The sequence below is a fragment of the Oryctolagus cuniculus genome, chromosome 2 (genome assembly GCF_051225735.1).
Source record: "Oryctolagus cuniculus isolate XC-2025 breed Fujian yellow rabbit chromosome 2, ASM5122573v1, whole genome shotgun sequence".
NCBI lineage: Eukaryota > Metazoa > Chordata > Mammalia > Lagomorpha > Leporidae > Oryctolagus > Oryctolagus cuniculus.
The window spans coordinates 137,255,758-137,398,732 of record NC_142868.1 but is presented as its reverse complement, the minus strand read 5'-3'; the positions used below and the strand labels follow the sequence as shown (position 1 = coordinate 137,398,732).

General features: G+C 50.2%; 1 protein-coding gene across 11 annotated transcripts; it reads right to left on the bottom strand.

The window, feature by feature from the left end:
- Window positions 1–23,189: 23,189 nt before the first annotated feature.
- TGFA (transforming growth factor alpha) lies at window positions 23,190–127,599 on the bottom strand. 11 transcript variants are annotated; one of them, XM_008254281.5, is made up of 6 exons: window positions 126,872–127,382; window positions 88,531–88,584; window positions 40,745–40,865; window positions 30,632–30,781; window positions 27,867–27,976; window positions 23,190–26,757 (listed from the first exon to the last, which is right to left on the bottom strand). In XM_008254281.5, exons 1-6 carry the CDS (start codon window positions 126,909–126,911, stop codon window positions 26,750–26,752), a joined length of 483 nt encoding a protein of 160 aa, XP_008252503.1. In that variant the 5' UTR covers window positions 126,912–127,382; the 3' UTR covers window positions 23,190–26,749. The 11 variants fall into 11 exon arrangements, with proteins under 11 accessions (XP_008252503.1, XP_008252499.1, XP_089183718.1 ...); XM_008254277.5 differs by having other exon boundaries at window positions 40,745–40,862; window positions 126,872–127,329; XM_089327592.1 differs by lacking the exon at window positions 126,872–127,382 and adding an exon at window positions 126,369–126,758.
- Window positions 127,600–142,975: the final 15,376 nt, after the last annotated feature.

Sequence of the window (142,975 nt, the reverse complement as noted above, 5' to 3'; positions counted from 1 at the left end):
ACCACACACATGATCTGGACAGTTCTCACTGTGAGCACAATTCCTGCTGCAATGTCCTGCTCTGGGCAACCAAGGAGCTCAGAGCATGTGGAGCCACACCCAGTGATTGTCCAGAGACCCAGCTACGCCCTGCATCTCTCATGTAACCACCGAGTCCCCACAGTCTCCGCACACTAGGCTCCCACAGTCACTGGGTGCAGAGGTTTCTGTCTGCCCTGCCAGCTTGTCCAGTCAACAGAGAGACAGATGTTGCCCCAGGCAACTCCACCTAGGTGTCTTGATCCTGGGAGACTGTGGGCACCTCACCAACTTATGTGGTTGTCCAGCCATCTCCTAGCCAGGCTCAAAGTCAGTAGTAGGGACTTCGGATTGTTCCCTCCACTAGAATCTCTGGATCACATGTGTACATGAGAGCCACTGGACGAATGTTGCTCTCTGCCACCGCCGTCAGAACTGCCGAGGAGATGATGTCCTTTCTCAGCCGGTTGCTGCATGCATGCACAGAGTCTTCCACGGCTCCTGCCCAAATTAAAAATGGCCCCGCCCTTTCTCAGCTAGCAACTGCTAGCCCCCAGGGCTCCCGTGCAGACTCAAGCCACGCTCCTCCTCTGGCTCTACAGCCAGGGGTTGCTGCAGTCTGGTTTTGCTTCCGTCTCCATGCCGCCGCCCACTCCGGCTCTTGGCTGCCGCAGCTGTGCTTGTGTTTGTGTTCATGCTGCACGTTCACCCCCGCCACGTAGGTCCACAGCATTCCTCTCCCTCTTGTAGGGTTTCCAGTGTGGTTTTCTCTCCAGTTCTACCTGGAGAGTGCATTTCCTATACTTTTTTTTTATGTTCACCCATAGTCTAGCACAGTATGTTCCCTAATCTGCCATATTGGAGTCTCCTATTTTTTTTTTTTTTAATATTTATTTGAAAGGCAGAGTTACAGAGAGGGAGAGACAGAGAGATCTTCCATTCACTGGTCCACTCTCCAAATGGCAGCAACAGTTTAGTTGGGCCAGGCTGAAGCCAGGAGCTTCAACTGGGTCTCCCATGTGGGTGCAGGGGCTCAAGGACTTGTGCCATCTTCTGCTTTCTCAGGTGCATTAAAAGGGAGCTGGATTGGAAGTGGGGCAACTGGAACTTGAATGGGTGCTCATATGGGATGCTGCCATAGCAGGTGGCCGCAACACTGGCCCCAGATGTGGGATTTGAACCCCAGATAATGAAGATTTTCTTAGATGTGCACCCAGATAGGCAAACAGTTATGACAAGTGCAATCTGGCCATACGGTGTCCAGTGACTGGAACAATCATACTTCAAAGAGCCAGTGATTGTGTATGTTGGAAACTTGGTCCTAGTTTCTATAAGTACAGGAAAGCAAAATATAATCATCACCACTGAAGAAGAGAAACAAATACATATACAAAAATTGTTAGAAAATGTGTCACCTGTAGCTCTCGCCATATACAAAATCAACTCCACATGGATTAAGGACCTAAATTTAAGACCTGAATACTATAAAGTTATTAGAAGAAAATATAAGGGAAGCACTCTAAGACATTGGTGTAGGGGTTGACTTCTTGGATAAGACCCCAAGGTACAGGCAACACAAGCAAAACTAAACAAAAGAGACTATGTCAAACTCAGAAGCTTTTGCACAGCAAAGGAAATGATCAACAGAATGGGAAAAAATGGCAGCAAAATGGGAAAAAAATATTTGCAAACCACCTGACAAAGGATTAATGTCATGTATCAGCAGCTCAAAAAAACTCAAAACCAAAAACCACCAGTCCAGTTGAGAAGTGGGCAAAAGACTTCAACATGCAGTTCTCAAAAGAAATACAGATGGCCGACATGAAAAAATGCTCAACATCACTAGCCATCAGGGAAATGCAAATCAAAACCACGATGAGATATCACCTCGTGCTTGTCAGAACAGCTAAGATCCAAAACACAGAGAGTAACAGATGCTGGTGAGGATGTGGACAAAGGGGACGCTTATTCACTGTTGGTGGGAATGTGAATGATTTCAGTCATGGTGGAAAACAGTGTGGAGATTTCTTTAAGAAATGGAAATAGACTTGCTGTGTGATCCAGCAATCCCACTCCTGGGTGGATACACAAAAGACATGAACGCATGGTATTAAAGAGATATTTGCATCACCATGTCTATAGCAGCACCGTTGACAATAGTCAAAATTTGGAACCAACCGAGGCATCCATCATCAGATGAGTGGATAAAGAAAATATGGTGTATATACACAATGGAATGTTATTCATCTATACAGAAGAATGAAATTCTACCATTTTAGTGAAATGAATGGAACTGGAGGACATCATGTTGAGTGAAATAAGCCAGACCCAGAAAGACAAATACTGCATGTTCTCTCTTATATGTAAGAGCTAAAATTAAAAAAAAAAAAAAAAAAGAAAAAAAGAAATGTCTATATATCAAAGTTGCTGCAAATATAGGTTGGTAAAACTTTGTTTTATACCTTTGTGGAACTAATGGTTAAGAATGCTATACTACTATAATTTTTAATGACCTGTGATTACTTTAAAATTTCCCATTTATTGGTGAAGTCATTTTTCTATTCAATTACTCATAGCTGTTGTCTATATTTCCACTAAACTAGGGTCTTTTTACTTTTTACTTGTTAAGCTTCTTATTTGAAGTATTAAGCCTTTTTACTGCAATGTAAATTTAAAATATGCCGTCTTAAACTAAAAAAGAGAAGGAAGGAGGGTGGGAGGGAGGACTATCATTATATTCTTAGAACTGTCTTCTACAAAGCACAACACATCGATTAAAAGCTAATTAAGAGTTAAAAGGAGAAATACTTGTCAACCAGAGGTGCAGTGATGTTTTCCGTCAGTAGGAGAGCTGTGGCTGATCGTTTGTCAAGTGCCCTCGCCCTCCAACTCGTGGCAGCAGAATCTCTGCGTGGCCTCGGAGAACAAAGTGATCCGGGGAGAGCGCTGAAGAACTTGACAATGGGTGAAGTGAGAATATTGATTGCTGCTGATTTAGCATCACATGGACTGGATGTCATGGGTAGCACATGTCCATGGTTATGATCTTCCACAGAGCACTGAAGAATATGTGCACAGTAGGATGCACAGGACGAGCAGGGAGAACTGGGCTGTCGGTTACCCTCTAGCTGGAGATGACTGGAGGAGTACTGCTGAACCGACTAATATTCTGGAAAGGGCAAACTGGAGTATCTCAGAGGAGCTTGTAGCAGTGGCTGAGAGATACAAGGCAAGCAAACTGGAAAGAGAAGTGGGGAAAAAATGGGAAGACCTCAAGGAAAGCCCAAAAAGTTTTATTAATGATGTCTTACTGAAAGCTGGCATTAGTGCAACGGAGGTAAAAACCTACCTACAAGGCTTGGTTAGTGTTCATCACAATCAGTATTATCTAAGTACTTAATAATCAAGTGTTAACTCTGACCAATTGCCCAAAGCCTAATGAATGTCTAGAATTGGAAGTATTAATTCAGAGCTGAGAAAATATTAAAAATACCAAGTTGTACAGGAAGGTCATTATAGCACAAAAGTTGGTAGAGGTAAAAATTGGTAAAATGCTTCTGAGAAGCTGGGTAATGTGTCAGTGGTGAATAAATACACCTGACAGAGCAGTTCTTCTAGAAATGTGTGTTATTAATAGGCCTGCTTGTGGGAGATTTAAAGCAATGTTTACACTAGCAGAGGAATGGAAGAAGTGTCTGGCAGGGTGCCAGGTAAATACAGGTATACTGGGTGTGTCGTGCATCTGTTGGCCACCATGTGGACTGTCCTTGAAGAGATCTGCTAAAAGCGGAAAAGTGAACTGCATTAGGATGCAGTTAACATAAGCTAACATAAGCTAACATAAGAAACCCTTCCACTTCAAACTCATTCTAGAAATGCTAGATGTAATATTTTTTAACATATTCCCAAAGCTGCATGATGAGTTTGTGATTCTATGTTATGAAACATATTCATAATAAAACTAAATTGGCTAACTAAGGAACATAATTCACCAGTCTCTATCTTTCGAATAAGTAGTTTAGTCTGTTTACATTCAAGATTTTTTAAAAAAAATTTATTTGAGAGGCAGAGTTACAGACAGAAGGAGATACAAAGAGATCTTCCATCTGCTGGGTCACTCCCCAGAGGCTGCAACTGCTGGAGCTGCACCAGGCCAAAGTCAGGAGCTTCTTCCAGGTCTCCTACGTGGATGCAAGCACTTGGACCATCTTCCGCCAGCTTTCCCAGGCCATCGGCAGGGTGCTGGATTGGAAGTAGAGCATCCAGGACTTGAACCGGCACCCATGTGGGATGCAAGCGCCACAGGCAGAGGCTTAATCTATACCAGAGCACCAGCCCCTCAAGATTATTATTGATAGGTAAAAGTTTACTTTTGTCATTTTGTGGATTTGCTTCTTTTTGTGTTGAGAATCTTTTGTTCTGTTCTTCCTCTGTAGCTGTTCAACTTTGTGGCTGTTGTTTTGCCATACTGATAAGTTACTCTTCCTGCTTTTCTGTCTCTTGTTCTAGTGGGTTTATCCTTGGCATCTTTTCACGATGGCAGTTACCTCTTTCACTCCTGGATAAAGGACTCCCTTGAGCCTCTGTGTGAGGCCAGTCTGGTGGGGGCGAATTCCCTCAGTTTTTGCTTGTCTTGGAAAATATTTTTTCTCTTTCATGCATGAAGGATAGATTTGCTGAGTATGGTGTTCTTGTTGACAGCATTTTAATTTCAGAATGTCAGATTTGTTTCTTTACCTATTGGCCTGTAAGAAGAGATGTTAGTCAAATGGGGGTTCTCTTAAGTGTGACAGTACTTCTCTCTTGAAATTTTTAGAATTCCATCTCTTTCTTATGATTTTGACAGTTTCAAATCAATATGCCATCGGGGAGGTTCTCTTCTGGTTGTTTTTATTTGGAATCTTTTGGGCCTGTACCTGGATGTTCATATAATTCTCAATATTGGGGAAGTTTTCAGCTATTGTTTAATTGGGTTCTCTTCACCTTTTGGGATTTCCAAAATTTGAATATTTTTTCACTTAGTGATGTTCCAAAGGTCTTGAAGGCTAACTTCATTCTCTAACTTTTTTCTTTTTGGTTTGTCTGACTGGATTATTTCATAAGTCCTGTCTTCAGGTTCATATATTCTTTCTTCTGCTTGATGTCATCTGCTGAGACTTTCAGTGCTTGTTACAATTTGATTTGTGGAGTTTCTCATTGCCAGCGTTTCTAGTTGATTCCTTTTCTTCATCTCTCTTTGCTCAATTTCCCGTTCATGTCCTGAGTCATTTCCTAATTTAGTTGTCTTTCTGCATTCTCCTGAATTTCATTGTTTCCTTATAATCATTCTTTTGAATTCTTTCAGCAGTTTTGTCAGTATATATTTTTGGAGCCTTTGGCTGGAGAATTACGGGGTCCCTTTGGAACCATGGCATTACCTTGCTTTTTCATACTTACTGTGTCCCCACACTGAGACTTGTGAATCTGGTGGACCACTTGCCTCTACTACTCTATATGGTGGCTTTCTTAGGAGATGGCTTTATCTTGAAGCTGTGTCTTTTTAAAATTTTATTTATTTATTTGAAAGGCAGAGAGAAAGAGAAGTCTTCCATCTGCTGGCTCATTCCCCAAATGGCTGCAATGGCTGGAGCTGGGCCGATCTGGAGCCAGGAACTTCTTCTGGGTCTCCCACATGGGTGCAGGGGCCCAAGGACTGGGCCTTCTGCTTTCCCAGGCCACAGCAGAGAGCTGGATTGGAAGTGGTGCGTCTGGGACTCGAACCGGTGACCATATGGGATACCAGCACTGCAGGCAGTGGCTTTACCTGCTACACTACAGCACCAGTGCTGAAGATGGGTCTTAAGGTGTCAGTTTGGTAGTCTAGACAGGCTTTGGTTCTAGTTTGACACTGTAATATACTCTTATAGCTTCTTTAATCTGTGACTTTGAGTATGGTGTATAGAGCACCAGGGTCAGAAAGCCTGTCTCCACTGGCCATCTGAGGCTGGAGCAGTCTGATGGCCCAGGTGGGTGTGGTTTACACGGTAGTAGGCATGGGATGCTCATTGTGTGGCCAGTTCAGTGGCCTTGGGCCGGTGTGGTGTGGTGTGCATATATGGCAACAGGAAGGTGCCTGTGGGGCTGCATGGGCCAGGCAGGGGTGGGGTCACCCTAATGTCTCTGGCTAGGTGTGCTGCAGTGCCCAGATCAGCAGTAGTACAGTGCTAGTAACTGCCGGTGGGTTGTGCAAGGGCTGGGCTACTCCAGTCAGCCCCACTCCCACTGCAGGGGAGGCGAAGTGTGCCAGTGTGGAGCAGACCTCTCGGCTCTGCTGATTTCCGAGGGGTGCGATCTCTCTAACATGCTCAGAAGTGTCAAGCACAGCTCCTGTGGAACGGACCTGTCAGTCTCTGGGGACCGGATGGGGCTAGGGTCCTTCCACCGTTGTCAGGCAGGTAAGTTGCAGCTCATGTAGCATATATGAGTCAGACTGCTGGGGCCACATGAGGCTTGGGTCACCCCTGCTCGCTGGGGTGTATGAGGTACAGCTTGTGTGGTGCGCGCCTGTCAGTCCCTGTGGACTGTGTGCAAGCAGGGTCACTCTGGCTTGTCCCCGTGGTGCAGCCCAGCTAGTGCAATGGAGGCCTGTTATTCTGGTGGGCTGGAGCTACTCCACAAGCCTGGGGGGGAAGGGCATGAGTCAAACCTGTCAGCAGGTCTGGCTGGGCATGCTTGGATTTGGTTTCAAAATGGCAGCAGGTTGGTTTGGGGAGGGCATGACTGAGTTAGGTTCCCCCTCTGGAGCAGGGTAATGGTGTGTACTCACTGACAGCTCTGCACGGGGGCTCAGGGCTCCTGAGGGTTGCAAGATCCTTCAGCAGTGAAAACTTAAGGTGTCCTTGGTGCCATGTGTTTGTGGTTGTTGCACATCACCTGTTCACCTTTTCCCCATGGTGGGAGGGTTTGCCCAGTTTCAAGCTGTTCCAAACTGTGGCAATAGGACAGTTCCACAAGTTCCCTGTTTTACCCATACTGTATTCTAGCACGCTCCACCAGATATTCTAGCTAGAGAGTAGCTGTTTGTTTCCGATCCTTCTTTGTGGGAAGAGAGCATGTCTAGTGCCTCTAGTCGGCCATCTTGCTGGAACCAATCAGAAAACTGAAAAATTTCCTTTTTAATGTCTTAAGTGACCCAGTGTTCCCTTGGGAGCATGTCATTTGACTTCCAGGCATTTGTACAAATTGGGCAGTTCTCCTTGTTGATTGCTACTTTAATTCTATTGTGATCAGAAAAGATACATGTTATGATTTCAATTTTTAAACTTTGTTGCAACTTAATGAAAGATTTGTCCTGGAGAATGTTCCATGTGTTACTGAGAAGAATGTGTACTCTGAAGCTGTTGGATGAAATAGTCTATCCATGTCTGCGAGGTCCATTTGGTCTGTGTGCAGTTTAACTGCATTGTTTCTTTGTTGATCTTGGGTGATACGTGTATTGATTTAAGTACTCAACCGCTACTATAATGGAGTCTGTCTCTCCATTTAGTTCTAATAGTATTGCTTTACATATCTCTGTGGCTCAGTGTTGGGTGCATATGTGTTTGTGATTATTACATCTTTATATAATAACCTTCTTTGTCTCTTTTTATTGTTTTTGACATAAAGTCTCTTTTATCTGATGTGAGCAAAGCTACTCCTGATTGCTTTTGGTTTCCATGTGTGTGGAATTCAAGTCAAGTACTTGGGCTATCATCTGTCGCCTCCCATGTAGATTGACAGGGAGTTAAATTGGAGGAGCCAATTCAAACTAGCACTCCAATATGGGATAAGAGCACCCTAAATGGTGGCTTAACTCACTGCACCACATTGCCTACTCCAAGTCTGTCTTTTAATTGAGGAATTTAATTGATTCACAATCAAGGGTATTAATGATAGGCAATAACCCACTCCTGTAATTTTGTTAATTTTCCATATCCTTTGTTCTTCTCTTCCTCTCGTTGTGGTTTGTTAGGTTTCTGTAGTTCTAAGGTTTGATTCTTTTATCTTTTCATTTGTATATGCCAGTGAATTTTATACATTGTGCTTTTATGTTTCTTGGCCCTTTCACGTCTATGAGGCTTCCTTAAGCAGTTCCTTTATTAAAGATTTACTTGAAAGGGTGACAGAAAGAAGGAGAGATAGAGATTTTCCATTAACTAGTTCACTCCACCAATGCCTGAAATAGCCAGGCTGAAGCCAGGAGCCTGGAGCCTGAATTCTAACCAGGTCTCTCCTGTGGGTGGCAGGGTCTCAAGTACTTGGGCCATCATCCACTACTTTCCTAGGTGTAGTAGCAGGAAGCTGGATTGGAAGTGAAGTATCCAGGACTCAAACTGGCACTCTGATACAGGATACCAGCATCACCAACAGTGGCTTAACATGCTGTGTCACCGTGCTGGCCCTTGTAAGGCTAGTTTGGTGGTGATGAATTTCTGGTTTTCGCTTCTTAAAAAGGCTTTATTTCACCTTCATTTCAGAAGGAAATCTTTGCTAGATATAGTATTCTTGATTGGCAGATCTTTTTTTTTTTCACTTAGCATTCTGAATATATCACTCCATTCCAAAATAACATGAACAATTTCTGCTGTGAAATCTGCTTAGAATAATAGAGATTTCCTTATGTGTAAGTTGACGTTTTCTCCATATTTCTCTTTGAAATCTTCTTTTGTTTTTGACTTTTGACAGCTTGATCATAATGTATCTTGGAGAATACTTCTTTGGGTTGAATCTAATTGAGATCAGATCTGGGTGTTTCTCTCTCCCAAGACTAAGTTTCCAGCACTTGTTTTGTTAAATATGCTTTCTGTGACTTTCTCCACTGAGAATCCCCACAGTGTATTTATCCACTTTATGGTATCCCATGGGTCTTATATGCTTTCTCTACTCTTTTTCATTGTTTGCTTTTTTTTTTTCTTTGTGACTGGGTTAATTCAATAGACTTGTCTTCAAGTTTAGAAATTCTTCTATTTGACTAGCCTGTTGTGGCTCTCAATTGTATTTAAAAATTTTGTTCATTGAATTCTTCAGCTTCAAGACTTCTGCTAGGTTCCTTTTTTATGTTCTCTATTTCTTTGTTGAATTTCTCATTCAGTCATGAATTGTTTTCCTTATGTCATGGAGTTTCAATGTATCTTTTGTATCTTGCTGAGCTTCCTTAAGATGATTGTTTCATAAATTCCCTTTTCTCTGGGGTCTGTTGGTGGAGAATTACTCCATGCATTTGGAGGTCTCATGTTTCTTTGTCTTTTGTTTGCTGTGTCCCCACATTTATATCTGCACATCCAGTTGCCCTCTCTAATTTTATGGAGTTTTTTCCATAGAGAGGAGCATTTTCCTGTGGGTGGGTGCTAGATTGTCAGTTGCTTTGATTCTGGATGGACTCATTAGTTTGGCCCTGCAAAACTTCTTCAGCTGTAATCTTCATCAGAGATGTCTGTGGGTGCATAGTGTCCGAGGCTGTGGGTTTCTGTGACTGTTGTGGCATGGTTTTTCTGGGGATGGGACTGCTGCCTGGTTGGCTGCTGGACTGAGTGCAGGCACCTGCAGGCATTGTGGTTTGGCCGGCTGCAGGCTGTCTGGTGGGTGGGGCTGCTGCTTGGCTGGCTGTTGGGCTATACTAGGGTGCATGTGGGAGTTGCAGGCTGGCTGGCTGGCTGGCTGTGTAGGGGGCTCACTGCCATCTGGATGTCTACAAGGGCCAAACTTTGGTGTGTGCAGGTGCCATGGGCTTACTGGCTGTGTAGCATGCTCTCTGGGATGGGGGCAGGACTGATACCTGCTGGTTGTGGGCTCAGGTGTAGGAACCCACAGGTGTTTCAGGCTGGCTGACACGCAATTCTACATGTTCGGGATGTTGGGGTGCCACAAGGATATAGAAACTGGTGGCCGGCGCCACGGCTCAATAGGCTAATCCTCCACCTGGCGGCGCCGGCACACCGGGTTCTAGTCCCGGTAAAGGGGGCCGGATTCTGTCCCGGTTGCCCCTCTTCCAGGCCAGCTCTCTGCTATGGCCAGGGAGTGCAGTGGAGGATGGCCCAAGTGCTTGGGCCCTGCACCCCATGGGAGACCAGGAGAAGCACCTGGCTCCTGCCTTCGGATCAGCGCGGTGCACCGGCCGCGGCGGCCATTGGAGGGTGAACCAACAGCAAAGGAAGACCTTTCTCTCGTCTCTCTCTCTCATTGTCCACTCTGCCTGTAAAAAAAAAAAGTGGTGTCTCAGCTGTTCTGGGCCCAGCTGGGGTCCTGGCGTTATAGTCACCTGTATGAGCATGGTGGAATAATGGTGGCACCTCAGGAATGAGGATACAATGGGACTGCTAGTTCCCAGGGTGGACACACACTATCATTGGGTCTGGTTTCATTATGGTGCCAAGTCATGGCAGCTTAGGTCATAGTAAGTGGGGTATGTGCAACATGGGCTCCTACCCTGGGGTAATACAGGGTAATACAGAACTCTGGCAACTTTTCAAGCTATGGGAGGGATATGGGAGTCCTCTGTAAGATTCTGCAACTGCAATGGGGACTTTTGGGTATTTCCAACTTAGCTTTTCTCCATCAGGAGACATCTGTCTTGTCTCTAAGTAGATCCAGGTAGGGGACCGAGTGGAGGTGGCTTGCTCTGCTCTCTCTGGTGCTATCCTGGATCTCAGTGCCATAGTGGAATCTCACTGTGTCCCTACTACTCTTTGGTGTGCTGTGTGTGTCACACCAATTATAATATAGCTGTTTACCCCCCAAAAAAAACCTTTATGAGATGTATGAGGTTTGTATTCCTTAAATAACTACAACTTTAGGAACATGGTGATTCTTCCTACCATACCCGCTGTCCCACCTACTCTTCAACCCCTCTTCCTCCTCCCTCTCCTAGTGCCATTCTTACTTTTTACTAAGATCTATTTTCAGTTAATGTTGTATATTCTTTGCCGTGGAAACTTTTTGTGAGGGGTTTGAGTGAAGGCCACTCTACTTGGCCATCTTGCTCTGGAAACACTCTTACATGGTCATGACTTTTTAAATAAGTGAGTTGGGGAAGGAGAAGAGGAAAGGAAAGAAAAATAAGCAGGGAGCTCATTTGGGCTTGAAGTCTTCCAAGCAAGGCACTGGGGCTACTTTAAATATTACTTTAAAAAATTATTTATTTACTTGAAAGGCAGAATTACAGAAAGGCAGAGTCAGAGAAAGACTTCCATCAGCTGGTTCACTCCACCAGATGACTGCAATGGCCAGAGCTGCACCGATCCAAAGCCAGGCGCTTCTTCTGAGTCTCCCATAAGGGTGCAGGGGCCCAAGGACTTCGGCCATCTTCCACTGCTTTCCCAGGCCATAGCAGAGAACTGGATCAGAAGTGGAGCAGACAGGACTTGAACTAGCACCCACATGGGATGCCGACACTGCGGGCGGTGGCTTTATCTGCTAGGCCACAGTACCGGCCCCTAAATGTATTTTTTAAACTTTTTCCTAGATACAGTGGCTCCCTACTTACCTGAATTTCCTACTTGTTACTGGGTTACTTTGGGTAATTCATTTTTTTTAAGCAATAAATCAGTCATTTCATTGAGATTGAAAAGCTATTAACATAATTGATAAACTAAATGTATGCTTCATAATTTTTAATCTTGATTTTTTGATTCTGCACCTCTTTTTTTGTTTGGATTTGCCTGAAGATTTTTAAATAAAGTATTGTTGAATTTGCTTATTGATCTCAGTGTTCTTCCATTTTTGATTTATTCCTTCTTTAATCTTTATTCTCTACTTTCATTAGACATTTTGTTGATTTGTTTCGTAAATTATTGAATTGATCATTTAATTTTGTTTTCTTTCAGGTTAGTTTTTTTTTTAAATTACTCTTTTTTTAAAAAATTTATTTGACAGGCAGAGTTACAGACAGTGAGAGAGAGAGAGACAGAGAGAAAGGTCTTCCTTCCATTGGTTCACTCCCCAAATGGCCACTACAGCCAGCACTGTGCCCATCCGAAGCCAGGAGCCAGGTGCTTCCTCCTGGTCTCCCATATGGGTGCAGGGCCCAAGCACTTGGGCCATCCTCCACTGCCTTCCTGGGCCACAGCAGAGAGCTGGCCTGGAAGAGGAGCAACCGGGACTAGAACCTGGCACCCATATGGAATGCTGGCGCCACAGGCGGAGGATTAACCAAGTGAGCCACGGTGCTGACCCTCTGTCAGGTTAATTTAATTAATAAATTATTTTACTTTTGAGCATCAAATTGGCTAGGGTGTAAATTTTCATATACAGTTTTTTATTTTGTAAATCATTTATATTTATATTTCTTCTTCTTTCTTTTGACCGGGCTGCACGGGCTAGAACCTCTAGTACAATATTGAATAGAACTGGTGAGGGTGGGCTTTCACTGTTTACCTCTTCTGGTCAAAATTATTCATTTCTTAATAAAAACATTAAGTTGTAGCTGATTTAAATTCATATGATTAACTTCTAGTTTTAGAATGCTGTATTTAGAGTATGTGAATTATACATTTTTCAGGGGCCAACTTTCAAGTTTTCTCTGCTTCAGGATGTGGTTTTGTGGGAAAAACAGATTGCATCCAAAATTTGAGATATGCCCTTGATCCTATGTCAATATTTTAAATTGTCATTCAGGGAACTATCTCAGTTACAGATTAAATGCTTTTGAGGTTGTTTATGACTTCTCAAAGCTCAATTCAAAAACCATAGCATTGCAATTGGGTATTAAAATGCTTTCACCAGAGTTACATCAATTACACTTTCTTTCCTAGAATGGAGTAACCTGGTGTACACCTGAACGTACAAAATTGCGGGAGTAAGGCTCATTTGTGGCCATAATTAAGCCCTGAATAGAGCAGCCAGTCATATTCAAGTGAGATTTTTAAGTCCTCAGATCCGTAAGTAGGTAGACACATAAGTAAAGTCACAGAAGGTTTGTATCTTTCTGTTTGGCTGAAGATCACAGTACATCAACGTGTAGAGGATGACGATGAACATAACAGCCTATATTGTGTGCCAGACTGTTTAACCTTACAGAATTTGCAGCTTTAATATCTATAACCACGCATTAATGGCCACACCATTTTACAGTGAAGACTCACCAAAGGTCTCAGAGTTAATAAGTTATAGAGCTGGCATTTGAACCTAGGTAGACTTATGTCTGAGTTGTGTTCTCACCGTGAAACCATCCTGCCACTAAATCCGTGGCAGAAGCATGGTGCTGCAGGTGCAGGTTTACCCAGTATGCCACAGTGCTGGCCCCAAGTGTTTTTCTGCTTTCTAAACAGTACCTTATGTGTTGGGAAGGCTTCATACTCTTGTGTGCATTCTTTATCTTTTCGAAAATGGACTATTAGCTACACACAAATGTTTATGTTTACATCTTTATGGTAAATTATTTTTCAATATGAAGTGACTTGAAGTCTATGAGTATAGCTACATGAGCTTTCTTTTGACATTCTTACAGACTTTTTTTTTTTTAAACAACTGTACTTGTTTACTTGAAGGCAGTTAGAGAAAGAAGGGAGGAAGGGGCATCCTTGCATCTGCTGGTTCACTCCCCAATGGCTGTGATGGCTGGGGCTGGGCTATGCCAAGGCCAGGAGCCAGGAGCTTCACTGTGGTCTTCCACGTGGGTGTACTTGGGCTGTCTTCTGCTGCTTTTCCAGGTACCTCCCACCAGAGAGGTAGATTGGAAGTGCAGCAGCTGGGACTTGAATAGGCATCCATATGGGATGTCGGCATCATAGGCAGTGACTTTACCCACTGTGCCACAATACTGAGCCCTAGTCTATTTTTTTCTATTAAAGAAAAAATAGGGATGGAGGAAGGGGGAGAAGAGAGAGGAGGAGGAAGAGGGAGGGAGAAGGAGGGAGGGGGGAGGGGGAGGAGCAGAGAGAAGAGAGGGAGGAGAGAGAGAGAAACTGCCCCCCCCCCCATGTCTGGGAGCCCAAAACACAATCCAGATTTCTCACATTGGTGTCAGAAACCTGATTATTTGAGCCAGCACCACTGCCTCCCAGAGTCTGCAGTAGCAGGAAGCTGGAGTCAGGAGCTGGAGCAGGGCATTGAACCCAGGCACTCTGATGTGGGATGCAGGTTAAGCACCTGGCCCTATTTTTTCTTTTTACTTTCAGTTTTCTGTATCCTTACTCTAGGGTGCATTTCTTACAAGCAATACATAGTTACAGGTTCTAAAAAATCCGGTATTTTAATCTTAAGAATTTTTAGTTTATTTACATTTAATTCAGTTACCAGTTGGGGTTTAAATCATCTGCTCCAGTTTTTAGTGTCTTCTCTCTCCTATATTGTTTTATTTTTGGATCAATTATTTTTTAAATTCCCAGCTTATTCACTCTGTTAGCTTATTAGTTACACATTGTTTTACTTTAACAGTTGTCCTAATGATTACCGAATGCATACTTGAGCATGAGCTGTTGAGGTCTAATGTAAATTAATAGTCTGACCACTTTCTGTGTAGTGCAAGAGGACTTTGAACAGCTCACCCCTCCCTTCCCTAGCGCATGTGTTAGTGCTGTTGGATCTTTGAGCTCTTCAGACGTCTTATACCCCTGACTTTGTTTCTGTTGCTTTGTGTAATCGTATGGATGTATCATTTTTCTTTCTGGCACTTCCATTCCTTTCTGCATCTCGCGTGATGTCATGCTCCTGCCAGAAGAGTGCCCTTTAATGTATTCACTGTGTGAAACTGCTGGCGAATTATCTCACCTTTGCTTCCGCAGCAAAATGTCTTTATTTTCTTTTATGGTAGCATATCTTCAGTGGATTTAGAATTTGGATGCAAAAGTTCTTAAACTACCGGTGAACACGATCCCATAATACTTCAATGTTTCCAACTAACAATTCATGATTTAGTGGCTTTATCCAAGTGCAGGAGTTTTTCCATCCATCAGCCCACCCAACACATTTGGATACCTCCTACTTACCAGGTAGTGGGTTTGATGCTAAATGTTTAGGGCTGAGAAAAACATATAATGTATGCCTTTGGGGAGCTTATCTAGTGGGGGAGACAAGATATTAACCTAGTAAGCTAATGTGTATACTTACAAATTGTGTTGTTCAGTGTAGAAAGTGTGTGAAGAGTACTTGGACTGTGGCAGGTAGTCGGGAGAGAGTGGATTGTTAAGGGTCTCTTTGTTGAGGGGCCATTTAACTGAGTCCTGAAGGATAAAAAGGAACTAGTCTGGATTAGGAGCAGTAAGAAGTTTCCAAGAAAGCAAGGAGAGTTGCATGTGAAGAGCTACTAATATGATTTGTTGTCTTATAAATAAAATGGAAAAGCCCATGTAGTAGCCCTCGGAGATGCTGGAGAGGCTGGTGTGGGGTTTTTTGGTTTACAGAAATAAAAATGCACTCAAGATGGCTCAAGTGGAAAGAGGATTATTGTCAAAGGTCAGGGGCTCAAGAGGGCAGAAACTGTTGCACAACCGGCTATTGTGGGAGCCAGCACTGGACAGAGCTTGGGAAGGTGGGGGCCTTTCTCTCTTCTGCTAGGCAGGACATGTTCTTTCCTCCAGGAACCTACTCCACGGTTGCTCTTTTTGCAAAAGTGGTTTTCTCTGTTGAATCATCTGTCCAGAATCTATTACAGCTGGTCTCATTCCTCCGTCCCATTTTTTAATTTTATTTTTTTATTTTTGACAGGCAGAATGGACAGTGAGAGAGACAGACAGAGAGAAAGGTCTTCCTTTGCCATTGGTTCACCCTCCAATGGCCGCCGTGGCCGGCGCACCGCGCTGATCCAAAGGCAGGAGCCAGGTGCTTCTCCTGGTCTCCCATGGGGTGCAGGGCCCAAGTACTTGGGCCATCCTCCACTGCACTTCCTGGCCACAGCAGAGAGCTGGCCTGGAAGAGGGGCAACCGGGACAGAATGGTGCTCCGACCAGGACTAGAACCTGGTATGCTGGCACCGCAAGGTGGAGGGTTAGCCTATTGAGCTGCGGCGCTGGCCCTCCATCCCATATTTTAAAAAAGATTTATTTATTTATTTATTTGCAAGTCAGAATTACAGAGAGAGAGGAAAGGCAGAGAGAGAGAGAGAGAGAGAGAGAGAGGTCTTCTATCCACTGGTTCATTCCCCGATTGGCCCCAATGGCAGGAGCTGGGCTGATCTGAAGCCAGGAACCAGGAGCTTCTTCCATGTGGGTTCAGGGGTCAAAGGACTTGGGCCATCTTCCACTGCTTTCCCAGGCCACAGCACAGAGCTGGGTTGGAAGTGGAGCAGCCGGGACATGAACCGGTGCCCATGTGGGATGTTGGCACTGCAGGTGGCGGCTTTAACTGCTGGCCCCTCCAGTCCCATTTTTTTTCACTCTGACATTGATTTTCTCCTTTAAGAAAAATCTTTGGAGGAATCAGAAAGCTGTGACTTCTGTGACCAGCAAATTGATTCCCAAGGCTCCTATGGGTCCATCACGGTCCATTCACCAAGACAGGCTCTCCTGTAGGAAGGGCAGCTCTTCAGCCAGGCAAAGGGAATGCATTAGAGGGATCTAGGAGCCTCATGGGCAGAATGCTGAGTGGCCATTGCTTGGGTCAGTACTCCAGGGCACCAGAATATCTCCATGTGGAAAAGAATTTCTGCTTTCAAGGGAAACGATATGAATATTATAAAAAAGCTGATTATCACAATTTTACTGAATTATAATCTCATAGTTGGATGCTTTTCTCTTGCAGTATCATCTGTCCTCGGACATCCAATTTCAGTCGTAGCTTTGGAGAACCTTTCTGTGCTATTGCTGTCACCCATGAGGCCTCTTTTTCCTTTTCAAAGACATTTTAAGTTTATTTGAAAGGAAAAGAGACCCAGAGAGCGCTTCCATCCTCTGGTTCACTCATGGGACAGCCAGAACTATTCCAGGTCAAAGCCAGGAGCCTGGGATTCAATCTGGTTTTCCCTGCGGGTGGCAGGGACCCACCTCCTTGAGCTGTCACCTGCTGCCCAGGGTGTGCATTAGCAGGAAGCTGGAATCAGAAGCAGAATAGCTGGGACTCAAACCAGGCACTCTGATACGGGATGTGGGTGTAGCAAGCAGCAGATTAACCACTGTGCTAAACGGCTACCCCATCAGGCCTCGTAAATCAGTATGTGTATGCTGGTGGGGAGTTTATGATTCTGTTGCGACTCCCAGCCACTGAGTGATGGCAGACAGTGGCTAACCCCCAGCCTTCTGATCTTCAGAGGCTCAGTTTGAAGTTGGCATTCTGCACATTTCTTCCGCAGGGAACCAGTAGGCTTGAGCCCCTATTTTGCACAGTGAGGCTCTGTAAGACACCCGTCTTTGGCTTTTCCTCGTTCTCTAATTCTTCTAGACCCCTCATTCCAGCTTCCTATGACCTCTGAAATAAATCATCCAAGTTCTGATCTCAGACCTTACCTTTGGGGGAACCCACATTTTAAAGTAGAAAAATTTCAAAGGCTGGCTTTACGGAGAAGGGACCCGATTTTGTAGCAAAGTCAGCAGCTGGATTGCTCCAACACACATGCACTGTGTATTTCTGACTAATGTTGTGTTTCAATTGATACAGGGTTGTAATTCGCATCAATGACTTTTGTGATCTGAGTGCTTCCGAAAAACAGACGGGAATCTGTAGGAAGCAACCCCAAGAAAGAAATCATGCTAATGGCTCAGGAGAAAACCCCTCCTGTCTCCGTGTACAGTCTTCTCATCTTCAGCCATGAGCAACTCGCGGGGCTCAGAGCCTGGCGCTCTCCTGAAGGAAGGCTGCTGGGTGGGGACCATTAGTCAGCAGATAAACAGAGCCAGGAAAACAATGAACGAAACTCTTGTACTGGACTAACAGAGTCGAATGGTGAAGGGGTTGAAGATGCCCATCAAAGCACCTGTGGCGGAATTCCTGCTAAGCTACTGGCCGGAACATACGGTGTATTATACCCAGAAGCAAAGCTATTCCTGGCAGACAGGGAACTGGGGAGGGTGGAAAAGATCTATTGGACCTCCAAGGTGTCTGACTAGAGTGACCCCCACCAAGTCCCAGTAATGTGGCCCTACAAACCCAGGGGCTCTGTATGACGTTGCTCCTCTGCCTCCAGACACACGTTGGTCCAAACAAAACTCAATATATCTGATGACTTTTTCAATAAATTGTTACTGCATTACCCATCATGCCCCAGGTATTAGGGTAAATGCTCGGGCTGGACTACAAAGGTGCACAGCACAGAGGTTCTTGACCTTGAAGAGCTACCACTTGGGGAATGGGATGGCTTAGGGCACAGACAGCTCCTGGAGGAACAAATGGTTCAGCAGAATGAGTTGGATTCCATCGGAAGTGTGCATACAGTGCTTTGGGTTCCTTGGGGAGTGTAGTAGTTTTGTGCTCTTAAAATATCTGATAGGTGACTATTTTTTTTAAAGACTTATTTTATTTGAAAGGCAGAGTTACACAGAGAGAAGGACACACACACACACACACACAGAGAGAGAGAGAGAGAGAGAGAGAGAGAGAGAGACCTTCTCTGATTCATTCCCCAAATGGCTGCAATAACCAAGGCTGGGCCAGGCCAAAGCCTGGAGTTTCTTCCTGGTCTCCCACGTGGGTGCAGGGGCCGAGCACTTGGGCCATCCTTCACTGCTTTCCCAGGCATGTTAGCAGGGAGCTGGGGCAGAAGTGGAGCAGCTGAGACTTAAACTAGTGCCCACGTGGGGTGTCAACATTGCAGGTGGTGCCTTGACCTGATGCACCACAGCGCCAGCCCCAGGTATGGGTAATTTTATGAAGAAGAGATTTATTGGGGCTCCCAGTTCTGGGGGTCCAAGGTCAAGGGGCTGCAAAAGATGATGGCCTTCTTGCTGGCAGAGTCCTGAGGCAGGGCAGGGCAACACAGGGTGAGAGATGGGGAGTCTACGTATCTCCTTGTCTTTCTCTTCTTCTTCTTTTTTTTTTTTGACAGGCAGAGTGGACAGTGAGAGAGACAGACAGAAAGGTCTTCCTTTTTCCATTGGTTCACCCCCTAAATGGCTGCTACGGCTGGTGCGCTGAGCCGATCTGAAGCCAGGAGCCAGGTGCTTATCCTGGTCTTCCATGCTGGTGCAGGGCCCAGGGACCTGGGCCATCCTCCACTGCACTCCCTGGCCACAGCAGAGAGCTGGACTGGAAGAGGAGTAACCGGGACAGAATCTGGCGCCCCGACTGGGACTAGAACCCGGTGTGCCGGTGCTGCAGGCAGAGGATTAGCCTGGTGATTGTCTTTCTCTTCTTAGAGCTACTAGGATCTCATCACAGCAGCCCTCCCCGATGACCTTAGGTAACCCTAACCCCTCCCAAAGGCCCCATCTCTGAATCCCACAGTTGGATTAAGCCTCTACCCTTTTAATGCCTCAGGATGGAGCTGAAATGGCAACACATGAGTCCCTTGGGGACAACCAACTGATAGCACACCAGCACACAGAGGGAGGGGCTGTCTTCTCATGGAGGCTCTGGAGGGCTTCAGGGAGGAAGCAAGGGGTGAACCCATTGTCAGCCTTTGGTTAAGCATCATTGGAAGATAAAGGGTGAGGAATGGAAGGTTGACAGCCAAGCTGGCAACTGTGGGAAGCCATCGGCACTCCTGAGACTGAGGGGGGCATGTGGTAGGGGCTGGTGCCCTGTGGGCTGATGCCCTGGGAGCTGGTCTCTGGGGTTTTGTGGGGCCACATCACTGGGACTTGGTGTGGTCACTCTAATCTCTGGGGCCTAATTATTGCCAGGGATGCATCTTTGGAGTAGGGAGCTGGCATGACACCTTCCCAGGAACACTAGTAGGAAGCTGGATCAAGAGCAGAGCAGGGGCCAGCGCTGTGGCGCAGTAGGTTAATCTTCTGTCTGTGGCCCTGGCATCCCATATGGGCGCTGGTTCTGGTCCTGGCTGCTCCACTTCTGATCCAGCTCTCTGCTGTGGCCTGGGAAAGCAGTGGAAGATGGCCCAAGTGCTTCGGACCCTGCACCCACATGGAAGACCCGGAGGAAGCTCCTGGCTCCTGGCTTCGGATCAGCTCAGCTTTGGCTGTTGCGCCCATTTGGGGAGTGAACCAGCAGATGGAGGACATTTCTTTTCTCTCTTCCTCTCACTGTCTGTAACTCTACCTCTCAAATAAATGAAATCTTTAAAAAAAGGAGGATGGGGGAACAGAACAGCCAGGACTCCCAACCAGCAGTCCAATGTGGGATGCAGGCTCCCTCAGTGGTGGCTTAGCCCACTGCACCACCGAGTCTGCTCTCCTCGCTTGCCAGGGACTTTGTGGAAGTATTTCTCATGACTCTTTCCCTCCCATGCCTGCCTTGACCTGGACCGGAAGGTCACTGGAGGATATGGGGGGGGGGGGGCTCCTGGAGTTAGACAGCAGTTGAATGGCACTTAGGATCATGCCAGCCCTGTTTATTCCAAGAATCTGGCCACATTTGGCTCCTGAAAAGCCTTGTCCACTTGTGTGTGACCTCAAGCACTAGTCACGTGGCGCTCTGCTGCCCACAGCTCTTCTGCTTCTCTGCCTTACATGATTCCACTTGAGAGGAGGCCCAAGCCTCTGAGTTGCCCCAAGCGCTACCACGGACTGATGGACTGGGTGTGGAGGAACATACTCGAGGCTGAGCCAGGGTGTGATGCCCTGGGGATGTAGCAGGTGCTCAGAGTTCCGGGCATCACGCCTCTCCCATGCTCCCTGCCCCCTGGGACTTGGTATATTCCGGAGGGCAGAAGGGATTGGATTAGAGGCACTAGGAGAGGTTTCAAAAGATGCGCAGAGTCCACCTGCATGCATTTGAATCCCTCACTGATCTGGGGTGAGACAGACATCACTAGTCCTCGCTGCTGTGCCCTTGGGCGAGTTGCTCCCTGTGTTGGAGGTGAAAAGCTGTGGCAGAACCTTGGGGCCTGCTGTGTGGAGCAAGTCCTGCAGACAGCAAACCTCACGAAGAGGGTTCAGGAGCCAAGTGCTGGGGCAGGAACTCCAGGCAGCTCCAGGACCAGGAGCTCCGAGCTTGCGTGCGTGGAGGCAAGGCTCAGGTTAGACTCAGACACCCCAGCGCTGGGCCAGGCAGGGATTGGGGCACACAGAAACCAGGAATAATAGGGGTACTAGGTGTGAGGAGAATGACTGCACCCAAATGACCTGGAACGTGAACTTTTTTTTTTTTTTTTGGATAGGCAGAGTGGACAGTGAGAGACAGAGAGAGAGGTCTTCCTTTTGCTGTTGGTTCACCCTCCAATGGCCGCTGCGGCCAGTGCATCGCGCTGATCTGAAGCCAGGAGCCAGGTGCTTCTCCTGGTCTCCCATGCGGGCGCAGGGCTCAAGGACTTGGGCCATTCTCCACTGCACTCCCAGGCCATAGCAGAGAGCTGGCGGAAGAGGGGCAACCGGGACAGAATCCGGCGCCCCGACCGGGACTAGAACCCGGTGTGCCAGCGCTGCAAGGTGGAGGCTTAGCCTATTGAGCCGCGGCGCCAGCCTATGGAACACGCCGTGAGGAGGAAAGGCCTGACGCAGTCCAAAGCTTGTAGGTGTTTTTCTCTGGGCTGGGTTGTCCCTGCACCAGAGCAGTGCGCCTGGTCAGTACACCTGATCTCATGGGCCCCGGGGTTCTTGTGGGCAGGCAGTGTCAGCAGCAGGAGGAGGAGAAAACGGGGGAGCCGTGGAAAATTCCCAAGGTTAGGAATCAGACCTTCGGATGTCCCTGCAGATGGACTGGGGTCACGAGCAGGAAGACCAGGATGCATGGCAGGGCTTGTGCTCTATGGAGAGGTGGGTGAAAGCTCTCTCTGGGCGCAGGGGACAGGCCAGGGGACTCGGGAAGACGAGCTGCCTGGGCTCCCAGCTTTCTGCAGGTTAAGCTGATCCTGTGCCCTCTGGAGGTTGGATCACAGGCTCCACTTGCTCGTCCCTTGCTACAAAGAGCTGAACCTTTTCTGGGATCGAGATGTCGGGCCATTCTGCAGCTGGCTCACCCTTAGCTGCTTTGCCATGAGGCATTCATGTGTGGCACAGGTGAGGCCCACGCATAGGCGGGAAGTACAGAGGCTGTACCATGGGCTTACGGAAGGGGGTTGACAGTTTCAGAACATCTCCCTATGGTTAGAGACCAGGCAGTGGGAAGGGGGTAGGCAAGTTGACTGGGGATGGTGGGAAATGGACAGACTGAACTGAGATCTCGATAGATGCAGGCCACAATTCAAGGCCATACTTTGATTAATTAAATGCCAACTCTAGCTGGTAAAATATTGACTTCCTCTGCCAGGTCTCCACAAAGCTTTTCCTAAAAGCTGTTGCCCCATACTGATTGGTTCCTCTGCCAAGTCCTGAAGCACCATGGTGCACAGATTTGAGGGTGCACGACATCCCTAGGTTTAGTGGATCTGGGCCGAGCCTGGGGATTTGCATTCATACAAGCTCCCATATGATACTGCTGCTGCCAACTGGGGCCCACGCTTTGAGAAGCACAGCTCTGGACACATCCTGTCCCCCTTATTGTTTCCCGGTGCCCTTGTGTTTTGTCCACAAATAGTCCTGGATGGCTTCTGTGTGTCCGTCTGCCCTCCAGCCAGACGTCCGTTGATTTGGGGCAAGGACTGTGTGCTGTTTTCTCCTCCACATCAGCCAGCACTGTCGGACACACAGATGAAACACTTGGCCGTGGGAAGAATTTCAGAGGACCTGATTTTGTCAGGCACCACAGGCATCAGCCATGATTAATTTTTTTTTTTTTGGACAGGCAGAGTGGACAGTGAGAGAGAGAGACAGAGAGAAAGGTCTTCCTTTGCCATTGGTTCACCCTCCAATGGCCGCTGCGGCTGGCGTGCTGCGGCCGGCGCACCACGCTGATCTTAAGGCAGGAGCCAGGTGGTTCTCCTGGTCTCCCATGCTGGTGCAGGGCCCAAGTACTTAGACCATCCTCCACTGCACTCCCGGGCCACAGCAGAGAGCTGGCCTGGAAGAGGAGCAACCGGGACAGAATCCGGTGCCCTGACCGAGACTAGAACCTGGTGTGCCGGTGCCGCAAGGCGGAGGATTAGCCTAGTGAGCCGCGGCGCCGGCCCCATGGTTAATTTTATGATTCCCACGCTTGGCAAACCTCTTTTCTCCTCATCTGCATTTGCAGGGAGAAATCATCATTTACTTTGGCAATACCTCCATCTCACTAAAGAAAAACTCCACTCTTGATTTAGGAAAAAAGTTCATTCCTTCATCCTTCCAAATAAAGTACAGTACAACTGGACAACAACGCACAACACTGACGGACACAACTGCATCTTATACTGCTCGCTACTCTTTAAGTATAATTCAGATATTAAGGAAAAGAACTGCTAATCACATTAACACATTACAGAAGTCAAAATTAACTTACCACACAATAAATTAAAACATTAAATATTAACCTCTTCAGTGCAACATATACAGAAGTCAGAGTAATGAGTTCTAAAAAAAAGCATCATGTTATAACAAAGGTAACGAAAAGTTGAACATTTCAGTAAGATTTCTCTAGCAGGGCTGGCTTGCTGTTTAGTGTCCTCTGTGTGTGCATCACTAGATCTTTCTGGAAGGCTGGTAAAATCCAGGCCTAAAGAGAATAGGTTGTACTTGAGAACACTACAGACAAACACACGTGTTGGGCTTGTTTCTAGGACATCCCGTGGTTCTGGGCTTCTGGATCCTTCTTTGGCTGGGACTGTTTACGTTTGGCTGGGCAGGGGTCTCCCGTGCAGAGCGAGAGGCTTGTTGGTGCGTCCCTGCTGAAGTGTGGAAAAGCAACTTGGTGGGGGAGGGGGCCCATGCCCTGGAAAACCTGACTGGAGAATCCTGGACGGCTTTCTAGAGCCGCACAGAACATCCTCAAGAAGTTCCGGAACCACACGTCCTCCTCCCTCACCAGGGCGGGTGGGAGAGTGTCAACCTCCCCCTTCTCCTTCCTCGGGAGGAAGCCCGATCAGGCGCGGGGACCCGACAGGGAGCTCATCCCTTGCTGGTTCCACTTGTGCTCAGTGGCGGCCCTGCCTGCCGGATTAGGCTTGGCTGTTGTAGAAGAAAACATTTTAGCCCAGAGAGCAGCGAGGAGACCCAGGCTCTAGAAAAGATTTGGAGCCCTACTGTAAAAAGGTTCTTAACGGGGCTTTTCAGGGTCTCCCGAGCCTCTCGAAGCAGCTGTGCTCCCCCTGCCAGGTGTGTGGCTGTGCGCCAGCTCGGGCCCCTGGAAGGCTTGCCTCATCTCCAGCACTGGCTTTCTGAAGGGCAAAGAAACACAGGGAACGTGCAGAGATGGATTAGTGGCGCTATCTTACAACCTGCAAAGAGAACACGTATACGGCTCGCCAGAGAACCACCACTGCTGCCTAGTGACAGGCGGCTGATGCTCAGTGGTGACTTGATTTCTGAAGGACAAAGCACCCAGGGAGCAAGTGCGCCCTCTCACAGTCCACACAGGCCTGCCTTGACCCAGCAGCTGGTTCCAACCCGTCTTATTCGCTGGCTGACCAAGGACCGGTCTGGGAGGAGTGTTTATGCCTGTCCACTGCCTAGTGGTACAGGTGCCAGGAAGGGGGTGCCAGCAGCTGCCCCCTGCTGGACCCCAAAACCACAGCATCTGAGAGATGCCCCATCTAAAGCCCCTGCAGGGAACCTGAGCTTACACTGCCCACCCGTGCTCAGCTTCTCAGCCTCTGCTGAGTCTCTTGGGTGCCAGCTGTTGACGCTGTCTTTAGGCGGGCACTGATGCTTCCAACGGTTGGGTGAAGAAAGTCCTGCAGAACATGTCCACACAAGCTCACCCTCTTCCCAAGCAATCGGATCGTCATGGGTCTCCAGCAGACTGAGAAAAGAATTCTTAAAGTAACCCCAAGGGATACTACTCCACTTTCATCAGTCTCTGAGCCGCAATTTCAGACTTCCGGGAAGTTCCGATGAGAAAGCTGGGTGTAAACTGGTGCCTAAAAACCAGTGTCAGCAGCTGCTCTCTGAGCAGGCTGCTACCGTCATGCTGTGGCCCACACATCTGCTGCTATAGGACCAGCCCAAGCAATGCAAACTTGAATCTAAGTTTAAAAAAAAAAAAAAAAACACTAAAACCAAGAACCTGGAGCTTGGTCATGACACGGTTAGGGGCTAGCTCTGGTTTTTCTGCAGTTAGCACATCAGATGTGGCATCATGACACAAGAATGCCAAAGCGAAGATCCAGCTCCCGTGTTTGTCTCAGTTACAAAGCAGCAATGAGGACACTCAGGGAAGCAGGCTAGGGAAGAAGAACCAGGGAAGGATAAAATTTTCTAATGGAAAGTGTAAGCCAACTTGACACATCCCTCTCGTGGTGGGATGAGTTAGATGCACTGAAGGCTTGACTTGTGGAAATCTTGTACTTTTCCAGTACTGGTACGAAAGTTTCCCCACACAAGGAGTTTCTATATTATTCTGGTTCTAAATTTTCACAAATTCTTAGGCATGAGCTCCCTGCTGTTCACTGGGAGGGGTTCTCTGCTCCCCACGGCGGGCCCAGGGGTCAGAGCATCTCCCCATATTCAGGACAGCCCAGCCCTTCCTCTTCTTGAGGGCAAACTGAGACCCACATGGTGGAGATGGCTCATCCAGCCTTTTTGTTAATAAAACCGGCATCCTGAACGGAAAAGCAAAAGCCACTGGAATATTTCTCCTAATGCTTGAAAATAAATAGGAAAGTTAACGTTTCTCCTTTAAAAATAAAGTAACCAACCAAGCAAGCAACCAAATGGAACATGGATTTGGCCTGTAACGGCTGGGCGGGGCACACAAGGAAGTCCATCTGTGCAGTCACTGCATGGTGGCGTATACGTTGTTTGTCCTGTGCAGAGGCACACAGGCTGGCTCTCGCAGACGGGGCGGGCTCTGCTAACTTTCCTACCTGGGTGCATCTGGAGCGTTTTCCTGCTTTGTGTCCTAAATGGTGGCAGGGCCTCTGAACCCCAGTCCTTGCTTCTGTCAGGAACCCAGCTTCCAGATCCATCTCTACTCCCCCCGCCAACCGGGGGCTTCTCCCCAAACCCTATATGTCCCAGAGAGGCCGGTGTTTCTGATCAGTATAACAATACATACATCATGAATGTAGAAGTCGGGAAGGGTGTATGCTTTTTACGTTGACTTAAGAGATTAAAAACAGAACCATTATCCATCTAATAAATAACAGATGAGCTCTGAGGGCGGTGTCCATGGAGCCCATCAGAATGGTTGAGGGCCTCGGGGTTAGAGGACGTGGCTCTTCTTAAGCTCATGTCTCCTGTAACGACAGGCAGCTTTCCGTTTGCTGCTTCATTCCCCAGTAAGCAGATGGGAGGAAACTGTAGTGACTGTAGGAGCCCCCGGTGCTGGACAGCGTTCTGTGCTGGGGAGCAGGCGCATCGCAAAGAAATCCAGCCTGGATGCCGTGCCTGGCAGCAGGTAACCGCGCACACCTGGACTCAGACGCTGATGACACACCTGTCATCGGTAAACAGGAAGTCCACCCTTTGCAGTTCTCGTTGGACCAGTCTCTCCATCCTGGTCCGCTGATTTCTTGGTCACAAAGAACAACCCGAGCAGACAGAGTTCTTGGCAGAGTTTTGAAGGCCCAAACAGGGCAAAAAGGCCGTGCAGGTGACGGCAGGCAAAGTCGGAGAGGTGTGCCGGCACGCCCCAGCATGCCTTGCAGCGCCGTCCCGAGGAAGGCCTTTCTTCTGCAAGCTGCCACAGTCCACCTGGCCAGACTCCGCCCCTGGGCTCTTCAGACCACTAGGAGGGAGGAGACACAGGCTAGGTCACGCGGCCCTGGCACTCAGAGACGGCATCAGCCGCTTCTCTGGTCTTCTCAGGAAGTCAGGCCTGAGTTCAGAGTCTGCTGGTTCAACCTCAAGAAATTGTGCTTTCAGTGCCTAACTAAATGGGTTGCAGCAGAAGAGGAAGGGGGAGGGTGTGGGTGCACCCTATTCTGAGGACCTCCAGCGGTCTCTGGCCAGCTCCCTGGCAGCGGGTGGCTGGGTGGTAGAATGGGCCCCAGGTATTCTCTGTGGCTGTCAAGGTGCAGCCGCATGGACACTGCCCTCAGCTCTTCAGTCTAGCTCAGCCTCTTCCTCCCCTGGGCCTTCCCATGGTTCCCCTGGCCCAGGAGTGGTCCCTGAGGTGGTACAGGTGAGCATCCCCCCAGGGAGAGGGGTTTCGGCCTCAGGCCATCTCCAAAAGGCCAGACCCATGCTCAGATTCAAAGCTAACTTATTAAATGCAGCCCAGGAAGAAGTGACGAGAAACCTGCTCTACTGTCACACAGCTCTGCTGAGGTCCAGACAAAAGCTATAAAAAGAGTCAAGTATTTTTCTATTGGTGCTACAAGGAAAAATAAAATTTGCCTTTAGCTCAAGGGATGGTCCCCTCCCCAGGCCGTGGAGGAACGTGTGAGGGGAGCCTCTGCCGCCCCAGATTCTTCCCCGGGTTCCCGCACTGACTCGTGGGAGGACTCACGCGGGCCTTTAAAGGGCTCTGTTCACCACATCTCCGAAGGCCATCACCAGGATGAATGTGTGTGATCCTCAAGAGCTGTGGGCCTCGAAGCCCAAGGTCGTGCTCTTGCCCGGTTACCGTGGTTACTGAGGGAGGGATGCTCTTGGGCTTCCAGCTGCCTCCAGGCCAGAGCCTTGTGAGGCTTCACATACTCTCTACTAGAGCCGGGCACCAGGGGAAGTCACTTGTCACAGGCCACACAGTCACCGGCAAGGATAAGCTGAGCACACCTTAGAAGAAACTAAGCTTGACCTGCTGAACCTAAGAGCCCCTTCCTGCTTCCAAGAACTTCCCGCCCGGCTTGGAGGTGGTCCCCGAGGCCGGCCCGCCCTGGCACGGCTCCTTACCTGTCTCCGAGTGGCAGCAGGCGCTCCTTCCCTTCAGGAGGGCACTGGGCTTCTCATGCCGGCACACGAGGGCCCGGCACCACTCACAGTGTTTCCGGACCTGGCAGCAGCTGCAGACAGAGAAGGACAGCCTGGGCGGGGGGCCTGGGCGGGGGCCTGGGCGGGGGCCTGGGCGGGGGGCCTGGCGGAGGGCTCTCGAGCAGCCCCCTCCTGGGGGCTGTGGCGCTTGCAGGGCAGCGGTTCTTTGGGGCGGACGCTGGCCAGCACCAAACCACCCATTGGCTGCCCCAGAGGCCGAACTGACTCCAGCTTCCCTGGACGTCGGGGGTACTGGCCGCTCGCCCGGCTGCTTTCTCCATAAAGAACACGTTGAGTAACTACAAAAATGTACCGAAGGCCTAGAAACAGACATCGGGTCTGGGACAGCACAGCTGCCCCGGCTGGCAGGGCTGCGCGGGCTTAGGAGGTCTCATGAGCTATTGCCAGCGGCAAAGCGGGGAACTTGAATGGGCTGAATTGACCCAGGGAAGAGAGGCGAGAATGAGTCATGGAACTCGATGGTTTTCAATCTTCTGAGGACTAACATTCTAGTTTTGGAAAATCCAATTTCTCTGTAAACCTGTGTGACCAGGAGTCCCGAAGCATAAGGGTTTCAAAGACGCCTGCCTCTGCCTGTGGGCAGGAGCGAGCGTGTTCCAGACCTGGTGTGAAAAAAGAACCAGGGAACTCGGAAGAAGCAGCACAGAAGGAAACTTTGGGTGAGACGTTAGCTACCCATGGGATATCGGGGGGCTTTGTACACACACGAAGGTTAGAGTGACTGCAAGCTATCCAGGGGTAGGGCGGGGCGGGGCTGGGCAGAGCCTCCCAGCTGACCTGTGTCCACAGGGAGACAGACAACAAGCCTGTCCTGTGCTTCTCTCTCGGTGCCAGGTGGCATCTCACAGTCCCCACCCTGGCCTCTCAAGCTGGGAAGGTTACCAGGCTCTGAATCTTTAGACGACAGAGCTGAGCAGGGGGCCCTGGGACCACCGTTTTCTGTCCTGGGTAGAAAAGGGGAGGCCAGGACAGTCTGCCTCGCATGACTTACAGAGTTGGGGCTGGGACCAGGTCATTCCATGCCACACAAATCTAAGGGCCTTGATTCCAGGTGCATCGGTGACTTTCTGGCAGCCAGCTGGCCAGGCAAGCTTGTCTTGGTCCCTTTCCAGGCAAGAGTCCCAGGGCAGTGGGATCAGAGCCTATATATCCCTCTAGCATGAAATACAGCGATCTCAGCCTGGCCCCATGCCCAGGTGGCCAGCAACCTGGAAGGCACGAGGGCTGAGTCTCTGGGAAGGGACAGGAGAGGTGGGAGTGGGTACTTCTCTGGGAATGAGATGGCCAGGCTTCTGGAGTGTCCAGGAACATTCACTTCAGTTTCTCTGATTATAACCTCCTCCTAGGCCAGCAGGGCTGTGCAGGCTTGAGCCTAGACTTCATGTCTGTTTCAGGGCCTTCAGTTATACAATGTTGTTCTTTAGGGAGAAAGCAGCTGGGCGAGTGGCCAGTCTCCTCCAGCATCCGGGAAGCTGGAGTCAGATTGGCCTGTGGACACAGAGCTGGCACTCTGGGGGCAGCTAATGGGTGTTTTGGTGCTGGCCCCAGTTTTGTTAAGGTTCTGGGCCCCTCCTGGCCACAACACCAGGACTGTGGAAGTGATGGGGGGTGAGCCCAACAGCCCAACAGGCCGCTCTTGCCGCATGGAGAGTGTTCATGAGTGTCAGAGCCCAGGCGATGCCCAAGTCTGAATCGGGGCTGCCTGGCCCCTCCCAGCAAACCTGCTTCCCCAGGACACCTGGCACCGACATGGACACTGCCTGGGGAGGAAGGGAAGGTGAGCCCGGTTCACACCGCATCCCTCACCACCTAATTCTGGCTTGGTCCAGAAGCAGGATGTGTGCAGGCTGTGGCTACTGCCAGAAAGCTGGGGCTCTAAGAGGCATCTTGTTTGTTGCCAGAACGAGGGGGCCTGTGCTTCTGATGCTACAGTAGCAACAAACCAACAGGACCGAGTCTCTGCCTCTCTGTCCCAAACCTAGGCATCCTCGGAGGGCTGACCTCTGGCTTCCTGCATTAACATGTAGATGCTTATTCCGGCCCTTGCCCACAGTGGCCTGTCCACTTACTGCCTTTGCCGTGAGTTATCTGTGCTGAATGGGCCCATAGCCTTTAAACGGTCTGTGAATTCCTTGTCATACCCAATTGTATAACTTAGGCTGCAGCTATTTCCAGGGAATAAATCTAGCACGGTACCAGATTCTGGGAAGAATCTCTGACTTGGCAGGGCAGTACAGGTGGTGCATGGAGCAAGCAAAAGGGGTTAGGACACTCCCACCGAGGGGTAGGGCTCAGGATGGCTTTCTGCAAGATGCCACAGGGAGCCTGAATTTGGGAGGAGGAGGCGGCGGGGTGGGAGGTACTGTGCAGGGTGGTGGGCACCAGCTTTAATAACAGCAACCCAGGATGAGCAAAGTGCCTTCTGCAGCGAGGAAGCGCTTCTGCTACTGCGCAGCAGGGGCTGGGAGCTGTTTCCCATTCTTCCTGGAGCACTTTTCTGTATAGTGCACAGGGAGGCACCTTCAGTCCTCCAACTGGCCTCCCAAGTGCACAGACCCACCCACCCAGGATCGCAGCTCGGCCACTGTAGCACACCAAGAGTCACTAACGTTCCTCTCCTCTCCACTGACAACACCCTGGCTGGCCGGCAGACAGCAGATACTCACTGTATCAGCACACACGTGATGATGAGGACAGCCAGGGCCACAATGGAGACCACCACCAAGGCGGTGATGGCCTGCTTCTTCTGGCTGGCGGCCACCACGGCCAGGAGGTCCGCGTGCTCACAGCGGGCCCCGACGTAGCCAGAGTGGCAGCTGGGGAAGAGAGAGATGTCAGCATGTCCTCCCTGTGGGGAGTCTTGTTTCCCCAGCTCCCCAGGGCTGGGCTGGGCTGGAGGCACCCTGAGCCTTTAGGAAGAACCCAAAGGGGCCCCTCTCGCCTTTGCTATGGGAGGTGAAGGTGTCAGCAAACGAACTGCTTCCTGGTCATAGGCACCGCCTGTAGGGAGCAGAGGCTGGGATTAATCACCTTCACCCCAACGTGCTGCTGGAGTGCCTCGGGGTCATTGCCGCTGAGCCAGATCTTGGCGGAGTAAAGGCAGCCAATGTGTCCGCAACACGAACTTCATTTTGACAGTTCGTAAAAACCCAGGTGACTTGTAAACCGAATGTGCGTATTCAGGACTTTTCATGATGGACGAAAGAAAATATGCTAAGTCCGTTGGAGACACGGGCTGTGCTTGGCTTTTTAATCTATGTCAGCACGTTTAATTAATCCTACAAAGATTTACGTGGTGGCCCAGGACACAGGGGGACATCGGGAGGTAGACAAGGGCCTTGGGTGCACTACCCAGTCATGGTGGGGCTGGGGAAGGCACCAGTCTCCTGGGAACCCTGGTGGCCTCACACCCAGTGATGCCTGGCCTGCCTCCACTGCAGGATTAGCAAGGGCACCGCAAGGTCATGTGTGAACACGCGTGTCAAGTCCACAGCGCCCCTGGCCATGTTATTCCTGGCGTTGCTACAGTTCACAGCGGCTTTGGCATTCACCGCATGGCCAGCAGCCTCCTGCTGGGTGCAGATGGGTCTCACTCCCTTGGTGCTCCAGGACATGCCCCAGCTACATTTTCTTTGTCAGGCCTGTCGTTCTAAGCACATGATTGGAAGACTCAGCTTCCACAATGGTCCTTTGTGCAGGGTGGGATTCTTGGTGTCAGAGAGAACGTTTGATCACCACTTCCTTTCCCCAGGGGACTTCCGGGAGGGGCAGCCCCACATCACAGGCAGGATTTAAAGTCTGGTTTTGTTTTATCCTCTCCCCCGAAGCCTGCCGCCACCCCAAAGCTGTGGTAGCTAAGCTTTTCTTTTTAGGAGTCTATCTTTGGTGCAACTAGCCTGCCGGTAAGCTTTGCTTGTAGACTGAAGTGCCTGTGAGTTGAACTGAACAGAGACTTGATCCTGGCCTGTCACTGTGCCAGGCTGGTCCTGGGGCACTGCCCTTGGGATTGCTCTATGTGCGTGCTCCTGAATCACTGAGTCCCGGATGTCAGAGGGATGCGAGGAGCCACCAGGTAGACCCGATAGTTCCCTGGAGCAGCCACTTTGTCCAAAATCAGCAAAAGTGTAAGCATTTTAGTGCTAAAGGACTAGGTATTGTATGGATTTGAGATGAACAGAAAAATAGGAAATGCTGGAAAAAACTGTCCCAGAACCACTGCATGTGAGACTCTTGTCTTTAATGCTGCCTCATGAAGAGTTGTTCACGGACTCTATTGCAAAGCCCTTTGTAAATGCACCTTATTTAATCCAGAGGCTACTTCAAAATCTTTGTAGAAAAACAATTAAAATGTGAGTTTATTTTGGTGCAAAAATTCTGAAATCCTTGTACATCAAGGGGTCTTCCAAAAGTTCATGGAAAATATTATGAAAAAACTGCATTGATTTAAAAATGTTTTTGCACCAGAATAAGCTTATCTTTTAATTCCATTGCCTACCAACTTTTGGAGGTACCTTTGTGGGTTTTTTGATTTTAGTTTGAATTCAGGCACTTGTTCTACTGTTAAGGGTTATTATACATTTAACATACAATTTTTCACTTAATCCTTGTGTGGAAAAGTCAAGACAGTTGTCCTCCTTGTGTTCACCCTGCTAGGGATGAATTTGTCCCCAGGTCTGCTGACCCTGGGGTCTGGGCTCCCCTCATTCTCCCAGATGCTTCTCCTGCATGCTAACTAGGCCCTGGGGTGGGAAGGCCACAGTGAAGCTCTTCAGGAAATCTGGCTTCTGGTTTCACCTCTAATCTCGAAAGGGTGAAAGGGATTTGTGAACAGATTCAGCGAGGTGCAAAGCGTTTGTAGTCTTTGCTAAGGAAGGAAACTGAGGAGGCCAGTATGTTGGGACACGCCATCCAGGGTTCCGTGTAGACCCAGGGCAGAGAGAGCAGGTCCTAAATGGGGGAGGCACAATATGGAAACTGGGGGCATCTCCAGCAGGAAGCTGCCTTTTGAAAAAATGATCCAGTCAGAGGTCTGAGTAAGAGCACTGTCAGGGCTGAGGGGCTAGTGGGCCCTGGCAGGCTTTGCCTTTTGTTTGGTTCGCATTTAATGACAAAATTATGCAAAGACAGAAGTCCAGAAACCGCTTATGCTGGAGGCTCACCCTGCAGGGCGCTGGCCCTTGCCCAGTGGCGGGAAGCTGGCCAAGGCCTAGACCCCAGGCAGCGGGGTGCTCAGCACCAGGCTCAGGCAGTGCGTATGTCCACACTGCCAGCACCTACAGGGTCCTCAGCGGGCCCATCCTGAAGGTTTTGCATCCAAATGGCTCCCTGCCTTCCAGGGGGCCACCTGAGATGTTGGCTTCCTCTCGGCAGGACCCTGATCCACCCTTCTACCTGACCTCCCACCACCTTAGATTCTAGCCAACCGGAAGCTGTCACCTCTCCTCCAGCCCCTTTGCACAGCATCCACCACACGGGCACTCGGGGCATGCTGCACAGTCGATGAAGGACCACCCTCATTTGTTCATTTCTACTCCTGCCGTCGTCTCTACCGAGACAGTTATCCCCCACTCTTCCCAGACTCCCCCTCCACGATCACATTCTCCCAAAACATGTGCCTCACCCCCGCCCCATGCACTGGTCTGCCCACCCATCCATTGTCCCTCAGCTCTGCCAGGGGCTCTCCCTAGACTCCTGCTTGGAGCATCCCCGCAACTATGCCTGTCCTGATCACTTTTCTCTCCCCAGCCACTGTGAACCACCACCAGAACGGGGCTGCAGAGCCGGGACTTTGGAGTGGGTCACTGTATTTCTAACCTTGAGCGGCAGCCAAGGCAATAGGACCTCTTGTAGAAGGGTGCCAGTGCTGACGAGGACTTGGGTGGAGGGCTTGGGTGTGAGAAGGTGGCACTCACAACCCTGTCACACGCTGAAATATTCCCACAGGCCCTGGGAGAGAAGGATCCTTACCCCTCCCCCGTCGCTGGGCTCTGAAAACCCTATGAATGAACTCAGGGTTGAGACTCCCAAAAAAAAAAAAAAAACCACACACACAACACCCCATTTAAATAAAACAGTGCCAGCAACACATATCGTATCGTTTATCGCAGGCATTATGCTAATCCCAACAATCCCAGCTGCATTTGAAGGTGTGCCCATTTCCTCTCAAAGGTGAGGAAACGTTAACCTCAGCTGTGACGGCCATCACGCTGTGTCCACGCAAATTCCTTTGGGAGCTGTGCCAGGCTAGGGATTCAGCGACAGACCCCACCGTGGTCAGGGGAACCACAGACAGGCTGCTGGCAGTCCCCTAGGAGTGCTCCCTGCTGCCACTGTGGCAGTGTGCCACCAAGATGTCCCCAGTGCTGCTGTCCTGAGTCATGGAGGGAGATAACCCCCAGGGCAGGGTCACAGGGGGCTGACCTCCCGTGGTTTTCCCACCAGAGGAACATCTGCCACTTGTGTGTGTGCTGGTGCTGGCCCAACCAGCCCTGCCTCCATGCTGGCCCTAGGCGAGGTTCTTAGGAAGGTCGTCAGGGCGACAAGAATACCTTTCTGTCACCCTGCCACTGTTGCAGACACTCAGAGCCCAACAGGCCTGGGGTAGGGGAGGCATTTGGGCCAGTGCCTAAGGACTGGGAGGCGCGTCAGGGAGCAGGTGAGTGCCACACAGGTCTCCACTGCAGCCCGGGAGCTCCAGGGGCCTGAGCCAGCCCAGCCTCCCTGATCCTCCCTGATCAAAATCCCCCAAGGAGAGGGGCCTGCACATATTAAAGAAAGGGTCAATGGTCTGAGCATACTTCAAGAAACTCACAGAAAGCTGGAATGAAAATGTTTGTTTTGGTGCAACAATTTTGAAATCCATATATCTTTTTTTTTTCACAATATATATTTTCATGAACTTTTTGAAGACCCCTTATGATTCTGATGAAGGCAGAGCTGAGAGCCACCATGAAGCTTTTTAAAAATTTGAAAGACAGAAGGGCAGCTTCTATCCACTGGTTCACTCCCCAGTGCCCACAATAGCCGGAGCTGGGCCAGGCTGAAGATTGGAGCCAGGGACTCCCTCCAGGTCGCCCGTGGGGCTGGCAGGAACTGCTTCCTAGGCACGTTAAGAGGAAGCTGCATGGGAAGGGGAGGCAGGACTTGTGGCAGACGCTGATATGGGGTGTGGGCATCTCTAGTAGTGGCTTAACCTGCTGTGCCACAGCCCCTGCCCCTACCAGGAAGCTTTACAAAGTAAAAGCAATGGTTCTTAACCTTGGGCACACATTTCAATGGCTTAGGAAGCTTTCAAAAATCCTGATGTCTAGGTTACCTCCTAGTCCAACTCAATTAGGATCGCTGGGGTAAGTCTTGGGCATGAGTATTTTTAAAGCTGATGATTTCCTTGGCAGTCAGAGCTGACAGCCACAATGCAGCCTTTCTAACCTTGGGGTGGGGCGGGGTCCTTCCTCTTCCCAGTCATTTATAATAATGGGGATGCTTCTCAGTTGCCCTTTCTGAGGGAAGGAAAAAAGATGGTGTTATCTTTTTTTGAAAAATTTCTCAAGCTTCTACTAATATTAGATCTAATTCGATTATTTTAGGCACAAGTCACAGCAGGAGGGAGAGGAGCCGCAGTCACCTCACTCGGCCTCTGTGAGTCACGCTTTGCCTCAGGTAGGCACTGGTTTCCGCCCGGCTGCACAGCAGTCACCTGGGCAGCTCTGGGAAACACCAGGGCCAAGGGCACAGCCCTGGAGACGCTCGTCCAGCTCGGCTTGGGCACCCAGTGGGTTTCTACCGTGCAGCCAGGTCCGAGAACCTCTGAAACTGATCTAGCGTGTGCGTAAGGGAAGGAACCAAGAAGCCACGAGGTCACAGTCTGCTGGCTCTGCTTCCCCGTCCGTCCCTTCCTCCCTCCCTCCCTCCCTCCGGGCTGGGACTGTAGAGTGGCCCCTTCTACCAGCTGCTGGAGAAGCTGGGGAGGTGGTGCCTCCGTGTAAGAAAAAAGCAGCGAGAACACAATAGGAGCAAGAACTGTGCAAGACCCCATCTTTCCAGAGTGGATGTGGTGGCTTGGTGAGCACCATTCGTTCTCTGAGGGAGAGGGAGAAGGGAGAGAGAGAGGAGCCCAGGAGGCTGCAGCCGGGCTGGGAAGGAAGGCGAGTGAGTGCCCTGCCTGGTCGGTCCCCCAAGGCCTTTCCATGGCTGTTGCTGCCGAGGCGTGGAGGCTGCTCCGTGCTTTCCTTGCACCGCGGCCTCTCCCCCTCCCAAGGACAAGTGCACTGTCTGTGGACTGTCCTTCCCTTCTGCAGGGCGTCAGTCTTCCGCAGGCCCCGTGGCACCTGACTCCCGGTGTCTTCTCACACCTTTAAGAAAACCAAGGGTGCGTGTACAGCTGTGCTCCTCAAGCTTGTTTGTTTTTGGTATGAAAATTTTTCTCCCACTAGAAAGTGAATGTTTCTAAGTAAATTGGCAAAAGCAGGAGGCCCATCTTGTTTCACACTCCCACACCTGCAGTCTGAGCGGCATGTTTCCTTCCAGACTATTTCTGTGCCGTTTTTAACAGTTAAGCTTTTTGTAAAAACTGATCAGTTTCTCATTTGAACATGGCTTCATTTCACTGCATCATTAGAAAGCTGTGGAAGTCGTTATAAATGGCTGCACAGTGATGTATGTGCCACTGTTGGCCTCACCAAACCCTCATCACTTACGCTGTGCCCAACCCTGCTATCGGTAGTGCCAGGTGACTGTCCTGGTGCACTCATCTCTGTTTGCATTTGGGCTTATTTCCTCAGGACAAGCTTCCAAAAATAGGCGCAGCATGGCGCAGACCCTGTGGCCCAATTGGCATGAGTTCCAATGCCACTGCCACTTCCTGCCTGTGTCACCTTGAGCAGGTTATTTAACCTGTCTGAACCACGGATTCTGCTTCTTTAAAATGAAATAATAAGCCCTCGGTTGAAGAGTTATGGGCATCAGATGAGTTAATATCTCATCAAGTCAATCAGCCAGCCCTGACAAAGGCAAGTCTATGTAAGTGCTAGAGACGTACAGAACAGGAGGGGCACATTCTTAGGGCTCTTGAGATGTGTTAGGGTAGTCCCTGATTTTTAGCCAAGGCTTCTGGCACGGTCTTGACATAAAGTCTTCACCGTGATGTTCAAGGACCGAGTTGAAATAGTTTAGAAACACGTTTTATGCCAACTTGCCTTTAACCTGCAGGGATTCCCCAGGGTTGGGAAGTGCAAACACCAAGTTCAAGGGTATGTATAACTGGGCTTGCCCATTCTGGACCTCTCAAGAACTGGATTCTCTCAGTCCTAGAACCTCTGCACTGCAGGGGCAGGGAAAGGGTGGGCTGGAGTCCAGGCTACCTTTGCAGCTCTGCTCCAAGGGATCAGAGGGGATGCCTGAGTTCTGTGGTCGACTCTCCTGCACTCCCATCAGCAGGGCCTCTGAGCGAGCGGCCCTAAGCTGTGCTGATGGTTACCGTGGTGTTGACAGAATGGTGAGGGTGCCGACAGCAGCTGCAATAGCGAACACTTGAACTCTTGTGTTGTGCTGGGAACCGGGCTTGAATGTTCTCCAGTGCTGTCCAGTGGGGCTCTCTGGGATGGCAGGAGTGGTCTATTACCTGGGCAGTCCAGTATGATAGCTGCCAGCCACCTCAGGGTACTGAGTGTTTCTTAGTTGCGCTGGGCATTTTCAAACTAAACTAATCAACCAGTTAGCTGGCTGGGTGTCTAGCAGCTCTTGTCCTGGGCAGGAACTGCTCCATGTGCGTCACTGGGTTCTCAATACAATGCCATGAACCGTTCATGTTCCCATTTTGTACACAGAGAAATTGAGGCTGCATGGCACCCAGTCACTTGAATGAGAGACACAACTGGATTTTAATTCAGCTCGGATCTCAAGTTCCTGTCTTGACTGCTGTGTGACCCCTACCACCTGCCTGCGGTACGGGGAGGGTATGCTCTCTCCAGACACATGGACAGGCATCATGCCAAGACCCCAGGTCCACAGAAAGTGGCTCAGGTGCCACGGAGAAAAATCACTCTCCTGCTGTGATCTCTGCAGAGCCACGGCCTTGTCCGTCCCACCGGCGGCAGCAGTCATGTCTCTCTGGGTGCCTGACTCTGCTCAGGTTCCCCTGGAATGTTCTGTGGCCAGGCCCTCCTGGATTGTTTTCCTTGGCTGGCTGCAGACTGTTTTCACGCTTGGCTACGGGCGAACTGTCAGGGAGGGCAGTGGTGGAGGAGCGTCGAGGGCAGTGGTGGAGGAGCGTCGAGGACAGGTGAGACACTTCCACCTGGCTGCCACTGGGGCTCTTGGAACGTGCCACCTGGGCGCTTCCTCCGGCCACAGACTGCCAGTCTGAGGACTGTGCCTCTGGGGAAAAGGGGGCTGTCCGAACTTCCCGTTTCTGCAGCCTTACTGTCTTGGGAAATTCTCTTCCCGTTTGATTTCTGAGGTAGCTGGGTATTAGCGCAGGGATTTACTAGTGGGAATCAAAGCCAAGCATGGTGCACAAGCATTCAACTCTTCGCTCCCTTTGCTCGTCTGAGTGGTTATTTAACATTGTCTGTCTTGCCCTCGTTTTACAGTGTGCGGTGTCAGCTTGGCTTCTGTGGAAACTAGAGACTGTTGTTCTGCACACGATGAGGGAGAGCTCCTGCTTCCAGGCTATAACGTTGGCTCCCCGGGAGTTCTTTACGAGCCCACAGCGGACAGGGCCTTTCCTCAAGGTACGTCCGATTTATTGGCCAGAATGTGCTGGGGCAGGTCTTAAGAGCAGGGACAGAACATTCTAGTTCTTCCTGCCTGGACTCGGAGTTTCTGCTCTAGTGGGAATTCATTAATTAGCACATTCCTCTAGGATAGGTATAAGGCATGGTCTTGTCTTCTTGGAGCTGGCAGGGAGGCCTTAGAAATCTGTGCCCTGTGCAATGCTGCCCAGCAGAGCGGGAGGGGCCTGCGAGGGACACTGTCCAGGGGCTGGACGCTCAAAGCCCTCTGGGGCTACATGGGTGGGTGAAGCAAGCCATGGGGTGCGTGCTAGTAGGTGACTGGGGACCGACCTGCCGCTTCTGTGCTGGGGTCTGGGTGGGGACTGGAGCATGGGTGAGGGCAAGCCCTGTCTGTGGTGTGGCCAGCACCACCGGGTCCCAGCCGAGTGGCCTGCTGCTGCCATTTTTCTGTATGGACGCGGAAGCCTGGCTTGCAGATGCTGACCGAGGGTCCAAGCTGTGTAAGGCGAGGCAGGGCCTCACTAGTTCCTTTGCAGAAGTTGAGGTCACAAAGGAGCGATTACTTGCAGGGCGGGGCCTCCCTGCAGAGGAGGGAGCATCTGTTTCCAAATTGTGAGGGTATCTTGGCTGTCTCTGTGGGCCCCATGCTGAGTCCAGAGTCTGTGGTTGGGGGCCACCACTGTGCATTTCCACCACATTGATAATCATGAGAAACGCCAGTTATGCCGCAGCATCAGCATCCTCAGGGGGCTCTGTACTGGGAGGGTGGGCAGCGCTTGGCTCTGCAGACATTCCCGGGGGAAGTGCTCCATTATCTCCTTCCTCTGCAGGAGGACTCATAGCTGCCCTGCAGGGAGAGGCAGGGAGAGGAAGGCCCTTCCCCCCTCACTCACTGCAGCCGGCTGGCCGATCTCCAGTCTCTCCTGGGTGAGTACACCTGCTACCCTTCAACACCACGGTTAAGTGCTCAGCAGCCCAAGAGCCAGGGTTTGAACCTGACCTCCGCTGTGTGACCTGGGCACCACCTCTCTGTGCCTACCCATGGAAATGAATTCACACATGGGTTGTGCTTGAAACAGTGCCTGGCATGAAGCAAAGGCTCAATCAATGACCATCTTAATTAACAGTTAGTATTTATGATGTGAGTAGGTTGCATCACATGCAGTTTCTGACTCGCATTTTTATAGGTCAGAAATGGTCGACAATTTCATATAGACCAGTGACTCTTAACTGGGCGGGGGTGATGGTGCTACTGGCACCATCAGGGCTGCTGCTCATCCTCCTACATCGCACAGATGGCCCCACAGCAAGAAGTTACTGGATTCTGAATCTCAGAGTATAGGCCCACCTGGTATAGTGTGCTAGTATGGACAGGTTGTCTTAACATAGTTCTTCCCAGAACTTACACTGCTCCTCTCATCTAGGGGAGAAAGGCTGTCCTCCAGCAGGCTCTGGTCTCCTCTCTGTCTCGGAGTTGTAGCCTTGCAAAGTCTCCCAGGTGCTCCAGGCCTGGAACCCTTCCCAACCTGGCTAACTGTGGCAATCCCTGGTGGCCCTTAACTAATACAGTCCTCAGGTTCCACTCTTGGAGGTTGAAATTCAGTGGTCAGCAATACTAAAGGAGCGATGAGGCGGTGGATGCTCAGAAGCCACATGCTCTGGCCTCGTCTTTATTTCTAAGTTGCTCCTTGTTCTTACTGCGTCCATCTATGGACCCTGTGTGTGCACATCCAGCTTACTATTAGCTGTGAAGATGCTGCAGGCAGAGCCCTCATCTCGGAGACTCTGGCCCTGCAAAGGTATGCAGCCCCCTGCTTTGCCCTCCAGAAATTCCAAGTAGTGAATGCAGCTCTAATCCAGGCGTTTTCAGAGTCCCAGGCTCCAGCCCCCAAGGGGGCTCAGAGGTTCTAGGCTTGGGGTCCTGGAACCTGGATTTTTAACTGATGACTTTGAAGCAGGTGGCCCTCCGCCAGCTGTTCTGATCCTGCAGCAGTAAATGTTCTTCTAATTGGATGCTGGCCCTCCCCCAAGCCCTGGGACACTTACACACATGCTGGCTTGTCCTCCTGCACCAAAAACCTGCAGGTTCCATGGAAGCAGAACTGAGTGTGGGAGTCTGGGCAGTCGTTAAAATGGGACACCACTGCTGCGGCCACAGGCGGGTCTGCTGGGGGAGAGAAGAGACACTGAGGTCAGATCCAGGCACTGCTGAGCACACCCTGGTCCGCATCCCACCGGTCAAGGAGACGGAGCCCCTGATGGCTGGGACTTCTGGTCCCCACCTGGGGTACCCCGTGCAGCGCTCCCACGGACTTCCAAAGAACCGTACAGGACAGAGTTCCTGCGTCTTGCAATTTTAAGCAGGACTTTTTTTCTTTTTTGCAGACAATGAAAAATATCCCTCCAGAACTTTCAAAGACACTCAGAGCTACTTCATCATTTCAACCCAAGGACGACCTAATCTCACTTTTGCAAAGTGTCGGCAATCATCTTTTATAAAAAGGTAGCCTTCATAAAAATCCATTTTCAAAGCAAGAAACCAGAAGAAAGGTACCTAAGGGTCTATAGCCATTACATTGTTGCAGGGGCACAAGAGTTAAAGATGTTCATGATGGCTGCGAGTGAAACCGTGGGTTTCTAATAAGGTGCATATCCCAGGATTCTCTTTATGCCACAAAGACATTTAGACACGAAGGAGTCTGGGAGCAAATACACTAAAATGGCAGCAGGGGGGATTAGAGGGTGACAAGGTGAAAGCAGAGAACTCCCTAGGACTGCAGCATGGGCACTGCTGGAAGAGATGGGGCAGGGCTAGGGGAGGGTCTGTTCTTGCTCATAGCCCTGGCACAGTAAGTCTCATGAGCTCGTGTCCCGGGTTTCTTTCCTTGGCTTTCAGACAGGAATAGAAACAGCTGGCCCATCGTAAGCACTGTCCTGCATAACGCATCACAGCACAAAAGGCATCAATTTGATTTTTGTTCCATTCCCACAGCCTCATCTAGTTCAAGTAACCCTGGAGGTAGAGCAGGCAGCTGTTCACAATGGCACAGGCACTGCGGTTTGTGCTGCTGTAAGATTTATTTATTCGAGAGGCAGGGGATCTCTCCCTCCCCCTCTATCTGCCAATCCAGTCCACCCCACAAATGGCCAGGCCAAAGCCAGGAGCTTCATCTGGGGGTCCCATGTGGGTGCAGGGGCCCAAGGACTGGGGTCATCTTCTGCTGCTTTTCCAGGCCATTAGCAGACAGCTGAATTACATGAACTGGCGCCCATGTGGGATCCTGGCGGAGGCGTAACCCACTGCGCCACAGTGCCAGCCCTTGTGCTGCTGCTTTTAGCAGCTCCTCCTATGCTGAGGTGTGGGGAGTGAGTCCCATTCCATTTTGCTGAAAAATGTTTTTAGAGGTCTTGCTTGCTAAGAAAGGGCAAAGCATTTAAAGCATTTTTTTTTTTTTTGACAGGCAGAGTGGATAGTAAGAGAGACAAAGAGAAAGGTCTTCCTTTGCCGTTGGTTCACCCTCCAATGGCTGCCACGGCTGGTGCACCGCGCTGATCTGAAGCCAGGAGCCAGGTGCTTTTCCTGGTCTCCCATGTGGGTGCAGGGCCCAAGGACTTGGGCCATCCTCCACTGCACTCCCGGGCCACAGCAGAGAGCTGGACTGGAAGAGGGGCAACTGGGACAGAATCCGGCGCCCTGACCAGGGCTAGAACCCGGTGTGCCGGCGCCGCTAGGTGTAGGATTAGCCTAGTGAGCCGCAGTGCCGGCCGATGGGCACAGCATTTCTAATCTCAACTGTCTTCCTATTAGTGAATTGCTTCTAGAAGGGGCATAACTTTAGAAGTCCCAAAATCCCAGTGGAAAAAGCAGAGGCTAAAAACAGAACTGGATCCTTGACATGGAAGGTGAGAATGTGTGGTATTGAAAAGCCTGGGGTGCTGGTGCTGTGGTGTAGCATGTTAAAGCCCTGGCCTGAAGCGCAGCATCCCATGTGGGCACCGGTTCTAGTCCCGGCTGTTCCTCTTCCGATCCAGCTCTCTGCTATGGCCTGGGAAAGCAGTAGAAGACGGCTCAAGTCCTTGGGCCCCTGCACTCACATGGGAGACCCGGGAGAAGCCCCTCGCTTTAGATCGGTGCAGCTCTGGCCATTGCGGCTATCTGGGAAGTGAACCATCGGATTTTTGCAAATAAATAAATATTCTTTCAAATAAATAAAAAAAATTTTTTTTTAAGAAAAGCCTGGGCTTTGGGGCCAGGCACCCATCCTTACTCTGTGACCTGGAAGAAGGAATTTGGCCTTGACCTCTCTGAAATGGGGGGTCTACCTGTCCCATGAGTGGCTCTGAGATTCAGTGAGAGATGAGTAAGACCTGTTAGGTGCTGTATTGCACAACACTTGGCTGTTAGCATCAATGACACCCCCAAGATACTGATGAAGCACCTCATGTGACAAGACCTCCATGGCATAGCATGCTCTTTCCTTCTGGAAGTTCACTGAGGTGTAACTACATGTTTGGCATCCCTCATGCCCCATGGCCATAACTTTGACAAGGGAGGATAGGCAGAGGAGGCCAAAGCTGGTGGCAATGTTGACCTGGGGCTCCTGGCTGTGGATTCTCCACCAAGCTGTAGCCTCTATGACTGCCGTGGTTCGAGGGTTCCTAGCTGGGTGGCTGAGGAGCAGCCCCAGCCAGTGGCGTGCAGTGGTAGCCAGCAGGGTCTGCTGTACCTCCCGTCACTGGCTTTTCTGTGCTCCCTAAATTTGTCAAGGATCAAACATGGAGAGATGAAGGGGCTGCAAATTAGTGCATCAAATTCGAGTTAGATGTTCAAAGAGGTTTTTGATGGGCTCCACAAAAGGCCATTTAAACAACTACCTCTAAGCAGCCAGGGGCAGGCCCTGGTCAGGTTTTGGGCTAGACCCCTTCAAGTACGGTCCGTGGACTGACCTGCATCTTCACATCCCTGGGAGCTTGTCTGAAAGCCAAGTTCACGGGCTCCACCCTAGACCTACTGAATTAGGGCCTTTGGGGGCAGGGCCCAGGATTCACGTGACAAGTTCTCTAGGTGATTTATTTAAAACTTACTGATATGTTTTTCAAAGATGAAAAAACTTGTTTGAAAAGCAAAGTAACGGGGGGAGACACAGATCTCCCTCTGCTGGTTCACTCCTCAAACAGCTGGAGCCAGGAGGCTGGAACTCTATCTGGGTCTCCCACTTAGGGGGCAGGGGCAGCTGCTGCCTTCCCGGGAAGCTGGAGTAGAAGCAAAGGAGCTGGGCCTGGAACCGGCACTCCAGACAGTGGCTTAACCTGCTGCAGCTCATGCTCAACCCTCTAGGTGAGTTTTTATAAGTGGAGCTCATTGAGCCAGAATTGTTATGTGGTGACGTCCACCCTGCAGGTGACACTGACGTGTGCCATGGTTGGAGACACACAGGGAAAGTAAAGCAACAACAGTCCTTCTGGGCTCCTTTTGGAGCTGGTCTTTGTCCAGCTCCTCAAACTCCTGGGTGGTTCTGAAATCCTAAGTCTGCTGAGATTCTATGGTGCTGAAGCATCTGGTCAACAGAAATCTCTGGACATGTTTCCGGGCACATCTCTCTGCTGAGGCATGGACTGAACCTCACGTTCTCATTTCCCCTGGGTGATGATGCTGTGCCTCTTCTCATGCGTGTCCTGGGGAGGGCGGGCTGCGTACAAGTAGGGATGCACATGAGGCAGAGGTGCCCACGTGATGGAGAAAGAGGGAAGAGAGTGCATGTACCACGCAGTGAGTGAGGCAAGGAGCGGTCAGGTCAGAGGGAAACAAAGGTGGGAGTAGCAAAGGAGTCAGGTAAGTGGTGAGTGTGCAGAAAGCCATCCACGTGCTAGAGCCATGTAGCAGATTTTTTTTATAGCACTTTTTTTCATTTTTTTTATTTTTTGACAGGCAGAGTGGACAGTGAGAGAGAGAGAGAAAGGTCTTCCTTTTGCCGTTGGTTCACCCTCCAATGGCCAGCGCGCTGTGGCTGGCGCACCGCGCTGATCCGATGGCAGGAGCCAGGTACTTATCCTGGTCTCCCATGGGGTGCAGGGCCCAAGTACTTGGGCCTTCCTCCACTGCACTCCCTGGCCACAGCAGAGCCGCATAGCAGATCTTGCTCCACTCTTCCTGGCAATCTCAGCAAGGACCCACAGGAGACATTCAGTGGGAATACACGCTTCCCCTCCCCCTGCCCGCCACGCAGGATAGACTCAGCAAGAAAGCAAGCTTCACTGTGGCTTCTATTCCCAGAGAGGACTTCATGTGCCTGCTGCTTCACAGCATCCCAGACACAGCAGAGGAGCATCCTGCACTTCACCCAGCTCGGGTGGAAGCCAGCAGGGCCCAGCTAGAAAGCCAGGCTGCACCGCAGTTGCAGGTGAGGGCAGGTAGCTTGGGGTGTGCAGAGACCAGGGCACAAGCGAGGCTGAGGACCACGTTCCACCAAAAAGCACGGGTTCCTGAGGCCAGTCAACCATCACAGTCCTCAAGGGACAGTTCAGTCTACAACGCCCTTCACCTAATTTCACAAGGAATGTATTCTGTAACTTCTTGAAAATAAAAACTCAGATACTAAAACAGCTCTTGAGCCTCCACTAAGGATGACATAAGAGAGCGCTGACCGAAACATGCACACGTAGCCGTCTCTAGCTCATGGCATGCATTCCCCGGATGTTCTCGAGGACACCTTAGAAGCAGCGTTTAGGGCGGGGATCCACCAAGGGTGCTGTCCTCACTCGAGAAACGCGGGGATCCACCAAGGGTGCTGTCCTCACTCGAGTCCGCCACAGGAGGGGCTCTATTGCCACTGGTGTGTTGGGCAGCTTCGGAGCTCATCACAGTGGGTTGAGCAGGGGACTTGCACCCGAGAAGCAAGTGGACAGGAAGGACAGACCACCTGACAGTCCCCCACAGCGAGTCAGCCCTGGACAGAGGGTGAGGCGCGGGCGTGCATCCGTCCCCAGAGGGGCTGTGCCAGCTGGGGCCAAGCACACTCGCCCAAATCCCTGTGTGTGCCAAGTGTGAAGCAGGAAGCACAGGAAGGGGCCGAGATGGTTCTTGGCTGGGGTCTCCGTCATCACCGGACTCAGCAGGGCACCCCCGGCACCCCACAGACAGACGGTTCCTGGGGAGGCAGGTGTGCAGCCGCCCATGACGCGGGGATGTGCTCAGTAACTCAGAGCACATGAAAATAAGCTTTACAAGGAAGCGCCCCAAATCGCCAGCATCTTCCCCAAGAAAGTCTCAGCCTCTCAGGCCCTGAAGCTCTTTTTTTTTTTTCTCATTTTCAAACCCCCCCCCCTTTTATTTTCCTCCTTTTTCTGAAAATTCAGAAAGGTATCAAGTGAGGGAAGTAAAGCCGCAGAGACAAAAAATCACATAGGAAAGGGGAAAAAAATACAAGCCACATAGGCGACAGCATGAGGAATCAGGAGCACCCCAAGGAGGCATCCTTGTGAATGCAAGTGGAGGGTGCGGGCTGGCCCGGGGACCCCGAGCCGTCGCCTCGGAGCTCCGAGTCTGATTAGCCCTGGGGCTGATAGGAAAAGCAAATGTTCCTGTTTTCGGAACAGACCTCAGACGCATACGCACACGCACCGGCAGCGGCGCTATCAAAGCTGCCGGTTCTGGTTGCTATGAAATGGACGGGAGGCCTAGCCAAGACGTGAACAAAACTCACATCCTGCAGACGCGCCATCCTCCCGGGGAAGCTATGGAAGCTCTGCCCAGAGACCACAAACCTCCTAATAGGGCCTGGAGCCCGGCCCCCTCACAGGAAGAGGGTCTGGAATAGCAATTGAGGGGCAAGGAAATCCCGACTTCAGTTCCCCGAGGGAGTGGAGGGGGGGGGTCGCTGGTTCAGAAGCACAAGGAGACAGCATCTGGACAGCCCCTGCAGGCAGCCGGGCGGGGGTGGGGGGAGCGAGGCAGGGGGCACGCCCCTGAGAACCACTGCCCCCCATAGAAGCAGCCCTAATTGGACTTTGTGCCGGGCTGGCCCGCGGCAGCTGCTAAAACCAGGCTCTCTGCTCTCTTTCCCAGATGTCCAAAAGTTTCGAGCACGTTTGCCCCCTTGCAAAGCTGACGTCATTTATAGGCATTTCACGACTTCCTCAATATCCTGGCTAATGCGCGGACAATTTCCCAATGATGTCTGCCGTCTAGGTATGGAACCTGAGCCAAGGTTTTCACTCAGAACTAAGTATTTTTCTCTGCAGAAACTACAGTGGTGAAAGTCAAACTGATGCCTCTGGAGCGTCCAGGGAGAAAAGGCAGTAGACTGACCTAGAGAGGAGGGGAGTTGCAGGCGGCTCTGGGGGTGGCGGCTGAGCCTGTCAATCAGAGCTGCACACCTGGACGCTCCAGGGGCCCGGCTGGATTCTCCCCACCCCACCCCCCTGGACTGGGTAAGCTCAGCCCAGGTCCCAGGGAGCCTGCGCCAAGCCCAGGAAGGAAGCAAGCAACGTGTGGTCTTGCGCAATCAGCCACGGTGTGGAGGAGAAGCCGCCAACGGAAGCCTGTACCTGGGGTGGCAGAAAAGCTAATCCTGGGCTTAGATAGGTAAATGCTCTGGAGCACAGGCGCCTGTCCCCAGGGACACTGCAATGGCGACCCTGGGCCACGTAGGAGAGGATAAGGATCTAGGATCCTGGAGAGGAAGGCATAGGCAGGATGGCCCTGGAATGCACAGCTCCCAGCCTTCCCCAGAGAAAGGAACGCCTGGCCATGGAGAGCCCAGGGAGGGCGTCTCCCGGGGCGTGGGTGGGCATGGGGATGCCAGGGCAGTTTTCCATCGAGCGGTGAGTCAGCAGAGGACAGAATGGTGACGCCATTGACAGCAGCAGGAGCAAATCCACCTCCCCGTGATGGATCCGGGGAACTCAAGCTCTTTTTGGAGCAGAGATGACGCAGTATCATCACGTAACTTGTTCGCTAAGGAAACCAAGGACAGCGAGTGTCTTTTAAGTAATAGTTACAAAGCAGTGTGCGAACAGTTTAGCTTCTTCGCAGTACCATCCTTTAAGAGCGAAGGGGCTTTGATTTAAGAGAACAATGAAAGGCTTCGGTTCCTCGGCCACCCTGTTTGTGTCGCTGCCACTCTCCTATCCCAAGCCTCTTGATCTCCTGAGGGAACGCCTGCTTTTCCTGTAACCCGACACTTGACCAAAGATTGACTAACTGTCCTTCCCCACCACGGGCTAATTTTGACCCAGTTTGAGGTTTCCCGTACCCTGATCCTAGACTGGCTTTAAAACTGTGCCCTCCTCAACCCCACTACCTTAGTAACCCTCAAACCCACCTGTGCAGTAAGCACTGTCGGTCTGTTTCTCAGAAGAGGGAAAAAGCTTCAGCGACCTGGCCAAAGGGCTTGTGGGTAGAAAGGACTAGCGCTGGAACTTTGTCTGCTCAGACAGAGCTGTAGAAAATGAGGATGCTGTCCCAGGCCAGCGGGACAAAGGCGGAGTGGGCACACGGCCAAGTCTACAAAGCACCGGGCAGTGAGGAAGGGGGCACTCCCTGGTGCCGCAGGCTCTAGTGCTACGGGAGAAACCAGGGGACCCGTGCAGGTGGGACTTAGTATCCCTGCAAGGGAGCACTGGCTGCAGGATACAGAGAGATTCAAGACAGATGTCTGCACGGGCATGTCCACAACGAGGGGTAACAGGAGTGGAAGGGGCAGGGGGCTGGCTCACGAGACACCACTGAGCACCCCTCGCCCCCTACACACACACACATTTTTGAACTCTAATAAGAAGGACAAAATGAGATTAGATGGAATAGGAGCCTGGCAAAGCATTTTCATGTGGATTTTTAAAGTATTCAGGTGTGTTTTTTTTTTTTTTTTTTTTTTTTTTTTTTTGACAGGCAGAGTGGACAGTGAGAGAGAGAGACAGAGAAAGGTCTTCCTATTTGCCGTTGGTTCATCCTCCAATGGCCGCTGCGGCCAGTGCACCGCGCTGATCTGAAGGCAGGAGCCAGGTGCTTATCCTGGTCTCCCATGGGGTGCAGGGCCCAAGCACTTGGGCCATCCTCCACTGCACTCCCGGGCCATAGCAGAGAGCTGGCCTGGAAGAAGGGCAACCGGGAAAGAATCCGGTGCCCCGACCGGGACTAGAACCTGGTGTGCCGGCGCGCAAGGTGGAGGATTAGCCTATTGAGCCACGGCGCCAGCCTGGTGTGGAGTTTTTAACCCAAGGTGGATTTTCTGATAACAGTGATGGCAACTATTATTAATAGTAGCTATTTTTAATAGATTGTCTGCTAACTGCAGGTATGGTGCTCAGCGTTTATAGAGAATTCTCTTTCATCCTCACAGAAATCCTGTGAGCAAATCCCCACTATCCTGGCCTTACAAAGAAAGTAGGGCTGAGGAAGGTTAAGGTTGTTCAGTGGCAAAGCTGAGATCAGAACTCTTGGTATTCTTTAAGGCTCTTGTTCTTTCTAACACACCACATCATCACTGTGTGTGTGTGTGACAGAGAGAGAAACAGAATGAATGGACATGGGGTTAAGAAATCCTTGATGGACACCTTCTGCAGGGAAGACAACTCTTTGATTTGGAGAATAAACAAATCAAGGCTTACATGAAATTCTCAGGGGGTATTTGAGCATTCAAAGGGCTAGGATTTCCAAGGCAAATGGCTTTAATTAGCAAAGAGGCTTAGGAATCTAGAACAAAACCTCAGTAGGATCGTGTGAAGTGGGGGCTGAAGCCAGTCTGTATCCATGGGAGTATGCAGAGCACATGTATTTCAGCTTGGCCTCTTCCCTGCAACCTGCACCCCACCCCTGCCGGGAGCACCCTTTCCCTCCTCACCCACGGGGCTTGCAGAGATGGGAGGCAGGCATGAGAGTCCCCTTGTTGCCTGCAAGTCTGTGTTTTAGACTCATTGTTGATGAAAATGACATGGAAACAGAAGGGCCACGCCCCGGACAGCTGACTCCTTCTTGCTCCTCACGGCCCCAGCCTCCAGGCAGCTCCTCCTATCCCTACCTTGACCCTTCATAATTTCAAGAAAAAAAAAAAAAAAAAGAAAGAAAGAAAGAAAGGAAATTGCAGGTCATGATTCTGCTTTGAAGATGGAAAGCCAAACCTCCCCACTTCTCTTAGCCCTTTAGCAATTTCAAAGAGCTCATTCTTTCTCCTCTATCTGCAAACCAGAAAGTCCCTTACTCTAATTACAACTTCTTGGGTGTCAACCAGCATTTTGAAAAGGCCTGGATTCCCACTGCCATGCACAAAGTAAATATGGACATCTATGTTCCGCTCTGCCCAGCTGGCTTTGCGTCAGAACGTGCACAGCTCTGGGAACCGGGGCCCAGTCCTGCTGGCTGGGGAATTCTGTTCTGGCTTTGTTGGAAGAACAGCCTCGTTGCAGCCCAGGGCTACCTGCCTTCGCCGTTTCTGTGTGTCTATTCTCTTTAGAAATATCAAAATTGTTAGGTAACGCGGTTGGCAGGAAACCCTCAATCTTCCCTTAGGAAAAAAAATGCTTCCTTTTTTTGAGTCTTTGAACCAAGAATCCCTTGGAGCCTCTGTGGGGCGGATGTGTCAACACACGGGGTGGGGGTGATTACTTTTTTGGAACATTGCATGTTTTTCATTTGTGGTTTGCAGATGCAGATCGGGTGGAGGAAGCTTCTCGTTTGAAGCGAGGAAACTGAGGCACACAGAGGTGCATTTAAGGCAGAGCTCAGCAGCCTTCAGGACACAGGAGTGGGCGGGCTTCTGTCCTGTGGCATCAATGTTCACTTCCCTCTTCCATTTGAGGTTTGTGTGGCTAATTGTTTTAGAGGAAAACCCTTTAATCAAGATTTTATTCCAGAGGAAAGACACTGAGATCTTAAGAATGACCAGATTACGGGTAATTATATTCTTTTCTAATTTTTGAAATTTCATAAAGTGAGAACTTTACAGTATGAAAACAAACAATATTTCAAATTAGAACCTCGCCACATAAGCTAGTTATAGCACTAGGCGTTCTTATGCTTACTGTGTCATTCACAGGTAAGGAGTCTAGGTTGGAAGGGAATTGTGAAAAGTCATGTGACTGTCTCCTGTTTTTACTGCTAAAAGGGGATACAGAGGAAGGAGAGAGAAAAGCCAGTCATCCCTCAGGATCCAAGGGGATTGGTTCCAGGACCTCCTGTGGAGACCAAAATCGGCCATGCTCAAGCCCCTTGGACAAGATACTGTAATATCTGCATGCGTGGGGACTTCAGATAGTTCATGCAAAAACAGAATTAAAAGGCAGGCGTATTTTGGTGCAAAACATTGTGAAATCTCTGCATAGTTTTTGTTTCACAAAATGCATTTTCCATGAGTTTATTATGACCCTTTTATATGCATAGATTTCAAATATTTTTGCACCAAAAGAAACTTATTTTTAATTTCCATGACCTTTTTGAAGTACCTTTGATAACTTCTGCACACCTCCTTGTATACTGTAAATCATCTGTAGATTACTTTTAATACCTCATGTAGGGACCAGCATTGTGGTACAGCAGGTTCAACTGCTGCTTGTGATGCTGGCATCCCATGTGAGTGTCACTGTGAGTTCTGGCTACTGCACTTCCAATCTAGCTCCCTGCTGATGAGCCTGGGAAAGCAGAAGAAGATGGCCTGTTTGGGCCCCTGCACCCATATGAGAGACCAGGATGGAGTCCCATCTCCTGGCTTTGGCTTGGCCCAACCCTGGCCATTGTGGACATCTGGGGAGTGAATCAGCAGATAGAAGCTATCTCTCTCTTTCTCCCTCTCCCCGTTCTCCTTCTGTAACTATGACTTCTAAATAAATAAATAAATCTTAAATAAGAGGGAGAGAGGGAAGGAAGATGGAGAAGAAGAGGGAGAAATCTTCCATCCACTGGTTCACTCCTCAAATGGTTGCAATGACCAGGTCTGGGCCAGGCTGAAGCCAGGGACCAGGAGCTTCATCCAGGTCTCCCACATGGGTGGCAGAGGCCCAAACACTTGGACCATATTCCATATTCCACTACCTTCCTAGTCCACTAGTAGGGACCTGGATCGGAAGTAGAACTGGCAGCCATATGGGATGCCAGCATCGCAGGCAGTGGCTTTACCCGCTGTGCCAGAACACCAGCCCCTCCGTTTCTCTATCATGTCTTCTCTCTCTCTACCTCTGCCTTTCTAATAAATCTTTAAAAAAATACCTAATATAAACAGTTGTTGAATTTGTTGTCCAAGGAGTAATGACAGGAGAAAGTCTCTCTGTGTTTAGGACAGACGCATTACTTTTCAAATATTTTCAATTTGTAGTTGGTTGACTCATGGATGCAGAGCCCATGGGTAGGGGTCAACCTTAAAGATGTTAAGAGTTGACCTCAGGCTTGGTCTCTGTGGACAGAAACCTCACATATTCACCCTACAAACATCAAAAACCCAGAGAAAACTCAGCCTATTCCAACCAGGAGACTTGGGTCTTTTTTTTTTTTTTTTTAAGTTGATTAAGCTTAGCTTAGGTATACTGCTCTCTGAAGGGAGCAGGGAAGAAGAGAATGATAAAGTCTGGCCAGGGACACCCTGGCAATTCCCTAACCCAAGTTCCTTTTCCTCCTGGGCACACAGCCTACACTTCCCAGCCTCCTTTGCAGTTGGGTATGACCATGTGACCAACAGAAGTGACAGCTCCACTTCCAGGCTTGGTCCCTACACACCTCCCCTGCGCCATCCCCCTTTCTCTTTCCCCAGCTGCTGGCTGAACAGAAGTCCACCAAAACTGGGGAGAAGGGAGGGTCCTTGGTGGTCCCGGATGGCAGGAGCTTGGTCCTTGATTAAGCACATGAAAGCCTGCAGGCCTAGGGCCACCTGAACATGCTTTGCCACCAGTAGGCAATCAACACAGCCTGGAGCTTATCCTACAGCAGGGAGTGCGGATGTCTGAACAGCGCATTTGTAATTTTGGAGAAATCCTCACTATAAACCATAGCCCTTTCTCCTGTTCTCCATTGTCTCCTCTGGGAACCACACCCAAGCACTAACATGTCCCACACTACAGTCTGGAGTCAGCCTGGCCCTGAATGGAAGCTCCACTGCAAAGCCCTTGCTCCAGGGTACTAATGGTCCACACCTCTACAGGGGCGAGGGGTGAGCTGTCCTAGTGGTGAGTGTTGGAGACCGGCTTTGTAACGGAGCCACGGACGGACGGACGGAGCAAAGGCTTCAGCTCTCAGCGACAGGACAAAACAAAGGACAAAGCAGGCAGGGCGCAGCTGTTTTGATTGAAATGACACAGCCAATGGGAATTTACTGGGTTCTCACAAACCCTGCAGATGGAAATCACCCAGATAGCTTCAGTCTTCCGGACACAAACACAGGAGCCCTATAATGATTTCAGATTGTATTGATCTGGTAGTTCATGAGATGTAAAATGCTCAATTAATACCACCAGGGGAAAAAAAAGATGCAAAAGAGTCGGGCACCTTGAGAAAACCTAATTAGGACTACCACTGCGGGCTTTCATCTTTCAGCGGTTTTACCAGTGATGTGTTACACACAAAGCAACTTTTTATAACCACTTCCTCCAAGGGTTTTATAATTTGTTATTTAAAAAGTAAAATATGCTCATCGTAAGCAAACACAGATTTAAGAAAATTACTTGTCATTTTATCACTGAGAAATAACCACTGTTTTGGGATCAGTGTTGTGGCGTAGCCTGGTACACCAGCATCCCATATGGGCACTGGTTCGAGTCCCTACTGCTCCACTTCTGATCCAGCTCCCTGCTAATGGCCTGGGAAAGCAACCTTCAGATGATGGCCCAAGTGTTTGGGTCCCTGCACCAATGTGGGAGACCCAGAGGAAGCTCCTGGCTTTGTCTTGGCCCAGCCCTGGCCATTGGGCCATTTGGGAAAGTGAATCAGGGTATGAAAGATCTCTGACTCTCATTCTCTCTGTAATTATACCTTTCAGAGAAATAAATCTTTTAAAAAAGGAAATAACCATTGTTTTTTTAAAAAAAATTATAAATTTTTTCTAGTAGTTTTCTTTTTTTTTTGTCTTTTGCTTAAAGGATTTTGTTTGACTTCTTTTTCTTTAGAGTGATTTTGAATATATCTTGTTAATATATTGGTTTAGATTTTTAATAAATTGAACCAGGGCTGGTGCTGTGGCACAGTAGGTAATCCTCTGCCTGTGGCGCTGGCATCCCATATGGGTGCCGGTTTGAGTCCCAGTTGCTCCTCTTCTGGTCCAGTTCTCTGCTGTGGCCTGGGAAAGAAAGAAGATGGTCCATGTGCTTGGGCCCCTGCACCCATGTGGGAGACCCAGAGGAAGCTCCTGGCTCCTGGCTTTGGATTGGTGTAGCTCTGGCCATTGTAGCCATTTGGGCAGTGAAGCAGTACATGGAAGACCTTTCTCTCTGTATCTCTCACTGTCTGTAACCCCACCTCTCAAATAAAATCTTTTTTTAAAAAAAAGAAATTTAACCTATTTTCTCTAATTATACATGTTAAGAATGAAATTGAGTGCTCTACTGGATAACTTTTCACACTTTTACTTCCTCCATCTTCTTGTCCCCAGTTACCAGTTAATCTAATTTCATACCCCTATTGCATTATTTTTATAAGAGTACTTCAAAAAGTTTGTGGAAAATGGAATTAAAAGTTGATTTTGTTGGAAAAAATTGAAATCCCTGCATAGTTTTTTTCAAAGAACACATTTCTATGAACTTTTTGAAGACCCTGCATATATGTGATTTCTATTTTAACAGGTAATTTTTAGAAAGATTTATTTATGTGTTTGAATCCCAGAGTTAAAGAGAGTGAGAGAGATCTCCCATCTGCTGATTCACTCCCCAGATGGCTGCAGTGGCCAGAGCTGCGACAGGCTGAAACCAGGAGCCAGGAGCTTCTTCCAGGTCTCCCACATGGGTAGCAAGGGCCCAAGCACTTGGGCCATTTTCTGCTGCTGTTCCATGTGCATTAGCAGGAGCTGAATCAGGAGTGGAGCAGCAGAGACTTGATCCAGAGCCATATGGGATGCTGGTATTGCAGGAGGCAGCTTTATCTACTATGCCACAGTGCTGGGCCCTAAGAGATGACTTTGATGTCTGTCCTAGTAGAACTAAGGGGACAGAAGCTCCGTAGACACATTCTCACTGGTTTTTCTATACCACATCTTCTCCATGTGGGGGCTTCCTATCTTGATGCAGTTGCTATCGAGCTGAAGAGGAACAGTTTTCCCCCAGCAAAGGCGGGTGAGAGGTGTGTGTACGCTGGGAAATGCCCTGTGCCTGCGCAGATCTTTCTGGGTTCTGGTCTGCATTCCTGGCTTTGCAGATAAAGGACCTCCTGGGTCACACTGTGTGGAGCCCGCGGGCCTCTCAGCACGCACTCCTGTTCGGTAGTTGATGAGACGCCTCAAGCTAGCTTGGTCAGCTATTCCGTTGTCAGTCACCTGCTCTTATTTTCACCTTGAGGCTTCTAAGATTTTTCTTTGTAATGCAAACTAGCTGCACAACATTAACGTTTATGTTTTCAAGCTTAAGGAAAGTATTTCTTCAGCAACTGTGGCTGCTTTCTTCTTTTGGAATGATTATGTTGCATCCCCTACTTCTGTTTTCCAGGTTAACTTTTATTTGCTCAGTGTCTTTATCTTTTGGATTTTTTAGTTCTGGAAGAAATTTCCCAGATTTAAAAAAAAACAGTAAGCTCCGTTTTTTCTGTACTGTCCAATCTGCTGCTCTCTGATGCATGGTGGAGGCCAATGGTGACCATTATTTTTTCATCTTGCAGCTGTTTATTTGTTTCATAGATGCAACCTCAGCTTCAGTTTTGACACAGATTACAGATCGTCCAACAACTTCACCCACTTCTTAGGGAAGGGGCATTCAGAATTCTAGAATGTTCTTCTCAGATCTTTGCATGTGGCCAGCAATGTCTTGTATCACCATCTTTGCAGAAAAAGATGGACTGAGTCTGACTGGGACTTTTGGTAGGTTCTATCAGACTGTGTGGGCCTTCTCAACACTCTGGGCCGAGATAAAGACAGAGAAGGGCAAGTTCAAAAATCTAGTTCTGCTGTTTGGCAGAAGTGGGATACAGCAGCTCCAGCAGAGCCTCCGGCCAGAAGGTGGTCTGTCTCCTTGCCCTGTGGGAAGTCTGGGCCACGCCGGGCGGGGGGTGACCAAGTTCTTCACTCAACGAGGCCCTGACGGTCTGCTTTCTTCAGGTGTGGCCAGGATCCAGATGACCCCTCCTCCAGTCTCACTGCCACATGGGTCACCTCACCCCATACCTTGGCCTGCCAGGGCTGGGCTGCTATGTTTCTGCTCATGACCATCTTGTCTCCCAGGGGAATGGTGGCTAGAACAACTGTCTGCCCCTTCACTGAAATTCTTGAAAGCTTCTAGCACGGCTATGAGAGAGAGAGAGAGAAAGGTCTTCTTTCTGTTGGTTTACCCCACAAATGGCCGCTATGGCCAGTGCTGCACCAATCCGAAGCCAGGAGCCAGGTGCATCTTCCTGGTCTCCCATGTGGGTGCAGGGGCCCAAGCACTTGAGCCATTCTCCACTGCTTTCCCAGACCATCAGCAGGGAGCTGAATCAGAAGTGGAGCAGCCAGGACACGAACCGGCGTCCCCCACAGTATCTTCACGTATCTGTAGTCGGCCATCAAATCTCCTCTGAATGTTCAGGATCCTACAGGCTGGCTGCCAACAATCTGAGTTTCCTGATGTCCTCAGCCCGGGGAAGTCCCCTCCCACACCATCTCAGCGTTTGTCTGTGTGACCGACAGAATCGGGATGCAGGTGACTTCAGAAGGTAGGACATAGAAGGCACTGTCGCTTCTGCCTGCCAGCCCTCACTCCCTCTCTGCCAGTCTCCCCAGCGAGGCTGGTTCTAGGCTGTCAGGATGCTCAGTGGAGAGGCCCATGTGGTAAGACTTAGGCCAGCAGCCAGTAACCATGTGAGTGAGATGCCCCCCGGCTCCAGCTACAAGTGACATCTTGATGGCCTCCGAGCCACAGTGTGACCCAGAACCTCCCAGCAAAGCTACTTCTGAATTCTTCTCAGTACCTACGTAAGATAAAAAATGGTAATTCAAGCTGCTGAACTTTAGGGTAATTTGTTACATGGCAATAAATGATACACACTCTGAGTTCCTTTGAAGGTCCTTGGAAGATGGCACTTGGGCCATCTTGCTTTGATTTCCCAGGTGCATCAGCAGAGAGCTGGATTGGAAGTAGAGCAGGTGGGACACTAACTGGTGCCCAAATGGGATGCACCTTATGACAAATGCTGACTTCCTTTTCTGTGCCCTTCTTGAAACAGCCCACGAGAGAGCAACAGCGATGTCAGCACCTCTAACCAGCTGCTTCTGTGCCGAGTCCCTCATATACCATCTGAGTTAGCTCTTACAGAAGTGCCGTGACCCCAGTCCTATTATGCTACTTGGTGTACAGAGGAGGAGGACAGGTTTCGAGAGCTTTAGGGTCTTGCCCAAGGGCACAGAGCTAGGAGAGGCAGAGAGGAAACCCAGAAAGAGGCAGTGTGATGCCACAGCCCTGGCTGCCACGCTCTTGGCTATGGCCCCCAGCACAGCGGTCCATCTCCTGGGCTCTGGTTCCTTCACTAATAGAATTTAAACCCCCACCGGTTTTGCTAGGAATCCTGGAATGCCACTGGACTAGAACAGCTTGTGATTGACTAAGGTGCCTGGCTTTTTCTCCACCTGAAATGCTGTCAGAGCTAGCCTCATGTCCTTCCTAATTAAATCTGCTCAATTTAACTGGGTTGGCTGGCTTTGCTCCAGCATTCCAGCTCAATATTTATTTCCCCTTTTGAGTCTTTATTCTAGCATCCAACACTTCAGCTGTCACTCTGAGAAGTGTCGCCTCTAAATTTGATAAATTAGCCTTACACAGATTCCTTCAATTTGCTCATAAAATTCAACAGAACAGGAAGATCAATTTCCCCTGGCTCAGCCTGGAGGCCCCCATCCATGAATGCTTTCTTTTCTTTTCTTTTTTAAATTAAGTCTATCTAATCTGCTTTCTCTTTTTAAAAAGATTTATTTATTTATTTGAAAGGCAGAGATAGAAGTGATACAGCAAGAGAGGGAGAGAAGGTGAGAAGGGAAGAGGGAGAGAGAGAGAGGGAGGGAAAGAGAGAGAGAGAGATCTTCTATCCACTAGTTCACTCCCCAGATGGCCGCCATGGCCGGGGCTGGGCCAGGCCAAAGTGAGGAGCCAGAAGATTTTTCCAGGTCTCCCATGTGAGTACAGGGGCCCAAGCACTTGGGCCATCTTCCACTTCTTTCCCAGTTGCATCAGCAGAGAACTGGATTGGAAGTGGAGCAGGTGGGACACTAACTGGTGCCCAAATAGGATGCTGGCGCTGCAGGTGGAGGCTTAACTTTTTGTGCCACAGCACTGTCCTTGTGAATGCTTTCTGAGGATGCCTTGGTTAAAAATGTCCTGCCCTCCACTAAAACTTAAGCAAGGCACACCTGGGGACCCATTCATCTGAGGAGAGCACTGTCCTAGTTCCTGCTCACCAGCTGGTCAATTAGGAATGTTTAAAACTAATTTTTCTCTATTTTTGGCCAACTTAATACTTTCATTTGATTTTGTCAAGTGTCATGCTGAATACAAATTGTATTATCTTGACATCATTTGTATTGTATTGTATTGTATTGTATTGTATTGTATTGTATTGTATTGTATTATCTTGGTAGCATTTCACTTTATGTCCTATAATGCTAAAAAAAAAAACAAAGAGGAACTTTGCTCATTTTTAGTGACTTCATTCAAGGAAGGGCTCAGCTTTTCATTCTTTGTCTGCTACAATAATTTGGGCTAGCCATCTCCTGGGCATATCAAGTTTTATCATCTATTTTAAAGAATCTTCATGCATTTTTATGTATTTAAGGTCAGTCAGGAATATACTGTCTTTCCCCCTCTCTGAGCAATTTTTACACTTGCTACTATTTCTTAAAAACCACCAGCATGAGGGGCATGGCCATTTAGCATAGGGTGAAGATGCCTGGGTTCGGTTCCTGGCTCTAGCTCTCGACACCAGCTTCCTGTGAACACAGACCCTGGGAGGCGGTGATGGCTCAAGGAATTGGGTTCCTGCCACCTTTGGGGGATACCTGGCTGTTGTGAGCATGTGGGACATGGACCAATAGATGGGAGCTCTTTCTTTCTGTGGCTATTTCTCCACTTGTCAAGCATATCAATAAATCACCAGCAGGGCTAAATCAATTTTTGCTGCAAGATTCCTCAGTATCCGAGGTATGATTCATCCACATACTTGAAAAGGAAATGCATTTGTGGCATTAGGTGGTCTTTACTAGGAACCTCTTCCCCAATATAGCTTTAGATGGCCCTTCCTTGGGGCTGGCATTGTGGTACAATGGGTTAGGCCACCACTTGAGATGCTGGCGTCCCAAACTGGAACACCAGTTTGAGTCCCAGCTGCTCTGCTTTGGAACTAGCTTCTTGCTTCTGCTTCCTGCCTGGGAAGACAGGAAGGCGGTGGAAGTTGGCCTAAGTACCCTGGTGCAATACTCTATTTGGAAAGCAGAGCAAGAGAAACAATCCTTAAAAAGATAGAAAGTCCTTTCCTGGTGACCAATAGCTATGTAGGCAAGCCTCAGTCCCTCTGTTCCTCAGTATTGCTGTGTTCTCAAAAACACCTGCCAAAACCCAGAGGCACCAACGTGACTTTCACTAAACAGAGCGCCCTTCCAGGCCATTCCTGGTCACCTTCTGGAACATGTCTTTTGATTTTCCGTGTATAACTTACCAAATGGTATACCAGAGAACTCCCTCTGCAGATGCACCTGGGTTCTCTCTGTCTCTTCCCCTGTTCTCTCAGGCACCTTCTGACTATAAAACTGAAAACCGTGATGAGCCATAGTCCCTTTAGTATCCATAGGGGAAATCACATCTGCTTCTCTCTGAATTTTTGGAGGGAGAGTCTGTTTTCCTGAAGCTGAATATGCCTGGTGTTTCCTCCTTTCACTGCCACCAACATAAGACAGCACCTAGAGACACCAACTTGTCATCCCTTCTGCTCAGGACTGCATTCAAAGAAGCAGGTGTCCCTGCCGTCTCCCCTGCCTTATGAGTAACACCACAGCCAGCAAGTGTGTCAAGAATTTTTCAGGTGTTCCATCTGGGGCAAGCGGAGATTTCCAGAAAATATACTGATCAGAAGTTTGCTGTCGAACCACATTCTATGCTATGACTGCTCTGTAATCAGGATCCGGACAGGATGATTTGGATAGAACCATCTGGCGATAGAATTGACCCACGATGATATTGCTTTCGATATTCCATTTTGATCTTGAATCAAATATCCACATCTCTGATGAACACATTTGCTGATGTGGGGCTCCCCAGCAAACGTCTCTCCACTTCCTAATGATACTCAGGTTTTTTTTTTTTTAAAGGGAATCACCCATTCTGCTATGGATTTCCACTGGCTTATCACCATGATCAATGTCCTGCCCTCCTTTATATCCTGTCTCCCTATGAATCTTGAAACAACACAGATAATGCTGACAGAATTAATAGTAGGTTACAACTGTGACATGCTGAACACAGTTCTCATTCGATTGCTAATTCCTGGCTCCCCAGAGCCACCTGGTTACTGTTCATTTTTAAGTGGGATCCTTCAGCCTTCCTGCCAGTTCTGTGGATCCCAACAGCCTTCCAACAAGTGTGCTTTTGTTCAAGTTACCCAGAATTGATTGCTGATCCTGACTTGGAAGGCTTGGAAAAAATACCCTTGTTGGTATATTCTTCCAATAACAGGCTGTAATACTGTTCCTTTTGGCCAAATCTCCAGTGCCCACAGCATTATGGGATCACCATTCAACTCACTGGAATGATCCACTTTGGTTTTTCAAAACCATTTCTTCAACTAACCCAAAGGCAGAAACTGGGTTAAAATATCAAGGTTAACCGATTCATTGCCCCCAAAGCAAGCTCTACGTCCGTAGTCATCCAAGATCTTCAGCACTGGTTACGGTAAAGCTGTGTTCTGCACCATTACTGCTGCCTCAACCACAGGCACCTACACTGTCACTCAAGATCACCCAAGAGGTGCTGGCACTATGGTACAGTGAATAAAGCCACTGCCTGTGATGCTGGCATCCCATATGGGTGCTGGTTTGAGACCTGGCTGCTCCACTTCCCATCCAGCTCCCTGCTAGTATGCCTGGGAAGACAGCTAAAGATGGCCCAAGTGCATCCACGTGGGAGACCCAAAAGAAGTTCCTGGCTAACTGGCTTCAGCCTGGCCAACCCTTGCCCAGCCCGGATGTTGTAGCCATTTGGAGAGTGCACCAATGGATAGAAGATCGATCAATCTCTATCTCTCCTTCTCTCTATGTAACTCTTTCAAAATAAATAAATAAGTCTTAAAAAAAATTCTAAGTCAATGCTACCCAGATTCTTACAATTTCACTCTCCAGCCTCTATTTCTTATTTTTAGTACTTTGAAATTTTACTCATGAAAGCAACATAGGTTCAAAGCAGAAAACTTGAGAGGACAAAAACACATCAAGAAAAAGCCCAAATACCTGGAAAGCCCATGATTCCCAGATTACCGTGCTAGCACTTGGAATTTACTCCTGGCCTCTATACCGAGTTCTCCTGTGTGCTCCACAGGGAACAGAATGATCTTATCACCACTGTTTCCCACGGAACAAGGATCACACAGCAGACTAACCTTCAACATCTACATCTGTTCTACAGACAGATTTTATGTAATAATTGAGCACTGAGATCGCTTTATTTTATTTATTTATTTTTTTTGGACAGGCAGAATTAGTGAGAGAGAGAGACAGAGAGAAAGGTCTTCCTTTTTCCGTTGGTTCACCCCCCAAGTGGCCGCTATGGCCACCGTGTTGCAGCCGGTGCCCTGCGCCGATCCGAAGCCAAGAGCCAGGTGCTTTCTCCTGGTCTCCCATGCAGATGCAGGGCCCAAGGACCTAGGCCATCCTCCACTGCCTTCCCTGGCCACAGCAGAGAGCTGGACTGGAAGAGGAGCAACCGGGACAGAATCTGGCACCCCGAATGGGACTAGAACCTGGTGTGCCAGCGCTGCAGGTGGTGGATTAGCCTAGTGAGCCGCAGCGCCAGCCCTGAGATTGCCCTTTTTTTTTTTTTTTTTTTTTTTGACAGAGTGGACAGTGAGAGAGAGAAAGGTCTTCCTTTGCCGTTGGTTCACCCTCCAATGACCGCCGCAGCCGGCGCGCTGCGGCCGGCGCACCGCGCTGATCCGAAGGCAGGAGCCAGGTGCTTCTCCTGGTCTCCCATGGGGTGCAGGGCCCAAGCACTTGGGCCATCCTCCACTGCACTCCCGGGCCACAGCAGAGAGCTGGCCTGGAAGAGAGGCAACCGGGACAAAATCTGGCGCCCCAACCGGAACTAGAACCCGGTGTGCCGGCGCTGCAAGGTGGAGGATTAGCCTAGTGAGTCGCGGCGCCGGCCAGAGATTGCTTTCTAATAGCCAAGTATGACAAGAGATACATGGAACTGAGCATCCTTCTATAGAGATCTTGGTTCATGATCATTTCCTGGAAAAATTACTGTGCCCAAAGAATTCTCATTTTGAGACTTCTGTGACAAACCATCAACCTGCATTCCAGGACCCACCCTGAGGAGCCATCTCCCAAGACTGAATGTTATCTTTCATTTCCCTGTTTCTAATTTCAAGGAGATGAATGAGGCTGTCTTGCATTAGCACATTTTCTCGATTACCTGTGATTTGGAATGTTTAGCCTTTGTCTTCCAACTGTGTTAATATGCTGTTTAGATCTTTTGCCTATTTCCTACTGATACCATCTTTTCTTATTTATTTGTAAGCACTCTCTCAAGCAAGAGTAACTGTCTCCTGTTCTACCTGTGGTAAATAATCTGTGGCTTGTGTTTTCATGTTGCTTCCACAGAAGTCGCCTCAACGCTGAGTACAGGCCTCCCCGTCCTTAGGTTACAGACACATTTACTTATGTTTCCTCCTGCTATTTTATCCTTTGCAGCTAATTCTAAACATCTATAACTCATTTTAGCACTCAGTGTGGACTTTATTGTTTTCTAAACAGCTGAACGACTGTCACAACACCATTATGGCACAGTCCATAATCTCATTGTTGATCTGAAATGTTACCTTTATCAGACCAAGTACAGCTGTCCCTCAGCACCCACAGGGCAGCAGGTCCAGAACCCCTGTGGATGCCACCACACAAGGATGCTCAAGTCTCCTAACTAAAACAGCATGGTATTACCATAAAGCCGGTGCACACCCCACACCATCCCTAGATGATTATGATACCATAGACACGTTGACACTGTGTAACTAGTTGTTATGCCACATTGTTTAGGGAATAATGACAAGAGCCTGCCTGTGGGAGGCAGATGTATTTTTCCCCCTGAATATTTTCCATCTGCAGTTGGTTGAATCCACAGATACCCAGCCCATGACCATTGGTGGCAGTGGTGGTGGTGGGGCGGGTGGAGTGCACTTACTTTCTGTTCCTTCTGTTTAGTTCCATTGAGATTCTCTGTATTTTTGTACCAGTGCCACTTGTTTCCTCTAACACTGTAGTATGATTTTGTATCTGGCAGCACCAATTTCTCACTGTCCCTTGCTCCCGCCCCTCAGTTTTTGGAAACAGTTTTACTTTCTCCAGATGAACTTTAGAATCATATTCCAATCTTTGGATGACTGGCATTATAATTATGAATTAATTTAGAGAGAACAGGACCATCACCAACATAGCACTTCTTTCTCACCAATGTGCCCCGTATCTCTGTTTCTACACATCTCTGTTGTGCACCTGGCAGTAAAGGCCCATGGACTCGTGCACACAGCAGCCATCACTCGACAGCTTCCGGGTAACCATGGCTGATGGCAGTGAGCATGCCTCCACTGGAGGCCGGGATGGTGCACCAGGGCTGGAAGGGCAGCAATGCGAAAGGCTGAGTTGGCAGCCCAGGCCCTCGTAGTGGCCCTGCCACCCCGACTCCTGACAGCTTTGGCCAAGCCACTCTTTCCTGGTGTGCTCTCTGTGAGACGTGGGGTTTAGCCTCTACCACCGTGCTTCCCTTCAGATGAACACTCTGATTCTGGCAGAAAGGAGGTGGGGGATGGAAGAGTCCCTTGGGCACGGAGCCCCACGCAGTTCAAAGGCCGTGTCTGTTATTCAGGGAGTGCTTGGGTGCTGCGGGAATACAGAATAACGGGGGATTGTTTCACCCGAGACAACCGGGAGACGGCGAGCTTGCAGTGGGATCCCGAGAGGCACAGTGAGAGCTGTGTGCAAAGCCACAGGGGCAGGGCTTGGGGCAGGGGAGGCAGATTGATCTGAGGGGCCCTGAGAGCAGAAACCCAGGTAGACCACAGAGAGGAGCGCTGCAGGACAGCGGGGTATGAGTGAGTTTTCACAGGTCCGTTTCTTTTAGCTCTGTCTTGAGCGGCAGTTCTGCCAAATCACCCCAAACCTACCGCTCAAAGCAGGGGGCCGAGAGGAGAAGGTCCAGCCCAGCCCTAAGATTTCCCTGGTCCGAAGGATGATCAAAGAATTCAGGCACATTAATTCAGGAATCTTGGCCTTGATTTAGATCCATCCAGGAGTCAAGAAGTCCCAGAAGTATGGAGTGAGATGACCTTGCCCAGCCCAGGACACAATACCGGGTCCTCGGCGAAGGGCTGGGCATGGGAGGCGTGGGCCAGAGATGCCCCTTGATCTAGACCCCAGAATGAGGCACAGCACCCAGAGCTTGCCTGGGAGGCACACGTGCTCTGCAGCTCCACGAGGCTCCCTGGGCAGGTGAGCGCCTTCTCCCGTGAGCTGCTCAGGGAGGTGGGCGTTGGAATGCTGCTCTGAGGCACCCTGGCCTCGCTCAGCCTGGCGTTTCACACACCCATCCCTTAACCTCATTCTCTGCCTGGCTCATTCTTCTTCCCACGCCATGTTTACCAAAATCTCTCCTCCCCATCAGACGAAGCACGAGACCAGGGCTCCCTGTGGGGAATGTTCTCACAACCCACGAGCCACTGGGCAGAGAACCACAGCGTGGCCACCCTGTCCCACTGGTCAGGGAGGAGGGATCCCAACCTCCATCCCTGGGGTCACGGATGCTCTTGGGGACAAGAACACTCCTGGGCAGCTTTTCCTTTGGGCCTTGTACATGAAAAAACAAAAGACCTCACAGGAAAAGGAAGATGAAGCTTTGTCATTTGTTTACAAAACGGGACAGCAGTCAGGGACAAGTGAGAACCTGTGTGGCGTGTCTCACTCTCTGTGTCTCCAGTCTGGCGTCTTGCTGTATGTTGTCTTCTACCGTCTAGGACCTTGCTGCTCAAAATGCAGTCCATAGTGCAGGGCTGGGGCTGCCCTGGAGGTTGTGATCGACACAGAAAGTCAGGCCCCACTCCAGTGCCGCTGAACTCCAGCCAGCGTTTTAGCCAGCACCCCCAGGAGAGTGCTGTGTACTGTGTGGTCTGAGGCCTGCTGCTCTGGCACATTGCAATCAACGTGGAAAAATACCGGTGCCAGGGTCACCTCCTAGAGATAATGATTTAATTGTCCTGGGGTGCAGCCAGGACAATGGGGATTTTTTTAAAAACTTCCAGCCTATTGTAATATGCAGCAAAGTTGGAGAGCCACTGAGGTAGCAGCCACATCGAGAGATAAAGAAAAGTGAGAAACGCCTTCCCAGACAAAAAGAGGATCACAGAATGCTTTGTCAACAGCCACAGCAAAATTCACTGGCAGTGAGCTGAACCTGTAACCGACCTGGTGTGTCTTTAGCGTAGACTGTCAGTCAGTGATGTACTTAGAAGAGAAACATAAAAATAGCAACGAATCACACCCGCCAGTGAAGCTGAAAGATCACACTTCCTCTCCCACTCTCTTCCTACGTGGTGACTAATAAACCTCCCTCCCCATCTAAGGATTTTCAGACCATGGCAAACGGGAATACTTTGTGCTTCCAGCTTCTTCGCACAATTTCATTTTTGCAGTGCAAAGTTCACTCTGATAATGCGCTTTGCGCTGGGGTCCATGAGCATAGTGGAAGGTCTTGTGTTCACTTGTAGAGTACAGAGTTTCCTTTGACTGCACACTCCTTTAATGTAGTTGGACATCAATCTTTCCCACTTAGAAAGGAGGTTTTATTTCACTGCCAGCGCATAGAACTTCCAAAAAACACAAATGTCTTTCAGCATCATGTTGAGTAAATAATCAAAGGGGTATGAATTGCTCTCTCTCTCTCTCTAACTTCCTGCTCTATTTTCCTTTCAACTCATAGGTGAGCCACGAAAAGACATCTGCCGTCACGTTCCAGCCACTAGGCAGGACGTCAGCCCCAAAGATGAGCGTCAGCTTACAGTGGTTCCCGTGTTTTGCACATGTATCAGGTCCTAGGGTTGCAACAAAAACTAAAGTGTGGATGACAGGGCTGTGGACCAGTCAGCGCCTTTCAGTTCAAGCCGCCGTCATTCATAAAATCGACTCATGGAAATGCGGACTCCCCAGGCAGATAGGTTTTACCTATGAGATGCCCGTAGCTCAGTGGGAACTGACAGTAGAGACTGTGGTCAGCAGTCCGAGCCCCGAGGCATCCTAGGACTCACAGACCCCCCCCCCCCCCCACCAACCGCCCAGTGCTGTCAGTGCCCGAGGCGCCACCCAGAAGCCCAACACACTCACCCAGAATGGGGCTGAGGACAACGCTTGAAATCCTGGATGGGGCTTCGTCCAGGCTACTCGGCAGCCAGGTCTGCAGCACCAGGAATGGGGTTGAATGGAGTCCCCCAGGACAAACCCACGTCAAGGCTGGGCGACCACGAGGCAATGGGAGGTGCTGGGAGGCCCCGTGGCTTCCAGCTCAGTAGAGTGCAGGGGACCAACAATCCTCGTGACCCAAACCACGCTTTCCAGCTGGGCATGATGTGGGGAAAGTCACCGCCACCCATGCATATGCCAAGCAGACCACCCTACTCGGGATGGCGCCACCAAAGTCCCCTGCACTTCCAGGAGTTGCTGTGGATTGGGAACAAGGACAAAAGTGTCACCTTGTCCCAGTCTGCCAGCCCCCTCCTGGGAGATGGTGGCATAACCTGGTTATAACCAGACAAACTTTGGGAACGAACACCACTGGGAGCTGGGGAGGGGAAGGAGAGAGAGCCATCTGTCCCGTGTGATTCGAGCCACTCCACAGCTGCACGATTGCACTCTAACAGGTACTGGAACATGCAGTCTCCTCTACCCCAAGGGCAAAGGATTCTTCAAGAGGAATTATCGGGCTCTGTCATGGGCCATGGTCGGCGGGTGGCATGTGGCCCCGGCATATTCCGGGCCAGACTGTGCCACCCTTCATGTCAAGTGCAGACAAGATGCGTGTATCTTTCCCACTTCCTAGACAAGGAAACAGGAGCTGGCAGCTGACGTGACTCATCTGAGGAAGCCAGAGCCATGTCAGGGACCCAGCATGCTCTGCTCCCTCAATCCCATTCTTTTTCCCTGCTCTTCCTGTTCTAGACTGTCATGTTCACCTGGATGTCCCCTGATATCCCTTCTGATTACTGAACTGGATTTATGTCAACAGGGGTTTCCCATATTCCCACTGATAACTTCAAAACCCAGCTTCCATTTCGCAACCTTCCCATACGTTGAAGTAACAAGTTTCAACTCTGCTGGCTCCCCAAGCCTCGCACAGTCACTGACTGTGCCTCAAGTGCGTTCTGCAAAACAAAGGTGGCTTTCACGTTATTCCTTCTTCCTTTTGGTGTGAATGTTAACTTCTACAGCAGTGGCTCCTGATGCTTTCAAGTTTACTGCATTTTCATTTTCAGCTGTAACTCTGTTTATCCTGAATATATTCTAACAGTAATGAATATTGTTTTGGGTTCTTTTGTGTGTATGGAGAGGAAACAACATAGCAGGAGTGGGGGAATGTTGCCTGCAGACGGTGGAAGGCCTGTGAAATCATTTGGTCTGGTCCTACCAAAGTAAGCACAGGCAAGACTCAAAGTTCAATAAATCGATAGCAGGCTGATTTTTTAAGATGATAATTCAGTGTGGCCCATGAATGATGTTATAAATATCCAAATGGCCCCTGACACACATGACAAAACCTCCTTATGCCTATGGACTAAGCTATTAAACACGCCTCACACTTGGTAGCAGCAAGCGACAGCTCCAACCAGCAACACTGCCGTCTCCCTCTGCCACACTTCCGGTGGCTTTCTGGTAGACAGCCTGCGAGGACAGAAGGCTCAGGAAGGCCCCTCCCTCCATTCTGGACAACTCATGCATAGTCTTGCTCCTTCTACAGGTGCAAAACTTTGTGGCAATCTGGAGTAGGTGTGTGAGTAGGAGGGATATTCTAGGAAATCCTTCCAGAATGATCTAGGACCACCAGGGGAGACTGGGAGGCCTGCACACCCCGTGTCAGGTGCACTGTGGCATCCATTTGTTGTGGTTCTGATGGCTTCTCACTTCTGCACACACCTTCATTTGCCTCTACCTCACACACTCAAGTGTTCCAGGATCTTCCACACACCCCAGAAAGGAAAATGCAAACAGTAGTGTAGCCAGCTTCCAAAACAAATAAAGTAAACCTGCTCATGGCCTCACCCATACTTAGGTATCTAACAACGGTAAACAAATGCTGAAGGAGGAACAGGACTGTAGAGCCAGAAAGGAACCCAGGGGATGAAGATGATGAGATGTGGAGGGGTGACTTCCTAAGGCTGTGGCTTCGGGTCCAAGTCTGGAACTCCTCACCCAGGATCAGCTAACGTCCAGCTACAGCTCAAGTTCAAATTCGGCTTTTCCTCCTTGCCCAAATAGATTTGTTTTCTATCGCTGCCACACAAATGATTGCAAACTTAAGGCTGCAAACCCACACCCATTTATGAACTGTGCAAGTCAGAAGTCTGGAGTGAGTCTGACGGTGGCTAACATCAAGCTGTCGCCACCATCAAACGCGGTTCTTTCCGGAGCCTCTCGGGGAGAGTCTGCTGCTTTGCCCCGCCTAACTCCTAGAGATTGCCTGAATCACCCTGGCCTCTGCTTCCCTCATCACTGATGTTGACCCTCCCACCTCCCTGTGCAGGGCCCGCCCACAGAATCCAGGAGCATCTCCCCATCTGGAGATCTTCAGTTTAATCCTATCTGCAGCGTCCCAAAGGCCACGGAGGGGACATCCACACTATTTCTGGGGATTCAGAGGTGGACATCTTTGGGGGATCACACCGGACACAGAGGTCTTCCTCCTGTGGCCCAGCCCCCAGTGTGTTATCTGCACAAGAAGATTCTAAAATGGAAACACTGACTGGAGCAGCAGGAACAGGAAACCTAAGCTTTTGTTTACACAACTGTAATCCACAGACCAATAGGTCTGCTTGAACTACACAAACCTAAGCAGGTGTGCAACGGCAAAATTGTACACGGGAAATCTGGCCCCCAGTTCAAAGTGACCTGAACCATCCAAACCTAAAAACTTCCATCAGAATGGGAAAAAATAAGCAAACCCCACCCTCAAATAAGAAACCACCAAGTGCATCACCACCATTTATAGAAGCACCTTCTTTAACCCTCAGTCCGTGAGTTGAGACCAAATGCTCCATGACATGCCGCCAGGTCCTGTGCTGTCCATTCCAAAGCAACTCTAAACCCTCCCCAGCGTCTCTTATCATCCCAGTGTTTCGAGTTTCCTGATAAATATCTTGCTGCAATGAACATTATCAGTCAAATCTGGACACAAGTCCACCCATGCTTGTTTCCTTAGGATAAATGCTTAGAAGTGGAATTTCTGGGTCAGCGAGTGAGCAGGGCATACAAGTCTTTTAACAGCGTTGAATGCGGGAGTATTGCCAAATGGCTCTCATAAAAGTTTTAACAATTCAAACAGGCAACAATACAAATCTCCAGTCTCATCTGCGGTGTACACGGATAGCTTTTATCTTTGCTAATTTGGTCAATTAAATGTTATCTGGCATTGATTTGCATTTCTTTGATACTAGCAAGGCTACACTTCCTATGTTTATTGACCACATGTAATTTTATTATTGTGTCTTACTTATTTCAGTAATTTGCTCATTCTCTTATTGGTGTGTTAAAATGTTTGCTAATCCTTCATAGGAGTACTTTGTATATTAAGCATATGAATCCTTTTTAGATTTAAATATTGACAAATACTGCCCATGGTTTTTCTTTCTATAGTGGTTTCCATAGTGTTATTTTGGCAATGTTCAGAAATTTATCACTTTTACAGATCTCTTTTCCCGTACGGTTTCTGTCTTTGAGTTCTGATTTGTCCCGCTTTTTAAGTTATATGAGTATGTAACGTTCTTAGAGAAACTTTATGCTTTCACTTTTTAAATATTTTAGTCAGCTAGAACTTAATTTAGAAAATCACCGAGTTTTTAGACCTAAGTTTCTTTTTAAATGTTTAGCTACCACCTCAGAACCATTTGTGACAGATCCACTCTCTTTCTAACGATGTGAAAGGCTACTTCTTTTTATTTTTTTTAACTTTTATTTAATAAATATCAATTTCCAAAGTACAGCTTATGGATTACAATGGTTTCCCCCCCCATAACTTCCCTCCCACCCACAACTCTCCCATCTAATGCTCCCTCTCCCATTCCATTCTTCATCACGATTCATTTTCAATTATCTTTATACACAGAAGATCAACTTAGTATATACTAAGTAAAGATTTCAACAGTTTGCACCCACACCGAAACACAAAGTGTAAAATACTGTTTCAGTACTAGTTATAGCATTACTTCACATTGTACAACACATTGACAGAGATCCTACATGGGAAGTAAGTGCACAGTGACTCTTGTTGACTTAACAAATTGACACTCTTGTTTATTGCGTCAGTAATCACCCTAGGCTCTTGTCATGAGTTGCCAAGGCTATGGAAGCATTTTGAGTTCACTGACTCCGATCTTATTTAAACGAGGTCATAGTCAAAGTGGAAGTTCTCTCCTCCCTTCAGAGAAAGGTACCTCCTTCTTTGATGGCCCCCTTCTTTCCACTGGGATCTCACTCGCAGAGATCTTTCATTTAGGTCTTCTCCCCCCCCACCCCAGAGTGTCTTGGCTTTCCATGCCTAAAATACTCTCATGGGCTCTTCAGCCAGATCCAAATGCCTTAAGGGCTAATTCTGAGGCCAGAGTGCTGCTTAGGGCATCTGCCATTCTATGAGTCTGCTGTGTATCCCGCTTCCCATGTTGGATAATTCTCTCCTTCTTAATTCTATCAGATAGCATTAGCAGACACTAGTCTTGTTTATGTGATCTCTTTGACTCTTAGACCTATCATTATGATCAATTGTGAACTGAAATTGATCACTTGGACTAGTATGAAAGGCTACTTCTATCACATGTCAGCTTGCATGGTATAAATGAGTCTCTTTGGGGATTTCCCATGCTTCTACATACATGTTCCTTTTCTGAAGCCAGTGTTACAATGTTTGCATTATTTCAGCTTCATTATATTTATTAATATGTGATGGCACTAATGCCTCCACGTTTTTATCAACATTTTCTTATGTCTTTATTTTTATTTATTTTTTATTTTACTTTATTTTTTTGAAAGGCAGAGTGGACAGTAAGAGAGAGAGACAGAGAGAAAGGTCTTCCTTTGCCGTTGGTTCACGCTCCAATGGCCGCTGCGGCCAGCGCGCTGTGGCTGGTGCACCGCTTCTGATCCGAAGGCAGGAGCCAGGTACTTCTCCTGGTCTCCCATGCGGGTGCAGGGCCCAGGGACCTGGGCCATCCTCCACTGCACTCCCTGGCCACAGCAGAGAGCTGGACTGGACTGGAAGAGGAGCAACCGGGGCAGAATCCGGCGCCCCGACTGGGACTAGAACCCGGGTGCCGGCGCCGCAGGTGGAGGATTAGCCTAGTGAGCCGCGGCGCTGGCCACCCTTAGTGTTTCTAATAGGCATTCTGGGAGTTGAGGTGGTTCCTTGGCATGTACCTATGTGACTTATAAATACAATGATCTATTTCCTTTCTAACTGCAGCTTGCTGAGCACTGAGCAGTGAGGCTGCTGCACAGCTGCCACTGCCCCACACCTGTGGCCCCTGAAGTCTCTGCCAGTGGATGGAAAGAGGCGTGGCTACCAGAGCATCACCACTGTTGTCTGGAGCGCGGCACTGCTCTCCAGTTGTTGCTATGATTATTTGTATCATTTTATGAAAGCTAGACTTTAAGGCAGGCATTGCTTCCCAAATAAGCATCACCCATAATTCTCACACTCAAGCAGATCTCTACAGCTCCCTCCAAAATACTCTCCCATAAGAACACAAGGCTTTTTTGCAGAAAACAGCAACATAGAACCTACTTCCAAGGCCGAGGACATCAAGTCCACATAACATTGCTTCAGTCACGCAGTGGCTATGAAAGGAGGCAGGTGCAGAGGCAGGGAAGATGCTGCCGTCCTGCCCCGGCTTTGTGTAGGGAGGGAGGGAGGGAGGTGCACGCGCACAGATCCAGTGTGTAAGAAGAGCATGCCTGCCGGTGCAGAAGGCCTGGTATCTTCAATACCGCAGGCGGCAAAGCCTTTCCTGGCCACTGGATCTTCTCTGCTACAGACAGGCAGGTGAACCCAGCCTCAGTGTGCATTAGAGTCAGGACTCCAGGGCCTTTGCTCTCCCCATCCCAGCTCCATGCCTATGGTTTCCTACGCTGGCTGCACAGTAGTCTCCTGGTATTCACTTATGATCCAGGCTGACTGTGTATCTGTTACTTTGTGCTAAAGAGGCAGAGAGTCTCCCGTTCCCCATCTTCAAGGAGCACACCATGAAGGAGACAGCAGGAAGAAAAAAATTTCAAAAACAAAGGAATGGACCAAAGGACAAATTGCTTTTGCCCACATGGGTCGGAGAAGCCTCCTGAGGCAGCAGTTGTGTGACCTGCGTCTGAAAGTCAGCAGCTCTACAAGGGGGCAGGAGGAGGCGCTGGATACTTGGGCTGGAGCTCAAGACTGGGATGAGACCAAGCAGTGCGCTCTCAGGGGCTAGCGTTCCCAGAAGGAAGGAAGGGACGGGAGTAGGAACAAATACAAGATTCTAGAACTGTGAAATAAATCCGAGTCTCACGAGTTAACTTGACATTTTCTACTAACCACCATTAGGGGAAAAAAAATTAATGTGAATATATTTTATTTAACCCAGTTTTGTCAAAATAGTGTCGTATTAGGAAACAACTGAAACACTATTTAGAATTCATTTTTGAAACATGCTAAGTCTTCATAATTCAGTCTATATGGCATATTTCTGACATCTCAGTTTGCACTAGCCACATGTCGGGCTCCCCAGCCATGTGTGGCTGCCACAGGGGACACCCAGTTCCGGACAGAGCTGCCAGAGGCTGTTAGAGACCAACTATTTTCAAGGAGGGTGTGTATGCAAACGGCCTGGGCATCAGGAACTCTTCATTTAAAAAACATTAATTAAGCATCTTCCCCAGGCCAGATTTCCAATTACGTCAGTTTTTGAACACCCATAAAATATACTATTTCAAAAGGTCAATGCTGCCAAAACCTTCCCTGCCTAAATACCATCCTGGTTATATGCACTCACAAAGCTGTATCACTTCAGCCAAGTTTAAAATAACAAATCAGTGTTCAGTATTAAGAGCAAGACCACCAGTCAGTGCTGTTTTACAAAAGCAAAGCCTTGGGTAGTCCTGTAGGACCCACTCTTCACCAAGGTTGATCATTTGACCTTGAAACCTGACCAGCAGGGAGAGGGCCTGCTCACTCAGTGACTGCCCCCCACCCAGCCAGTTGATGCTGCCTCCACTAAACCCAAAGACAAAGGGCGTCCACTGTGGCCCTCCACGCTGTTGGGTTGACTCCTTATGTGGGGACCTCTGGAGGCTCCCATGGGGACCCTTCACAGATGTAGGTTTGCAAACGTTTTCCCCCACTCCACAGTTTGTTTCCTCATTCTGGCGATCGCTTCCTTGGCTGTGCAAGGACCTTTCCGTTATATCTCATCCCACTTGCCTATGTTTGCCTCTGGTGCCAGTGCTTTTGGGCTCATATGCAAAAAACACCATCACCCGGGTCAAGGTTGTGGAACTTTCCCCTTTGTTTTCTCGTGGTTTTACAGTTGCTGGCCTGACACTGGAGTCTTTCACTACCTTGACTTGACCTCTGTATATGAGATGAGGGTCTTTAAGCATGTGAGGCAATGCGTACGTTAGCTAGTTTGATTTAGTCATCCACAAATATAAACATGTGAAAACATCATGCTGTATAACAGATAACTTAAAATATTTAAAAAAAATTTTTTTAAATGTTTTTTAAAATAATTTTAAGTTTAGTGCTGTTTGCTTGCAAAAAAAAAAAAAAATCAATTCTCTGGGGAAGGTTGTTCCATCCCCTCCGGCGGAGGCCAGCCTGTGGCTGGTGCTTCCTAACGTCGACTTGCACACCACTCTGCCAGCTACTCCTCACCTCCACCATGGAACAGACCCCGGGGGCAAGGACCGCCCCCGTCCACCTGGATGTCCAGTACAGCCCTCCACAGTACACCCTCCCATCCAGGCATCAAAATACTTTTTAAAAAGGAAGTCAATTGAAATTAGGGCGAGGGACCCTTTGGATTAATAATATCCTGTTTCTCCAAGGTTCTTTTTTTTTTCCCAAAAAATACATGATTTTCCTCCTTGTCCCCAGATGGTTGAGAATTTAATCCCAACAGCTCCAGCTCCTCAATAGGGTACACGCTCCACTTAGTGATCTAATTATTCTCCCGTCTTTATGTGGCTCTAACCTGTACTCCTGCTCCAATTTCACAGCATTGGCATCAAAAAGGAAATTAGCAGTGAGCTTTTCCCACATCAGTGCCTATTAATAGGGCCCACATGATCCGCAGCCTCTCCCTGAACCCTGGGTGTGAAGTGGGAGCGACCCACTTGTACGTTAGACTACTGCAGCGGGAGTGGGACTTCCTCAGCCAGCGGTCCTGCTGCGGCCACCTGTGTGCGTGGGACCTGCAGGAAGCCAGGAACTCCCTCTGTCGTCCTCTCCCACCCGGCTGTGGCCCTCCCCAGGGCATCCCCGTGCTCCTCTCCCACGTCTCCAGGCTCCCTCGGGTGTCGCTGCTCAGGATGGCAACCACCTCTCACATCTCCCTTCACTGCCACCGAAGGGGGCAGACGGTGCTTCCTCTGCGCTGGGTGCCACAATTCCAAAAATAAAGCTCCATTTTTTTGGCATCTACTAGAATAGCTGGTCTCATATGCCACTTCCCAGCAGGCAAAGGGGGGCTTCCCTTCATCTGTTTTTTTTTTTCCCAAAATTTTTATGTATGTATGTAAAGATTTATTTATTTGAAAGGCAGAGTAGCAGGGAGGGAAGGAAGTTGGGAGGAAGAGAGAGAGGGAGGGAGGAAAAGATGGAGAAGGAGAGAGGGAAGGAGGGGAGGGGGGAGTGAGGGAAGGAGGGGAGGGGGGAGTGAGGGAAGGAGGGGAGGGGGGAGTTGTCGCTCCCCGTCTTCATGGGGGAACGACACTAAACCCTGCCTAGGCTTCATATCCGAGTCACGGCACCATTATGTCGCTCCCCCTCTTCGTGGAGGAACGACACAGGACCCTGCGCTGTTCTTTCTGTCTGCTCGGCCCTCCCCGGGTTTGCTGCTGGTTCTTCCCGGGTTGGCTACTATCCCTTCCACCTCCGTGGAAGGGCAGTTTCCCCTGGCCGCATTCCCCACTTCCGCAGGGGAGCGGCACACCGCCGGCCGGCTCGTCTCGGGGGCTGCACAGGTGTTCCTTCAGCTAGATGATCCCCATAGATGTTCCTGGTGCATGCCGTCTCTCTCCTCCTTTATAGTCCTCCTCCGCCAATCCCAACTCGGCTGCCCACACGCCGAGTACACTGCTCTCCTCCAATCAGGAGCAGGTCCTACAGTTTATTGGTTGAACTGGAGGCAGCTGTGCGGAAGCTGTTTACTTCTCTCCCAGCGCCATATTGTGGGAGAGCAGATGCATAGAATAAGTCTTAATTCCAGTAACTTAGTCTAGTCCGAGCTGCTCCCCACAGAGGAGAGCAGATGCATAGAATGTCTTAATTCCAGTAACTTAGTCTAGTCCGAGCTGCTCCCCACAGGGAGTGAGGGAAGGAGGGGAGGGGGGAGTGAGGGAAGGAGGGGAGGGGGGAGTGAGGGAAGGAGGGGAGGGGGGAGTGAGGGAAGGAGGGGAGGGGGGAGTGAGGGAAGGAGGGGAGGGGGGAGTGAGGGAAGGAGGGGAGGGGGGAGTGAGGGAAGGAGGGGAGGGGGAATTGAGGGAGTGAGGGAGTGAGGGAGTGAGAGTGAGAGAGTGAGAGAGTGAGAGAGTGAAAGAGAGAGAGAGAGAGAGAATCTTCCTCTGCTAGTTCAGTCCCCAAATGCCTGCCATAGCTGGGGCTGGGCCAGGCTGAAGCCAGGAGCCTGGAACTCCACTGGTGCCCTGGGGACCCAAGCACTTGGGCCATCACTGCTCCCTTCCTAGGTACCTTAGCAGGAAATTGGGTTGGAAATGGAGCAGCCAGGACTAGCACTGGTGCTCTAATACAGACGCTGGTGTTGTGAGCAGTGGTTTAACCTGCTGCACCACAATGCCAGCAACCCATATTTTTTATTTATTTTCATTTTATTTGAAAGAGAGATTTTTATCCACTGATTTGCTCTCTACATGCCAGGGCTGGGCCAGGCTGACGTCAGAAGCCCAGTCCCCCACATGGCTTAGGGCTCCAGCACCTGCTGCTTTCCAGTGTATGCACTGGCAGGAAGCTGGATCAGAAGCACAGCAGCCAGTACTGGATGCAAGCACCCTGGTATGGGATGCAGGCATCCGAAGTGAAACCCCTGCCCCGGTCTCGTATCAAGTTGCTCACTTACACCATCAAAACTCTTTATGACTTCATGCTGTAATCTGTCCCCGCCACTGATGAACAACTGGGCGTTTCAGATACTGTCTCTTACACCTCTGTTATTGCTTTCCCACTTTCTATCTTTATAATCTAAGTGAAAGGATTTATATAATACATACATAGGACTGAGTGTGCACCTGGCCCCGTCCTAAGTGCTTTCCGTATATCATCTCATTTAATCCTCACAACTCCTCAAGGCAGGTTCTGTCGTCACCTTCCCTCTACAGGTGGGGGAACTGAGGCACGAGGTGGCTAAGGAATTTACTTGAAGTGGATCCCCACGGGGCACGGTTAAGAGCTGAACCCATGTCAGCCGACCCATGCTCCATTTTTAACTGCTGTGTTATCAAACACTTATGGGTTTTATTTTAGACACCTTTGCAGCAAACCAAAGGTCTCAGCGTCTCACCTGCTGTTGAGAAGCAGAAGTTGAGCAGAGCACAAGCCCTCCCCTAGAAATGTCTCACGTGGATGTGCCCCCAAAGCAGGCACACGTGGGCAACTCCACACACAGGAAAGCTGGGGGTAACAGGGCTGGGTTTGGAACCCCACTGACTTTTGACTTCCAAGTCTACAGGTTCAATCCCCTGTATTTCCTAGGTCTCCTAACACAGCCCAGGAGAAGAGTCTTAGACACACCTATCCACAGCCAGACTTGTGCAAAGACACTTTGACAATAAGACCCAGACAACTCAGAACAAAGCTATCAGTCTCTGGAACTGACGCAGTCTTGGAAGAATTGATATGGGATAAAGGAAGATTCTGTTGTTTTGTGCCAAGAAAGACAATAAAATCAAAGCTTACGTATACACATATGTGATGCACAGGTACACTCGTGGGCACATGCATGTGTAATTACCAACACACACAGATGCACACACTTTGCTTTGAGATCTATGTCTAGTTTCTCATGAAATGAAGATTAAAATGCAGTTTCCCTGTCTTGGAGAAGGGGAAGAAAGAGTGTCATACAGTTACATAATGCAGAGTTGGCCAACCTCCCCTCATGTGGCATCTGTGGTCTGAATGGGATATGCATGTATCTGTGTGTGTATTTTTTAGCATCGTGGTGGGGTGGGCATTGTGGTGCAGCGGGCTAAGCTTCAGCTTGCGATGCTCACATTCAATATCGGAGTGTTGGTTCAAGTCCTGGCTGCTCCACTTCTGATTCACTTTCCTGCTAATGTGCTTGGATTCCTGCCACCCACAGCAAAGACCTAGATGGAGTTCCTGGCTCCTGACTTCAGCCTGGCCCAGCCCTGGCTGTTGAAGTCATTTGGGGAATTAACCAGTGTGTGGAAGATGTTTCCTCTCTCTCTCTCTCTTTCTCTTACTCACTCTGCCTTTCAAATAAAAATAAATAAACCTTTTTTTAAAAGAAGTATATACTGATGAAGTGCTTAGAACTCTTCAGCCACTTATCTGGATTCAAATCCCAGCTCCACTACATTCAATGTGACCTTGAGCAAATTGACTTCTCTGTGCCTCAGTTTTGTCAACTGTAAAATGGGACTAATAATGGTACCTTTTCTTACTTCTAGAAATTAAATACATATAGAACAGTATCCAGCATACAGTGAGTGCTCCAGAAATGTGAGCTCATATTATTAATTATGTGAATTCTATTTTGATAAAATAGAAATTCATTTTAAAGTGTTACTGAGTTCTTAAAGAGCGCTTGGCCATTATGTATATTAATGAATAATTCAGGCACACCCACCATCTGTGGGTTCTCACACATGGGTCTCTATTCTGAAAAAGGCTGGATAGTACTGACCAAAAGTTAAATCCTTGCAAAGTTCCCTCAGATGACAACTAAAATCTCGTTATCATTTGGTGGGGTGCGCATTTGGGATCCTGGAGCTTTGTGCCTCTCTGAGTGTGTTTACTTAATGGGACATTAGGTAGGAAGCGGGCAGGCCTTGTCATACCCCAGACACTGCAAGAGCCATCTGGGGCAGATTTCATAGCAAGATCGCACGCCCTCCACTCTCAGGGTCTCAAAAACACCTCCTTAGGCTGACTATGCGAGGCAGGGATACAGGTTCATTACCTTCCAAGCCCCCACCAGTCCAGTTACAAAAGGGATTCCTCCCCAGGTGGCTCAGTGACCACTAGGAAGGGCAAGCTGGCCTCCTGAGCCCCAGGCTGCACGCCCTGGGAGAAGGATGGAGCCCTCACTCTACCTCCTCTTAGCCACCTAGTGCTGTGTGAGGTAGCTGAGAAACAGAGTCAATGCCACTCAGCAGTCCCAAGGCCAGATGTGTAAAGTCATCTTGCAGTATCCATTCTGATAAACCAATCTGTCCACAATGCTCATGACAAAAACTTAAGAAGGGACACTCAGAGAAAATCTGTAAACTAGTTACGGGGCCTGCTAAGGGGGGATATGTACACCTGGCTGGATTGGAATGGCTGGCAGTCTCTTTATTAACATGTAACCAAGTGCTCCAGGCCCATCTCCAAAGGCACAGGCTGGGGGTCTGGGCTTGGGCGTCTGGCAAACACGGCTGACGCCTTACCAGAAAGCCGTGGTCATCATTTCATCACAGCCAGGCCAGCAGAAAGAGGATGCATGGAGGTGATGGCCCAAGGCCTGAGGTTTTGACTTCTCTTTACCACGCTCCTGTCTGAATGCTAGAACACTGGTCTTGGAACACACACATTCCCCCCAGGACACAGCGCTGCCCAGCCGGGAGCAGCAAGAGCCCCCGGGGTGGGCAGGCGTTGGGCTGGCCCCTTGAGCTGACGGCACCTCGGAGCTCCAGGCCATTTGCTGCTCATCCTCTTCCTCCCACTGAGCTGTAGCAGAGTGGTTGGGAGCTAGGGGCCCCAGGAATCTGCATCAACACCGTCTGCAAGATGAGTGCGACGCACACCGAGGCCATTGAGACACAGGAGTCGCTTCCGGCCTGGGCGTCACCAGGACCGAGAGCAGACGAAGAACAGGCTTAGTGAGAGCAGTGAAAGCGGCTTCTGTGTGCCTGGATACCCCAGGTGCTTTACAAACGGTGAGCACTCCAGGCTCACAGCGGCCCCACGCGCAGGTACTGTTATCTACAGTTATTCTACAGATGCGGACCCCAAGGCACAGAGAGCTTAAGTAACTCGCTCAAGTCTCGAGGCTAGTAAGTGGCAGAGATGGAAGCGGACCTCGGCCCGGTCTGGACCTGGAGTCTTCACACCCGAGACACTTGCCCTAAGGCTGAGAGGAGCCCAGAAATGCTCCATTTATCTGTTGAAACCCAGAGGTATCAAGTTCTTAAAATTTCTGAGAAGTGGATCGAGGGTTACACGCCATAGAGGCACCCTGAAGGTGTGAGTTAACACCACCAGAACCCTAGGGCAGATTGGCAGTTGTTGGGGCCAACCTACCCAGGCAGCGAGGTCCCTGGGAGGGCTGCTGGCCACGCTGCAGAGACAGGGCAGCCCTCAGGCAAGGTCGGGGGGCAGGACCACGCCCCAGAAACAGCAGTGCTGCCCGAGTGATGGCTACAATCTCTGTAAGACGCAGAGAGCCAGCACTCAGCACGCACTGGCAGACAGCCCCGTGGGACAGCCAAGCAGCCACTGACTGCGCTTTCGCTATGGAAAAACAGGAAAGTACAAGGGAGACGGGATCACCACCAGAGATAACGAGTGCTGACATTCTGCTGTGCTCGTCCTCGAATTTACACCTGGCATACAGTTCGGACTATCACTCAGTTCTACATCCCAGTTTAATGTCCACCTACTGTGCATTTCCCCGATTGTTACACATTCTTCATCAGTGTGATTTGAAGGGTTATATCAGAGCCCGTCTGTGTGCCTGCTCCATAACTATTTCTCCCTTGCTGACCTTCAAATTGGTTCTTTAAAAAAAATCCACTTTTAAAACTTATTTCGGAGGGAGGGAGGGAGGGGAGAGAGAGAGAAAGAGAAAGAGAGAGAAAGAGAGAGAGAGAGAGAGAAAGAGAAAGAGAAAGAGAGAGAGAGAGAGAGAGAGAGAGAGAGAGAATGAGAATCTTCTGTCTGCTGGTTTACTCCCCAAATACCCACAACAGACAGGATTGGACCAGCCTGAAGCCAGGAGCTGCGACCTCAATCCAGGTCACCTAAATGACAGACAGGGACCCAACTGCTTGAGCCATTGGCAGGAAGCTGGAACGGGGAACCTGAGCCAGGAATTGAACCCAGGTACGCCAGTGTGGGATTGCAGGCGTCTAAATTAACGTCTTGATTACTAGGCTACATGCCTGTCTCTAAACTGGTTCCTTTTCACTGTGATGCACAATAACGTAACAGCTCTGATTATTTTCATAGAACGGGTCTCTGAAAGCACAACTGTTGGATCACAGGTGGTGCACACTTTTAAACATTCTTGCTTTCTGAATGTCTGAGCATCCTTAATCCCCAAATCCAAAATCTTACTCTTTAAAGTTTTAGATTTTCACATCAGGGATGCTCAGCTGGTCAAGTCTGTGAACGTATTATAAAATCTCAAAAACTCTGAAATCTGAAACACTTCTGATTCCAAGCATCACAGATGAAGGCCAGTTAACCTGTCATCAATCCTAAGGAATTAAGTACACCATAAATACTAAGCCAATATCCACACTCATTAGCAATATGCAAGGATACTTAAAAAGTTGCAGAAAAATGGAATTTAAAGACAAACTTTGGTGCAAAAATTTTTTGAAATCTATGCAGTTTTTTGATGGCACCCATTGTCATGAACTTTTTGAAGTGCCTGCATGTGTACCCATCTCATCACACACGCTAGTACTCAGTATTACCGTTCTCAAATCTCTGCCAGTTTTACAGACTGGAATATAACATTATATCTTTATTTCCTAGAGGAATAAAAAGTCCTTGAGGTCACTGCCTTTGTTATGATCAGGGCCCAACACATAGTAAATGCTCATTAAATATTTGTTGATTGAACAAATGATTCAAAGACTCAGCTTGGACTAGGGACGCTGATCTGGGCGTCCTCCAGGTCCGAGGGAAGCTTCCATGCCTGTGGCTGATGCTTCCCGCTGGCCCCTCATCACTTGCAGCCTTCCCCTTCCAATGCTGCCAGGGCTGTGGGGTGACCTCTCGGCCAAGGAAGAACCCAATCTGATTCTTTCTGGAGGCCCTGAGCCAAGAAGCACAGACATGGAACGAGCTGGGGTTAGAACCATCTTCATGGTGGGTACCGAGTGCTGGCCACAAACCACAGCCATGGAGATTCCCCAGTCGCTCTGGCTGCTCAGGCTCTCCCTGGATTCCCTAGGGCCTGGCCCCTGTCACAGAGGTGGAGGCGTGGTCTTGGCCTGGCCCCTGTCACAGAGGTGGAGGTGTGGTCGAGGCCTGGCCCCTGTCACAGAGGTGGGTGTGTGGTCATGTTCTGCTATTGCGCCTGGCACAGACATCCTTTGTGTCAACTTCCAAGCTGAGAGTCACAGTGCAGAGGAGACAGAAGCAGCCCAGAGCCACAGGGAACGAGATGCTCCTGTACAGAGATTAGGCAGCATGTAGTTGTGAACTTAGATAAAAAATGGGAATTTGGAATGTGGCAGGAGTGCCGTTTGCTTCCAAGAAACCCACATGGTAGGTCATAGCTTGGAGACGTTAAAATCATCAGCATAATATGCCTGGCTCAACGCCCTGATATCAGGGCTCATGGTCCATTCCCATGTGTAGTCCAGAGTTGAGCACAATGCCCGGCATAAGGCAGGAGTTGATAAATACTGGTAAATAAATGTTGAAAACTAAAAAGTGGAAGAACAGCAAGGCTTCTATAGGCCTAGATTTTTTTTAAAATCCCTGAGTTTTGTCATTTGCCTCCCTCTTTCAAAAAAAGCAGCACCTGATTTACCCAATCTCATACTTTGCTTCTTTTGCTAAAATACCTAGTCTGCCGCCCTCAGCATGCGAAAGCCCAGTAAGTTGACTGCTCAAGTTTACCAGCCTATTTCTGTTCATTCCAATTAGGCTGTCTATTTATCGAGAGGCCGTTTGTGTTGGTTCCCAAACCTGTTTATGTCGGTCGCACTCATTATTCCATTTACGTAATTATATATTACGTAAATTAATGAAATGTCTGTGCATAAGGAAAGCGCTGTTGTTCCTCTAGGTTGAGTGTTTTGGAAAGATTGGATGAAGATGGGAGCGTCAAAAGCACTGCTGTCAGATCAGGGGCAGACAAGACAACCATCAAGGCTACCGTGGTGGAGGAAGTGTTCAGTCCCAGAAGACTTATGGCCTTGACTCTGCAAGTGTCTAAGTCCTTAGGAAGAAATCACATCTTGAACTATAGAAAATGCAGTATGGGTGCAATTCACACAAGTGCCATGATGTAGAATGCCAACATCTGAATCTACTAAGACCTAAAACAAGAGAATCCTAGTATAGTAACGGCCCTTTCTCTGAGTAACGCCCTTCGAAACTCCCTATTTTTAAAAAACACTCATTTATTTTTAAATTAATTTAAAGGCAGAGAGAGAGAGAGAGAGAGAGAGAGAGAATCTCTCATCTGCTGGTTCACTCCCTAAATGCCCACAATGGCCGAGGCTGGGCCAGGCCAAAGCGGGGAGCCAGGAGCTCCATCTGAGCCTCCACATGGTGTCAGGAGCTCGAGTACCCCCATCATCAAGCTGGATCAGAGAAGGCAGATCAGTGCAGACCCTCCAACCCGGGATGCGGGTGTCCCACGCGGGCGGCAGCTTACCCCACTGTGCCACAGGCCTGCTCCACACATTCTCTATTGTCAGCGATTCAATTTCTTTTTTCTTTAAAAAGCTAGTAGTGCTCAACTACAATGCTGCCGCAGCTCACAAACTGAGAAGGCACCGACTGAATCCTAGCCCTTCATTTTACTGATGGGGAAGGGAGTCCAGGGAGGCACGGTCGCCAGCCTGGATCCCATGTCCCTCGTCTGGCAGCTGATCCGCACGGTCTGCTCGGAAACAAGCAGGAGACGGCATGAGGCGTAGACAAGGATTAATCCTGGAGAGAGAAGGGCAGATCTCGCATTTTCTCCCCTTGCTCCTTGGAGCATCTGCGAACGCAGGGACACGCAGGTGCATGTGGTTTCAGCCCAAACTAAGACGCACCAAGTCTCCTGTGTGACAGACACACATCACGTACCTGGGCCGAACACGTGAGCCTTCTAATTTTAGACTGACTTCAGCACCATGTGGGAAAACGCAGACAAAGAACAGGGAAGCAGTGTGCAGTTATGAAAATCTTTTGTTAGGTGAGATGAGCAAGAGCCAGGTCCCTTGTTTGCCAGCTGACCCACGCTCTGCCTGTTTGCCAAACAAGAAAAGACCTCAAAGACTTCCCTCCCTCTGTGCACTCCGGCCCAAACTCACCGTCTCAGCATATTGAAGCCCAAACTCACCGTCTCAGCATATTGAAGCCCAGAGCCCCCACGAAGCCCCGAGCACCAGCTCCCCATGCAAGCTGATCGTGGGGACAGTCCCCGTGCATAACCCCACGCTATCTCCACATCGTTTCAGCACCAAGCCTGAAAGGTCTCCCAGATGCTAAGCCAAAAAGCCCTCAAACACACCCCCCTTCTCAGCAGACACAGGTGAGAGGAAGGAGCGGAAGTTCAGCAGCTTAAAGAGCCACGCACAGTACCCAGATCACCCAAGGCACACAGCAGAGGGAAGCCAGGGCCTGGCTCCCAGGTGCCCCAGCCAGGGCCTCACCACACCCCGTGGGTCATTAGTCTCACGAAAATAGGAGAACCAGATGGGCAGCCTGGGAACGGTGCAACATTTCTGAGGGTTAAGCAAGCAGCCACCCAACAACTTCTGAGCCGCGGTGCATTCTGTCCCTTTTAAGGGGCATTAAAATGCCTTTGGAAGATGGGTCATACGTGCCACCTTGGGAGGGTGTGACAGATGTTCTAAGCTCTAGGTGTTGCCACCCTCAGCTGCCTCCAGCTAATGTTTCCTTCGGTGCTTTATAAATGGACAAGCATTCGGATAAAAATGTCCTGGCCCAAACTCCAGACTCTGGATTTCACTCCCAACTCATGCATGGAGCAGGTGCCCCCATCATGATGATGCTCTCCTTATGGGTGGGCTCCATAAGGGCAAGGAAGAGACAGCCTGAGTTTTTGCACAGTCCCAGCAGCTGGAGGGTTAGAACCTGAATGCACAATGACACCTGACTCTAAGAGAATCCGATATACGACCGCACCCTCCCACTTCCCAACCATGGTCCCTGGAAATTGATCACTGCAGTGCTTCTGGAAAACCCAATGGCAGCTCATAACCTTCTCGATGCAGCTCCCCCGTCATCCGTAGCGATCCATGAGAGCAGTCTTGTGTGAAAAGCCTAGCAGGCTGCTCCTGACGGATGCCAACAGACAAGGAAACGAATCCAAGCAACAACCAGACACGTAACTCACCCTGCGACTCAAACAAGCCAAGACCCACTGGGCCCAACCAAGATCCCTGACCTCCAGTCTCCGGCACCAGATCCCACCACTGTCCCACCCAAAGCGGATGTCTGGGAAGCCTGTACTGATGGCAACACCGGCGTCCTGTGATTCTGGTGTCACCTCCATATGTGGGGGTCTATGGAATGGGAGAAAGAAGCCAAGCAAACCTCAGAAAGCAAGGCCAGCTGCAGGTGTCCGATAACAACAACATGAAACTTCTTTAAAGCTGCAGAGGACGAGCCCCCATCTCCTTTGAGAGCGAGCACACCTGGGGTGGGCACGTGGAGCCGACGGTTCCCTCTCCGCAGGGCTCCATGAACGTGTCGGGCTTCCCCGAGCAGGCCTGTGCCCTGTGGCTCCAGCGCTGTCACTCGGGGATGCATGACCACCTAGCTCATTCATGACTGCTCCCCTTTCTGGCCAAGCCTTAGAGTGGAGACCCCTGCATATTCACATAATGGAAAAGCCCTCATAAGCCTTTGTCCTGTACCTGCTCCTCCTCACACCTAAATCGATGGTTCTGGGATTTAGCAAACGAGCTCACCAAAACCCAGAGCAAAAGGAGCTGGAGGCTGAGAGGTGAATGTTGCCCAAGAGGAAAAACTAATGCATTTAGAAGAAACTGAATGCCTGAAAGAAACGCCTATCAGTAGAGAACACGACACGAAACATCAAAGTATCACAAAATCAAATACAGCACCCTCTACCCTGCATCTTAAAAATGATTTTTTTTTTTTTGCTTTCGTTGGTGTGGTCATGGAGCCAAGGTTATGTTTTCAAAAGCACTTATCATATACACTTAATGAAGGGTTCATGAGTGAAATAAGCTTTGCTTTCAAATACCCGGATCTGTGGACGATTCTTATAATGCTACGGATAAATAGTTTTACTTCCTACATTAGCCAAGAGTTAAACACACCCTTACTCCAACGCTGGGGTAGTGAGTGTGGCTGGTGGGTACTGGGCCCCAGTTTGAGCTGCACTCACTAAGGATTTCAGCCCTGGGTACTGAGGAGTGGTAAGGCCTACCATGGCCTAGGGAGCCTTCCTGGAGACAGAAAGGCCTCCCTAAAAGGAAAGAACGTGAAGCAAACAAGCCTGGATCAGTCACAAAGCCCTAGCTTTTGGGGAGGGGGGTGTGTGACAATAGTTCGGTCATCGCCGTTTGGACTCATTCCCTAGCCCAGCCCTCCCTGGAATCCTGTCTGAGGCCCATGGGGAAGACCTTTCTCATTAATCACTAAGAACGTTCTTTAGCTTAGCAACCTGTCCAGCAGAGAGCAGCTCAGGGGCCGCAGCAGCCAACACTGGGGGCTGCAGGCTCCCCGGACTTCACACGTTGTGGCCCTGCCTGCTCTCCCTCACAGCTCGCTCTACAGAGGGGCATCAGCCAGTCACAGGATGGTGTGCCTCACAGCAGGCTCGACAGCCGTTTCTGACCATAGCTCATAATGAGGGGGACTGAACATCAGGAAGGTGTCAATGTCAATGTTATAGCAGGAACGAGGGACAAGGGGCTGGTCACCACTGTAGCAGGGCAGTCCCCTTCAGGATGAATGCTTCAGGTCTCCTCAGATCTTCCCAGCAGGCCCCTGGGCCCCTCCTAGAGGTCTAGGCAGGGGCTGTGCCAGGCCCCTGGGGGAACAGGTTCACGGACAACATCCTTCAGTTCTTCTTGCCTGTATAGATGGACGGAGGCTTGGAAGGATGGGGTCAAAGAACCAGGAGAGCCTCTCCCCTCATGGAAGGGCGCCATCAGTGTGTGCCCCTGCAGTGTGTGCCCTGAAAGTGACTCAGCAGAGAGCCTGACTCCTGGCCTACCAGGTCTAGGACCTGGAGGAGCTGAGGGGAAGCCCGTGCAAGAGAGCCAGGGAACCAGGCATGGAGGCCCAGGCCTCCTCCCACCCATCTGGCCTAACCTCAAGGCCTTTATGCTTCAGTTCCATCCCACTGGGCCTAGGAGCATGCAAGAAAGGCAAGGGAAACACCAGAACATCTCATCCTGCGGAGATGCCCAGGTAATCCCAATGACAAGTATCTAAACAAGTGGTGACTGCGGATTGGTGCTGGAGCCATTTCTCCCAAACAGTGCCAGAGGGGGCTGCTGCAGCAACAGAGGGGAGTGGAAGTCAGAGGAACTGACTCCACGCTAACAAGGGAGCAATGAAGCCAGCAGCCTCCTGCATTGCTGGTGAAAATCAGTATGATCCACATGGAGCTGGGAGCGGGCAGTCTGTACCCAGGATCCTCAATCACTCCTGCTCCCCAACATCCATCCCAAGGAAAAATCCAAAGCAAGGAAAAAGCCCCTAGGCATGAAGACAGAGCATTGTAACTTTAAAATCCAGAAGCATCACAATGTCCCCTGGGTCAGGGCTTGGTGACATCACCCATGCCTTTTTTTTTTTTTTTTTTTTTTTTGACAGGCAGAGTGGACAGTGAGAGAGAGACAGAGAGAAAGGCCTTCCTTTGCCGTTGGTTCACCCTCCAATGGCTGCCGCGGCTGGCGCACTGTGGCTGGCGCACCGCGCTGATCTGATGGCAGGAGCCAGGTACTTCTCCTGGTCTCCCATGGGGTGCAGGGCCCAAGTACTTGGGCCATCCTCCACTGCACTCCCGGGCCACAGCAGAGAGCTGGACTGGAAGAGGAGCAACTGGGACAGAATCCGGCGCCCTGACCAGGACTAGAACCCAGTGTGCTGGTGCCGCAGGCAGAGGATTAGCCTAGTGAGCCGTGGCACCGACGCATGCCTGTTTTAATAGAGTTTCGTGACTTTTTACATGGATACATTTTAGGACATCACAGCAACATGGAAGAATGCTCAACCCAACACATGAGTTTCAAAAGCAAGAATCAAGACCCCTTCCTCACCAGGACTAACTCTGGCTGAAAGCATCTTGTACCTGTAAAGGCAGGTGCTTCCCTATAATGCGCGATCCCGCATGCTTTGCCTCCTGTGCTTCCCAAGCTCCCCAATATATTGACCTAGGATCTTAATGATGGAAACAGAGAAGGAGGCTCGCATACAAATATCCAAAAATAAACCAGAACACAACTGCACAAAGCTCACCAGGCAGATGCAGCCTAGCAAGTTCAGGAATCTGGGGCCTTGAGGGGGAATGAGCATGTGAGCTGGAGAGACGCAACTGGTTCAGAGCTCTGGGGTCCTGCTGGCCCCGCTTCTCAGTGCACCTGCCTACACAAACCGTCTGAAGCGCTGAAGGGAGATGGGAGAAGGCAGGCCCCCTGTGCAAGCCAGGAACTGCCTGCCTTGGGCCTAACAGTTAAGACCTTCCTTCCGGGGAGCAAGCAAAGGGCTCAGGCACAGGTGCGCCCAGTGGGCAGGAAGCCAGCAAGGGAGCGCTCCAGGTGACAGCACAAGCTCCACAAACTAGGCCCTATCTGTTCCCTTCGCTCAGCCCACACACCGCCCACGGCCCCAGGAGAGGCTGGACTCACCGCTGAGGGGCGACGTGCTGTTCTCCAGGGCTTGGCACACAGCCAGCAGGATGCCTGCAAGGGGAAGAAGAGAGAGAGCAGGTAAGAGCCCGCCCAGCAAACAGCCTTCTCGGGGGGTTCCAGGACAGGCCCTTTGAGGGTGGGTGGGTATACCATCTGTGGGCCCAGCACAAAATGAAAACATGGGACGGCCTTGTTCAAAGAGCAGGCACTAAACTCCTTCCATCTTCCCACAGTCTCTCTTGCCACCTGTTGTGGTATTTTTTTAAACACTATATATTAAAATCATTTATTTATTCATGAGGGCGAAGTGGATGGAAAATTTCCATTGGCCAGGCCAAAGTCGGGGGGCAGGAACTCCATCCAGTCTCCCATGTGGGTGGCAGGCACCCAACTATTTGAGTCACCACCTGCTGCCTCCCAGAGTCTGCATTAGCAGGAAGCTTGAGTCAGGGGCCAGAGCCAGAGATGGGACCCAGATACTACAATATGGGACATGAAGGTCTTAACCAGTGTCTTTACGGACAGGACACCTGCCCTGAGTTTGTATTGTGGACAGATGCACAGAACATAACATTTACCACTGTAATCACTTGTAAGTACATTCACACAGTCATTCATGTCAGTGTTCATGTCATTGCTCTGCTTTGGGCACGAGGGTATCTACAGGCAGGACGTCACCCTTCACAGGCCCTCGGGGGCCCAGTGACAACATGTGCAAGGGGCCCCTGACGACTGGGTCCCCACCCCGCCCCACCCCACCCCAGGCAGCAGCTGCACTGATGTGCTGTGACCCATCTGCGGTGGGGAACTATAATCAGGTATTCACTCTTCCCAGGGACCCGTGGTCCCCCCCAAGATGGATGGGCCACCCCAAGGGTACTGCACCTTCTATGCCCGTATGTGCTGGGCACTTGGATGAGGGGAGGTGGAGAGGATGGCTACCACCATGCTCCCCTCCCCCACACACCCCAGCCAAGATGGCAGGGGGTACATACACCTAACCTCGACCTCTGTGTCCAGGTTTCATCAGGAGCAGAGCAGGGCAGAGCAAGGACCCACCGAGGGGAGGCAGGAAGATGGCAGGAGTCAGGACCCTGGGAACCCAGGCTCCAAGCCCGCACTGCATACTCCATTGGCCCATTAGGTTTCGCTTACAAGACACAAATGCAAAGGTAAAACCATACGGTTTCAAGACTGTAGCTGTCGAGCAGTGAACCCAAGCTCATGCCCCTCTGAGCACGGAGCGCCGTGCGACCATACAGCCACCCCTGCCAGCAGATGCCCCCAGCGGCTCTCACGTTACCCCAGCAGAGATTTCTGGAAACACAGCAACAACACTCAGTGAAGAAAGAACCTCTTGGGAGTTACGCAATCAAGATGAGCTAAACTAGAATGACTTCCCCAAACTGAACTGTGAAAAGGTGCCCTGGTGTCCATGCGGAGGGCCTGGGACGGGTTGGCCCAGCAGGTGGACAAACCAAGTGAGGTCAGAAAACCAGCCAAGTCCTGTTCTCACTCTTGCACTGCATGGGGCCCAGGCAGCCTACCACTCCGCAGACTGTGAGGGCGCCTCGCCCCTTCTCCCTGAGGGTGTAGACGTGGAAGTCCTGACTCAGGGAAAACAGACACCTGGGACAGAGACAGAGGCGTCAAACAAGAAACATCCTAAGAACCTCAGACAGCTTTCCCTGGAGGCCCGACATGAACTCCCCCGACTTCAGCATCCTGAACCACGTATTTGGGCTAGAGTGGGGGCAGGGTGGAGGGACAGAGAGTGACAGTTAGCAAAGCACACACATCTCCCTGAGCAATTCTTTTCTGGTTGCCAGGTGATGCTAATTTTGGAAGTGTGACTCTTGGGGTCTCCCTGGATACATTTAAAGGGGTAAGAGAGGGGCCAGTGCACAACAGGTAAAGCCCTGGCCTGAAGTGTGGGCATCCCATGTGGGCGCTGGTTCTAGTCCCAGCTGTTCCTCTTCTGATCCAGCTCTCTGCTCTGGCCTGGGAAAGCAGTAGAAGATGGCCCAAGTCCTTGGGCCTCTGCACCTGCATGGGAGACCCGGAAGAAGCTCCTGGCTCCTGATTCTGGATTGGCTTAGCTCTGGCCATTGCGGCCATTTGGGGAGTAAACCAGTGGATGGAAGACCTCTCTCTGTCTCTCCTTCTCTCTATAACTCTTTCAAATAAAAAAAAAATCTTAAAAAAATAAATAAAAATAAAGGGGTAAGCATGTAATCCACACACCTGGCGTTCCTAACCCAGCCAGGAAAAGTCTAAGGAGCTGCACACTTGAAGCGAGGGAAAAGAGGTGACATGTGGCCTAGTGGTTAAGACGCCATGGCCGGCACCGCGGTTCAATAGGCTAATCCTCCGCCTTGCGGCGCCGGCACACTGGGTTCTAGTCCCGGTCAGGGCGCCGGATTCTGTCCCAGTTGCCCCTCTTCCAGGCCAGCTCTCTGCTGTGGCCAGGGAGTGCAGTGGAGGATGACCCAAGTACTTGGGCCCTGCACCCCATGGGAGACCAGGAGAAGCACCTGGCTCCTGCCTTCAGATCAGCGCAATGCGCCGGCTGCAGCGTGCGTCTCTAATAAGTTAAGAAAACAAAAAAACCTCGGGAGCAGTCATGTTCTGCCTCTCCTGGCACTGCCACACAGCAGTCTGGGCTTGGCAGCCAGTGACCCAGAACAGCAGCAGAGGACGACACGACGACGCAGGACATGCTTTGCATGCCTCTGGCGGGAGGCGTGACGGGCCTGTCCCTAGTGCCCGAGTTTCACGCCTCACTCCCTGCCCCACTCCTGTCAGTGAGGGTGAGCGCAGCCCCGCTCCCAGGTTTCCCGCTGGCGTCCACTGAAGCAAAGCCAAGATGAGAGAGCAAATGCATGCAATGGAGTACGGCGGACACCAGCTCTCCAGGAAGATGCCAGTGTGGGACATGGCTGCTGCCCACACCCCAGGACGGGCCGCTTCACCTCCTGATCCTCACCCATGAGCTAGCAGCTGCCAAACTCACTGCAAAGCCACCATGCCCGCAGAGGGAAGAGGCCCTGGGACACAGCGTGAGGCCTCGGCTTCCTCTCACCCCCGTAGGAAGCTCCCTGGGTGGGGGAGGGGGGTCCTGGACCCAGAGGTTAGGGTCAGGCCTCTCTCGTCTCAGGGGGTGGGCATCAGTCCCACTGAGCACACAGCAGTCCCAGGCTTAGCACCAGGGCTGTATGGGTGTTATCTCACCTAGTCCTCGTGATAGCCATGAGCCGGGCACCTCCCAGCCTCACTGCCTTCCATCCAGCGGATAGAACTGATTGTACGGATGAGGAAACCGAGGCTTACACACGCTAAGAAATTTGCTCAAGCTGCAGCAGTCAGGTTCAAGCTCACCTCAGTCCAACTGCCATGCCCAGGGGATGAGCAATCGCCACTCCAACAACAGTCCCTCCAATCATAGCCCTCATGGAATCCTGGCAGGGAGGAGTTCATCAGTCCCCCTCCCCACCCAAGTCCAAACAGCAGGCTCGGCAGACACGAGGGGGTCAAGCCTCTTGGGACTTTCCCATGGCCTCCAGTTTCCCTGAGGGGCTGGGGTGCCGGCTTCTGGGCTGGTAGCTGCCCAATCTGCGCAGACCCAGGGGCCCTGACCCCCGAGCCGTGTGGCTGTGCTTATAAACCAGGCTGCATGAAGACCTTGCAGAACATGGGGCCTTGGCAGCCCCGAGGCGTGTGGGCAACCAGGTCAGGAGTCGGGAAAGTCTGGCTACAGGGCCAGGCGCCACACACAGGTGCTCAAGGAGACACGTGGTGCAGATGCAGCCTCGGTGCCCGCAGCCACAGGGCCCTTCTGCCTGACTTTCAAAACTGGATCTTGGGGCCGGCATTGTGTCACAGTGGGTTAAGCTGCCACCTGTGACACTGGCATCCTATATGAATGCAAGTTCAAGTCCTGGCTGTTCCACTTCCAACCCAGCTCTCCGCTAATGCACCCGGGAAAGCAGCAGGTGATGACCCAAGTGCTTGAGCCCCTGTCAACTACATGGATAACCTGGATGGAGTTCCAGGCTCCTGGCTCCAGCCTGGCTCAGCCTCAGCCACTGTGGCCATTTGGGGAGTGAACCAGCATATGGAAGATCTCTTCTCTTTTTCCCTCTGTCTGTAACTCTGTTTCAAATAAATAAATTAAATGTGTTATACAAAAGCTGGACTTGTACGTCACAGGCCCTCTGATGGATGAGATGCAGCCAAGAATCCCAGTTGGGCTGCTCCTGCCAGTATTGCACAAAATAGCTCCAAGAGGGGAATCCCAAGATTGTGAACTTCAAAAAGGAAAATGGAAAAAAAAAAAAAAAAGGCACAGGTGTCACGGGGAAAGCCACACAGTGGAAGAAAGACCTCAGGAAAAGCCTGACCCCTCGTTCCCAAAACAGAGTCAGCACCCAGGCCTACCTCCAGGAAGGACAGGGCAGCCGCACTGATAAAGTCAGCTCTGTGGCGCTCAGGCGCACGTTTCCAGCAGAAACAATGTAAGAGGAAGGGCCGGCCTGTTTATCTCCTGAGGTGACAGCAGTGGAGCCATCCTGAAACGCACTCGCCCATGTGCAAACGGGAAATGCTCTGGAGAGATGCTGGACACCCAGCTCCCCTGGGCCCCAAAGCAGGGCTCCCCTGGCTCCTGCCTGGGACTGGCAATCCTGGGAAGAGCCCCAGGCTGTGCCTTCAGCATGGGAACCTCCATCCTCAACTACCTGCCACCTGGAGACCCCCTCTTCTAAGGACACTGAGCTGTAGTGCCTAGACGTGGGGTACCTGGGCCCCAGCCACTGGAGCAGAGGCAACCATGCCCTGGCCTGGCCTCCACCGTGGCCAGCATTTGCTCCCAGGCTCCCACATGCTCCACTGGATGGAGCCGTTGTTCCCTCTAGGATCCAGAGCTCATCCACTCGTGGATCCCCTGAGCCAGGCTTCCCAGGTAAAGGGCGAGGTTTGGGTGTCGGCGGCTGGCGAGAGGCTGCAGCAGGTCCTTTAGGATGAGGGATGCTCTGGATTCAGAGGTGGTGGCGAGGGAAGGCCTGCAGGTGAAGCCCAACGCAGGCAGGAGGCACATGAGTCTGTGCCCAGGGAGCAGCCCGTTGCCCCTTCCTCGCCCACCATGGCTGGGCCCAGGGGTCATGAGGAACCGGCCAGGAGCTCAGGGAGTAGACAGTGGTCCCCGAAGAGGGAGATCTGCCAAGGCAGCCGAGGGAGCAGAGAATCACGTGGACAAATGGGCCGCACAGAGCTCGGAGCCTACAGTACAGGCTCAGGGCATCCTCCCTTATGAATCATATCCCAACGCTTCAGTGTTACTTGCAAACATTACTGGATTTTAACTGCCTAGTGAAACCTGCCAAATTGTATGATTTTTATCAACGTGTTTATATCTCAGAGTATGATAGCCAGGAAAAGATTCTGGCTTCAGGGTAGGAACTGATTAGGCAGAAGGAACAAAAGGGAACACACTGCAGACAAGGTCAGCGAGGGGAGCTGGTGGCACCAGGGCAGGCCTGCCCCTACCCTAACCTTGAGACTCTCCAGTAACTGATTAGGATATCAGGACCGGAAGCATCCATGTGGCATCTCTCATTAGAGGACAGCCCTCAGAGGAGCTGTGCTCTCTGGCCTGGGAACAGGTGACACAGTTCACATGTGCACCTGCTCAGAGGACCACAGAGAAAGCTGCCACGGGATTTGCGGGGGGAGGGAGGGCTGGCCCAACAGCTTCAGAGTGTCCTGGGGATGGCAAGGACTGGAGTTCAGAAACGTGGCTCAGGAATGAATCCCATAGGGCAGGCAGGCCGGCCAAGGGGATGTAGGGCTCTTTCCACCAACATCTCAGCCTTTGGAACGCTGCTCTCTAAACACACTCTGGAGCCAGCTGCCAAGGGCAGAGTCTTACAGAGAATGAGTGAGAAATGGCTGGTGTTGTGTTCCTGACCCACAGAGCAGGGAGGGGCAACTTCAAACTGCAAAGCCCCAGCAGTGAGGTCCGGACGGCGCACGTCTCTGTGCCAGTGGCAGAGCAGGGGACGGAGCCCGAGGGGTGGCTCAGTCATGAGACCATCACTGTGCCAGGCACTGTGATCAGAAGTGATTGCAGCCACACTTGTGTGAGCACTCCCTGTGTGCTCTGCAGCATCCCAGTCAATACTTGGGGTGCAGAGCAGACAGCACGGGTGAACCCCTCTCCCGGAGCACCTGGCACCACACCTGTTTCAGGTTTCCAAGTCTTTTGGATTTGGGGAGAGCTGAATATACATAATGAGATAATTAAATGTGGAGCTCACTTATTTTTCATATGTACCTTATACTCACAGGCTGCAGGTAATTTTATACAGAACGTTCAGTGTTTGTTTTTTGACTGCAATTCGTCACATGAGGCCAGGTTTGGGATTTTCTTCTTGTGGCATCATGATGGTAGTCAAAAAATGTCTGAATTTTGGAGCATTCCAGATTTCAGTTATTCAGATTAGGATACTCAACTTGTGTTATGCTCCCATTTTAGAGGTAAGAAGGTAGAGGTACAGGGGTACAGTTAAGCAACTGCTCAATAGTCCCCAGTTTACCAGTGACAGATACTGCAAGCTCATGCTACAGGACCCGGCTGGCCTCATTATGCTTCAGCTTACTGAAGACAGCCAAAGAACACCCACCTGTTACAAAAGATGGCCCTTCCTCTCCTGGACAGACAGCAATATGGGGAACACAAGCTAACGGGGGGACCCTGACACCAGGGTCACCTGTGAGTGCTGTCACCTTTAACAAGTCATTTTACCTCTTTCAATCTCGGGTCCCTGATCTTTAAGCGATACCACTGGGCCAGAAGATTGGCCAGGTTCCGAAATTCCAGGTATCTGTGAAGACACAGAACTGTGCACTTTCCTCAAGCTTCCAGTGGGGGGCACTGGTCCTGTCCCACCCTCTTTCAGGTGGATTCCTTGCTTTGAATGGGATCAGGAAAATGAAGGCCACGTGTGCGCTGCCCCACTGAGAGTATTCCACTTTATGACAATCTCACTTTCCCACTTAGCATGGCATCTATGCCAATGATCAGAATAAAGAGAATCTAAACCAGGGTCCTTTCCATTTCTATATTTTTAACAGAGTCTTAACGTGGGCTTGCTAACATACTCCAAGACCACAGCCCACAAGGAATGCTCTTGGGTCAGCAAATTGGGACCCTCTGCTGTTCTTCCCAAAGGTCCCTGGGGTGGCCATGAGCACAAAGTCCAACCTAGTGAGCCAAAGGCAATACCGCATGACAACAACATCCCAGAAAACAAGCTGGCATTATCCAGAAGCTCGCAGAGATCTTCCCTACCCACATAAATGCATGTCAGCTGGGAAAAAAGCAAAGTCTTCAGCACAGACCCTCAGGCCCAGGAGGCAGGAAACATGGGCAAAGGGCAGTTGCAGCACAACACTCTACCAGTTTCCAACCTGACTCGGGCTCTGTCACAGTGCACACAGAGGAGCTTTGCTGTCACGTCTGGGTTGGAATCTTGCCTCTGCAACCCCGTAACCGTGAGCCCTTGGCTCCGTTACCCAACCTTTGTGTCCCACAGAGTGAGGGCAACATCTGCTCCTGGACTCCTGCTTGGAGTCCGTTAGATGACGTGACACTTGGTTCACCAAGTCCTGGGGACCACTGCCAGTGCCTCCTAAACATGGCAGCTGCTGGGGCTTTCTCCTGGGCCTTCTCCTTGGCTTGATTCATCCAGAAAGCTCAGGATGAGAGGAGGTGGCGAGGACCCCCTCACCCCTGCCCTCCCTCTGGGACATCACCCACGAGGCTTTACGTAGGGCCCTGGGTTGCTCTGCTGCTGGTCACTCAGGTTCCAGGGCACTGGCTGTGGAATACCATAGCTTTTGAGGGTTAAAAAAGAAACTGTGACTTGCTTAATATTAAGTCACTGAATAATTACTGAGTGCCTCCCAACTGCAAGCTAATGAAAAACAAAAAAGAAATCCGAGACTGTGCCTTGCTATTCAAAATGTCCAAGCCGCCTGGAACAGCAACGATATCCAAGCTATCAAGGAACCATGGAATCTTCCATTCTACAGCAGAGGCAGACGGTGTGGGCCGCTGAACTCGCCACTGCTGCCCACCTACACTCCCGTACAGGCTGGGCCTGCTTCCACGCCCCAGACGCCACCTGCAACTCCTGACCCCTCTCTGGAGGCCTAGATCTCCAGTCATGTGTTTAAAAATAAGCTCATCCCCACCAGTGCTGATAGCCACTGTCAATCCGCCCTCTCCTTCCCCACCCCTGACTGCCACATCTTCCATCTGGTCCATCCCCTGCATCCCTACCGCCTTGCGCCAGTTCAGGCCCCATCACCTCCCTGGGCTATCACAACAGCCGCCAAACTGGTTTTGCTGCCAACAACAGCCTCTTTTACCTTTGCTCCTGCTGCCCGAGTGAGCTTGTGAGACCACATCACTGCTTCCCTCTCCACCTTCCACGGGCTCCACGCTGCCCACAGAGCCCAGTCTAGACACAGAGCCAAAGTTTAAAGAGCATAACCTGGGCCCTGGTTCTATTTCCAACTGAACCCCTGCCGGGAGCCACCCCCTTTCTCTGCACCTCAACTGCCCTCACCCAGCTCCTGCCCCCACCCCGGACCTAAGTCCTTGCCACTGCTGACCTTGGCTTAGCTGAGACTCAGAATCCTTTGCTGTAAACAGAGCTGCAGACACCCCCCTCCCATGCTGGGACAGGGAGACACAGGAGAAATGGGTACTGAAGGGCATACAGTAAACACGCAGCAAGTGGTAGCTACTGCTGCTGGTTATCGATAGCATGGGGATTTCAAACGCTGAAATGTGGTGGAGATCTTAATCACCCTAATTTGACCATCACACAATGCACACTGTACAAAACTTCATGTTGCACCCCAATGTGCTATTATGTGTCAATAATTTTTTATTTAAAACACTAATCTCCCATGTTGATACATCCCCAGGGATCAAATCTGCCTCTCAAGGCCTCACTCAAATGTCAGAAATGGTCACTCCTGTCTCAGAGCCGTCCTTACCATATGCCTTGGAGCTGGGAAGTTCGCACAACCCATCTTCCCCGTAGTGTGGCAGGAGCTGTGGCCTATCTGTCTCTGACCTCACACGTGGCACCATGCCTCAATGCCAGTTAGGTTTTCAGTACTTGCATATTGAGGTGCATTTCTCTAAGAGGTCATTGGCTTGAACACAAAGTTGTAGGGGAATAAACTGGGTAGAAAGACTGTGTGGGCCAGGGAAGGGACCTCCTGCCCCCTTGGTGGGAAGTCCTTCCTCACCTCTATCCCAGATTCCCACTGCTGCAGCAATGGTGTGGCTCTTCTGATTCCAGGGGCCATAGAAGACACCTGAATGACAACATGCAGTCTTGCAGCAGGTGCTAGCTGAGCACCTGCTCTGGGCGCTCTAGTGCTGGAGGGCACGTGAGAAAAAGGCCTTCTTCCCATGAAACACAGTCCTCCCAATTTCAAGACCATTACACGGGTCTGGCTACATCGTTCGGCTCAGTGGTGAGTTAAAACACGTGCGCGTGCTTAGATAGTGATGTCACACGGTCTCACTAGGATAAAGGGAAAAAAGCAAACCATGGAGGAGTGCAGGAAGCGCCATCCTTGTCTGCACCCGCAGTCAAGTCTGCTGACCCGGCCTGCCCCGCTGATCCTGAGCTGTGGTCACCAGTGAGGTGACCCCTGAAACATTGTCTTCCTACCCTAGATGCATCTTGTTGCCTTTTCCAGAAACTTTAATGAGAAAACAAAAGGTCCTGCACCTGAGGCCTGGCCACAGCCCTAGGAGAAGACGACAGGGATGTCGTGCTCAGTGCATGGCCTGGCTGCAGGGGTCGCTCAGGCCAGTGAGCACCGACTGCCCACTAGGTGCTCAGGAGCTCCGTGAGCAAAGGCAGGACCGGTGACAAGGAGCTGACGCTGCAGAGGACAAGACACGACTGAAGCAAACACACCCAACCGTGCTCCTGTGGGCATTTCCCACGTACCCTACTCAAGCCCTTTCTCCCACCCCCAGTGCATACCTGGTCCAGGTGTTCTGAATACACTAACTTGATCTCCTCTGCCTGAAACAGTTCCTCACTGCACTACTTCCCTTATGCCCGGCCTCCCAGGCCAGGCCCACTCCCCACATTCTCCAGGATGCCTCCCACTCCCAGAACCCCTCCAACAGGCGAGACTCTGTCCTTGCACCCCCGACGCCTGTCTCAGCACCAGGACGGGCCCGGATTCCACTCGGGTCACCCATGTGGCCCAGTCCCCTCTGGCTCTTCCTCTCTCAGCCCAGACCCTATTTCCCACCATCTCCCATTTGGGGGCACTGATCATTATCTTCCCTTCCCTACTTCAAAGGACAAATGAGAATATTCACAAACCTCTGGGCGCTCTTTAGACCCTGGTAAACACCCAGGAGTGACTCCATGTGCACAAGATCATGCAGGGGGGTGCTGCTGCTAAGGCAGACAACGTGTGCTCTCCCTGAATTCTGGAAAAGCGTGCGAAGAATAAACCACCAATGGGGAAGCCACAGAGAGCCTCGCAGAGGCGAGCAGCACCACCCTGTTGAGATGCCTTTTTCCCCAAGGCCTGGCAGGTGTAAGGCAACGCCTCAGGCTGCCGCATGGGGATCTCCCCCTACTGCCCCTGCTCCCCTGCCCCCCTTCCTACAAAGCACAGCCAATAGCACACCTGCGCACAGCTCTACCAACATCAGTGCGTGAACCAGGCAGTGTGGAGCACGTGCAGAGGGCGGGCAGGCCCAGCACTCACTCCCATCTGTGCAGATTCACACTACCCCTCTTTCACTGGATCTCCACCAAGTTAAAGCTTCGAGACCTGGACCCTCAGGGGCTGCGCGCTGAGCTGACCATCCTCCTTCCTCTTCCCCAGAGCCTGCTCCATCCCTGGCTGGCTGAGGGCCCCTCCCAGGCTCTGGGCACTGCCAGGCAGCAGGGCAAGTATGGCAGTGCACTGTCAGGCAGGCTGGAGCCCCTCGGCTGCTGAATCGCCAACAGGCTCCAGTGGGAGCCAGCTCAGAGGCGCAAAGAAGCCGCACTGAGCCATGGCACTCCACAAACCTGCTCCAGCCACGGGACAGCAGGCTTCGAACCCCGCGGCGACTCTGGTGAGGGTGATGTTTGACTTTCCCAGAGTCCCAGAGGAAGTCAGAAGGGATAGGAGTGTGTCAGAGACAAGGCTGGGGCTCAAGGGGGCAGATACCATGGGTCTGTCCACAGCCCTGGGCCCCTCCGAGCTGTGAGGTGGCTGATGAGACAGCATCAGAAATACAGGAACCCAACGCCAGCTCTGCAAGAGTCCTGAGGATGTTCAAGCCCCCACCCCAGCCCTGAAAGCCCATTGGCCTCACCTCAGCTTCCCCGGCCATCCTGTAGGCCAGCTCAGCAGTGGTTCTGCTCATGTGCACCTTGGACCAGCAGAGTTAGCAGGTGCAGCCCCTCAGCTGTGTTGAGGCCACCCTCAGACACCCACCTGCTGCAAACCACTTGCATAGGAGCAGGGAGCAGGGAGCAGGCAAGGATAAGCCATCCTTGAACTCTGCCCCATTTGCTCCACGTGACTATCATGGGGTTGACAAACTGATTACCACCCACTGTAACACGACATTCAGGACCCCCTGGAATGGCCCTGCAGGAGTCACTGCGAGGCCCGGGGTGTGGCCGACATAAATACCTGTGGGACTTGGCCAACTCTCCGATCAAGGTGGCACGAGCCCAGGAGTCGGGTGGGGACAGGGCTGCGCCAGTGCTGATCACCACGTTCGTTATGGGCACAGCAGTACTTGTCTCCTGGAAGCTCAGGCACACGTTTCAGGTCTGATGTCTTAATGCTAATGATGAATGGAGTAAGGGTGGAGACGAGATCTAATCATGGCATCTGAGAGGTGTGTCTGATGGGAGGTCTTTGGCTCAGAGGAGGGTTCTTGCAAGAGGGCTGACTACTTGAGTTCAAGTTCAGCCTAGCTTCTCTCTCTCCGCTTCCTGGCTTGCCATGGGGTCATTCCTCCATCCAGATTTACCAGTCTCTCACTAGGAGACCCCCAACCTGACCACTCCCGAGCCCAGGGGTTGGCACTGCTGGTGGTGCCTCTGGGAGTGGTAATTTTCTGACTGTCGCAATGATTAGGGGGACACTCCTGGTACCTAATAGATGAGGCCGGGATGCCAGCCCTCTATGGACTTTGCCCTGATTTTGCAGCTAACAGGACACCTTGTTGAGAAATTGTGGACCCCAACTGGGACAGTCCCTTCAGCGGCAGCTGCACATGGACAGAAGGACCAGAACTCAGGGGAAACAGAAGTAGTTGGCAGATACATGAGCTGACAGGGACACTCACAAGAGCCCTGCAAACGGTCTCACAGTGGGAGGAGGGATGCGCTTCCTTCTGTTCTGATGTTCACCTGTGCATGCCTCCTGTCTGTCTCTTCATAGAAACCCAAAGCATGTGGGTTGCACAACACGAAGCCTCTCTCTAAAGACAAGCTGCAACCAAAACCCACCCCAAGTTTGCTGTAGTCATGAGGTTCCACAGAGACTCAGGAGCCCAGGAGGGAGGGAATACACAGCGAGAAACTCACTGGACTTTCTCTTGGTCCACGGTTCGTTCCACAGCCCCAGATGTATTTCCCTCAGACCAATGCACACTGTCACATTTGTGTGTAGCAAAGCTGCTCAGTGAATGCCCCACGTGCACTGAGTCATAGGAGGAAATGTCATTTGTTGACTCTGGAGTCAAACCAGTAAGAACAAGGCACGCCGGCCCACGGTTTTAGGGCAGAGTGCATGGTGGACGTCTCAGCGGTGGCTGCTTAATGCACCTCAGACGGAAGCCAAATCCTTGGGGAAGACACAGCAGCTCTTCCCCAGAGCCCGAGGGGTGGGATCTCCCTGCCGACCCTGCTCTCTCTCCTTTCCTTACCTACCCCTTGCCTTTCGCTGGGGAAAAGGCAGAGATGAGAAGCAGGAACGAAGAGGGGGCAGGAAACGAGGGAGCTCACTGCTCGGAGGGCTCGGCTCTAGCAAGGGCAGGAGCATACAGAGACAACGGAGGGGCAGCGCTCCCCACTGAAGCCCCAGCAGGAGGGCAGCAGAACAGGGCTCGGACGGCAGCATTCAGGGTATTGCTGGCACTCTGCCTAGAAAAACCAGATTCATCTGATGGGAAGGGGTTTAGCAACCAAAAGCAACTCACGGAGCGGCACAAGGCTCTCAAACACAGTGCGGCAGTTTCTTACAAAACCGAATACACTCCTATCACAGGATCCAGCTACAGTGCTCCTTGTATTTGCCCAAATCAGTGGAAAACTCACGTCCACAGAAAAACCTTCACATGGATGTTTACAGCAGCTCTGTCCACAGTCACCCAAACCTGGATGCTACCAAGATGTGCTTCGGCAGGTGAATGGATAAATTGTGGTCCATCTACCCAGTGAGATATTATTATGCAGTAATAAAAATGCGCCAGGGCATTCAGCCTAGTGCTTCACACTGGAGCATCTGGGTTCAGTCCCCAGCTCCCTGCTAACACAGACCCCAGGAGGCAGAGGTAATGACTCAAATAACTGGGTTCCTACCATGGATGTGGGAGACCTGGACTGAGTTTCTCAGCTCCTGGCTACTGAGAGCATTTGGGGGAAATGAACCAAGGGATGAACACACACACACACTCACTCTCTCTGCCTCTCAAAGAAACTCAATTAAAAAAAGAAAAACAGAAATAGGCCATCAATCCACACAAAAACATGGGAAATATTAAATGCATATTAGCAAGTGAAAAAAGCCAGTCTGAAGAGGCTTTGCACCATAGGATGACAACTACATGGCATTCTGGAAAAGGCAAACCTGCGGACACAGCGGCAGATCAGCGGTGGCCAGGGGCTTGGGAGGGAAGAGGGCTGGAGCAGGCAGAACATAGGGGATGTTTCCGACAGTGACTCCACTGGGGTATAGGAGGATACGGTCATCACACACCTGTGAAAACCCACAGCACACCAGCACAATGGGACATGAACGAGGGACTGTGGCTTCCATCTAGTTTTAAGTAACGTTAACTCTAGTTAGTGATAGTGTGCCAATACTGGCTCCTCTATTGTGACCCACACACACCCCAGCCCAGCAGTCACCGCAGGAGAGACTGTGGCACAGGGCAAGGAAGTGTGTGGGAACTCCCTGGGCCTTCTGCTGGGTTCTGCTGTAAACCTGAAACTGCTCTAAGAAACAGCCTATGGAGGGCACAGCACTGTGGTGCAGTGGGTTAAGCCACCGCCTGAGGCACTGGCATTCCACAGTAGCACCATCTCCAAGTCCTGGCTGCTCCACTTCTGATCAAGCTCCCTGCCAATGCACTTGGGAAAGCAGCAGCAGACAGCAATGAATCAGCAGATGGAAGATCTGTCTCTCCCTCTAATTCTGCCTTTCAAATAAATAAAATAAACCTTTTTTAAGAAAGTCTGTTGACTCAAGAACAGAAACCAAACAAAACTGGCTAATGACAATTGCCACACCATGAAGCTGAGTTGCTTTACTCCTCAGGCTGAACCACCCAGTCATCCTGTTGCCTGAAGTTCAAACACAATGTCCTCCTCCCAGAAAGGCAGTGGCCAGCAGCTCGGGCTTCTCTGCACACACAGGAGACACTGCTGGGTGCTCCCGGAGCGCCAAGGCTCTCAGTGGTGCCCAAGGCCCTGTCGGCTTGCCTGGGAGGAAAGGAGAAGACAACACCTGCTTCCCAGCCATCGCTCCCCACCTGACTCAGCTCACAATGTAAGCAGGCAAGAGTGTAGCAAGCAATGCTTGTGGAGCACGGCCCTCCAACGTGGCTACTCGCACCCTGTGAGATGGGTGGAGGACCAGGCTCAACAAGCAAGCGCTGGGGCACAGCGGCTCCCAGAGAGCAGCAGCGACCAGCTTCGGCCAGGGATGGATCCCACCGGGCTGGGCCACCCTGAGCCCCGGGCCTCACTCACACTGGGCGCATGGGGATGACGGAAGTGGAGGTCAACCACGATCCCCACGGGAAGAGACCATGGCCAAGGCGGCAGAGGCAGCAGGGAGGCAGGGAAGGCTGGCGCAGCATGCGAGGGGGCTCCCTGGCAACCTTCCGAGACAGAGGCTGAGAGGCACAGTCGGGAGTCCGAGCCGCCTTGGAAACAACCAAGGGAATCCTGCTCTCAGGGCGGCTGGACCTGCCTGTGTGGTTTCTCACATAAAACAGAGAACCTTGTGTGGGCTGGGGTAAGCTGTCAACACAATTTTCCGTCCGCTGTCGGCGAGCTCCAATGGAGGGAGCGGAACATGGTTACCAGCATAGAGGTTTACCCCGACTTCTTGGCCTCCTAGCTACACCCAAGGCTGGGCTCCCAAGTGGGCATCAGATGCAGCCTTCAGAGCACAACGAAGCCTCGGCTCCAGAGAACTCTTTTTTTTTTTTTTTTTTTTTTTTTAACTGAATTACTTATTTGGTAGAGCAACAAAGAAAGAGAGAGAGAAGGAAAGAGATGGATCTTCCATGCACTGATTTGCTTCTGAAATGGCTGCCTGAAGCCAGGAGCCTGGAACTCTATCAGGGTCTCCCACAGGGTGTGTGGCAGGGGTCCAAGCACTGGAGTCATCATCTGTTGTCTTCCCAGGAGAACCAGCAGGGAGCTGGATTGAAAGCAGAGTGCTCTGATATGGGATGCTGGTGTGGCAGGCAGTGACTTAACCCACTGCTCCAAACTGCACAGCCCCTCGTCCCGCCCTTTCTCGTGATGCAGGCAGGAAAGGAGCTGAGTGTGTTGCAGGAGGCGGGGAGGCTCTGTCCAGCACGAACCTCCTGTGGACACATGGCACCAGGCCACATGCAGGTGGCGCACTCCCCACTTGCGCTCACTTTGGCTCATAGCACTGTCACAACCCAACATCTGTTTATCCGAGGCTGTGTGCAAGGGGCAGGGGAGTGTCTGTTCACCGTATCCTCAGCACGCAGAACAGTGCCCGACACACACACCCAGCTCACCACGGATACTTGCTGAACCCAGTTCCTTCCTGAGCCAAGCCTGCCAGTAAGTTCCACACAGATGTCCCGCCAGCATGAGCCAAATGGGACAACACCTGGACTCCTATTTGAGCAGGAGGGCTTTGTAAAGACCTGTGGGATCAAGAGCCTCTCCTTCTGGAAGAAGACACTGTAGGTACTGTTCTGGATGGCGGTTCTCAGCATTTTCTTCATCGTGTATGTGCGCATGTGCTGGCATGGATGGGTAGGGATAGACAGAGTCATCAGGGACATCCTTTCTGAAGAGCTGACATCTACAGAGACCTCAATACAATGAGCCCATCAGTCCTGGAAGTCTGTGGGGCAGAGGGACGGCAAGTCCAAGGTCCTGGTGGGCGTGGGGAGTGAACTTGGCCTGTCCAAGAAAGAGCAAGAAGTCTGGTGAGGCTGCGGCAGGACAGTGGCAGGAAGTGAGGCCGGAGAGATGCCAGCCAGGCAGACGCCTCCTGTGGGGAGCCCTAGGAGTCTGGACTCTATTCCAAGCCCCAGGAAGGCTTTGAGCAGAGGAGCAACAGCCTCTGATGTAGGTGCCGGCAGTGTCATTCAGGGGGCTGGGGTCAGAGGAGGCTGTCAGGAGCAGGAGTGGAAACCGGAAAACCAGGTGGGCGCCATGCAGGATGCAAGAAGTAGACAGGTCAGAACACAGCGGAAATGGGGCCTATGAGACCCCTGATGGACTGAACGTGGCAGGTGCGCTTCGCCTCTCTCTGCACCACTGCTGCCTTCTCTTCACCTTCCTGGGCCGTGGGCAGCTTCAAGGACAGCTTCATCAATGTCTTAAAGACCCCTTTGTGACTTCCTGTCTCCCTCCAAAGTGTAAAAAGCAAATCAACAAATAAATAAGAACACAGACGCTGAGACACCCACTAGGAGGCTCAACACCCACAAGGGTCAAATCCACCCAAGTAAATCTCATCTTGGTCCTCATGTTCCATAATTTCTCTAAAGATCTCTCATCAAGTTCCCTTCCAGGGCCTGCCCATTCTCCTCGGGCTGCTCCAGGGTGCTACGACCTGCTACGGAGGTTCTGTCCCTACATCTCCAGGCAAGTCCCAGGAGTGTTGTTCTACCGCTACTACGCACTTTCCCACAAGACCCATGTTAAATACCCAGGACGTGTCAGCCTGCAGACAACAGTGGCTGTGCCATGGGAAGCCCATTCTGAGTGACATCCTGCCCAGCTGTGGGCTGGCCTGACAGCACCACGGGCTGAAGGATCTGCAGCCACAAAACGAATAGGTCAGCGCTGACCAGGAAGAGAGCACACGCACGCTGCAAACTGCCCAAGGTGCCCGGGCGCTGAATCACAGTGTCTGCAGTGACCTCCCAGGCCCCAGAAGCACACAACCCAGGACCCCACTCTCCTCCACGTCCCCTCCCCAATGTCTGTTGGTGGGGGTAGGGTGGGGAGGAGAACTTGACAGACAGTTGTCCACACGGATATGGGGAGAACGGTGCTGCGATGGCTGTTGGCACTGGAGGACCCTAGCAGGCCACGTGCCGGCAGGGAAGAGAGTCCCTCCCTCTTAAAAACGTAGGAGCTGTGTTCCTGCTGACAAGGAGGCAGCCAGAACACTCCCGTTAACAGCTCAGTAAGAGCCAAGATCAGCAGACTTAAATGTCCACACAGTTTTACTGCCCGGCATTAGCTGTGATTTCTGCTTCTCACTTGAGAGGAGGGAAACAGCCCACATGTCCCTAAGGGCATCAGGACACACGAGCCCACCCCTCCCAGGGCCCCCGCCTTGCCAGGGTGCCCAGCTGGTATAAAAGGGCTTGGTATGCTTCAACATGGCTATGATAACAAGTTCATGGAATGCCTTTACAAAACCCAAGTGGTATATTTAAGTAAAAAGGCATGAAATAGAAGGTTTCTTCAAAAAGTTCACAGAAAGTACACACTATAAAAAAGTTATTGTGGATTTCAAATTTTTGGGTGCCAAGATAAACTCATTTTTTCATTCTGTTTTCCAGGATACATTTTGAAGTGCCCTCGTATGAGCAATATAAAAACACCTTTAATTCTTGGAGGCCCATCTTTTTCTCATTCTTTTTAAGGTTTATTTTATTTGAAAGGCAGAGTGATAGACATGGAAAGACAGAAGGAGATATCTTTTATCTGAGGATTCAGTTTCCAAATGCCTGCAACAGCCGGGGCTGGGCCAGGCTGAAGGCAGGACCCAGAAACTGTATCTAGGTCTCCTCTGTGGGGAGGCAGGAACACAAGTACTTGGACCATCATCTGCTGCCTCCCAGGCACAGTAGCAGGAAGCTGGATTAGGAGCATGGAACAGCTAGGACTCAAACCAACACTCTGATATAGGATTTGTGTGCCCCAAGTAGTAGCTTAACCGTCTGTGCCACAGCACCTGCTCCTCTCTCACTCCTGAGAAGGATGACCCATCATCTCCTAGGAATGCAAACACACTGCACACATATCACCACTTGCTCGCTGAACCACTGCAGATATTAACCGATCACAGCACTACTTCCACTGAACTCAAATGCAGCTTCCAAATTCTAAACAGCCACTTCCAAGTGTTCATGGTTGGCCTGGAAGATGAACTGTTTCCTAGTTCTTCCCACAAAATATCCATTGCCATACCAGTGATGCTCTCTGTGAGAGACAGGTGGAGAACGAAGGCAGAGAGAAGTGAAGAGAGCCGTGGGGTCCATTCTTTGTCATCACTAAAGACACTGGCCAACCACGGAAAGTTAGTGCGGACGTTGAGAATGGTGTGAGAAGGTGAAACAAAGCATCCACAACATGGGACACAGAACTACCAGATGAAACCACACAGGCTCCCTCACACTCACGCAGAACTGCTGCTGGGGCAAGCCGGTCACCCAGAGACACCGGTGGGCACCCCGGTGCCATCAACGCGAACCCCTTCTCCCTTCTCAGTACAGGGGAGGCAGCATGGGAGAACACCAGCAGCTATTCAGAGTGTCCACCTCCACAAAGCACAAAGGCCTTCACATGAATAAAGCCTGAGTTTTAGCGAAACTCTGTCTGTGAAGCCTCCGAAAATAGCTCATCAGGTGATAAACAGCCCAGGTGAAAAACAACGGCAACCATTTATGGAAGAAACTAAAATGCAGAAAACCAAGAAAAACACACGGCTAGGTAATTTAGCACAATCTAGCTTTCACACTCTCACACACACACACGGCTCCATCACGGGCCCACCTCTCATTTCCGAGGGCTGGGAACTCAGATAAACCACCCACCCGGTGCAGACTGCGAACAGGCACTGGCTGGAGTAACATCTTTTCCCCGCTTCAGCCACCTCCCCTGGCACAGGAACTGGAAACAGCCAGCCAGTGTGGTTCTTCCCCGGTGGGCGAAGCACATTTATGAAGACAGCCAGGTGACTGTCTGCACCGCTGGGGGATGAAGCTTATTTCACCCAAGTCTTTTCCTTGTCACTCACCAGCTCCATGCTATTTGGGTTTCTTGGGTTTTGAGGTACACACTGGAAAGATGAAGAGATTTGCACCCAAAAGGAAAACTCTGTTCCAAAACAGTAAACCCTCACGCCCCACCTGCTGAACGATGCAATAAAATGCAACCAGAGGGGAAGAGATGAGAGACACTGGGCCGCAAATCGAGTAGGTGACCCAAACATAGATGGAAGACGCCTACCATGCAATGTGGAAACACTCTGTAGAAACGACAAGGAGACCTCTGCTCTGTGTTTAAATCCTGGGAGACAGCGGGGTTTCCTGAGCCCGAAAACACCAGCTCTCCCTTCCCCGGCAGACCAGCGGGAAGCACCTCTCACATACCAGTCAGCTAGTCGCCTCTGTGTGGCTGTGGCCCGGGCTGCAGTCTGCTTTTTGTGAATGATTTGAATTTGCAAGCAAAGGAACAGGGAGATTGTTCTAGAAAAGGATCATCAAATAGTGCTTTAAATGAGATCCAGGCTCTTCAGACCCACACATCTTTTAGAAGCACACTCATTGCGAGGAGATCCTGTTTGGTTTGTAATATCAGTATCAATATTGTAATATAAAGTATCTCAAAAGCTTTTGGAAAAAAAGTGGAATTAAAAGATAATGTACATTGGCCGGCGCTGCGGCTCACTAGGATAATCCTCCGCCTTGCGGCGCCGGCACACTGGGTTCTAGTCCCAGTCAGGGCACCGGATTCTGTCCCAGTTGCTCCTCTTCCAGGCCAGCTCTCTGCTGTGGCCAGGGAGTGCAGTGGAGGATGGCCCAAGTGCTTGGGCCCTGCACCGCCATGGGAGACCAGGAGAAGCACCTGGCTCCTGGTTTAGGATCAGCACGGTGCGCCGGCTGCAGCGGCCATGGGAGGGTGAACCAACGGCAAAAGGAAGACCTTTCTCTCTGTCTCCCTCTCTCTCACTGTCCACTCTGCCTGTCAAAAAAAAAAAAAAAAAAAAAAAAAAAAAAAAAAAAAAAAGACAATGTACATTTTCCATGAACCTTTTTTAAAAAAAAATTTATTTGAGAGGCAGAGAGACAGAAAGAGCTCCTATCTTTTGGTTCAGTCCCAACATCACTCCCAGATGCCTGTTACAGCTGGCCCCAGACCAGGTCAAAGACAGAAGCTGGGAATTCAATCCAAGACTCCCCTGTGGGCGGCAGGAACTCAGCCACCTGAGTCACCTCCTACTGCCCCCCAGGGTCTACAGCAGCAGGAAGCTGGAGTCAGGAGTGGAGATTAAAACCTAGGCACTCCAACGTGGGACATCTTACCGGCCAAGCCACCTGCCTGCTCCCTGGAGAACCTTTTAAAGATTCATTGTAAATGGTCTGCCAACGTGCGTAATTCCCTTAGCTTTTACCCAAGAGCAAAAACCCATTTTCAACAGATGCATGGAGAATGCCAGCTCTGTGGCCCAGCTCTAACATTTGAGGGGTGAACAGTGTAGCTATTCAGAGGGACAATGGCCATCAGAGGCTGCCGAGGGAGGAGTGAACTTCCTATAGGCAGGGAAGGAGCAGATGCTAGCTCTGGCGTCGTCTGCTACTGCATGGAGTCCAGGGAACTGCCTGTGCTTCTTGTGGGTACCTGCCACGGCTCAAGTTGGGGGTGCAGAGTGTGAAAGCCGGCCAGCCACCAGCAAATGTGTTAACACAGGCTCTATCTTTAGCTGGACTGAAAGTGTTCAAGTAAACGTGTTGAAGACTTGCTGTCTTCTGCTGTGATTTGGGGAAAATGTTGCCTGGGGAGGCATCCGGGTGGGGCCAGCTCCCCAGCAGAGGGTTTCAGAGTGAGGATCTTGCATCAAGCACGAGCACCCTTTAAAACAAGGGCTTTTAAAACACTTGTGGTAGAAAAGCAAACAGTCTCCCATTATTGAATTTATTATTTGAAGTTGCTGGATCAAAGCAAATGATGTCAAATAGCATGCCTCGTGTGGTTATCTTCTTTCAAAAGCCTGAACTCCCGACTGCGGGAGCACATAAGCCTTCCACTCTTCTTGTTTCACAGAATTGAGAAGTAGCAGTATTTTTGTTCTTAAGATGTATTTATTTATTTTAAAAGCAGAGTTAGAGAGAGAGAAAAGTGAGAGGGAGATCGTCCATCCACTGGTTCACTCCCCAAATGGCCACAATGGTCAGGGCTGAGCCTGGCCAAAGCTAGGAGCTTCATCCCAGGCTCTGATAGGTGCAGGGGTCCAAGCACTTGGGCCATCTTCTGCTGCTTTCCCAGGTGCATTAGCAGGGAGCTGGATCAGAAGTTGAGCAGCCGAGACTCGAACCACACCCATATGAGATGCCAGTGTTGCAGACGGGGTGGTTTAACCCGCTAGGCCACAACACCAGCCCTAAAGTATTTCTTTTTAAGCTGCATGGCAAGTCGTCTCAATATGGTAACTATACGGGGGTGGCTGACTGGCAGTCTGATGCCATTTGGCCCAGGGTCTGCTACACCATGGTGCTCTCCCACAGGAATGGCTCCGGCAGCCACAGCCTTCCTGGACTGACACAGCCAGGATGCTGGAGTGGCTAGGACACGAGACGCGGGTCCAGGCTTCCAATCCTCATTCCACCACTTGCTGTCTGTGGGCGACTGGGCATCTTACCTAAGATTCTGTGCCTTTAGTTTCCTTGCCTGTAAAAATTGGGATACTCAGCAAATCTCATAAGATTCCTAGGTGGGGGCCGGCGCCACAGCTCACTAGGCTAATCCTCCGCCTTGCGGCGCCAGCACACCGGGTTCTAGTCCCGGTCGGAGTGCCGGATTCTGTCCCGGTTGCCCCTCTTCCAGGCCAACTCTCTGCTGTGGCCAGGGAGTGCAGTGGAGGATGGCCCAGGTGCTTGGGCCCTGCACCGCATGGGAGACCAGGAGAAGCACCTGGCTCCTGCCATCGGATCAGCGCGGTGCACCGGCCGCAGCGTGCCGGCCGCGGCAGCCATTGGAGGGTGAACCAACAGCAAAGGAAGACCTTTCTCTCTGTCTCTCTCTCTCACTGTCCACTCTGCCTGTAAAAAAAAAAAAAAAAAAAAAAAAAAAAGATTCCTAGGTGGGTTAAAGGGTTTGTGCAATGCCTAAGGCACTTAAAGAGTTTACCCCGAACCAGGAACCTCCCGAGCATTGGCCGTCGCTGTCATCTTCTCTCAGTGCGTTTGCCTCCTCACACCAAGAACCTTCCTTCTGGGCCCAAGGTGCTCACTGGACCTCATGCCACAAGGTAAAAAAGCTTGCCTCTGCTTCTGCCACAATTCACAAGAAATTCAGGGGCTGGGGCCAAGGGCCAGTTCATGGTTCCCTTTCCTTCAACAGCACCAAACCTAGTGGAGATCTGATGCCGTTAAATGTCTCCCGACCTGAAATCCGTAACACAAATGAAACAACTACCTAGGTAACACCCTCACTTCAGGCCGACAGATCTTATTTTGTCATTCATCCCATCGACTCTGTGATATGCTACACCTTGGGCGAATCACAAATCAAACATTGCATTAAGTTGGCTCACAAAAATCACAACCACTGCTTGATCACTTAGATGCAACCTATGTGGGATGACGGCTGACTCCATAATATACTACCTTGGGTGAATTCTGAACCAAACATCGCATCAAGCCTGGCTCACAAAAATCACAACTACTGTTTGATCACTTGGATGCAATCTATGTGGGATGACATCTTAGGACCGACCACAGGCCTCTGTTCTCCTATTAAAAGGAAAATATCCCGCCTTTTTTTCTGAAATCCAACAAAAAATCCAATTTAGTTGAAAGGACTGTTTAGTTTACCCCCCCCCCCACACTTTGTTGCACAGCTTGGGAAAGAGGCCCTTTGTAAGAAAATGAGCTCTCATCACATAGAGTTGATGTTGCTTTCCCAACAGTAAAACTTTCAAGTGATTTGCTGATGCATAACCAGCTCATTAGCCCAAACCTTCTACCGCCCATAGAAGATTCAGAACAGAATTTATTTGAAATAATGACTTCAATGAAAGAAGGGTACATTACCTTATCCATAAAAGAGCTCTATTCCAGGAAATTGAAATAATGTCTTATTTTTTTCTGCCCAAAGAAAGTTAAAATAGAGCATAGTTCTGAAACTCTCCCACTCTTGGGTAATAACAGAGATTTTGCATCACCACAGGTACCAAGTAGTGGCAAGAAGTTCATTAGGGATGGCCGTCAGGCTCCAAGAGACCCTAAAATAGCTTCGGAATCATACATGACAAACCTTAACGTGCATACGCACCTAACGATGGTGTCAAAGCACACAAAGCAAAAATCAACCGAACTGCAGGGGGACAAAAATGCATCCACTATTGTAGTTGGAGAGTGCAACGCCTCTTCATCAGAAATGGTCAGAGCCAGCGGACAGAAACTGGCAAGAACACAGGACTTGACACCACCATTGTACTTTTGTTTGATTCCCTAATTATTCCCTATTCCAGAGAGATGTAGCAAGTTTGGTACAAGTGGTTCCAAGTATGCAACCTATGCCTTCCACAGTGCCTCATTTGAAAGGGGATGTGGAAATAGAGAGGCTCAGGTCACCACAATGTCTAGTGGAGGACTGTACTTCCACCTCAATCCCTGCAGAGCACAAACTTCCAGAAAAAATCAGGAGAGGGCATAAGTGGGCCACCCGTGTCTCAGTGCAGTAAGAATCCAGGCTCATCGGTCTCTAGCCAAACTAGGGAATGGGGCGAGTCATGTGCTCTCTAGGGAGAGAAATATAGTAGGTAACCTTTTCCTCTACAACACCCTAGCAGGAGTGGTGAGAAATGAGGACAGCCCCTGAAATGTACTGTCTACCTTCCCAGCACTCCATCTTTTCTGCCCCAATTTTCTGGGGCAATGACACATTCCAGCTCATGGGGGTGGCACATTACAGCCACAATCCTCAGATCAATGCATAGAAAAGAAACTCCACAAACAGATCCAAGTTCTTAAGAAAGTACTAAGTCACCAAGTAGAACTTGAACTCAGTGAGTAGAGAATAAATTACTTAACAAATAAGGTTAGGGTTTCTGGGGTACCATTATTTGACCAAAAGGCAAATTAGGTCTTTATCTCACACCCTACACTAAAATACATTCCCAAATAATTAAAATTCAGATTGTAGTAGTAACAACAGAAAAATACAAGGGGACATTACTAATCAATTGGTCATAGAAAATCCTTTCCCATCGCAAGATTAAGTATTAACCACAGGGGAGTCATGAGCAGAGTTTACAATACTCAGAAGTGGAGAAAGCAGGGCAGAGGTGTAGCCGAGTGGGGAACCTGCCCACATCCCGCGATGGAGCGCCTGGGTTTGATTCTTGGGTGGAGTTTCTGTTGATGCAGACCTGGGAGGCAGTGGTGAGGGCTCAAGGGATTGGGTTCTGGCCGCCTGTGTGGGAGACCTGGATTGCACTCCCGGCTCCTGGCTTTGGCCCTGGCAGTTTCAGGCATTTGGGGAACAAACCAAGGATGGGAGCAATCTATTTATCTCCCACCCCCAAAAAAGGTAATAAAAATAAAATCACACTTTTAAAACTCAAACACAACTCACATAATTGCAAAAGGAAAGCCACAGATGTTTTCAATGTGTAACAACATACTTTTAAAATTTGCTTACAAAACAATTACTAACTTACCCAAAACACAGTTTAAGGACATGAATAGATAACCCACAGGAAAATAAACTCAAATACTTAAACATGAAAAAGCATTTAATTCCATTAAAAGCCAAGGCAACACAAATTAAAATAATATCATTTTGTCAACATAATAGAAAATGATAGATTTTTCTAATAAATGGGCCTTAACACATAGATGATGAGAGTGAATTTTTTTTTTTTGGACAGGTAGAGTTAGACAGTGAGAGAGAGAGAGAGACAAAGGTCTTCCTTCCGTTGGTTCACCCCCCAAATGGCCGCTATGGCTGGCACACCGCGCTGATCCGAAGGCAGGAGCCAGGTGCTTCTCCTGGTCTCCCATGCGGGTGCAGGGCCCAAGCACCTGGGCCATCCTCCACTGCACTCCCTGGCCACAGCAGAGAGCTGGCCTGGAAGAGCAGCAACCAGGATAGAATCTGGTGCCCCGACCGGGACTAGAACCCGGGGTGCCGGCACTGCAGGTGGAGGATTAGCCTAGTGAGCCTTGGCGCTGGCTGATGAGAGTGAATTTGTACAGCTTTTCAGGAGGGCAGGTTGAAGGGTGAAAAAAGTGAACTATCATCCAGTTCTGGGGACGAATTCATAGAAATCATAGGAGATGCTGCTAATGATTGGGAGAACTTCCCTTTTAGTTTTAAATGTTTAAGTTTGCAACAATCTTTGTCATCATTGAGATGGAAAATACAACATTACTGTATAAAAGAATACATAACTACTAAAATAAGTTTATATATTTATGTTGGCCACATAAATATTGTCCCTAGACACTCAAGTAAAAAGCAGATTTTAAAACAGAATCTAGGGCCGGCACCGCAGCTCAATAGGCTAATCCTCTGCCTTGCGGCGCCAGCACACCGGGTTCTAGTCCCGGTCGGGGCGCCGGATTCTGTCCCGGTTGCCCCTCTTCCAGGCCAGCTCTCTGCTGTGGCCCAGGAGTGCAGTGGAGAATGGCCCAAGTGCTTGGGTCCTGCACCGCATGGGAGACCAGGAGAAGCACCTGGCTCCTGGCTTCGGATCAGCACGATGCGCCGGCTCCTTTTGCACCGGCCATTGGAGGGTGAACCAACGGCAAAGGAAGACCTTTCTCTCTGTCTCTCTCTCACTGTCCACTCTGCCTGTTAAAAACACACACACACACACACACACACACCAAAAAAAAAACAGAATATACCAAATACAATTTTTGAAGGAGGGGGGAAAAATACAAAGTATCTGTATCCAGGGCCAGAAAGGGCCGTTAGACCCCGGGCAGGTAAAGCTGGTAAGAGGATATCTCTGGGGAGTGGGACGTGTTGTGTTTTTAGGTTCTTTTGCTTGTCAAGATTCTGACTTCTTTTGGGAAAAGAATGGGGCTAACAGGGCTAGAGGAGAAGGGGGCGTGTCACGCACGACCCACTTGGGGAGCGGGAAGAGGAGGAGCACAGGGGGTAAGCAAGTTCTAGGACAGGAGCTGGCCTGCACTGTTCTTGGGGCTTTCCTTGGGGGCCGGCAGAGAGGCTGGTGAGCTTCCGGGAGAATCAGCTGACCTCACATTCCTCAAAAATGCGCAGCCCCCAGACTTGCTTTCCTTCCAACCCAGTTAGTTGACAGAGTCATCCCCTGAAGCCCTGTGTGTAACGCCCAAGGTGTGCCACGCGCAAGAAGCATCTGCCGCGGTTTCAAGCTGCCGGCAAGGAGCGTGCGCAGCACACCAGCGTCCTGACGCCGCCTCCCGCAGGTGCACAGCTCAGAGCCTGGGCACCGTCCTAGGGAGGAGCGCTCTGTGTCCAGCTGAGCCCAGGGGCAGTGAGGGATGCGGTTAGGTCCCACCACCGCTCATGTGCCAGTGCCCTGGGCCACTGCCACGGGAAAGTTACAGGTCTTCAACTCTTGTTTCCCGTTTTAAAAAATATTATTCACTTGAAAATGAGTTGCAGCAAAAGAGGGAGAGACACAGAGATAGAGAGAGATCTTCCATCCACTGGTTTACTCCCCAGATGGCTGCAATGGCCAGAATGGAGCCAGATGGAAGCCAGGAGCTTCTCCAAGGTCTCCCAAGTGGGTGCAGGGGTCTAAACACTTGCTACTTTCCCAGGCACATTAGCAGGTAGCTGGATGGGAAGTGGAACAGCCTGGACTTGAACTTGTATCCCATATCCTTGCGGGCAGCGGCTTAAGGAGCTACACCACAGCACCAGCCCCTTGACTCCCCCCACCCCCACCCCCACCCCAAGAATCCTGAATGTGTGTTTTCCTTGTTGCTTGCCCTGGCCTGTTGGAGGGAAGGGGGCAGAGTGTGTAATTGCAAGCCTCTCTGTTGCAGCCTGGGCTGCTCATGGGTGCCCTTTAGCCAGGTAATCTCCCGCAGCCCAGGGAGCACAGCCATCACTCAGAAGCCACCCAGCCAGCAGGAGAGTGGGCAGGCAGCAGAGGCACACCTGCCTTCTACACTCTGTCCTGACCTCATCTGGACACAGACTCATGCCCTGAAGGAACAGGAGCGGAAGACAGGGTCTCCCTGAGAGGACTGAGTATTTTTACCAAGACGTAGTACTGATCTTAAAAAGCAAAGAACAAAAAATGGACAAAGTAGTTCTCGGCAAGCTGTCACTGTGCTGTAGTAACACCTAAGGGACACCAGAGGAAATTTGGAGGACTTTCAGCTTTTTAAAGAAGCATCAGAATAGAAATTCCAAGGCCACACATGCCCCAAATCAGAGCCGCCTTACTCTTACAGCTCTGCTGAGAGGGACTGTGGAAGCCAACTGTGTACCTGGGCTTGTGGGAGGGAGCTCCATTCATGGTAAAACTCCCCTTGAGTTCTGTGATGCTTTAAAAGGGGTCGTCAAAAATAAATCTCAAAAGCAGCAAACTTTAAAACAATTAGGGCACTTCAAAAAAGTTCATGGAAAATGGAATTAAACAATGATTATTTGGGTGTCAAAAAAATTTTAAATCCAGGACCAGCGCTGTGGCTCAGGGGGTTAACACCCTGGCCTGAAGTGCAGGCATCCCATATGGGTGCTGGTTCTAGACCCAGCTGCTCCTCTTCCAGTCCTGGGATAGCAATAGAGGATGGCCCAAGTCCTTGGGCCCCTGCACCCATGTGGGAGACCCGGAAGAAGCTCCTGGCTCCCGGCTTCTGATCGGCGCAGTTCTGGCTGTTGCGGCCAACTGGGGAGTGAACCATGGGATGGAAGACCTCTCTCTCGCTCGCTCTCTGCCTCTCCTCTCTGTGTACTCTTTCAAATAAATAAATAAATCTTTCAAAAAAATTTTTTTGACTCCATATTTTTTTAAAGGTTTATTTATTTGAAAGTCAAGTTACACAGAGAGAGAGGAGAGGCAGAGAGAGAGAGAGAGAGAGAGAGGTCTTCCATCCCCTGGTTCACTCTCCAATTGGCCTAAACGGTCGGAGCTGCACCGATCCAAAGCCAGGAGCCAGGAGCTTCTTCCGGGTCTCCCACGTGGGTGCAGGGGCCCAAGGACTTGGGCCATCTTCTACTGCTTTCCCAGGCCATAGCAGAGAGCTGGATTGGAAGTGGAGCAGCAGGGTTTCAAACCGGCGTCCATATGGGTTACTGGCGCTTCAGGCCAGGGCGTTAACCCGCTGTGCCACAGTGCCGGACCCTGTATTTTTTCATAATGTGCATTTCCATGAACTTTTTGAATACCCAATGTACTATGATTTCTGAAATTTTTTGCATCAAAATAAACTAGCTTTTAATTCTATATTCTATAAGTTTTGTGTCTATTTGGGGGACTTTGGTGTTTACTTTGCTTGACATTTGTTAAAGTCATGGTAACTGGGGCCAGACACACACACACGCACACACACACACACACGTTCAATTAAAAGGAGATCACTGGGTCAGGCAGGACACCTGCAGCCCACATCAGGGGGTATCTGGGTTCAACATCCGACTCTGGCTCCAGCTCCTTGCTCATGCAGACCCAGGGAGGCAGCAGTGGTAGCTCAGTGTTTGGGTCCCTGCCATCCACGTGGGTGGCCTGGGTTGCATTCCTGGCTGCTGGCTTTGCCCTGGCTGAGCCCTGGCTGTTGCAGGCATTTGGGGAGTAAACCAGCAGACAGGAACTCACCCTGTCTCTTCTGTCTGTGTCAAATAATTTTTTTTTGACAGGCAGAGTGGACAGTGGGAGAGACAGAGAGAAAGGTCTTCCTTTGCCATTGGTTCACCCTCCAATGGCCGCCACGGCCAGCGCGCTGCAGCCGGTGCACCGCGCTGATCCGAAGGCAGGAGCTTCTCCTGGTCTCCCATGAGGTGCAGGGCCCAAGCACTTGGGCCATCCTCCACTGCACTCCCTGGCCACAGCAGAGAGCTGGCCTGGAAGAGGGGCAACCGGGACAGAATCCGGTGCACTGACCGGGACTAGAACCTGGTGTGCCAGCACCGCAGGTGGAGGATTAGCCTATTAAGCCACAGTGCTGGCAAAATAATTATTTTTAAAGGTGTTTTTAAAGTTCTAGTTTGCACTTAAAGAAACAGTTACAAGATAAAAATATTAAAAGGAGGCAAAGTCAACATATTCAATATTACATGATCATCTACCCAAAAGAAACCCAGGAGAATCAAAGAACTATTAAGATGAACAAAACCTATTAAAACATAAATATGAAAAAAAATCACTTATATACTAGTCATAGCCAACTGAAATAAATAGGAAAAATGTCCCATCCACTAGGACTTAGCTCCATGAGATCATGGGCTCCATCTCCTTCTGGGCTGCTGCCTCAGCATCAGCAGTGCTGCCAGCACACAACAGGTGCTCAGTGAACAGAATGAGTACCCGAACAATTTCACAGTAAGAGGGGGTGGTTTCTTTTTTTTAAAAAGATTTATTTGAATTTCAGAGTTTCAGAGTTTCAGAGAGAGAGAGAGAAAGAAAAAGAGGGAATCTTCCATCTGCTGGTTCAATTCCCAAGTGGCCACATCAGCCAGGGCTAAGCCAGGAGCTTCATTTGGATCTCCCATGGGGATAGCAGGGGGCCAAATGCTGGGCCATTTTCTGCTGTTTTTTCCCAGGCCATTAGCAGGGAGCAAGATTGGAAGTGGTGCAGTCAGGATAAAAACCGGTACCCTAAAGGGATGCCAGCGTCAGAGGTGGCGGCTTTACCAGCTGTGCCACAGGGCTGGCCCCAGGATGGGTGCTTGATGCAGCACGCTGGTCGTGGTTTGGGATGTTGGGGCTTCTCCACTTCCAATCTAGCTTCCTGCTGATGCACGGTTCAAGTACTGGGGCCCCTATCACCCATGTGGAGACCAAAATTGAGTTCTGGGCTCCTGGCTTTGGTCTGGCCCAGTCCCAGCCATTGCAAGCATTTGGGGAGTGAACCAGTAGATGAAGATTGCTTTCTGTCTCTCTGCCTTACAAATTGAAAATGAAAATAAAAATAAATTTTTAAAAATTCATAGTAAAGGAAAAAATACAAAATAATGGAACCAAACAAACTGTACAAATGGATCCAAGTGCTTTTGAGAATTTAGCATATAATAAAAATGAAATTTCAAACCATGGTGAAAAGATGGATTATCCCATAAATGGTAAGTAGAACTATTCACTGCTTGCTTTCAAGAACATGAAATATTAGTTGTGCCTCATACCACACCCTAACTAAATTATAGATAGGATTTTCAACACAACCTGTGAGACCACTGAAGAAAGAAGGAAAAAAGTAAGAAAACAGACAAAGGAGGACTTGCTAAGTATACAAGCAAAGCAGAAAACTTAAGGGGAAAGGCAGTTTCTGCTACATAAAAATAAAAACCTTAGGAATATCAAAAGACCACAAAGAAAAGAAATGGGAGGAAATACTTATAATCTATGACTGACAAAGGATTAAAATTTTTACATAAAATGTTAGTATAAACTCCTAAGAAAAGAATGATCAAACACTAATAAAACAAAAAACAGGCTAAGATACAAATAACAAAATGACAGTCATCAAATGCACTCACTCTCAAAAATACTAATATGAAAACTGAGTTGAGATCCTTTTCTCTGATCTACTTGGCAAACAGCAAGTGTAACTTATAGTAATATGGAAGACTCAAGAAAATGGGCACTTGTAAACTGCTGATGGGAGAAAGGACCAATTCCTATGTATTCATCCTAAATATACATAAATGTTTGACACATTTTTTATTAAGAATGTCTTCTGTATCATTTATCTTGACTTTAGGCATTACACATTTAATATATGTTTCTTGCAAAACAAAAAATTAACCAAACCCAGGTGTGTGTGTGTGTGTGTGTGTGTATGTATATACTTTGTGTGTACACACAAACACACACACTTATACATATAAGCCTGGATCTGTTCTTTCAAGCTTTTAAGAAGACCCTCACTCTTTTAAACAGCTACATAGTAAATCATTTCATTAACAGTGTAACTGGCAACTTGCTGCTCTGGCAAACTGTTCAGCCACAACATCTTTTACACTTTGCACATTTCAACAAGTGTTTATATAGACTATACTACACAGTAAAACTGATGACTCAGAAGTTATATGCATTTAAAACTGAGAGCTGTTGCCTCATTGACTTCTAAAAAATATTGATTTAATTTCTCAAAACAATGAATGGATTATCTGTAACAGTGAAAAACCTACATGGCCAAAGTGCTTCCAAATTAGTTGTGGTACATACAACCAAGCAAAGTATTCCCTTGATTGTTATAAGTGAATACTGAATTTCATAAAAAATGTTTGTTGTGAAAGACTGTTTTGACACAACAGCAGTGAGTCCAGTGGAATACATGCAAGCTTTTAAAGACTATCTACCTGTACATTCATCCATCAGGTTCAACAAAAGGTTAATCGTCATAATCTTTCAGTAGCAAGTTACAGGTCATTACAACTCTTATATTCTCCTTAATTTTCTACGTATTCTATAGAAAAATGTTTTTGCCATCATAAAGCATTAAACTGAGTTAGGTGCTGTGGTGCTTTGTGTGATACCTGTACCACATATGGGAGCACTCGTTTATGTCCTGGCTCTTCTGTTCTGGTCTAGCTTCCTGCAAATGTGGCCTGGGGAGGCAGTAGATGATGGCTCAAATGCTTAAGCCCCTGCCCCCAACATGGGAGACCCAGACTGAGTATTCTGGGCTCTTGGCTTTGGACCAACCCAGCCCTGGCCAATGTTGGCATTTGATGAGTGAACCAACGGATGGAACGCCAGTCAGTTTTTCTTTCTCTGCCTTTCAAGTAGATAAAGATAAATAAAAACTAAAGATAAATCATAATCTACTTTTAAGATAACAATAAGGGGCCGGCACTGTGACACAGCAGGTTAACGCCCTGGGCTGAAGCGCCAGTATCCCATATGGATGCCGGTTCAAGACCCTGCTGCTTCACTTTCAATCCAGCTCTCTCTACGGCATGGGAAAGCAGTAGAAGATGGCCCAAGCGCTTGGGCCCCTGCACCCACATAGGAGACCCGGAGGAAGTTCCTGGCTCTTGGCTTCAGATCGGCGCAGCTCTGGCTGTTGCAGCCAATTGGGGAGTAAACCAGTGGATGGAAGACTCCCTCTCTCTCTCCCTTCCCCACTCTTCCCCCCTCTCTCGGATGGAAGACTCTCTCTCTCTGCCTCTCAAATAAATAAATAAATATTAAAAAAAACTAAAATGACATTCTACAGACTAGTTGCATTGGTAATGACCATAATAAAGAGTTTTCCAGGATTCATGTTAACACAGCCAAATGCTTTGTGTTTGCCAGCATAGCCTGTCCTTGGAGGAACCCTGCACTGGACAACCCAGGAGGTCATTAAATCCTTAAGGTCCCTTCTGAGATTTCGCCCGTGCTTAGAAGTGCCAAAGGCAGAGACAAAAATGAAGGAATCCCCAACCCAGCAGAGAAGAGAGGCAAGACCCAGCCATGGCTACTCCTCAGCAGAACACGCAGGGGCCACGGCTCTGCTACTTGGGTTCTCAGCCAGAAACGTTAACACCTTTGAAGAGTAAAACCCAAAAGGAGAAGCAATAGAAGGCCGGTTGTTACACAAAGGAATTCTGTGTCCCAGCCCTTCCTGGGACAACTCCAGCCACCTACAAGCACTTGCTGAGTGCCACCCGGAGATGAGGGAAGCATGAAGCCTCTCAGGTAAGGCCAATGAGAACTTCTGACTTAGGGCAAACAGGGCCCCAGCAAAATGCATCAAATGCCATTTCAATCAACTCTTTTCTAAGTCCAATTAACAACTTACTTTCTTTCTCTTCTTTCTTTCCATTTGATTTATTTATTTGAAAGACAGTTACTCCAGTTGCCCCTCTTCCAGGCCAGCTCTCTGCTGTGGCCAGGGAGTGCAGTGGAGGATGGCCCAAGTGCTTGGGCCCTGCACCCCATGGGAGACCAGGAGAAGTACCTGGCTCCTGCCATCGGATCAGCGCGGTGCGCCGGCCGCAGCACGCCAGCCATGGCGGCCATTGGAGGGTGAACCAATGGCAAAGGAAGACCTTTTTCTCTGTCTCTCTCTCTCTCACTGTCCACTCTGCCTGTCAAAAAAAAAAAAAAAAAAAAAAAAAAAAAAAAGACAGTTACAGAGAGAGAAGGAGATTAATATATAGAGAGAGCGCTTCTATTCATTGGCTCACTCCCTAAATAGCTGCAATGGCCACGGTTGGGCCCGGCCAAAGCCAGGAACTTGGCACTCCAACTGGGTCTCCCACGTGGGTGGCAGGGGCCCAAGTACCCAGACCATCATCTGCGGCTTCCCCAGGTGCATGAGCAGGGTACTGGATCACAGCAGAGCAGCCAGGACTTGAACTGGCACGCATATGGGATGCAGACGCTACAGGAGGTAACTTCACCTGTTGTGTCAAATGCTGGCCCCTATTTATTTCTTAAGTTACAGTGAGTACAGAACAATTTATAATTCTTTAAAAGAATTTACTCAGATTTTTTAGATTAGGCTTAAAGGGAAGGGGCCTTGCTCTTAAGAGATGGATCAAGTGGCCTCGATTTGTGGCTTTCTTGATTCTATGAAAGATTTTTATATCTGACATCATATGGCAGGTGTGGGAGGAAGCCAAACAAACCCAAAAGCCCTGGTAAAATGCCCCAATCCTCCTCTATCTAGATACTGCCTTAAACTCCCAGCCCTTTAGCACAGGATGAAGTTCATCCTTAAAAATTGGCAATTAAAATTTTGGAATGGCAGAAAAACCATGGTAAGTCTTTGGCAATCAAAAACAAACAAACAAACAAACAAAACAGGAAAGCGTGAGGTGCTGAGCATTGGAAGGGTAGGTTTAATAACAGGGAGTGCTACATTTTCTGTGAGTAAAGCGTACGAACTCTCACAACAATGAACAGATCTCAGCAAGAGTCCTAACTCCGCCCTGCTCAGCAAGGCAGCCTCAGAAGCGCCTTATGATGGTTCATAAATCCACGGTGGCATTCAAGACATCAGAACATACCTTAGATAAAAATCAGTAGGTAAGCTCGAAGTCACCCTACCCGTGACTGTGGTTCAGTCAGTGTCCCTCCTGCCCCAGCTCCAGCAGAAGCCACACCTGGGGACCTAGGGGACAGGGACACTCTTTCACCGACGGAGCCACCTCCAGCCACCTGTGCTAATCAGCTCTGTGGTGACTCCTGAGAGAAGGGGATTCTACAGATGTTCTGAGTAGGAAACCAAGCACAAGATGCCCAAGGCGGCGTGCACAAGCTGTTCTCAGCTTGGCTGACCCCAGCTCTACTCCCACTGCCAGTCCTGTTAGTGCGGAGCACAGAGAGTGGGGCCTTAATCAGAGACACTGTGAAAAGGTCCTTAGAGACAGGTCTAATGGAAAAGCCATCTACTTTTTGTATGTCACCATAGTAACGGGCACAGGAAACATCATTTACTCCTCTAAGAAAGGTCCCCTGCGCAGGGGACACTGAGTATTCACAGAAAGGTCACTTTATTCTGAGGAAACTGAATTTTGGAAAAGCAAATACAGTGGGGCCAGCCTCAAAGGCTTCCGTATCCACCTTGATGGCCCACATTTCTCCGTGAACACTCTAAGTAGGACTGCCCAACCCGGAAAGCGTGTGCCCCGGGCAAACCTCCGCCGTTGGCTCCCAAGACCTCACTGCCAGGTAATGGAGCAGACGAGGAGCTGTCTGCAGCTCCTGCTGTCCCCCAGTCCTGACTCCCACTGCCTGCCTTGTTCCTATGACATCCTGCTTCAGGGCTATGTCTAGTCCTCACTTACAGGAGCTGACATCAAAACACAACCCTCTTCATCCCCGAACTACAGAACCCAATCTGTATCATAAACTCAGCTCATTTTGTATGCGACCCTTATTGTTCTGATTTATAAGTAGTTGCATAGTCACCATCGTGTTTGAGTCTCAGAACGCCCCGGGAGGGCAGGTGGGTATGGTCTTATCCCCTCTTCAGGGACTGGCTCCACAGACAACTGACCACTGAGATACCAATGTTTTGCGTCAAAAATTAAAGAATTCATGGCATCTAAAAGCACCACTGCACTTGCTGGACTTTGACATCTGCCCAGTGATATTCACCAGGAATCCCCTAAAGATGGTTTTAGCGTGGGCGGTATTTTTCTGGTTTAGGGAGGGTTAGGAGTAGGGAGATCAGTTTAAAATGGACCAACTCTCAGGTACAGAACTCCCATAACCTGTCACGATGTCTGGAATTCTAGGGGGTGTAAAGGAACAACGACGACGATGATGATGCCAAAACTTAGCTCTTACTATGTGCCAGGCACACTCATCAGATGTTAGATATTTTCAACAACACTATTCATACCCCCATTTCGCAAGTGAGAAAAGGCACAGAAAAGCTAGGTCACTGGTGCGACATCATGCACGCTCCCTGGACACACAGGAGGACGTGCATTTGGATGGGCCAGGCCCCTGTGAGGTCTGCTTGCCAGCCACGGAAACCAGGCCTGAGGTGGCAGCCGCCGCCGCCACCACCACAGGAGCCAGGATTGCATTTCCCATGTTGCCATGCGGGCAACAGGGCCCACAAGCTCCACACACAACAAGAACCAAGGCTCGGGTCCCAGGTCCTCAAGTATCAGGTCAGCTTTCCAGCAGCCAGGCCCTCCTCAGCAGATCCCGGGAAGGTCTTCCAGATCCCGTTGGCGAGGACAGAATGGCTGATTTGCTTGCAACTGCCTTCAACTAATTGAAGAAAAATTAGAGAGGAAAGCAGTTCAGGAGGAAACGTGCAAATTAAAGTAGCATGTGGGAGGCGGGAGCTCCAGTAAAGGCACAGAACTAACGGCTCTGGTTTCTCCTTTAATAAAAAGGTGTCCTCAGTGGTGTGCATGACTCCTGCCTTTGCCCCCTCTCTACTTGTTTCAGCTGATCTGCTGAAATTCTGCGAGCCGGTCTTTAATACCGATCAACCTTTTTAAGTTGATGCATCTTTTTCTTAAAGGCGGAAACAAAAGTCAAGTTGAAGAGAACCTTCTCCAGCAGAAGAGAAAAATTATATGATGCGAGATCGGTGAGCAATCTAGGGTGGGGGGAGGGTAACTTGCAGAGACTTCCTCAAATGTGCTGACCAGCAAGGTTTCCTGCCTCTAATTTCCACTGAATAACCACCTTGCGATTCTCGGAGTTCAACAGAAAACCCAGCTGAACAAGGATTCTAGGGCATCCACGCCTTTCGGCAAAGCCCCAGACCTGGGGGAGGAGAGGAGACTGTCCTAGCCACGGGCAGGTGCTTCTGCGTATTCACATTTCTTCCACTTCTTTCATGGCCCGGGTCCCACTGCTCACCAACCCCGGCTCTGGTGCGGCACTGCCCCCCACCCCGGAATGGGGGGAGGGGGAGGAATACTAAGACCACCATGAAAACGAATACTGAATAAAGGCAAAGCCCCTGAACCGCATTAACAAATCGTAGGAGTACTATTATTCCCCCAAAGCCGTGCAATCATACCCAGAAGGCTTCCACTGCATCCGTAATGTTGTACTGCTTTCACAATTCTGAAATCCATACAACTGTCCACACGCACACAGAGGCGCACTCAAGATAGTTCTCAGGAAAAGAAAACCACCGAGCCGCCCATCATCCTGTCACCTGTTGGTGCGTTTCAGGCAAGGCGGCCGCCAGGAGCGCCCGGCTCCGAGACCTCCGTGCTAGCGAGTGCCTCCTGCCTCAAGGACAGGACCGCCGGCGCGTCCCCGAGTCTCTGCAAGCCCACACGGCGCTGGGTGAGGCCAGGTCTCTGGGCATCTGGGCGCGACGTTTCCGCAGCTTTCCTCGGACTCCGCTGACCTCGCGGCGAGCACCTTACTTTTACAGGGTTAAACTCAGGGGCCACTGGCCGAAAATTCACTTCACGGAAGGCCGCAGCAACAGCCGGGACGCCTGGGCTACTGATCGGCTGTCCCAACAGCGCAGAGACCCGGCGCCGGCCCCGCGCCCCCTTGACGCAGAGCCCCGAGAGCTTCGCGGTGGAAAGACTCACGCACCCCGCGGACCCGAACCCGGCGTGCGGGGCGTGACGTCCCCTCCCCCACCCTTCGTTTCCAAGAACAAACTCAAAGGCAGCGCTCCGTCTAGGGTTTCACGCCTGGCCTCGGCTGACACCGAAACCACTTCTCCCGGGGAAGTTAATTAAAAGAACAATTAATCCGCACAAAAATCCAACACCTACCCTGAAGCCCAAGAGCTCCTAAAGTGGGAGGACTGAGGGCGCCTCTGCCGATCGTGAACATTTGCAAGCCTAGGGTTAGGGGCTCGGCGGGCCTAGGGGCTCCGGGAAGAAGGACCCGGCGGCCAAAGGGGCGCACGCTCGGCACCCGCCCGGCTCGCCACAGCCCGGCTAGCAGGCGGCCAGGTAAGCAGGCAGGTGTGGGCGTGTGTGAGAACAGACTCAGCCGCGGCGGATTAAAGTTCAAACCCGGCCACAGGGCGCTCCCCTTCCCCGGCGCTCTCACGCACCGCCCAGACGGCCACTTCCCGGGGAAAGCCTGGGCGCTCCACAGCCCCCCACTCCGAAATATAGGGAGGACTCCCCTTGCCTCCCAGGCTCGAAGCCATCAAAAGCACCGGCCTCCCTCCACGCGGCGAGGCGGGCGCAGGACTCCCCCACTCCGCCCCAGAAAGCAGAAACCGGGGGCCGGGGGGCGCAGGGCGCGCAGCAGGCGGCGTACGTACCGAGCGCGAACAGGGCGAGCTGTCCAGCCGAGGTGACCATTTTACGGGCGGGCGGACGGGCAGCAGGCGCTCCAGCCTCCTGCCCTCCCTGCGGTGCCCGAGTGGCGGAGCGGCGCCGCGGTGCGGGGGAAAAAGGCTCTGGCGAGGCAGGGCCGGCCCCCGGCGCGGGCGGGCGGAGCGAGGACCCAGCGCCTCTCGCTGGCTCGCACCCCGCAGCGCGGCCGGCCGGGCGGAAATAGGAAGGCGGTTACCGCCACCTCTCTGCCACTGGGCGACCGGGGCACGGCTGACCACCCTCCCGCCCCAATGGGGGGTGCCCCCCTGAGGGCACAGGGGGTGGGGGTTTGGGTTGGGGGCGGGGACGCTGCGCACTCGGAGCAGGGCGGGGCGGCCCGGGTGTCCCTGAGCCCCGCGGCGCGGGCCGGGCACCCGCACCCAGGAAAAGGCAGGAAGCGCCTGACTTGAGACACCACCCCCAGACTGCCCTTGCGATGCGGCCGCGCGCCCCTGCGTGCGGGGTCGCCGCCCGCCGAGAAGCCGGAGCGTCCCGGGGCGCAGTGCGGCTTCTCGGCTCTAGGCGGCGGGGCGGAGCCACCTGGGCGCCGGTCACCTGCGCTCAGGGCTGTTCTATGGGGCCTCTCCAGGACTGGAGACTGGGGACGCGGCCAGGAAAAGGACTTGTTCACCAGCCACCTGCTGAGTTGGTCTAAGGAGAGTGACACCCCTCCATCCAGCCCCCCCCCCCCCCCGCCTCGAATAAAGCAAAGCATTTGTGGAGCCAGTTTTCCCACCTGCGCACCCATTCCCACCAATCTGGGACACCTGTCGCACGGGCAAGCCTCCCTCTGTCCCCAGGTGGGTGCATGGTTAATATCAGTGAGTCTTCGTCCTTCTGGCCTGGCGCTGATAAGTCGCTGAGACGAAGAGCCAAGTAGCAAGCCACTGAACTGTGTCCCAAGAGAGGGCTGTATGAGCCACAGTTAATTGGGTGACCCTTTCAGGGTTTGTGGCTTTAAGCTGGCCGTGGAGCTGGCATTGCGGAGGTGGGAAGACATAAGAATGATACTCTGGGCAGAGAATGGACGATCCCTATGTGGAGGGTGAGGTGGGATGGGCATATAGAGGACAGCAGGCCCTGAGAGTCAGTGACCACCACATTCTCCAGTAGGCCCCTTTCTGCCTGGATGCTGCCGGTGGACCCCCTCCCCTTGCAAGGGGAAGGTGCTGTAGCTGGGGAATCTCTTGTTGTTTGCTTGGCGGCAGCCTCAGACTCTGAAAGTCAGTGCAGGGGCCAGTGCTGTGGTGAAGTGGTTAAAGCCACCGCCTGCGTCTTTCCCATACGGGGCTGCTTCGAGTCCTGGCTGCTTCACTTCAGATCCAGCTCCCTGCTGATGTGCCTTGGAAAGCAGCAGAAGATGGCCCAAGTGCTTGGGTCCCTGCACTCATGTAAGAGACCTGGAAGAAGTTCCTGGCTTTGGCCTGGCCTTGACCCAGCCGTTGTGACCACCTGGGTATGAACCAGTGGCTGGAAGATTCACTTTCTCCCTCTCTCTCTCTCTCTCTTTTCCCCCTCCCAATCCCTGCCCCCCCCATCTCTTTGTAACTTCGACTTTCGAATAAATAAATAATTAAAAAAAAAAGTCAGCACATTTTACAGGAGAGAAGGGGCCTGGTTTCCAAAAAGCAAGCACTAGGCCATTGGTCTCAGCTGTACACAGAAAGCATCAGCCTAAGAAAGGGTTTTTGAAAAGGGTGCCAATCACTCCCTGCAGTACCCTGGTCGGAGGATACTTTGTTGTTATTTCAGCCTTAATGATCAGCAAGGAGGATTTCATGGTGAATTCCGAGTACAGGAACTTACCTGTAAACTATTTTGTCCACTCAAAGCAGGTGCAGGACACACATACTTTCTTTACTGCTCCCTCCAGCATCTGGGTCACCCCCTTCTGCTTGGTCTTGACCGGTTCTGGTGGCTTTGCTGTGTCCTCCTTGGGCTAGCCTGCTGCCTTGGCTATGAGAGGGAAGAAATCCGGACTTCTCCTCCCAGCCTCCCCCGCCCCCATGCTGCTGTCCAGGACTGGAGAATGGGCCTGTCCCCTTGCTTCCCCCTGAAGCTCAGGGTTGGCTGTCCAGAGTGAGGTCCAGCAGTCTCTACTTCCCTGTCCCCTGCCCCCACACAAAGTTAAGTGTGGGGAAAAGTAGCAGCAGAATCCAGTCAGTGGGCTTTTGTCCTTTGCAAGATTAGAAAGTCTTTTTAATCAAAAGAGAATTTGCTGTCTTGCAAACTAAAGAGCACCCAAATCAAAGCACATTTTAACACTTGAAAATCATTCATTGCTCCCCCTAAGATTTTCAAGAGTCCATCTGTATCACTTTGTGTATAACCTTTCAATTTTTTTCAAGTCAAATAACCATGGATTTTTTTAAACTTAGACATTTTTTTATAAAGTGAATGGAAACAATTTTTGAGCACTTTTCTCATAGCACTAGAGGAAACGTAATGTCCTAAGTTGTAATCTCATTTAATCCTCATGACTCAGTGAGATAGACCCTGTGTCCCCCTCTTCTAGGAAGACAATTGGGATCCAAGAGTTCAGTAACTTACGTAGAGTTGCATAGCCAACAAATGGCAGAGCTCTTATTTTAAAAGCAAAGCGAGGTACTTCCAAGGCTCATGTGTTGCTTTCTATACTACACTGCTGCATTTCCATGTTTTTAATAAGGATAACACTTGTTGGGTTGGTAGGAGGACAAAATGCAAGAATTTAGGGCCGGCGCTGTGGCATAGAAGGTAAAGCCTCTGCCTGTGACATGGTGTCCCATGTGGACACTGGTTCAAGTTCCAGCTTCTCCACTTCTGATCCTGCTTTCTGCTATGGCCTGGGGAAGCAGCAAAAGATGGCCCAAGGGCTTGGGCTCCTGCACCCATGTGGGAGACTAGGAGGAAGTCCCTAGCTCCTGGCTTCAGATCAGCTCATCTTCGGCCATTGTAGCCATTTGGGGAGTGAACCAGCAGATGGAAGATCTCTCTCTGTTTCTGTCTCTACTTCTCTCTAACTCTGCCTTTCAAATAAATAATAAATCTTTTAAAAATGCAAGAATTTACTTGCATTCTTGTTACAATATTTGATATCAACAAAGCCAGCTATTATTGAGTGAAAATCCCCCTCAGTGGACCCATCTTTCCCTTCTCAGTTACCTACCATTCTCCTTATTATTTTCCAAATCCGTTCCCTTTCTGGGCACATGCTTAACACCCTCCTCCTCACACGCAGGCACATCCTTTCCTATGGGAAATAATTCAAAGGTAACTCAGGAGCTAAAAATCCATTTCTCAGCTTCTGATGTGAGAGAAATAAGAAAAAAAACATTACAGAAAGCAGCTTTTCCTAGAGGTGTGACTTATGGGGGATAGCACAGAACACATTGCTCTCTGAGCCAAATGAAATTCCAGTGTAGACCCTGGAAGCTTTGGGGAGGCTCAGATGTGTTCCTTCACCTACACACACTGCACCTGTCTCGAATGGCCACAGAAGCTCCTGTTTTTCTGTGCACAAGGAGCCTGATGGCTATGTGACCTCCTCTAGGAATCTGCCCACCTGCCTTTACACACACAGGCTGCAGCTGACCTTGAGCTCAGCATAATCCCTGCTGGGACAGGCCCATCCCAGACTGTCCTCTCTGTGCAAACGAGAGCACTGTGTGATGTTCCAGCACAACCCCACTGTCAGTTTTCCCTCTCCTTTCTTACATGTGCTCATTGCAAGGGTCTGCTTAAAGAGGCCCCTTCTTCACTGGGATCAGCCTCCCCCACCTTCCTGATTCATTTCTGGAGGTGATTGTGAGACCACGGGCCCTGAATGATCTGGCCCAGCTGAGCTCGCTGTGTAGCTAGGCAATTACCCGAGCTACTAGTGAATAATCAGCCCAGCCGCTCTGAGGGAGGAAGCAGAGCCATGGGCCACAGCATGGAAGGAATTTCAATACCTGCAGACAAGCCTCAGAGAGCAACGGGCTTCCGGGGTGGCAGCAGCCACAGGGAGGGGGTGGGGGCCCCGACACAGGAGGAAGGCAAAGGTCAGGTGCCATCTTTGTGCAGAGAGAAAGAAAGTTTTATTAAGACTCTGGCGAATTGTGCTTAAGCAGAGTGAGTAGATTTTAACGTGTGGGGGGATTTAGAAAAAGACATCTAATCCACAATAGGGGGTTGTTCATGTTCCATCCCACTCTGGGGCCTCAGCTATGGGGGTACTCCTTATCTCTAGCTGGCCAGAAAAGCGGGAAACTTTATGCTGGGCTTCTTTGTACACAGTCTTCACCTCCAGCGTGTGGGTTGGGTAGGAAGCAATAGTAGCAGCTGCTTTGTCCTCAGCCACGGGTGCTGTGCAGCTGCTGCGACCTGCCTCGCACCTGCAGCCCCGTGCTCTCGGGTCTACCTGGGGAAAGCACAGTGAAGCTGGGTGTGAACTTGCATCCTCTTTTTGCCCAGAGAAGGTTACAGAATGACAGTATGGTGCTAACGCCAGGCATGAAGTCCGGAGGTTAGTGGTTCCACAGGTGGCCCAACCAGCTCTGTGTCCCATCAAGGCACTCAGAGTCTCTAGGATGTAGGGTCACTGAATGGCTGCTGCAAGGAAGCACTCATTTTCTGATACAGCTCAGGCCCTTCCTAGAGGTCCAGGCTGCAAGACCCAGAAGATTGAGCTGCAAGACCCAGAAGATTGAGCGCAGCCGATGTCTGGGAGGCAGCAGGACTCCACGTTCAAGTAGGCTTCACTCGCTGTCACTGTCAGCCAGCAGCCTCCACCACACCGCCACCACACCACCACACCCTGCTGGTGTCTGGGTCGATGGTCCCCATGCTTGCCAGGAGTGCCTGTGGGAAAGTCCCAGTTCAAGTGCAGGGGAGCCTGGCGACAACGAATGATGTTGATGGAAAAAAGACTGAGGATCAACAGAAGCCAAAAGCGATGGAAAAAGACAATGTAAAGAGCAAGGAAGGAAAGCAATCAGAGAGCTAGAGAACTGCGGGCATGGTGGGGGGGTGGGGTTTCATCATTTATTTTGCAGTGCTGGGTCTGCCTGAAGAAACTTCCCCCCAGCTCAGAGGAAAAGGGGAGCAAGTGAGGCACGAGATACAAGGCAGAAAAAAACGAGCTAGGATATCCACAATGTTTTTGATGGGGAGCTCAGAGAGAGCACAGAACTGATAGGGAGGCTGGTCTGTCTCCCATGATGAGAGGAGGGGTCTTGTCTAAAAAGACTGTGTGGAGTGCAAGGACAGGCTTCATCCTGCGACAGGCAGCCAAGTCCTCACACTGAACCTCCCTTCCACACTCCCAGAAAAATAATGGTAAGGGGAAATCTGTCATCGTTCAGAACTGAAAAGGGTTCCACCCACCTATCTGTCATTTTGAGGAATTTCTGTAAGACCCTATGTGAGAAGGGTTTGACAGCCTTCAATTCACCCTGTAGAGGAGAAAAGACTCCTTGGAGAGCGAGCACCACCAGAACCCGGTGAGGCCTGTGAGTTAGCTGTGACAAGGGCTGCAGGAAAAAACAAGCAATAGGAAAGTCACGTGGGGCATATCTCGTCATACATGCTGTATGTCATCCATGGTGTAAGTCAGCAAGAACCTGCCCATGTTCCCATTAAACATGAATAGGTTCAACTCTCCCTGTAAATACAAATCTGACTGGAGGCTTTCTAGAAACATTCCTATCAGTGATACAGAAAACAAAAGCAATTGCCAAGTCAATGCAAATTAAAGGAAATCTGGGGAGGTAACACGAAAATCAAAATTTCAGGCCGGCGCCGTGGCTCACTAGGCTAATCCTCTGCCTTGCAGTGCTGGCACACTGGGTTCTAGTCCCGGTCGGGGCGCTGGATTCTGTCCCGGTTGCCCCTCTTCCAGGCCAGCTCTCTGCTGTGGCCAGGGAGTGCAGTGGAGGATGCCCCAAGTGCTTGGGCCCTGCACCCCATGGGAGACCAGGAGAAGCACCTGGCTCCTGCCATCGGATCAGCGCGGTGCGCTGGCCATGTGGCCAATGGAGGGTGAACCAACGGCAAAGGAAGACCTTTCTCTCTGTCTCTCTCTCTCACTGTCCACTCTGCCTGTTAAAAAAATTTTTTTCAGCCAAAGATAGATGAGTACAATCATTTTGGTCAAAACTGTTGGAGATACAAGGAGAAGTGCAAGGACAAGCTACAGTCCCTCTGTGCTGGTGGACGGTGGCATCCACAGCCCTCACACTCCTGTTACCCAGGCCTCTCCCACACTGAACCGGGGTCTGGCCATGTGGTCACTTTATTCCATGGGACACCAGTGAGTGGCACATGCAGACTCTGGCCCGCCCTCTTGGAATGTCTCTGCCATCACAGCAGAAGCCCAGTCTAATCTACAAGAGGACAAGAGGCCACACGGAGCAGTGAGCAGCCCCGGTCCCACCCACCAGCTGAATTTGGCTGTCACAGTGAACTCAGCCAGCCCACAGAATGGTGAGAAGTAATACAACGCCATCGTTTTAAACTGCTAATAGATAATGGGATACATTTTGTGAAATCTGAACTTCTCTCTCTGTGGTGCCTCTGTTAGACCCTCTGAGTGAGGATGCTAACACATCGAGAGGCACACCCCAAAGACTCAGAGTCCAGACCGGCAGATGCAAAAGCAAGAGGATTTATTCGACGTCTGCGCAGACGGGCCTCCTGAACTCAGGAGTCCAGAGAGCGCCCTCAGCACAGAGCCACATGGTTTATATACCCGCAGCGACCAATCCGTGAGCTGATCATGTGAAAGGCATGCGCCTTCTGTCCAATCAGCGAGCTGATCATGTGAAAGGCATGCGTCCTCTATCCAATCAGCGAGTTGATCATGTGAAAGGCATGCGTCCTCTATCCAATCCGTGAGCTGATCATGTGAAAGGCATGCGTCCTCTATCCAATCAGCTACGGGATCACATGGGAGGCATGCACCTCGTCGCCATTTTGTTGTTTACTTCTTCAGCAGTTCCTTTCCCTGTCAGCATCATCTTGTTCACCCTGAGGGGGACGATGTCTCGCTCCTTTCGTTCCCCTGGAGGGAGAGCAGCGTCCCGCTTCCCACACCGTTATCTGAGTATTAGGAGGCATACAAACTGGGTTAGGTCTTAGCACAGCCAGGCGCAAGTGTCTCAGCTAGCTAAGCATAGGGTCCCTTATTTTTATAGCTGCACCTAATTTTAGCTTTGGGGGAAAAAGTTTAGGGCTATAATTTTTAAACTTTAATTTTATTTGGGGCAAAGGTGACTTCTTGTTTTTAATAGCATTAGCTTAAGTCACTCCATCTTGGTTTGATTTTAAGGTTCTTCACCTCAAAAGAATAAAAGTGAAATGAAGTTATAATGAATGTGGATAATTTGTCCAATATTAGTGTATACAAAACAAAAATTTTTACCCTATAAGTATCAATATAGTTCTTTCAGGCACCCTTGGAAGATTTTAAAGAACCTTCTAAGCCGGTGCCGTGGCTCCATAGGCTAATCCTTCACCTGCAGCGCCTGCACCCGGGCTCTAGTCCCGGTCGGGGCGCCAGATTCTGTCCCGGTTGCCCCTCTTCCAGGCCAGCTCTCTGCTGTGGCCCGGGAGTGCAGTGGAGGATGGCCCAGGTGCTTGGGCCCTGCATCCCCATGGGAGACCAGGAGAAGCACCTGGCTCCTGCCTTCGGATCATCGCAGTGTGTCGGCCACAGCGGCCATTGGAGGGTGAACCAACGGCAAAGGAAGACCTTTCTCTCTGTCTCTCTCTCTCACTGTCCACTCTGCCTGTCAAAAACAAACAAACAAAAAACAAAAAAAAACCTTCTAAGATTTTTAATGATTATATGCTAATTTGCAAGTAAAACCTTTCTAAATGCCAAGAAGAAAGTGCATTTTAGGCTATAGTCATTGGTTATAATCCAATTAAATTAGAACTTAATAACAAAAGACAACTTAAACATCCAATCCCTTGGAAATGAAAAATTTTGTCCTAAATTACTCTTGGATAAATATGAAAATCATGCTACAAAATAGTGATGAGCACTTGAGATTCAGCCACAGCTATATGCAAAGAAAAATTTGTAGTCACAGATTTTCTGTTATTATTCAGAAACAGCAAAACTAAATGAAGTAACAATTCAATCGAAATAGAAAAGAGGAATAAAGTTAAGCTAGGGAAGGCAGAAATATAGGGTCACGATTAAAGCGGAAAATAACGAATTATAAAAGCTGAAACTCAGAGTGCAAGAATATCTTAAAACAAAGGCAAGACTAATCATAAAGAACAGAGAAAATTAGAAACTTCCATGGGCAGGTGTCATGGTGCAGCGGGTTAAGCTGCCACTTGGGATACTCACATCTGAGTGCTGGTTTGAGTGCCAGTTCCTGCTAATGTGCCAGCAGATGGTGGCTCAAGTACTTGGATCCTTGCCACCCACGTGAGAGACACATGGAGTTCCTGGCTTTTGGCTTCAGTCTGGCCCACCCTGGCTGTTGTGGGCATTTGAGGAGTGAACCAGTGGATGGAAGGCTGTCTCTGTCTCTGTCTCTCCATTTCTCTTTTTCTATCTGCCTTTTAGATAGATAGAGAGATAGAGAGAGAGAGAGAGAGAGAGAGAGAGCCTTTAAAAATATACAATATTGGGAAAGTAGGATAGAACTTACATGGAATTTTTTTAAATATAAGAAAGTGGTTTCTATAACTCAATTAATTTGAAAATCTTATTAAAGAACAAATTTTTAGGCAAATGGAATGGCCATATTCACTCAAGAAAACCAGAAAATTTGAAAAGACTAACAATCCAAGGAGAAATGGAAAAGTTGCTAAATAGTTATTCCATAGGGGCAGATGTAGTGGTGCAGCAAGTGAAGCCAATGCTTGAGACACATGCACCCCTTATCAGAGTGCCTGGGTTCGAGTCCTGCCTCTGCTTTGGCTGCTGCTTCCTGTTCATGTTCATCCCGAGAGGCAGCAGGTGAAGATGGAAATATCTGGCTCCCTGCTGCTATGTGAAAGACCCCAGGGTGTTCCTGGCTCCTGCCCTCAGCCTGGCCCAGCCCTCGCTGTTGCAGGCGGTTAGAGGAGCTGTGCGCCATAGACAGCAGATCAATTTTCTCTCTGTCACTTTGTCTTTCAAACAAATAAAAGTACACTATTAAGGCTTAATAATAATCATTATCCCATAAAATATATCTGTTCTAGAGTGTTATAGATTTCATTTAGAGTACAAAAATTTTAATAATCTTGCTGTTTAAAATGTTCTAGAATATAATACAGGATGGAAACATTCATAATTCAGTTTTTTTTTAATTTTTTGCCAGGCAGAGTTAGACAGTGAGAAAGAGAGACAGAGAGAGAGTTATAGACAGTGAGAGAGAGACAGAGAGAAAGGTCTTTCTTCCGTTGGTTCACTCCCCTAATGGCTGCTATAGCCGGTGCTGCACCGATCCAAAGCCAGGAGCCAGGTACTTCCTCCCGGTCTCCCATGTGGGTGCAGAACCCAAGCACTTGGGCCATCCTCCACTGCCCTCTCAGGCCACAGCAGAAAGCTGGACTGGAAGAGGAGCAACCGGGACTAGAACCCAGCGCCCCAATCGGGACTAGAACCTGGGGTGCTGGCACCACAGGTGGAGGATTAGCCAAGTGAGCCATGGCACTAACCCATAATTCAGTTTTTGAAACCAAGGTAACTCTGAGATTCCAAACTGACGAAATTAGTGAAAACAAAAAGGAAAAGAAAGTAGTCAATCCGACTTAAGCACAGGTGAAAAAAAGATAAGTAAAATGCTAGCAAATAAAAATAAAAATGTTAGTAAAAGTAACAAATGTGACCAAGAAGGGTTTGTTCTAGTAGTTCAGGTAATTAATACACATAATTACATTTTAAAATAAAAAATAAAACACATCTCTAAAGTTGCTTGAAAAGGTCTAAATTAGCTAGGTATTGGATGTGTAATGCAAAGAATGCCTATGTCAAGTCAGCATTGTGAACACTAGAAGTATTCCTGTTGAAATTCTTGTGGAATGGCCAGCGCTGTGGCTCACTAGGCTAATCCTCCACCTTGCGGCACTGGCACACCGGGTTCTAGTCCCAGTCGGGGCGCCGGATTCTGTCCCGGTTGCTCCTCTTCCAGTCCAGCTCTCTGCTGTGGCCCGGGAGTGCAGAGGAGGATGGCCCAGGTCCTTGGGCCCTGCACCCGCATGGGAGACCAAGAGAAGCACCTGGCTCCTGGCTTCGGATCAGCGCGGTGCGCCGGCCGCAGTGCACTGGCCGCAACGTGCTGGCTGCAGCAGCCATTGTGGGGTGAACCAACGGAAAAGGAAGACCTTTTTCTCTGTCTCTCTCACTGTCCACTCTGCCTGTCCAAAAAAAAAAAAAAATCTGTGGAAGACGGTGTTTGGCACAGTGCTTAAGATGCTACTTGGGCAGCGCATCTCCTATGGAGTGCCGTAGTCTCTCCTCCACTTCTGAGCCCAGCCTCCTGCCAGTGCGCTGCCCTTGGAGGCAGCAAAGGATCACCCAGTGACTTGGGTCTCTGCCACTCACGTGGGAAAGCTGGATGGAGTTCTTGGCTCCTGGCTTCCACCTGACCCAGCCCTGGCTGTTGTGGGCATTTGAGGAATGAACCAGCAGATGGAAGATCTCTCTGTCTCTGTCTCTCTCTCAGTGTCTCTCTGGCTTTCAAATAAAATGAAAATGAATAAGTAAAATAAAATTCCTCATATGCAACTATTACAAGATTTCCTGTTAGTGACAGAAACTACACAAGGATGCTCACTGAACCCATTTGTATTACGTTTCCATACAGTGTGACTTGATGGGATGAATCTCAAGGTTGCCTGAAATGCACACCTGTATCTAATTTTCTCCACCATTTGAAGTCACGCCTCTATCACACAACTTTATATTCTTGGCCTCCACCCCACTGCAGACTTTATATTCTGTATGAGTGATCTGTGTCTATCTCTGTCCCTCAGTTTCACCCTGTTTTACATTATTTTTGCTGCATAATGTGGTTTTTAAAAAAGATTTTAGTTATTTATTTGAGAGGTAGAGTTACAGACAGTGAGAGGAAGAGACAGAGAGAAAGGTCTTCCTTCCATTGGTTCACTCCACAAATGAGTAGATTCAAAACCTGGAGCCAGCAGCTTCTTCCCGGTCTCCCATGCAAGTGCAGGGGCCCAAGCACTTGGACCATCTACTACTTTCCCAGGCCACAGCAGAAGCTGGACTGGAAGAGGAGGAGCAGGACCAGAACCGAACCGGCACCCATATGGGATGCTAGCGCCACAGGTGGAGGATTAACCCACTGCGCCATGGCGCTGGCCCCCGGCATAATGTGTTCTCATGGCCATAATACAAATACACACATATCTAAACTGCACAACAGAAAAGTTTTGCCAGTCAACATCCCTGCCAACTGGCTGCGTGGCGGGCTGCTTCCAACTTTGGGCATTTTCCCCAAGCCGTTTCTCTGGATCACATGGACTCTCTTGTCTGCTCCCCACCGCTCTGTAGCAACCACACTGTGTGTGTTATTGAAGGCATGTGTAGACTTTCTGAAGACCCCAGGGGAGCAACACCTGGAATAAATGTTCACTCACATCTATTCCAACGCTTCTCCATTTACCCCTTTCATCCGGTTGCAATGTATTTTGGCCATGACTTAGAAAAGCATCCAGTCCGAGACAAAAGTTGTGCTTCCCGCGTTGATATGTTATTGTACATGCACAGAGAAATAGCTGGAAGGCTACAGGTAGACCAAAACGTTTTGGCATTTCTGGGTGGCAGAATTGAGTGATTCTTTATCTATTCTTCTCTTTGCTCTTCCTTACTCAAGTTTTCCATGGGGAGTAAAGTTCACTTTTGCAATAAGAAGTAGGCTGATTTCTTTCAGAAGGAGAGGCAGTGGGGGCAGTGGCGGGGAGGCAGAGCCGCGGGGAATGAGAGTCCAGAGGGTATCTCTATTTTCATAGAGGTAGAGAAGATTCGGGGGGGGGGGCCGCGGGAGATGCAACTTGAACTTGAGCTGTTTGTGCTGCTGCACCAGTGCAGGCGGAACGGAGGCTGGCCCGGACACAGACGCCTTAGTGTGAGCCGGGGCCTGTGATGGGCCGATACTGCCCGCTCCTGGAACAAGGGCCCTGTGTCTGCCACTGTCCCACACAAAGCACAGAGGTCCCCTGTTTACTTTGGATTAGAAACGTCCAAGTGAGAGACAGTGAAAACATTCGAGTGTTCCCCCTTTTCAGCTTCTTACAAAAAAAGAAATTGTAGTAACTCATGCATTTTTTTTGGCATCTCCCGTGAATAAGAATCAATCACGCTAAATTACTGAGGGAGTCTTGAAGAGCTTCCCTTGTTTACTATTTTTTTTAGATTTATTGCTAGGCCCTGAATTGTCCATTCATTTCCCAGGAAATGAGGCATTCCCAGTTCCTTGGTCAGCTGGGCCAAGTAACCTTTGACCTTTCGCAGCAAGCCCATTATTGGCTGGAAACATCCATGCAATGGTGGACACACCCCTCCCCTCTCTCCTTCCCACCCCAACTCCCACGCTTTGGAATCCTCCTTCCTTTCGGATGCTCGTGCAGTCTCCCCCTTCAGAGAAAACCAGACCCACACGGGGCAGGCCTTGAATCAGACACAGCCGTCTTTAACTCACGGAAGCCTGGGAGGTGCTAGGTTGAAAGACTGCCTGACACCACTGGGACTCAGCCCTCGAGGGTCACAGGTGCATGATGGAAATTGTACACTTTTGTGGTGTCTGGGTTCAAAGCCCAGCTCTGGACAGAAGGTCCCAAAGACCTCTTGTGATGGCCAATTTCCTTTCTGTGAAAGGTGGGGGTGGTGCAGTATCCAGGACAGAGCCACTAGGAAAGATTAAGGAGAGGATGTGCGCTAAAGAGGGCAAGATGGAAACACTGGATGCACAGTGACTGTCATCACCTCACGAGGAAGAGGCAGGGATGAGGCTAAATGTGCACATGCATAGGACCGGCAAAGCACAGTTTGACAGGACAGAGTTCTTCTGTCTGATGCTGGCTTATTCTCAAGTAAGGACCATAATATCAGCAACTGCCAAACAGGTGCACCAGGAGCTGGAGCCGGGAGCCCAACTCGGGCAGTCCCGTGTGGATGCAGGTGTCCTGACCTATGTCTTCACCACCAGCCCAAATGCCAGCCCCTGAGCTGCTTGGAACCTGCTGTTGCTTCTCGCTCCCTGCTTGCTACCTCCCAGGTGCCTCTCTTCCTGCCTCGCTCCCTCTCCTGTGGATTTTTCTTTCTCTTTCCTCACTCCCTGCCCATTCCTCACTTTCTCTCTGTTTACTAGCAAAGGAGAAGCAAAGCATTCATATGTCTGTGTCATTTTAACGAGCGATGCTTTGTGTTTTGTCCTTAGATCTAGGAGCCTCTGCTAACATTTGATCTTGTTGTAATCAAAACCACTTGGCGCCGCGGCTCAATAGGCTAATCCTTCGCCTTGCGGCGCTGGCACACCGGGTTCTAGTCCTGGTCGGGGCGCTGGATTCTGTCCCGGTTGCCCCTCTTCCAGACCAGCTCTCTGCTGTGGCCAGGGAGTGCAGTGGAGGATGGCCCAAGTGCTTGGGCCCTGCACCCCATGGGAGACCAGGAGAAGCACCTGGCTCCTGCCTTCGGATCAGTGCTGTGCGCTGGCTGCACCATGCCGGCCATGCAGCCATTGGAGGGTGAACCAACGGCAAAGGAAGACCTTTCTCTCTCTCTCTCTCTCTCTCTCTCTCTCTCTCTCACTGTCCACTCTGCCTGTAAAAAAAAAAAAAAGAACTTGGCCACCCTTCATTGAGCTGTGACCCACGGATCTCGCTTTCTCCTGTAGCATGAGTGGCATTTCCAATGACCAGCGACAATGACCCCTTGACTTCTAGCCTGGTCCAAAACATACTTCATTTTGCCTTTTTATCTCTTACTCTCAGATACCTGGACTTCTGAGTTTTGTTTTGTTTTGTTTCCTGCGAGCAATGGTATGAAGTTAGCAGCCCCTGTTTTTTTCCTAGTCCAATAGTAAAGAACTCAGCATAACTGAGTTCCTGCTTAGTGCACGGCCTTCACCTATGACCTGCACTTGCACCCCAGATAGGAGAAAAATGTGCCTGCCCCGTCCTTAGCTTAAATATCACTAGAGATCTGGCCAGCCAGCTACCACAGGCTTCCTCCTGATGCCAGACAGGAGCCAGCCGGGGACCTGTTCCGCCAGTAGGGCAGGACCGTGGAATTCCCCGGGATGGGACAGGTCCTGGGTTATTGCTGTTGGATCACACTGGTGAGATCATCAAAAGGTCCCTCTTGTGGTGCCATTTAGAGAGAGCTTCTGACTCACTGCCTCGTTTGATCTCCGCAGGAACCCTGTACCGCGGATGCACAAGTAGTCTAGGGCTGCACAGCTCGGAAATGTGAGAACAAGAATTTGAGCCCTGACCTTCTGAACGCCAAACCCAGGGCCTGGCACAGAGTGGGCTCGGTGCACGTTGGCTCCTCCCATCACGCCCGCGACAAGCTGAACGGAAGTCGCTGCTTCTGTCCCGCGGCGGATGCCACCCCCTGGGGGACCCTTGGCGAAGAGGAATTAAAGACAGCATCCTGTTGTCTCACTCATCGTGCAGATCCAGCTCTCCGGGGTCTCCCTGGATTCTCCTGCCAGCTCAGCTGCTGAGGCTGCTGTTAAATGGCCTATCTGCATGAGAAAGAAAGCAATCGCCCTTTTCTTGAAGGAGTTAACAGTCAGGGGTCGTTATCTTCATGTAACAGAAATGTAAGCAGCGGGATTCCCGCGAGGACTGGCACGGCTCGGATCTCCTGCCTGCCTTCTGCTCTCTGGGCTGTGCTGGGTAAACCAGAGCATTTCTGATAACGCCAGGGGAGGGCTTTAAATGAACACTGGAACTGGCTTCCTTGGGAGTGAAGGTAAAGCTTAGAACCAAGTTAGAGAAGATGGAGTGTTGTAGAAGGGTTGTGAAAATGTGAAACTTGATTGCATTATTTGCAGATGCTCACCCTTGAGAAAATTAAATATCATAAGGGTCCCATTTGTTCTGTATTTTGATTGTAGGGGAAAAAAAGACCGGTTTTGCCCATTTCTTATTTTTAAAACTCGCAAAGAAGAAGAAAAGACGAAGAGGAGAGGAAAGAAAGAGAAAACCTACCTACAACCATTCTAGCTGAAGGAAGCCGAAGGAACTTGGAGGAGAACCAGTAACTAAGAGAATGAGGAATGACAAGAACGTCCTCCCGGGGAGGGGCTCTCCGTGCGCAGCGTCACACACAGGAGCCCTAACAAACACCCAGCGTGTGCTCACACGCATGGCGGTGGTGCATGGTTCAAAGGAATTCACAGTTAGAGCAAAGCAGAGTCTGGAATGTGTTCAATGATTTATCCTTGGCGATCATTCTAAACAACCCCAACTCCGAACTCCCTGGCTGCTGCAGCAACCACTCCAGAAGCCCTGGGAAGATAAGGGATATCTAGACAGGAGGTCGAGTTGAGATAGCCCTGCCCAGCAAGCTATACTCACAATGCAAATGTCATCCTTCTAATTCTATTAACTTTCCACCCTTAGCACATTCTCACATTCTCAGAAATACACACACACACACACACACTCACACACACACGCCTTCCAGGTCACCAAGTGTTAGTCTTTTCTGGTTACTTCCTAGTCATCTTCCAGGCTTAGTGTAAACCTCACTTCCTCAAGGCAACCCCCACCCCTTGTCCTCATCTGACTCCCAAGTGCAGGTATGGGTGCCCTTCCAAACCACACACCTCTTGCCAGCCCCAGAAGGATGGCCTGGGGGGGATGAGTGGGAACCCGGGGCGGGGGGGGGGGGGTGAACCACGGAGAGCGGGTGTAGAGGGGAAAGCTGGTGCCTCCCCGAGCCCAGCGACGCGGCACCATCTCAGACCCAGCCGTGGCAGAGGCGGTGGCAGCTGCTAAGGTGCTGAGGAGCTGAGGCTCCAGGGCTGCAAACGTGGTGTCTCAGGAGGCGTGCAGTGGACAAATTCGGAAGCAGGCGGTAGAACCCCCGAGGAATAAGCTACCATTGC

Coding starts and splice junctions, on each gene's coding strand:
- TGFA (XM_089327588.1), bottom strand. CDS start 126,429: ATGTTCACGATCGGCAGAGGCGCCCTCAGTCCTCCCACTTTAGGAGCT. Junction 88,585..126,368: donor AGGAGCTCTTGGGCTTCAGG/GTAGGTGTTGGA, acceptor TTCCCCTTGCAG/GCATCCTGCTGGCTGTGTGC. Junction 36,317..40,744: donor GAGGACAAGCCAGCATGTGT/GTAAGTGTCCCA, acceptor GTTTTCTTAAAG/GTGTGAGAAGACACCGGGAG.